This window comes from Pleurodeles waltl, chromosome 3_1, assembly GCF_031143425.1.
Source record: "Pleurodeles waltl isolate 20211129_DDA chromosome 3_1, aPleWal1.hap1.20221129, whole genome shotgun sequence".
Lineage (NCBI taxonomy): Eukaryota > Metazoa > Chordata > Amphibia > Caudata > Salamandridae > Pleurodeles > Pleurodeles waltl.
In genome coordinates this window covers 1,190,615,512-1,190,759,690 of record NC_090440.1, presented here as the reverse complement: position 1 = coordinate 1,190,759,690, position 144,179 = coordinate 1,190,615,512, and positions in this window count along the sequence as shown.

Here is a 144,179-nt window from a genome sequence, read left to right as displayed (position 1 = left end):
TACAAAAGGCCCCTCGGCCAAGGGCATGACATCCCGTCCACCTCCCATGCCTGGGGACACCGAAACTGGGAGCAGAAGCGATCCAACTTCGCATTTTCTGCGGACGCAAACACATCCAGCACTGGAAGCCCCCAAAGCCGAACCAGATGCCGAAACAGAGACTTCCGGAGGGAGAAAAGTTGAGAAGAAGGAATCACCCTGCTCAGTAGATCCGCCCGAACATTGACCACCCCCCGAATAGCCCTGAGAGAAGGAACCCACTCCTGAGCCCACACAAAAATCTCCCTGGCTAGACTAAACAGAGCCCTTGACCTGGTCCCCCTTTGCCGGTTGACATAGGCTTTGGCCACTAAGTTGTCCGTCCGAAACAGAACCGCCGCCCCCCTCAGGGACACCTGGAAATGGACCAGAGCCAGTAAGACAGCTCTCAATTTGCGCCAATTCGACGACTGATTCACCTCCCGAGGGGACCAGAACCCCTGAATCTGAGCCGACCCCATCCACGCACCCCAACCAGAGAGGCTGGCATCCGTAGTCACCACCACGGGTCTCAGAGGTGATAAAGAGACCCCTACCCGAAGATGATCTGCCTCCAGCCACCATTGCAACTCCCTGCGAATCAATCCAGACCCTGGAACCCTGTCCCTCAGAGAACCGGACCCTGGTGCCCACCTTCTCAAGAACCAAGTCATCAAGCACAGGAGATGGAAACGCGCCCAAGGAACCAGAAATATCACAGACGCCAAATGACCCTGCAGACCTAACCATAGAAGAGCTCGGGGTGCAGTCAGTAACACTACCTTCCTTACCAAGGACTTGAGTACACCTAACCTCTTTTCTGACACCGTCACCAAGCCTAGAAGAGTCCGAAACCGAGCCCCCAGAAAAACCAGATCCTGGGACGGAACTAAATCTGATTTCTCCCAGTTGATTAAAAACCCGTGGTTTTGCAGGACCACCAGAACTTGGGCTACCTGCCTCTGTAACAGGACCTGTGATTGGGCATGAATCAAGATGTCATCCAGATATGGATGAATAAACACCCACTCTGAATGTAGCAAAGCCACCAGGGGGGCCAGCACCTTCGTAAAAATTTGACCGAAAGGTAGAACGCAAAACTGATAGTGTTCCTGATCCACAGCAAACCTCAGGAACCACTGAGAAGACCTTGCCACAGGCACGTGCAGGTAAGCATCCTGCAGATCCAGCAACACTAGAAAGTCCCCTTGCCTGACCAATGGAAAGATAGTCTGAATAGACAGCATGCGGAAATGCACCGTCCTGATCCAAGCATTCACCTCCTTCAGATTGAGCACCGGTCGAAATCCCCCTGAAACTTTCTGAACCAGAAACAAGACCAAATAAGTGCCCTGACCCCGTTCGTCCAGCGGAACACGGGAAATGGCCCCCTTGACCAGCAAGTCCCGAACTCCGTCCAACAAAGCTCTTCTCCTTGACCCCCCTGAAGGCAGAGGGGTGGGACGTACCCCTGAATCTGGAGGTACCACCACAAAATCGATGACATAACCATTGGCCACAATGTCTAGCACCCAACGATCGTTAACACTCTTCTCCCAAGCTGAAAGAAAGTGACTCAGCCTTCCCCCAACCGGCCCTATGCCAGGCCCACAGTGATTGTCAGGACCCCTTCTTGAACCCACCCCGGTTCGCAGGAGCAGACTTTTTAGGAGAAAAATGCAGCTGAAAACGCAGTTTTCTAAATGAAAAGGATTTGTCATCCCTTTTAGGAGAAGATCTGGAATGTTTCTTCCATCCTTTACCCGAAGTAGAACCCCCTTTATAAGGCAAGGCATGCTTCCGTTCCTTAAATGCTTTTGAAAGCATGGATGGCAACTGCTCTCCAAACAAGCTACGACCTTCAAACGGAAGTCTGAGCAAGGCCACCTTTTCCCCTGGGTCAGCTTTCCAGGAATGTAACCAGAGGGACCTACGAGCCCCAAACAAAGCACCAGAGGCCAGAGCCGAAGTACGGACCACATCAGAAGACAAATCAGCCAACAATCTGGCCTGCAGCTCCATACCAGCCAGGAGTTCTGAACATTCTGCCCCTTCCTGAACAGCCACCGCCAGTTTATCAAAGTCCTGCACCAACGACTGGGCCGCATAAGCAGAATATATACCTGCCCTTAGCGCCAGATTCTCAGCTGCAAAAGCTCTTTTAAGACCTGAATCCACTTTACGGTCCGTGGCATCCGTAGGCACACAATCCTCCGGATTGACTGCCGTTTTGCCAATCAGGGTAGCTAAAATTGAATCCAGGCGGACCGAAGGAGGCAATACCTCCTCACCTCAAGTAAATACAGTTTCTGCAGGAATCGTGGAACTTGAGCCCTATCCACATCCTTCCATTCGCGAAACACCATATCCTTCACATGTCCCTGAAAAGGCATGGCAAACTTAGAAGGCGTCTGATATTGTGGAAATAAGTGAGAATCCGAGTTTGAAGGTTGAAACACTGGGAAACCCAAATTGTCCCGAACATGTGCCATCACCTCCCACATTTCTTCTCTGATACATATTTACCCCCAGAGGACGTAGATGGGGCCTCCTCCCCCTCACTATCTGACGAGGATTTCCTTGCAGCAGCCGATGTATGGGCAATTTTAGACTGACCAGGCCTGGCCATCCCTGCTTGAAGAGCCCTGGTAACAGCCACCTCAATCATCTCCTGTACCTCCTCCCTGGACATGAGGGGAGTACCCCTACTCTCCTGTAACTGGGAGCCCCAGAAGTGGAAACGCCAGCAGCACCCTCCTCCTCAGAGGAGGAAGAAGAGACAATCCTCCGTCTCTTAGCCGGTACCTTAGGCATGGTAACAATCCAAAATACACTGCCCTTCACCTAAACTCACTCCCCCTATATAGAGACCTGGACCTCCCCCAATAGGAATCCACTAATCCCTAAAAAGGTCAAAACCTAACTGAAAAAATCATAAAACTGCGGGCAGAACGCCCGTCCTACCTGCAGACAATCCAAAAGCCGCACTCCCGCATTTCCTCGCGGCTCCGCGGCGCGAAAAACCGGAAGCCGGCGCCCCAGCCACAAAGGGCCGGCTGACCCTGTCAGCCGGCCCTCAATACGCGCCTCCTGAGCAGCCCGACTGCTCGTCAAAAGACGCGACCAGCTGTAGCACTCCTCATGGAGCTCCGCGTCCTGAGGAGTGCCTCCATCGAAGACCTCCAGGCCCCGCAGTGCAGGTAAAGGGAAAGAAAACGTCTAGCATGGGCTAGACAAAAGAACAGGAGGAGATAAGGGTGGGGTGGGTTTAAAAGGGGAAGGGAGGGTCTAGGGGGGGAGGCGGGAGGCCTCATTGGTTTAAAAGGAAGGCGAGGGAGGGACGGGAGGTAATGCCTTTTGAATCTCTGAACCCATTCTGGCACCAGTAATGCAGATATTAATTGAAGGACTGGACACATTAATACGAATTATAAGTGATTCATGTTAACTGTCCTGGTTCTGTGTGTTCCAGTACCATCAACAGAGCCTTGAGCTTTGCTAGTTGTGTAGTGCACTGCCCTCAGGCCTCTGTGTAAATGTGTTGCGGATGTAATTCACCATCCTTCATGTGACCACATACGACCGCACAGGCAGAGGAGTATTGATGTTTAGTGGCTACTGAAGTTTGGGATGAGACATCAGTGTACATAATTATTTGATATTGTTCAATAGGAAATGTGTTTGCTGGAACTAGGTATTCAGGTTTGTGTTGTAGAAATTCTTGGGTTTGTAATTTTGGGTTGAAAATATGGTCAACATTAATGGTGTCAGAGATGTTGCCCATTGAATCCAATGTGGATAAAATGCTTTAGCATTAGGAATGCTGGCTTTGGTGACAGACTCAAGGGCTGGGATCGGAAATACAACAATGATGCGTTTCTACTGGGCCAGATGTCTCTCTTTAATGACAGCCATCCGAACAACAGTCAGTATTTCTTTCTGTGGGAGCAAAACGCTGCTCAGCTGTGGAATGCAAATGTGATTTGTATGCAATAGGGGCAGTATCATCCTCATTGAATGTTACATATGTAAATAAAATGGCACCAGCATTTACTTTAATGACCAAGTGTGTTTTGTTGATTCTTGTGTGTAAGTGTTTAGCTTCAAGCATGTCTTGTAATGCTCTGTGAATGCGTGTCTGTTCGACTGTCCAATATTTGCTTGAGAAATTAGGATGTATTAAGTAATATAATGGTTTGATGCATTGTTCATAATCTGGAATGTATTTCTGCCAAAATTTAAATGCCCCAACAATTACGTGAAGGCACATGAAGCTCCACGTCCTGCTCCGTGGCTGAGCCTTTCCGGAAAGGCAGCAAAGATGGCCGGGCTGTGCATGTCTGACATTGCTTCATGGCGCTTCGTGACATGGAGTTAGCAAGACAGGGCAGGAACACGGCTTCCACTGATCCTGGCTCGCAGCTAAGCAACTAAGGGGGTACTGCGTGCTACGTTTTAGAGTGCCGGCGGGGGATGGTGAGATGGGGGTTTTGGGGGGGAGTGCCGGAATCGGCAATGTCCCCCCCGGGGAGTTTGCGAGAGTGGTATAGCCACGCGCGCCAAATTTGGGCGCTCTTTGGGCTATACATAGTGTAGCAAGGGTAGCCTAAGGCTACAGTATAAATGGTGGGCGACATTTTAGTTCGCCACCATTTTGAAGTGAGGGGCTCGGCTAGAGGTCGAACTTTCCGGTAGCTTGTTAGGCGTGGTAGTGTGAGGAGACTAGGAATTTAGTCAGAACATTCAAAATAGTTTTGAGGGTACAGTATAGCGGATCCTGTGGACAAACACCTAGAGCAGCCTTTGAACTGGTGGTAGTGTACTTACAGTTTGAAGGGCGTTTTCGGTATAGAAATGGATCGGCGGGTGTTGCAGGCAATTGACTTGCTGAAGGAGGCGGGGCACCTCGATTTGTTGGCGGCCCCCGTTGCTCCTCGGAAGCGGCCGGTGAGGAGGGCAGTGAGCGGCGTAGCGGGCGCAGTGGTGGCGTGCTCGCCTCCGCGCGAGCGCACGCAGGTGAGTAGGGTGGGCAAGGGGAGGAGCGGGAGGTTGGCCCTTTCTTCCAAAGGGCGGAATAAAGCGACATTGAAGGGGCGGCCGCGCCCCTTGGGGCGCGGCGGCCGCAGGAGAAGGAATGTGGAGCTTCGGGGGCGGGGATTCCCTCAGCGGCGGCCGGGCGGCGGCAACGGGGGCGGCCCTCAGGAGTGTCGGGTGATCGGGAGGGGGGCGGCGCGCGAGTGGGGAGAGTTTTGGCGGCAGGGGGGGATGGTCGAGTGGTTTTGGAGCAGGTAGACAGAGCTATGGGGCATAATGCTTTGCCTGGAAGGTCGGGCACAGGCAGTGCGAGGACGAGTGTACCTATGGGTGCAGGGCCGGCAGGAGGGGGGGAGGGGCAGCAGGGGGAGCATGAATTGGGTTATTCCAGTGGTGAGGATGGATCAGGGGGCCAGATGGGAGGATGGGTTGGGGGGCCGGGGGCGTCAGGAATTGAGTTAAATCACATCCTTGAATGGAGTGACGAATCTGAGCAAGAGGGGTGTGATTCCAGGGACCAGGGCATCGTAGAGGAGGGCTTAGAGTTTAAGGTGCGCCCCCCCATTCGTACATATGGTGGTCTTGGCAGAAGCGAGGCAGAGAGGGGGGATTTGGTCGGGGAGGTAGAGCAAAAAGGTAGTCTTGATCCTAGGGGGGTAGGAGTACGCAGTGGAAGTAATTTTGACATGGGATTTTTACAGGGAAGGCAGTCTGGGAGTGCGGATGGGGACCCAGGCGAGCTTGTGGCGGGCTCGGAACCCTGGGAGGAGGAAGAAGTGTTGGCGGGGCCCAGTACGGCTAGCTGGACAGGATACCGCGGCAGTAAGGCGTTGCGAGCCAAGGATTTAGTTAAGCAGCGCTCCACTGGACCGGGTTTTGCGCCCCACAGTGGCAGGGTGAGTGAGGGAACGCGGCCTGGCTAAGCATCACAGGGGAAGGGGCGCACAACGGCCCTACGGCGACCGCGTGTTCCAGTGGCGCAGCTGGAGGAGCTATTAAAGACAGCGCGTTTTGAACAACAGTCAGGGGACATTAGCGCAGATGATGTAGAGAGTGGTGATGGTTTAGACCTTGACGAGGACAGTGTTGAGGAGGGAGAGATCCGGGATGAGGATATCTGGTGGGCTCTGGGGGGGGAAACTAATGTTGTGAATAAGTCGTTACAGGTGGCTGAAGGTCCCTCCAAGGGGAAGAGTGCGACAAAGCGGACGGTCTCGGAGCGGCCCCCGTTGCTGGAAAAAGGTGAGAAACGTAAGGCGGTGACACATGTGGGGGTGGCTGTAGGGACAGACGATTTGGAGGGGAGTAAGGGGGGGAGGCTATACAAAGGGGTTTATGTGACGGATGCAGGCGTGGGCCCTGACGAGGTTAAAGGGGAGGTGGCTCATGGGGACGAAGGTAAGATTGCGGAGAAGGTGGCGGAGAGAAGCGGAGAGGAATTTGGGCTGGGAAAAATTGGAGGTAAGCACAAGCGTTTGCCATATATGGGAACCGCCAAGCCTTTGGGCGCGCATCTTATGCCAGCGACGAAGGAGAAGATATGTAAAGGGGAGTATGTGGACATGCTCAAGCTTTTACACAGGGAGGTGCGGGCAAAGGAAGGGTCAAAAGAGGAGGAATATGAGCTGGCAAAGCGGCCCAGAGTTCCAGTGATGATAGAGAATTGGACTGCGGCCTTTTTGATTTACGCTAGTGTGTATTGCGAGCGCCATCCGGAAAGAGCGGTGGCGCTATTCAAGTATATGGATATAATTAGGAAAGCGTATTTGAATTTTGGCGGGTATGCATGGGCGCAATACGACGAGGAGTTCAGAGCGCGTATGGCTGCGGATGAGGAGGCGCAGTGGGGGGAAATTGATTCTGACTAGTGGCAGCACACAATGGGCCCAGCCAAGTTTGGTAAAACGTTATTTACGGCTAGTGGGCTGCCGATTATTTACCGGCCCTTTCGGGATCGCCCCACCCAGAGTGGGGCCAATGTTACCAACCCCGGAGACAAAGGGGGTTTTGGACCTACTAACTCAAGGCGGAAAACTGGTGCGTGCTGGGACTTCAACAAAGGCTTATGTACCAGGGAGTACTGCAAATTTAAGCACGAGTGCTCCAAATGTGGAGGGAAGCACGCCCTAACAAATTGTTTCGGGGGGGCCGGCGGTGGTCATCAGTTTGCGGCGTCGGGAGGGAACGTCGGGGGAAATGCAAGCCAGCCCAAGCCAAAAGGGCAGGGGTCACTGGGGAAAAGCTTTTACGCCGGTTAAGTTTCAGCGTCTACGGTTCTGGGCGGCGCGGTACCCGGTGAAGGAGCACGCGCAGTTGCTGATGTGGGGATTCTCGGAAGGTTTCGAACTGGGGTACACGGGACCGCGGAAGCGTCGGTGGGCGGAGAATTTGCGTTCGGTTTGGGGGAAGGAGGAGCTGGTGCGGCTCAAACTTGAAAAAGAGGTTGCTGAAGGGAGGATGGAAGGCCCTTTTGCGGACAGGCCTTTGTGTAACTTGATGGTGTCACCGATTGGGGTGGTGCCCAAGAAAGAGCCTGGGCAATATCGGTTGATTCATCACTTGTCTTGGCCGGAAGGGGTGTCGGTTAACGACTTCATACCGGAGGAATCCACGAAAGTGTCATATGCCTCAGTGGACGTGGCAATGGCGCTTGTCGAGGGATTGGGTCAGGGCACCCTTATGGCGAAAACAGACATTAAATCTGCTTTTCGTTTGCTCCCAGTGCATCCCAGCGATTTCGAGTTGTTAGGCATTCAATTTCAGGGCAGCTGGTATGTGGACAAAGCGCTGCCTATGGGTTGTTCGAGCTCGTGTTTTTTATTTGAATGCTTCAGCACCTTTTTGCAATGGATTTTTGTGACAGCTACAGGTCACATATCGGTCACGCATTATTTGGATGATTGTTTCATTGCAGGACCAAAAAATTCAGAATCCTGCGAATTGGCGCTTCAGAAATTCCAAGAGATTATGGGGGACCTGGGTGTGCCCCTGGCCCCCGAAAAGACGGTGTGGCCCTGTACGGCCTTATCATTTTTGGTAATAGAATTGGATACCCAGCTTATGATGGCGCGCTTGCCTAATGAGAAGCGGGTGCACATGCTGGAAACTGTGCGTATGGTTTTACAGCGCAAGAAAGTGACAGTAAGAGATATACAGGTGCTGTTGGGTCATTTGAACTTCGCGTGCAGGGTGGTGCGTGCGGGCAGGACTTTTTGCAGGCGGCTGGGGATGGCCCTGTCGGGTGGCACGGCACCGCATCATCATATACGGCTCGGTGCCGGTGTGAGGGAGGATTTGAGGATGTGGTGCACGTTTCTGGAGTCGTTTAATGGCATTCCGATTCAGGCATGGCCAATCTGTGAGTGGGATGTACGAATTTTTTCAGATGCGGCGGGGGCGTCGGGCTTCGGAGTGTATTGGCAAGGAAATTTTTGTGCGGAACCGTGGCCGGAGGCGTGGCGAGCGGGGGGGCGGAGTATCGCGTTTTTGGAGTTGTTTCCGCTGGTCGTGATGGTGCATTTATGGGGCCATTGCTTGGAACACAAGCGAGTACTATTTCGAGTGGACAATTTGGCGGTGGTGCAGGTGGTGAACAGGCAATCAGCGAGGGAGGTACAGGTATGGCAGTTGCTTCGGGTTTTTGTATTGGAGTGTTTGCGGCGCGACATTTATTTTTGGGCGAGACACGTAGCGGGTGTGGATAATGACATTGCGGATGCCTTATCTCGTTCGCAGTGGCGGAGGTTCCGTGGGTTGGTCGCGGACGAACAGGTGAACAGGATGGAAATGCCGGCAGCGCTGTGGAGAGTAGGAGAGAAAGGATTCTCCGGTTGGTCGTGAATTCGTTGGCTCCTTCGACCCAGCATAAGTATGTGAGGGCTTGGCAAGAATTTTTGCAGTCAGGAGCGCGCAGGCAGCGGCGGACGCAGGAGGGGGTTGATGATGTGATTAATTTTGTGATGAACATGATTGATAAGCATTTATCCAAGGTGTCTATTGCTGGGGAATTAGCAGGGATAGCTTTTATGGGCAAGCTGTTGTGGGGCTATGCTCCGTCGGCGGGGGAGTTCGGGCAAAGGCTTCTGGAGGGTTGGGCGAGGGAGCGGGGTGGGGGAACATCGCTGAGAAGACCGGTTTCGTTGGATATATTGAGGGCGATGTTGGTGTCGGCTGAGCACGCTTGTAGCAGTATGGACGAGGTGTTGTTATTTAAAACGTTAATGTCCTGGATGTTTTTTGGGGCTTTTCGCGTTTCAGAATTGTTGGGTTCAAAATTTTGGAAAGGGGGTCAATGGGACGATGTGTTGGTTTCAAGGAGAGGAGTTGGGGTGTTTTTGAAGCGTTCCAAGACAGATCAGAGGGGGAGTGGGAAGCAGGTTTTTATGAGGACCTACCCTGTACAGGACATGTGCCCTATGCATTTGGCTTGTCGTTTTAGGGAGGGGAGGGGCGGTCAGGCAGGCCTGGTTTTTTGCCATGAGAATGGTGAGGCAGTATCAGCTTATCAGCTGTTGATGGTTATGAGATCCTGTTTGCAAGAAGTAGGTGTCGATGCGGCTCAGTTTGGGACTCACTCATTTCGGATTGGCATGGCGACCGAGGCAGGACGGCGGGGATGGCAGAGGGAGGCGGTTCGGGATTTGGGCAGGTGAAAGTCAGATGTTTATAAGAAATATGTGAGGTAGTCTAGGTTAAGGAAGGAAGAGACTAATTTCTATTTCTTTACTGCAGGTTCGGTCCCAGGGCCAGAGGTCCAGGCGTTGTACATTTGGGTCGTGGGACATTCCTTCATAAAATGGGCGGCGAGACAAGCTCAGTCAACAAAATTGGGGCCTAACTTGGGGTTAGATGTAAATCGATACCATGTTCATTGGGAAGGGCGAGGGGGCATGTGTTGGCAGGATTTCTTGGGGACGTTGCAGAGGTTGAAAGGGAGGGGACATTGTCCGGACGTTTTGCTGATACATTTAGGGGAAAATGACATGGTAAAAAGGACGGGTTTGGACATATTGAAGGATATGAAGAGGGACTTGGCGTTAGTTAGACGACAGTGGTACGGCACTCATGTGATGTGGACGGCTTTTGTGCCTCGCCTGGTATGGAGAGGTGCTCGCAGACCAGGAGCCATCGAAAAGGCCAGGAAGAAAATTAACAGGGAAATGAAGACTTTCTGTGCCGAGCTAGGTTTCACGTACGTGGAACACGTAGATATTAGATTTGAAGATAAAGAATTCTTTAGGGGCGACGGCGTACACCTGTCCTTTATGGGCATGGAACTGTACCTGCTCCAATTGAAGGAAGTGTTGACGACGGTCTTTAAAGACCGGTAGGCAAACAGGACTGTTAGGAGAACGGACCGGGACGGGGGGCCAGAAAAGGAGAGAACGGCTTGGGTCCGGGTCCTCCTCCTTTTCTGGTGACGGAGACAGAGAACGGGCACATGACAGACGTGAACGGATGGGAAGAAAACAAGACAAGACAAATGCTGATTGGATAAGGGTGGACAGTAGCAGGGAGACCTAGTTAATATCGAGGGTGAAGGGCTGGAGACTTGCACGCTCAAGACGCTAGAAAACGACTATTAAGGTACTGGGCAGAGGAGATAGGGGCACGAAGTAAGGAGGACTGGACTATGGAGCGGCAAGTGCAAAATTGGAGGGAGGGGGGAGGGGTGGGTAGGGGAGGGGGGGTATTGGTAGGAGAATTGATGTATAGTGAGGCTTTTAGTTTTGTAAGGCGCGAGGCCAAGGGATTAAATATTGTGAGTGCACCTGTTTCCAATAAAGCGGCATTTTACACACAAATTGGTGTGAGTGAGCGGTACTTTATCTCTCGCAAGGGGGTTTTGGGGGGGAGTGCCGGAATCGGCAATCTCCCCCCCCGGGGAGTTTGCGAGAGTGGTATAGCCACGCGCGCCAAATTTGGGTGCTCTTTGGGCTATACATAGTGTAGCAAGGGTAGCCTAAGGCTACAGTATAAATGGTGGGCGACATTTTAGTTCGCCACCATTTTGAAGTGAGGGGCTCGGCTAGAGGTCGAACTTTCCCCCTCCCACCCGCCCATTACATTTTGGGATTAGGGCGTTTTTCTTTCCTCTAATTTGGCTCAGTGTATATGGATGGTCCGTTGGGAACAGGTGCAAAAGGGGGTTGCAATGTATTTGTCGCTTGGAACAGGTGCAGGCGGAGACAGAGAACGGGCACATGACAGACGTGAACGGATGGGAAGAAAACAAGACAAGACAAATGCTGATTGGATAAGGGTGGACAGTAGCAGGGAGACCTAGTTAATATCGAGGGTGAAGGGATGGAGACTTGCACGCTCAAGACGCTAGAAAACGACTATTAAGGTACTGGGCGGAGGAGATAGGGGCACGAAGTAAGGAGGACTGGACTATGGAGCGGCAAGTGCAAAATGGGAGGGAGGGGGGAGGGGTGGGTAGGGGGGGGGGTATTGGTAGGAGAATTGATGTATAGTGAGGCTTTTAGTTTTGTAAGGCGCGAGGCCCAGGGATTAAATATTGTGAGTGCACCTGTTTCCAATAAAGCGGCCTTTTATACACAAATTGGTGTGAGTGAGTGGTACTTTATCTCTCGCAATCCTGCCGGCCGAGAGATAAGTGACTGTTGCATTGATCCTGCTTGATCTCGTGAGGGGCTGCACGCTAGGATAAGCAAAGTATTTCGAGGTGCTTTATTCTGCCTATCCTCACAGTTAAACAAAACAATCGGCCACCGAAACAGTATAACCATGCATATATATATATAATATATATATATATATACATATTATATATATATTTGTTAAATACAAGATATTGCCGGCGATGGGGGCAGAAAAATGCAATTAAGTCGTTCAAGGTGCCACATGGCCTGTTAGGAGGGCAAAAAGAGATAAGACAGAGGGGAGGAGAGGAACAGAAAAAAAGGAAAAAAAAGTCTATTCAATGACAAACTGTGGGGATTGGATATTCCAAATAGTATGGAACCTTAGAACTTAAGAACTGTGTTACTGTAATACGTGTTGGAACGCCAGAACATAAGGATTTTTTTTAGGCGTAATCTAGTACATAAAGAGGTTGCAGCAAACACACTCACAGCAGAAGAGCCTGTTAGAGGCAGAGATGCTCACTGTCGTAGGATACTTAATAAGCTATTGCCAATATTTTTACTCCGCCTCTTCCAAGCCTACTAACCATTAAGTAGTACACATCAAGGTACATTTACTGGCCTATCAAAATTCCCCATATATCTCCTAAATATATCTGATGGGATCCTCTCTCTAAAGAAGCAAGGTAGCCTGCAAAAGCTGCACCCTGTTGAATTGCATTAGGCAGCTCCGCAGGTGGAGTAAGGAACTGGAGTTGTGGTGGAAGCGGTCTGTGGAGCACAGATACGGCTTGCTGTGCTCCAGTTACTCTCCAGCATCCCCCTCTATAGTTCCTTAGAGTCCACAATGAAGCACTTTACACGTGACGCATCATTTAAATCTCGCACAGCTTGTAAAGCTCCAAAAGCCCTCAAATCAAGAAGCTTGACTCCTGCAATGGGAAGACAAAAGCTCGGCTCTAACAAGCAAAAGCATCTAGAGATCCCTATAAGAGATTCCAAAGGGCTCCTGGAAAATGTAAATTTACCAACAACCCCTCTGGTATCTGTCCTTTTCAGCTCCAGCTTGCTGACACAGCAGGAATCAGCAGTAATACAGTGATTTCAGATCACAGAGGGGGTTATTCTGACCCCGGCGGTCAGAGACCGCCGGGGCCAGGGTCGGCGGGAGCACCGCCGACAGACCAGCGGTGCCCCGCAGGGCATTCTGACCGCGGCGGTTCGGCCGCGGTCAGATGCGGAAAACCGGCGTTCTCCCGCCGGTTTTCCGCTGCCCTTGTGAATCCTCCATGGCGGCGGAGCGCGCTCCGCCGCCATGGGGATTCTGACACCCCCTACCGCCATCCTGTTCCTGGCGGGTCTCCCGCCAGGAACAGGATGGCGGTAGGGGGTGCCGCGGGGCCCCTGGGGGCCCCTGCAGTGCCCATGCCAATGGCATGGGCACTGCAGGGGCCCCCGTAAGAGGGCCCCACTGTGTATTTCAGTGTCTGCTATGCAGACACTGAAATACGCGACGGGTGCCACTGCACCCGTCGCACATACCCACTCCGCCGGCTCCATTCGGAGCCGGCTTCCTCGTGGGGAGGGGTTTCCCGCTGGGCTGGCGGACGGCCTTCTGGCGGTCGCCCGCCAGCCCAGCGGGAAAGCCTGAATGGCCTCTGCGGTCTTTCGACCGTGGAGCGGCCATATGGCGGTTCCCGCGAGGCGGGCGGCTATCGCCGCCCGCCTCAATCAGAATCACCCCCAGAATCTCTTTCACCATCTTCAATTCTGGAGCTGAGCAACTCCACCCTTAACGAGAAGGCAAGACTTTCTGTTGCGAGCATGGATACCGTTCCACCTTCTGCTCTGCCTTCAGCTGTGAATCATCTCAAAGAGAAGCCCTCATATCCCCTGTTTTCATTAAGCAATGTTAAGGCGGCTGAGAAAGAGTGAGAGAAAAACATTATAATGTCTAATGAGATTTCCAATAACCAGCCTATCTTCACTACAGCAACAACTGACCCAGCTGCAGGAGGTTTGCACTGTCTTGCTCTACACCTGGCACCTAATAGTGAAATCAATCACATCCGGGCCCTGTCTACTCCTTCCCATACTGCCAACTCTGCAAAATCTTCAGGGAATGTACCCGATCTGCCCTACGTTGAGAATTTGCTCTGACAGATTCTTACCGATCTACATGCAAAGAAAGGCTCACAGGAGAAGGTGCACAGGAAACCCAAAGAACAGCTCAGTCAGCTAAACGCTAACTTAATCCATCTTTCCACACGGGTATCTCTAGCAGAGCAGAGGGTCTCTGATCTGGAAGATGCATAAAATCGACAAGGGACAGCAACAACTCAGATCCAGGCGGAGCTCGAGGAGCTCAATTCAAACTCAACAAAGTCAAAAATAGATCTTGACGTTTGAATCTTCGGTTTACCGGGATCCCCACAGAGTTAGAAGCAACTTCTACTGTGACCAAATTGATCTCAAATCTTATCTACAAGTGTATCCTTCCTGATAAAGCTGCAGCCAATGCTGATCTTTCCATTCTGTGGGCACATTGAGTTCCCACAGTGCGCTCTGTGGGCTCAAAATATCCACGCACTATACTCTTTAAGTTTGGTGATTTCAGGATCAAGGAACAGATTCTGTCATAGGCTATAGGAACTAAAACTTTCAATATCGGCAATAATTTCAGTTTTTGTGTTTTTTCTCATATGTCTACAGCAGGTGCACAAAGGTGTAGTTAATTTGTTGGTCTCATAGATGACTGTAAGAAACTAGGAGCCCCAGCTAGTATTGTTCAACTAGCAAAAATTAAAGTGCTTCATAAGGGGAAAGTTCATATTTTTCAAGACGTGCAGCAGGCAAGGGACTTTTTGTGGGCACTTAAAAAGTAGTATTCTGTGAGGAAATTATGCAATTTGTCCACAGTCTAGGATTTAGTATCAATGTGTTTTTCTAAAAAAACTATTTGTGTTCGGTATTTTTTGCCTCGCATCTGCTTCTCCTCCGGGATGTAGGCTCTAGGAGTGCCATGTCAGTGCACTCTAGCTTCAGGTTTGGAGGGAGGGACACAGGGGAGGGTTGGGTGTCACTGGGTGGTGGGCAATGATGGGTTGGGCCTCTTTGGGTTGGAGGGGGATGTTATTTCCTTTTGGTGGGAGGACCAATGCACTAGGGTGGGTGAAAATAGCAGGTGATAAACGTAAGGTTAGAAAAGCACTCGGTCTAGAGCTGACTTGCTGAAGAAAGATGATATGGCATAGGAAATGTTTATTCCAGGACGAAGAGGTCAGCACTGCAAGCTTACAATCCTTTTCTTTTACCTCTGTTGTTTATCGTAGGTAATGCCAGGAAGCAGCTTAAAGGTTGTTCAATGTGATGTAAATGGGGCCAATAATCAGGTAAAGTGTTATGCTACTTAATTGGTTAAGGTCATTGCAATACCAGATATTCCTTCTGTAGAAGACTCATATAAAACTTCAGGGAAAAATGCCTAACCTCTCCAAATTCATTGCTCAGTCATTTTTTGCATCTGCTAATGCCGCTGTTCGGGGGTGGCCATCCTTATGACGCATTTCCCAGGGTGGGATATCAGGATTTTAAAGACGCACAGGCAAGACGGCTAATAATGAATGCACTTATTTCAAACCAACACATACATTTTGTGAGCTTTTACGGCCCTATCGAGGATGAAACAACCCCCTTACAGTGTTTATATAATGCACTTATTACACTTTCTAGCCTCTTCATCAAAGGACGGGATTTCAACCTTATACCCGACACCCAGATGTAAACCGCACATAAGAATAAATTACAGAATAAACCCAGAGCATCTCGCTGGCTGGGCAAATTCATTTCTGATCTGGCGCTTGTAGATGCGTGGAGTGTAGACCACCCTCAGGGAATTGAATTTACCTGCTTCTCTAAAAAGTATAATACAGCCTCTAGGATTGACTTTATACTAGTTTATTTTTTAAGGACGAGGCATGGTTCTATTATTCTTGGTAATCCCTTTTCTGATCACTCAGCTCCCCAGGTTGGTGTAGATATGCCTGGGGAGAGGGCAGACCGTCCCTGATGGAGTTTTGACAAGTCTCTTCTGGCAGATAAGAGGTGGATCGCGATTCTCAAAACATCGGTCACCGAATTTTTAAACATCAATAAAGGATCAGCCTCCCTATTTAACATTTGGGAAGCTGTAAAGCTCACATAAGGGGAGAAACGATATCTTATACATCCCACTTGATGAAACTAGCTAAGGAGAAAGCCTTAGAGCTTCAACAAGAACTTGATCAAGCACTATGGATCCATCAGACAACCCATGATCTAGAGGCTGCTCTCAGACTAAAAGAGCCTCAGGGTAAACTGAGGGACTATTATCTATCCAGCAAAATATTTAATCAGCATGAAAGCTTCCAGCGACAGTATGAAGAGAACAAACAAGTGGGCAAACGTTTGGTTTGGCGCACACAAAAAAAGTCCAATAATAATATTGTTAAGTCTATATTTGATAAGAAACAGGGCATAATCGTTAATCACTCTAAAGATATAGAGAAGGTTTTCCTATCCCACTATTCGAAATTATGGCCCTCATTACAACCCTGGTGGTCGGTGATAAAGCGGCGGTAATAACGCCAACAGGCCGGCGGTAACCAAGATGGAATAATGACCACGGCAGAAACCGCTCATACAGACAGCCACTTTAACACACTGACCGCCATGGCGGAATCAACAAGCACCACAGTGGTAACTGCCAACAGCCAGGCGGAAGACAATGTACTGTCCACACTATTACGACCGGCCTATCCGCCACCTTTTCTGGGGCAGTACCAACATCAAAAGCATGGTGGAAACACTGCACAGAAGTCAAAGGACTCACCTGTGGAGACTCAGGGAACAACCACAACGCCATGGAGCCCGAGCTGCACATATTTCCGATGCTCGTCTACCTTCTGCTGCATTCTGAACATCAACGCCGGTGAAGACGACCACAGTGAGCACTGCTGCCTAGCACACAAGGGAGAGGTGAGGAAAAAAAGAGTGACATCCACACTCAACACCCTCCATCCCCAACACCATACACACAACCAGATGCACAAACATTACATATTCACCCTGTACTCCTCAGGAACAATGCAAGGACAAAATGATTTGAAGAAAGTGAGTGTAATATGATAAAATAACATGAATAAGTGCATCAAAATATAACAGTATATACATATTTACAAATGTAGGGACACTGCCCAGTCCTCAATCTCTGTAGGCCACAGGGCCACAACACATAGGCCAAGGCCCCACCTCACTCCTGCAACAACACGGAGAGAACACTGCAGGGGCATCAGGTTGAAAATACAAAGGTACCTCAGGGGGACGGGGAATGGGGGGCACCTCAGCAGGAAGATGGTATAACACCACTGGTCCTGGAGGGGGCAACATGCCCTGTGCACTGTCCTGGGGAATGCAAGGCCACAGTCTCTCAAGTTGGTGATTTGCCCACTTGCTCTGGAGGAGGCAACATGCCCTGTGCACTGTCCTGGGGAGTGCAAGGCCACAGTCTCTCAAGTGGGTGGGTTGCCCACAGGATTTGCAGGGACCAGAATGCACAACAGCCCATGGAGGCAGGGCTACACACTGTCTGCCAGAGGTGATGGCTGCTCAGTGGTGGCCGTGCTGGTGTCGGGCTGGCAGTGGTGGGGGGAGGCTCCAGCCCATCCCCTGCAGCCTCGGACGGCTGCCCACTGGGGCTGCTGCTGCTGGCAGTGGTGCTGGTGGTGGTGTTGGAGGTAGTGCTTGCCGTGGGGCTGGCAGCGGTGCAGGTGGCAGTGCTGGCAGTGGTGGGGGGAGGCTCCAGCCCTTCCATTGCAGCCGCAGATGGCTGAACCACTATAGTTGGTGGTGGGGGCTCCGAATGAGTCCCAGCACAAGGCCCCCTGTTCTTCCTGCCTTCGGGTGCAGGCCCCTTGCCCTTCCTTTCAGCAGCCGGGGATTGCTCCTTGCCCTTCTCTGTTGCAGCTGGTGGTGCCTCCTTGCCCTTCCTAGATGCTGCTGGTGGTGCCTCCTGGCCCTTTCCTGTCGCAGCTGGTGGTGCCTCCTTGCCCTTCCCTGTCACAGCTGGTGGTGCCTACTTGCCCTTCGTTGAAGCACCTGGTGCAGGCACCCTTTCAGTGTTGCTGCCTGGTGCCTGGGATCCTCTCCCACCTGCAGTAGCTGTCAACACTACTGTGGCCGTGGACTGGGTGGCTGAGGAGCTATCCTGGGTTCTGACCACCCTGGCCGGATGTGAACAACGGGGGTGGGGAGTGGTAGGAAAGAGTTCAACGGTGGAGAGGAAAAACTTCTTAGGGACATTGGGGTGGGAAGAGGGTGAAGGTTAGGAAGTGGTTGTAGGAGTGGTCTGTCTGCTATGTTGGGGTGCAGGGGTATGGGCTGGATGCTGTAGTGAGGTGGATGGCTGATGGATGTCTGAGTGCTTGCGTTTGTGTACTTTGGAAGGAGGGGGCACAGACACAGTGGGAGAGGACACAGGGGAAGGGTGCATGGATGTAGCAGTGGTGACTGCCAGTGAGGGGCGTGTAGTGATAGGTTTGATGCTGATGGTGGGAGTGGATGAGGATGTAGTGCATGCAGGTTTGAGTGTAGACCCAACTGGGAGGGAGGTGGATGACGAGGAAGAGGGGGACACAGTGGAGGCGGTGGATGTTGGTATGTCTGCATCTGTATGGTGTTTGTGTGAGTGTCTGTAGGATGATGTGCGGTGCTTGTGTATGCCTGAACCACTCCTGTGTGTTATCTTGTGTGTATGCTGGTCTGCCTATGTGCTTGGGATAGGTTGGGGTTATGGGGAATGGGATTGGGAAGAGGAAGTTGGAGGGGGGAGGCTAGAAACAGGGACAATGGCTGCCATCAGGGAGGAGGCCAGAGCCTGAATTGATCTCTGTTGGGCCGCCATGCCAGAGGGAATGCCCTCCAGGAATGCATTTGTTTGTTGCAATTGGGCTGCCAGCCCCTGGATGGCATTTACAATGGTTGACTGCCCAACAGAGATGGATCGCAGGAGGTCAATAGTCTCCTCACTCAGGGCAGCAGGGCTAACTGGGGCAGGGCCTAAAGTGCCTGGGGCGAAGGAAATGCCCACCCTCCTGGGTAAGCGGGCACAGGAAACACGCTGAGGGGCTGCTGGGAGGGCGGTGTTGGTACGGGGGTGGCTGCTGTACCTGTAGTTGGTGTGGGCACAGAGGTGTCCACCACCACCAAGGAGCTTCCATCAGAAGAGGTATCACTGTCAGAACTGTCCCCTCCAGTCTCCGCCGTGGTGCTCCCCTTGACCTCTGTCCCACTGGTGCCGTCACTGTCAGTGGATTCGGCCTCCTGGGCCCTGTGGGATGCAGCTTTCCCCATTGCCAGTGCCTCTGCTCCTCCGCCAGATGATGCTAATGCACATAAGGACAGGTGACAAAAAAAAGGGGGGGCGAGACAAAGGATACCTTTGGTCAATGGCAGCAACAACACCACCGTTGGCGTACATGACACACACACACACACAGGGAACAGCCCTACGCACTAGGCAATGCACTAACAGTCACAATGCTAGTCACTAGCCTCGAACAGGTATACCTAACGCCAATGGCAGCATACCTGAGACCCACAGATCCCTGCCCAGTAGTGGATGCCTACTACCTTGGTTGGAGGAGGTTTACATCAGACCCTGCCCAACATGGGACCGACCCTGCAATGTCTGGCCTGGCCTAGGGGCACCCACAGGCCCTCATCCCCCACCCGGATGCCACCTCACCATGCGCAAGTAGTATATTGGGGCACTGTACTAAGCCCCTTGTGGCTGCTGTGATGCCCCCAAGTGCCCATCCAGCTCCGGATAGGACACCAACGGTACGCGTGCCATCAGGGGGGTCAGGGTTCGACGGGCACCCCTTCCTCGTTGGGAGACCATCCCCAGCTGGGCCTCTGCCATCTTCCTTGCCCAGAGTCTCAGGTCCTCCCACCGTTTCGGCCAGTGGGTGCTCTTCCTCCCGTAGACCCCCAGGGTCCGCACATCCTTGGCGATGGCATGCCATATTCCCTTTTTTGATGGATGCTGACCTGCAGGAAATACACATTGGAAAAGGTATCAGTCAGACCATCCTGCCTGTTACACTCATGGCCCACCATAGCCCTCACATTCCCTTACACACACACATTGCCCACCATACATGCAGCACGCTTCCCAGGGACCTTCCGCCAACCCCCCTACACGAGGCCCTCACAAACAGCACTCCATGCATTCATGCCCTAAGCATTGTACTCACAGTGTACTCATCTGTTGGTCTGGAGGCCCATACAGCATTCGGTACTGGGGTAGGACCCCATCCACCAGTCTCTCCAGCTCCACAGCAGTGAAGGCAGGGGCCTTTTCCCCATTGACACGAGCCATGGTCGGTTCCAGACACAGGTCACAGCAGCGCTTGCAGTGTAGGTCCTCTCCGGTTGAAGGTCAGGTAGCAAGTGACTGCTAGCGCACATCACCATTGGCCACTGTAACCCATAGGGCCCAATGGTATCCAATGAGGAGCTGAACAGTGGTCCTCGACAACCTCCCGCAACGGTGCACAACATCAGTGGAATTACCTCATTTCCACATGTCCCTCCATACAGGACAGGCAGACGCTATTTCGGGTGGGGGAGAAGGCCATGGCACCTAACTGCGTCACAGTACACATAGGCACCATTTAGGCTTATCCAACAATGTACAGTTACAGTCACAACATGCAATGCATTGTAGTGTTTGTAAATATGGAATACTGACCAGCTGCTCACTGTTTTGCCCCCTAGATTGCAAACGCTGCAGATGAATAGGAGATGGAGACATCCCCGTGTACAGACACCGGTGGACTTGGCAACAATGGAGGACAAGCACATTATCCTCACCTATATACTGGACAGGGCCACAATCACAGAGCTGTGTGCCCAATTGGAGCCTGACCTGATATCTGTCATCTGTCAGCCCACTGGGATCCCCCCTCTTATGCAAGTCCTATCTGTGCTCCATTTCCTGGCAACTGGCTCCTTCCAAGTGATAGTGGGCTTGGCAGCAGGAATGTCTCAGCCAATGTTCTCAATAGTGCTGACCAGAGTGTTGTCTGCCCTGATTAAACACATGTGCAGCTACTTTGTTTTTCCCCAGGTGGAGGATTTGGCCACACTGAAAGCTGATTTCTATGCCCTGGGACATATCCCCAACATTATTGGGGCTATTGATGGTACACATATTGCATTTGTCCCCCCAGACCCCCTTGGAGAAATTAACAGGTGTTTAGAAATCGAAAGAACCTTCACTCCATGAATGTACAGATAGTGTTTTTGGCGGACCAGTACATCTCCCATGTCAATGCCAAGTATCCTGGGTCTGTGCATGATGCCTTTATCCTGAGGAATAGCAGCATACCATATGTGATGGCTCAACTCCAGAGGCACCGGGTGTGGCTAATAGGTGAGCCCTGGTTCCCACCCTGTAGGTGTTGGTGTATGGGTATGTTGTGGGCCCTAAGGGTTAGTGTGTTTCTAACAGTTGCCCCTCGATATTTGCAGGTGACTCTGGTTACCCCAACTTCTCCTGGCTACTGACCCCTGTGAGGAATGCCAGGACAAGGGCAAAGGAACGTTACAATGACGCACATGGGCGAACAAGAAGAATCATAGAGAAGACATTTGGCCTCTTGAAGGCCAGGTTGTGTTGCCTCCATCTAACAGGTGGATCCCTGTACTACTCACCCAAGAAGGTCTCCTAGATCATCGTGGCATGCTGTATGTTGCACAACCTTGCCTTACGTCGCCAGGTGCCTTTTCTGCAGGAGGATGAGGCTGGAGATGGCCCTGTGGCAGCAGTGTACCCTGTGGACAGTGAAGATTAGGAGGCAGAGGTTGAGGATGAGGACAACGGAAGTGCAATAATATGACAATACTTCCAATGACACACAGGTAAGACACTGTAACTTCACTTTTCATTGACAGTTTTGTGTTTGACATTGTCACTGGCAGGCTGATTTTCCCACTTCTATGGCCACTTACTGTACCCTTTGGCATATCTATTTTCAGATATTTGTGCCCCACTGTCACTCCTGGTGTGTTGACTGCAGCCAACTACAGGTCATTCCTATGTATACATTACTGTAAAGTTGTACTGCAGTGTAAAGCTTTTTAAATGAATACATAGTTCAATCATTTGACAGACTCCTTACTTGTATTTATTCAAATGGTGTATATTTAAGTGCCAATAAGTAGAGGGGGGTGTGCAATGGGCTGGGGTGATCGTGGAGGAATGTACAGAATTTCTGTGGCACGGGCATGCTGATATTTCCCACCTCTATGCCCACTTACTGTTCCCTCTGGAAATTCATTTTGCAGATGTTGGGGACCTCACATATACTCCTGGTGTGATCACTGCAGCCAGCCAAAGGTCATTAATCTATGCTCATTTTCTGTACAGTTGATTTGCAAAGTTTGTACCTGTTTCAATGAATATAGAATTGATATACATGACATACTCCAAACTTCTTTTTTTCAAAGGGTGTTTATTGAAGTGCTAATATATGGAGGGGCAAGTGCAATGGGATGGGGTGATGATGGAGGAAAGTCCAGGGTATTGTTTCAGTCTATGTGGATCACAGGTGCATTGTCCAAGAGGGCATAGGAAGTGGAGCAATGGCAGTTCAAGATGGACAGGGTGACAGGGTGGGACACAAGGGTGACAATCAGGAGAGCCTCTATCCTGGCAGAGGTCTTGGCAATCGTCTCTGGCTTCTGCCTGGATCACAGGGACTGTTTGCGGAGTGGTTCTCCTTCAGCAGGGGGTGGGGTGCTGGTGGGTTGTTGGTCCTGTGGCGGTGCCTCCTGTCCACTAGCGGAAGCAGAGGTGGAAGGCTGTTCATCAGTTTGGCTAGTGTCAGGGGCCCGCTGGTGTGACGCTGCCTCCCTCATGGTGTTGGCCATGTCTGCCAGCACCCCTGCAATGGTGACCAGGATGGTGTTGATGTCCTTCAAGTCCTCCCTGATCCTCATCGTCTCCTGGGAATGGTAGTGTGCTCCAATGGATCTTGGTGAGTGTCTCCTGGAGAGTTGGTTCCCTGGGCCTGTCCTCCCCCTGTCACACAGCAGTCCTCACAGCTTCCCTGTTGTCCTGTGCCTCTGTCCCCTGAACTGTGTGACCACTGACCCCAGGTCCCTTATTGTCCTATGTTTGTGGGTTGGCCTGGGGTCCCTGTAGTTGTGGACACACTGCTGATTGACGTGTCCCGGGGACAGAAGTATGGGCCTACTGGATGGTTACTGTGCTGGTGTTTCCTGAGGGGGGAGGCTCTGTGGTGGTATGGAACTGTGCCTGGGTAACCAACTGTCCGGAGGTCCCTAATGGGCCAGGTTGGCCATCCAGAGCTGGTGTTATCACTGTGGGCCTCTTCTGAGGGGTACTGGATGTTGCGGGCACCTTCTCTACGGTGACGTTGGGTGGGGGACCTGTGGGGATGTAAATGCAGTGTTATTGTTTCTCTGTGTGACATCTTGTGCATGGGTGTGTTGCCCTCTATGGTTGTTATTGCCCTGGCAGCTCTGCCTTGTGTGAGTAGTTATTTGGTGAGCTAGGTGATTCTCTCTAGTGTGCATGTTTTAGTGATGGGTGTCCATGCAGGTCTGTGATGGGGTCCGTGTGTTGGTGTTACATGCAGGGCTTGGTATAGGGAGGGGTGGGTTGTGATGGTGGGGTGTGTGTTGTGGTACTGAAAATTCTGGACCCGTGTTATAAACATCGTCGTATCACGACGATTTTGGTATCAGCAGACCGAGAATGGTTAGAATAGTATGCACAAGCATTGTATTCATATTCAGGTGACGAAATCACCCGAATATCAGAGTTTCCGTCCTGAAACTCTGACGTTCCATTTAAACGACAGCCATTTTGTGATTGCCCTCACATAGGCCAATGACTAATGCCGAAAATGAGTCTGAAGGACACGTACATCTTTGCTGACTCCTCTGTGACCTGAGCAAGCTGACTCCACTGCCTGAAGCCAAACCTGTTCGGCCAGTTTCATTCCTAGTGGCCGAATGAGATTAGTATCAAGGCACAACACATCATAAAACCTTTAATCACACACAAACCATGCCTAATCTTACACACACCTGTCCCTGTTTCTTTCTTTATGACTTGCTTTACAAGGAGGAGGTGTCTGTTTATATTGGGGGTCCGTCGATATCTGATGAAAGTACTGAGCCTTGCCGGGTAATTGATTGAGGGCTGAACAAAATGAAATATGGCTTGTCATCATAACCCTGCTATTTCTTTGTAGTGAAAATATGTGAATGGTCAACTGTAAAATAAGGAATGTTTGCCCAAAGCATAATATTTTGTATAAAAGAGAAGGTTAGCTTTGCAAGGGGAGCAGTCTCCTGAGAATATGCACCGTGTTGTACTTCTAGGATACCTGTTACTGGCTTCAGCCAATAAACAAGATCTTTGACTTCACCAAGAAGACTCTGGGGGTGATTCTGATTCTGGCGGGCGGCGGAGGCCGCCCGCCAGAATTCCGCCCCCATAATACCGCTCCGCGGTCAGAAGACCGCGGAGGGTATTATGAGTTTTTCCCTGGGCTGGCGGGCGGTCTCCAAAAGACCGCCCGCCAGCCCAGGGAAAAACTCCCTTCCCACGAGGATGCCGGCTCGTAATCGAGCCGGCGGAGTGGGAAGGTGCGACGGGTGCAGTGGCACCCGTCGCGTATTTCAGTGTCTGCAAGGCAGACACTGAAATACTTTGCGGGGCCCTCTTACGGGGGCCCCTGCCGTGCCCATGCCATTGGCATGGGCACGGCAGGGGCCCCCAGGGGCCCCGCGACCCCCCCTACCGCCATCCTGTTCATGGCGGCTTTCCCGCCATGAACAGGATGGCGGTAGGGGGGGTCAGAATCCTCATGGCTGCGGAGCGCGCTCCGCAGCCATGGAGGATTCAAACGAGCAGCGGTAAGTCGGCGGGAGCCCGCCGACTTGCCGCTTCTGACCGCGGCTGAACCGCCGCGGTCAGAATGCTCGTGGGAGCACCGCCAGCCTGTTGGCGGTGCTCCCGTGGTCGGTGGCCCTGGCGGCCACCGGCCGCCAGGGTCAGAATGACCCCCTCTGTGTTTCTGTAGTCTGAAACAGGAAGGACTCGAAGTCTTAGGGTGTGTTCCCTGGCACCACTGGGTTCTGAAAAACCCAGTACTTCAGTGTGAGGTGGTGGGTGATGGGAGTGAGGGTAAGGGTGGCGGTTTGTGATGGCATGCAGGTAGGGGGGTGATAGCAATAGATATTTGATTAACCAGAGTCCAGTCCTCCTCCTACTCCTGCCAGCCTTCAGAAAGCATGATTGCCAAGACTTGCTCCTCACATGTTGTTAGTTGTGGGGAGGAGGTGGGGGTTCACCGCCAGTCCTCTGTACAGCTAGTTGGTGTCTTGCTGCTGTGGAACGCACCTTCCCTCGTAGGTCGTTCCACCTCTTCCTGATGTCCTCCCTTGTTCTGGGGTGCTGATTTCCTCCAGCATGACCCTTAGCTCCTCCTCTGAGAATCTGGGGTGTTGTTTTTGTGCCAAGGGTGTAGTGTGAGTAGTGTGGGTGAGGGTGTGTGTGGTGATGTGTTGGGGTGTGTGATGTAAGGTGCGTAGATGGTGTATAGGTGATGGTGGTGTGTGGCTGTGGTCTTGTCTGTGTTCTTGCTATCTCTCTTGTGGCAATTGTTTTTAGTCGTAAAGGGTTGTGGGTAATGTGTGTGTGTGTTTTATAGGGGTGTGTGGGTGTGGTGTGTGTATGGGTGTCAGGTGTGTGTGTTATTCAAATTGTCCAATGTAGTGTTGTTTTGTATGTGTGTGTGTATTTTGAGCACGGCGGCATGTACCGCCAATGGTTTAGCGCCATTGAATGTCTGCTGCGGTGATTCGTGGGTCATAATGCTATGGGCATAGTTCTGTTGGTGTAACGGTGGGGGTTTCGCTACGGCCTGTTTATCACTGACCTTGGGGCTGGTGGACTTGTGTGTTTGGCTATATAGTGATGGATTGCTATGTGTGTGTCATAATATGGGTAGTGGTAATCCGCTGCGGCATGTTGGCAGCAGTCAGCATGGCGGTAAGAAGTGCTTACCACCAATGTCATAATGAGGGCCTATATGCTTCAGTACTTCCAGCTGATGAGGGACTGATAAATCAATACTTAAGCAAACTTAAGTTCTCAGTTTTAGGCGAGGAATCTCAGGCAGTATTACTAGCACCCATCTCACTCTTAGAAGTGAAGGAGGTGGTACTTGCCTCACCCAGTGGGAAAGCTTGTTGTGAATATGGCCTTCTGGCCGAAGTGAATAAAGCTCTGCTAGGCCAAATAGCGGAGTTTTTGGTCAGTCTTTTTAATGATATACTCAAGGGGCGAACATACCAGCCTACTTCACAAGGGCTATTATTGTTAGCTTTTAAAAAAAGGGTAAGTCACCCCAGAAACCAGACTCTTACCCCCCAATCAGTTTCTTAAATTATGACTGTAAACGTCTGACAAAGATTTTGCCATGTAGAACCGCCTCTGTGGTGCAAGGGGTAATTCTTGAGGAGCAGTGTGGTTTTCTTCCAGACAGGCTTTTATTGACTAATACTAACTTCTCAGTCCAGGCCATTGATTATTTTTCTCAAAACAACATCCCTGCCACTATTATAATGTTGGATGCAGAGAAAGCATTTGATGTAGTTCAATGGGAGGTTCTGTTTTTGATCTTAGACCGGTTTAAGTTCCCCAGGCAGTGTATTCAGGTACTGCATAATTTGTATTCCAAGACTCAAGCCAAGATCGTAGACAATGCACACGTAGCAGGGACTCTGCAAGTCTGTTGGGGTACATGTCTGGGTTGTCCTCTTTCTCCAGTGCTCTTTGCACTTTTTTATTGAACTCCTACCAGTTGCTCTTTGTCAAGATAACTCTATAAATCCCCCTCTTCCCCACGCACCCAAATTGTAATTTTTTTGCCAACAACATGATTCTCTGTCTCCTAGCTGAGCCCTCGAACATCGAAAGGGCCTCATCCCCAAGCTGCCACAGGATGTTCAGGGCCATTTTGCAGAGCTCTTAAATGTTAGTCGGGCGGCAGCAAAACAAGTAATACAGTCAGGCCTTGATATGGCTGATTCAGTTGCCAGGGCCATGGGGACTTCGACTGCAAGTAGACTGGTTGAGGGCCTTGGGGTTCTACCCGGATGTTCAAGCCACAATAATGGATCTACCCTTTGATGGATCCAGGTTGTTTGGGGCTAAAGCAGATTCAGCCTTAGAGGGATTTAGGGAGAGCAATGCCACTGTGAAATCCTTGGGTCTTCAGTCACTCTCCATGACCTATAGACCTCTACTTAGGTTTAGGAGGGTTGGTCTGGGCTCCTCCTTTCAAGGGAGGCATCACCTCCAGCAACAGCAGTCAGCCAACCCCCTCTACAGATCCTACAGAGGTTGTGGGAGAGTTAAACAATCTGGTGCAGCCCACCAACCTTCCTCCTCCTTTTCTTCTTCCTCCTCTACTAATCTTTCCGGGAGTCAGTCCTAGTTTCCCTATCTTACGCTAGCATGTTTTACCTGTAGGAGGGAGGTTGACTCATTTCCTACAAGAATGGAAGTCCATAACAACAGACAGTTGGGTGTTAGACATTGTAGAAAATAGGTATGCCTTTTATCTTCCAAGAGTTTCCCCCTCCCTTTCCTCCCAAGCAAAACATTTTTTTCAAAAGAACATCTACTGCTACTACAGCAGGAGGTGTAAAATATGCTTTTAAAGGGCACAGTGGAGTTGGTTATGGAGCAGGAAAGGGCTCAGAGATGTTATTTAAGATATTTCCTGATGCCCAAAAAAGATGGCCATTTACAGCCGATCCTAGAGCCGAGGATTTTGAATTGGTTTTTCAAACAGGGAAAATTCAAAATGCTGACCCTAGCACAGGTGCTTCTTGCGCTGAACAAAGAAGACTGGATGGTTCCCATAGACTTGCAGGATGCGTATGTTCATATTCCCATTCTGCAGTCACACAGAAAGTATCTCCGGTTTATGGTAGGATCACGACACTACCAGCTTGCAGTCCTTCTGTTTGGTTTAACTTCTGCACCTCATTTCTTCACAAGGGTGAGCTCCGTGGTCGCTGCACATCCTAGGCAGTGGGGAATACCAGTGTTCCCTTATTTGGACAATTGGTTGCTCAAAGCCAAGTCTCTGTAGTTGGTGCAGCATCACTTACATTTGACAACTCAGCTGTTGTTCAATCTGGGATTTTCCATCAATGTACCCAAATCTCACCTGGAGCCCTCTCACTGCATGGCGTTCATTGGGGCAGTTCTGGACTCAGTGAATCATGCCTACCATGCTCCGCAGAGAGTTCAAGACATTCAGGGGGTGATTCTAACCCTGGCGGTCGGTGATAAAGCGGCGGCCATCCCGCCAACAGGCCGGCGGTCGAAAAAATGGAATTCTGACCCTGGCGGGAACCGCCAACACGGCCCGCCACATTAACACTCCGACCGCCGCGGCGGTGCAGACAAACAGTGTGGCGGTCACCGCCAACAGGCAGGCGGCAGACAATGTACCGCCCACAGTATCACAACTCACCAATCCGCCACCTTTTCCGGGGCGGGAGCCCCGCAGATAAAAAAACGGCGGAAACAGACTACGAACGTGAAAACGCGCACCAAAACACACTCCACGAGGAAGGAGGACAGCATGGAACCCGAATTAAACATCCTACCTGCTCTCGTCTACCTTCTCATCTACCACGAGTACGAACTCCGGCGCAGACGACAACGGTGAGTACTGCACCTACGACACACGGGAGGGGGGAGGAGTGAAGCTTACGGCACACACATATGCGACCCCCACCCCCCCAAACTATGTACACACTAATGCAGAGCAACAATGCACAGTGACACCACCCAAACCCCCCTTAAGAATGCAAAGACAGAAATAAATTGGGAAGAAAATTTTATATAAAAAATAGACTCTGATATGGAGCGGTCAACTATGCAAAATATCCATAACAAAATGATACTATATACACTGCCATGGAGAACTGAGGCAATTAGTCCTGTACATGAAAGTTAAATGGAACAGTCCGTGGGCTACAGTGTAGCGACACAAGGGCAAAGCCCACACAGGAGACCTGAGTCCTTTGGAGAGAACACTGCAGGGGCATTTGATGAAAAAACTACAGGCACCTCAGGGGGAAGGGAAGGGGGAGGCACCACAGCCACATGAGTCCACGACGCCAGATCCACGAAGGGGCCACCATGCCCATTGATGTATCCTGGGGAGTGCAAAGCCACAGTCTCTCAAGTCTCTACAGTGGGTGGGTTGCCCACTTCACCATCCTGGGGAGTGCAAAGCCACAGTCTCTCAAGTCTCTACAGTGGGTGGGTTGCCCACTGTACCATCCTGGGGAGTGCAAAGCCACAGTCCATCTGGTGGATGACAGTCTCCACTGCTCAAGGAGGAGGCATGGTGGGCACAGTGAACCATAAACAGTGCTTGAGAGGAAGGGCCCAGCGGAGCGGTGCTTGAGACGGCGGTGCCCAGCGGAGCGGTGCTTGAGACGGCGGGGCCCAGCGGAGCGGTGCTTGGACGGCGGGGCCCAGCGGAGCGGTGCTTGAGAGGAAGGGCCCAGCGGAGCGGTGCTTGAGACGGCGGGGCCCAGCGGAGCGGTGCTTGGACAGCGGGGCCCAGCGGAGCGGTGCTTGACAGGAAGGGCCCAGCGGAGCGGTGCTTGAGACGGCGGGGCCCAGCGGAGCAGTGCTTGAGAGGAAGGGCCCAGCGGAGCGGTGCTTGAGACGGCGGGGCCCAGCGGAGCGGTGCTTGAGACGGCGGGGCCCAGCGGAGCGGTGCTTGACAGGAAGGGCCCAGCGGAGCGGTGCTTGAGACGGCGGGCCCAGTGGAGCGGTGCTTGGACGGCGGGGCCCAGCGGAGCGGTGCTTGACAGGAAGGGCCCAGCGGAGCGGTGCTTGAGACGGCGGGGCCCAGCGGAGCGGTGCTTGAGAGGAAGGGCCCAGCGGAGCGGTGCTTGAGACGGCGGGGCCCAGCGGAGCGGTGCTTGGACGGCGGGGCCCAGTGGAGCGGTGCTTGACAGGAAGGGCCCAGCGGAGCGGTGCTTGAGACGGCGGGGCCCAGCGGAGCGGTGCTTGAGAGGAAGGGCCCAGCGGAGCGGTGCTTGAAACGGCGGGGCCCAGCGGAGCGGTGCTTGACAGGAAGGGCCCAGCGGAGCGGTGCTTGAGACGGCGGGGCCCAGTGGAGCGGTGCTTGACAGGAAGGGCCCAGCGGATCGGTGCTTGAGACGGCGGGGCCCAGCGGAGCGGTGCTTGACAGGAAGGGCCCAGCGGAGCGGTGCTTGAGACGGCGGGGCCCAGCGGAGCGGTGCTTGAGAGGAAGGGCCCAACGGAGCGGTGCTTAAGATGGCGGGGCCCAGCGGAGCGGTGCTTGACAGGAAGGGCCCAGCGGAGCGGTGCTTGAGACGACGGGGCCCAGCGGAGCAGTGCTTAACAGGAAGGGCCCAGCGGAGCGGTGCTTGAGACGGCGGGGCCCAGCGGAGCGGTGCTTGACAGGAAGGGCCCAGCGGAGCGGTGCTTGAGACGGCGGGGCCCAGCGGAGCGGTGCTTGGACGGCGGGGCCCAGCGGAGCGGTGCTTGACAGGAAGGGCCCAGCGGAGCCGTGCTTGGACGGCGGGGCCCAGCGGAGCGGTGCTTGAGACGGCGGTGCCCAGCGGAGCGGTGCTTGAGACGGCGGGGCCCAGCGGAGCGGTCCTCTTCTGCACGGCGGGCCCTGTTCAGCGGTGCTCTTCTGCACGGCGGGCCCTGTTCAGCGGTGCTCTTCTGCACGGCGGGCCCTGTTCAGCGGTCCTCTTCTGCACGGCGGGCCCTGTTCAGCGGTGCTCTTCTGCACGGCGGGCCCTGTTCAGCGGTGCTCTTCTGCACGGCGGGCCCTGTTCAGCGGTGCACATCCAGTAGGTCAAGGGAGCCAGACCTGGCCTGGACTCCCTGCTCATTCGCCCTCTGACCGTGATGCTTCTGGACCCTTCGGGGACGGAGTCCTGGGCCCTTTAGTGTCCTCCTTTCCAGCTGGGATGTGGCATGTGGGGCCCACCTGCTCCGCGCTCCTGCTGCCTGACTTCTCCGCCCTGCTGCCCTTACGCTCCTTAGATGGGGCTCTCGGGCCCTTGCCTCCCCTAGATGATGTGGCTGGTGAAGTGGGCGAACTTTGCTCCTTGGGGGCAGCCGTGTCAGTCCTCGCACGGCGGCTCTTGTGTTTCCTGGTCCTCTTGCCGGGGGGGGGGCTGGATGTGTCCTTGCTGCTGATTGAGGTGTCACTGCTGGCAAAGGGTGGACTCCAGAACCCATGCACAACAGTGACACCCGAAGCTGGGCTGGTGGTGGCTGTGGTGCTCTTGGGACTCTTTGCAGATGGAGGGGGTAGGTCATCGGAGGGAAAGAGGTCAAGATTAGCCAGGAAAAGTTTTTTAGGGCCAAGGTAAAGGGTAGGAGAAGTGGTGATGGGAGTGGAGGAAGAGGATGTGGTTGTAGGAGAGTCAGGTGTGCTGTCATTGGGTGAAGGTGCTGGTGCTGTAGGCTGTCGTGAGGTGGATGGCTGTTGGGTGGGTGGCTGCCTGCGTTTGTGTGTCTTGGAAGAGGGGGTGACAGACACAGTGGGAGAGGACACAGGGGATGTGTAAATGGCAGTGGGGTGGTGACTGCACGCGTGCGGACTGTACAGGAGGGTGTGGTGGTGATGGAAGCACTGGCTGATGTTGGTGTGCATGCAGGTGTGAGTGTAGACGTCACAGGGAGGGAGGAGGGAGACGAGGAGGAGGGGGACACAGGGGTGGCAGTGACTGTTGTAATGTCTGCATCTGGGTGTTGCTTGGGTGAGTGTTTGTGGGATCTGTTGTGCTTGTGTCTGGATGAGCTGCCCTTGGGTGTTGAGGTGTGTGCAGGCTGGTCAGATGGTGTGGATGGGATAGGCTGAGGAACAGGAGACAGAGACAGGCTGGAGGCAGTCAGAAGAGGGAGGCTGGAAACAGGGACAATGGCTGCCATCAGTGCTGAGGCCAGAGCAGTGAACGATCGTTGATGGGCAGCCTGACCCGAATGAATGCCCTCCAGGTAGGCATTGCTCCGATGCACCTCCCTTTCTACCCCCTGGATGGCATTCAAAAGGGTAGTCTGCCCAACAATGAGCGTCCTCACAAGGTCAATGAGCTCCGCACTGAGGGCAGCAGGGGTGACAGGGGCAGGGGCTGAGGTGCCTGGGGCGAAGGAGACGCCCGCCTTCCTGGGCGAGCGGGCACGGAGCGTAGGCTGAGGGGCTGCAGGGAGGGCGGGGCTGGTGCGCTGGGTGGCGGCTGTACCTGTAGAGGCAGGGGTCCCGGATGTTTCCGCCACCGCTAGGGAGCACCCATCCGAGGACGTGTCTGTGTCGCTGCTCTCACCACCGGTCCCCGTTGTGGTGCTCCCCTCGCCCTCCGGATCACTGGTGCCCTCGGTGTCTGTTCCTGGGCCCACCGGGGCCTTGTGACTTGCAGCTTCCTCGTGCTCCGATGCCAAATCTCCTCCGCCTGATGATGCTAATGCACACATGCACAAGAAGATGAAGAAGAAGGGTGGGGGGAGAAAAAAGAAGACCAGGTTGAGTGCATGCAATGTCAACACCGTTGGCGGAGAGGACAGACACAGGAGCCTCATGCACTAAGCCGCGCATTCGGGGTACACTACTCAGTACTTGGGACTAAGACAACAGGTCAAGAGACGACAAACGCGCAGATGTGTGAGGCTGGACCATCAATAGCTGTACTTGTCACCCTACAGAGGTGGGGGCCGGGAGCACAGGGCCATGCCTAAGGTAGAGGACTACACTACAGAAAGCGCCCTGGCATAATGTCACCCACAACCCTCCTCCCCCACCCAGACGCCTCCACTGCGCAGAAAGATAGCAGAATGTGCTGATACTCACCCCCTTGTGTCTGCTGTGATGCTCTCAAGCGCCCATCCAAATCAGGGTAGGCCACCGCCAGGATCCGGGACATCAGGGGGGTCAGGGTACGACTGGCACCCCTCCTAGGTTGGGAGGCCATCCCCAGCAGTGACTCGGCGGTCTTCCTGGTTCCGCGGCGGATGTCCTCCCACCTCTTGCGGCAGTGGGTGCCCCGTCTGACGTGGACCCCCAGGGCCCGGACTTCCTTGGCGATGGCACGCCAAATCTCGACTTTCTGATGGGCGCTGACCTATGTGACATGTACAGGGTGGGAAGGAAACATTCATCAACTTACTGCATGTTAGATGTGATTGGCCCCCCTCCCCAACCTTGCCATATGGCACATGCTCTCATCTGTCGTGCGTTGCACTCCTCATTCGCCCCCCACCCCACCAACTTACATCCACCCCACTCCACACAGGCATCGCCCATTCCATGTGCACCCGGTGTACTTACCTGTTGGTCTGGAGGACCGTAGAGTAACGCATACTGGGGGAGGACCCCATCCACGAGCTTCTCCAACTCTTCAGACGTGAAGGCAGGGGCCCTTTCCCCAGTCACAGCAGCCATTGTCACTTCCAGACCGAGGTCACAGCAGCACTTGCAGTATAGGTCCTCTCCTGTGGATGATCAGGTCTCGAGTGATTAGGCAGATAGAAAATGGCGGTCACGCCCGCGGCGGTGCGTACCGCGGCGGTGCGTACCGCTACCGCCGGCGCACCTCGTCATTGGCTCCTGAAACCCATAGGCTTCAATGTTAACCAATGCGGCTCCGTGTAGCGGTCTTTGACCGCCTACCGCCACGGTGTGCTCCGCCAGCGCATTGACCTCACATCCCATTGTCCCACTTCACAGGTCAGGCAGCCGCCATTTCAAGGGCCCACATGGCATAATTTCTACTGCGACACACAGGCCTAGGCCTTGCATTGCCACACATACACGCCTTTCAAAACATAGATAACCGTGTGCTATGCAAGCTGTGGTGAACGTACCAGTGATTGGCTTGACTCTGTGCTCCATGTTGTCATTCCTAGGCACCGTCCGCTGGGACTTGCGAGGAGAAGGATGAATCCTCGCGTGTACCGACCGCTGGTGGACCTGTCGACAATGGAAGAACGCCACATCATACTACGATACCGACTTGACCGTGCCACTATCCATGAACTGTGTGCCCAGCTGGAGCCAGCCCTGATGTCCCCCATCTGCCAACCCACAGGAATTCCCCCTCTGGTGCAGGTTCTGTCAGTCCTCCATTTTCTTGCAAGTGGCTCATTCCAGACAACAGTGGCCATGTCATCTGGAATGTCTCAGCCTATGTTTTCAAAAGTTTTGTCTAGAGTGTTGTCTGCCCTGACGAAACACATGCGGAGTTACATTATATTCCCTGAGGAGGTTGATTTGGCCACTGTGAAGGGTGATTTTTATGCCCTTGGACATATTCCCAACATCATTGGTGCCATTGATGGGACCCATGTAGCCTTAGTCCCCCCAAAAGACGATGAGCAGGTGTACAGAAACAGGAAAAGTTGCCATTCTATGAACGTCCAGGTGGTCTGTTTGGCTGACCAGTACATCTCCCATGTGAATGCCATGTTCCCTGGGTCAGTGCATGACGCGTATGTGATGCGTAATAGCAGCATCCCTTATGTGATGGAACAGCTACAGAGACAACGTGTGTGGCTAATAGGTGACTCTGGTTACCCCAACCTGACCAGGGCTGAGGAACGGTACAATGAGGCCCATGGGCGAACTAGGAGGATCATAGAAAGGACCTTCGGCCTCCTGAAGGCCAGGTTTAGGTGCCTGCATATGACAGGGGGATCCCTGATGTACTCACCAAAGAAGGTGTGCCAGATCATCGTGGCCTGCTGTATGCTTCACAATCTGGCATTGCGACGTCAGGTGCCTTTCCTGCAGGAGGATGGTCCAGATGGTGGTGTTGAAGCAGCTGTGGAGCCTGCGGAGAGTGAAGAGGAGGAAGACTCAGAGGACGACACAGACAACAGGGACAGAGTTATCCAACAGTATTTTCAGTAGCACACAGGTAAGAATCACCCACGCCATTTTACTTTTCCTGAAAGCCTCCTGCTTCTCAACTTTGTCTATGACCCCCCAGTTCTTTTAAACTGATGTTTGATTTTCCCTTCCCTTTTCAGTGCTGTATGACCCACTGCGTGACTTCTGCTTGGTTAGCCCATGGACTAATGCTTATTGATCTCGGTATGTGTTCAGCACAAAGTTAACAGAACATAATTGATCGGTAATGTGTTATACATTTGTAAATAATACAGCCTGACTCCTGTTTGATTTCAGTGCATTGAGTGATTTATTTTTTGTGCTAGATAATGGTACATGATATAAACACGGTGATGGGTGGGGGTGGAGTAATGGCCATGGCAGAGTCCAGTTCTCAGTCTCACAGGTGCATTGTCCATATGCCTGTGGAAGGATGGAGCAGGGGCAGTTCAAGGTTGGACAGGGTGGCAATGTGGGACAGTGGGATGACTTCAGGGGGTATCTCATGCTGGCGGGGGTCTTGACATCCTACTCTGTCGATTTTTTTGATCCCAGGTTCCTCTTGCGGGGTGGTTGTTCTTCAGCAGGAGGTGGGGTTCTGGTGGCCTGTCGTTGTGGTGGGGCCTCCTGTCCACTAGCGCCGGCGGAGGTGGTAGGCTGTTCCTGGCTAGTGACAGGGGCCCTGTGTGGTGCCACATGGTCCCGCAACGTGTCTTCTATCCGGTTGAGGGCCTGGACTATGCTCCCCATAGCGGTTGAGATGTTGGTGAGTTGATTGGTGAACCCCATGTAGCGTTCCTCCTGCTGTGCCTGGATCTCCTGGAACCTGGCCAGTACCGTCGCCATCGTCTCTTGGGAGTGGTGGTAGGCTGCCATGATGGTGGTGAGGGCTTCTTGAAGAGTGGGTTCCCTGGGCCTCTCCTCCCCCCCTGTCGCACAGCAGCCCTCCGAGTTGCCCTGTTTCCCCGGGCCTCTGTCCCCTGGACGGTGTGCCCACTACCACTGCCCCCAGGTCCCTGTTGTTGTTGGGGTGGTGGGTTAGCCTGGGTGCCCTGTAGTGGCAGACACACCGCTGATTGACCTGTCCTAGAGACAGAGGCATGGGCCCGCTGGGTGGGAGCTGTGCTGTTGGTCCCAGAGGGGGTTGGGTCTGCTGTGGCCTGTGTGTGGGGAACCGACTGTCCAGAGGTCCCCGATGGTCCGGGCTGGTCATCAGGTTCCAGGTCGACAGAGCTGCTGTCATCACTGGGGGCCTCTTCCGGGGGGGGGATAGACATTTCTGGACCCTCCTGGCCGGTGTGTTGGCGTTCGGGTCCTGCATGGGGTAAGAGAGTATGGTTATTGTTTCTGTGTGTGCTATTGCGTGCCATTTATGGGTGCCCTTGTCCCCCAGTGCTGTCATTCCCTTGGGGGAGGTGTTGTGGGGGTGTTTTGGGCGGGGGGTATGTGCAGTTGTCATGCTTAGGTGATGGGTGTCCATAGTTTGTGGTGGCATGCAGGGGTTGGTGTTGGGTGGGTTGTGCTGGAGAGACATTCTCAGGGAGGATGTGTGATGGGGGGTTGGGGGTGAGGGTGGTGGTGGGGGTTAGCATGCTGGGGGGGGGTGAAGTAGTTGAGATTGTACTTACCAGAGTCCATTCCTCCGTGTACTCCAGCGAGGCCATCAGGATGCAGGATGTTTAGTACCTCTTGCTCCCATGCTGTGAATTCGGGTGGATTGGGTGGGGGTCCCCCGCCAGTCTTCTGCACTGCGATGTTGTGTCGCAAGACCATCGAGCGCACCTTTCCCCTTAAGTCGTTCCAGCGTTTGCGGATGTCGTCTTGATTTCTGGGATGCTGTCCCACCGCGTTGACCCTGTCCACGATCCGCTGCCATAGCTCCGCCTTCCTGGCTATAGTGGTGTGCTGCACCTGTGAGCCGAAGAGCTGGGGTTCAACTCTTATGATTTCCTCCACCATGACCCGGAGTTCTTGGTCCGAAAAGCGTGGGTGCCTTTGGGGTGCCATGGGGTGGTGTGGATGAGGTGTGGGGTGGTGTATATGGTGATGAGTGTCTTGGTTTGTGGTGCTTTGTGCTTCTATGTGGTGTGTGTGATGGTGTAGTGTGCCTCTGTGTGATGTAGCTCTCTATTCTGTGATGTGTCTCTCTCTCCTTCGTCTCTGATCTTCGGTCGTAGGGGTTTGTGGGTGATGTGGGTGTGTGTTTTATAGTTGTATGGATGTGTGGGAGTGTTGTTGGTATGTGTGTCAGGTGTGTGTATTTCAAATTGCCCAATGTGGCAGTGTTTTGGAGCTGTGTGTGTATTTTGACCGCGGCGGTGTGTACCGCCAATGGAATACCGTGGTTGAAAGACCGCCGCGTGGATTGGTGGGTCAGAATGGCATGGGCGTGTTTGTGTTGGCGTGGCGGTGGAGGTTTGGTCATCTCCAGTTTTCCGCGGCCCGCTGATGAGGCGGCCTTCCTTGGATGTCGGGTTTTTGGCGGATTCACAGTTGGTGGTCAGAATGACCGTGGCGGTTTACCGCGGCCGCGGCGGTAGTATGGCGGAGTTCTGACCGGCGGTATAGGCCTTTTACCGCCAAGGTCAGAATGACCCCCTCAGGCTATAATCTGATGTTTCAGAACAGAGCGCTTGTGTCAACACCAGGACAGTGCGCGCTCTATGGGCATCTAGAATGCAAAAACCCAACACTCGCAAGATAATATAATTTATGCATTGTGATGATATGTTATTGTTTAACCTTTTGATTGCAGAATTCCATCCAAAAGATTAATTTTTAAGGTGCTTATAAATACTGTACATTTGCAATGTATTGCTGCAGACATTCAGAGTGTGTTAGGGTGTGGTCCCTTTCCAGGGCCTTCTAGAGACTTCCCCTGCAACATGCCTGGGCGTGGTTCTAGGCTGGGCCAAGACTCTATAAAAGAGAGTCAGCCCAACTTCCAGTGCTCACTATTCAGAGGTCCCGGTGCTGAGCAGCAGCTTCTTCCTGAGCTCCTCTCCCGGTGGCCTATTTGGATTTTCCAGTCTTCTGCACTCATCTCTCATTGGTGATCACTGTTTCCAGGCGGTAAGACGGTGTTTGGACATTTCCCAACACCGTAATTGAGAATTTTCATATTCTTGATTTTAATTCTTAAATGAATAACAGATTACTTCTGTGCTGCCATTTTTTGACATTTGCATAGTGGTTTGCAAATAGGGAGGACGCGCAATTTATTCCATAAAGATTTGACTTCGTTATTACATTGTTGTTCATTGCGCGCTGATATTTCTTGACATTTACATGATGTTTCACGAGTTGGCAAGACGTGCAACTCGTTTCATGAGCATTTAACTTTGTTGTTCATTGCGCGCTACCTTTTCTTGACATTTACATGGTGGCATTCGAATCGGCGAAACGCACGATTCACTTCTCGTGTGTAATTCATGCTGTTCATTGTGCGCTACCATTTTCTGGCATTTACATGGTGGCATTCGAATCGGCAAAACGCGCGATTCTTTCCTTGAGTCTTTTTTCATGGTATTCATTGTGCGCTACCATTTCTTGGCATTTGCATGGTGGCATTTGAATCTACAAGACGCGCAATTTTTTCCCTGAGTGCTTTTCATGTTGTTCATTGTGCGCTACCATTTCTTGGCATTTGTATGGTGGCATTTGAATCGGCAAGACGCGCAATTCTTTCCTCGTGTATAAATAATGTAAATTACTGTGCGCTAATATTCTAAGACATTTTCTTGGTAGCATTTCAAGTTGACACGTTGTTTGATTTATTCCTTGAATCTACGTTGTGTGATTTCATGGTGCACAATCCTTTATGGTGTTTAATACTCATATAAAAATCTGCAATGTGCACAATTCACTTCCCAATGTTTTTTCTGAGATGAACACAACAATACCAGAGTTCTAGATGTAATGCTGTGTGTTCCTGATATACAGGGAGTGCAGAATTATTAGGCAAGTTGTATTTTTGAGGATTAATTTTATTATTGAACAACAACCATGTTCTCAATGAACCCAAAAAACTCATTAATATCAAAGCTGAATATTTTTGGAAGTAGTTTTTAGTTTGTTTTTAGTTTTAGCTATGTTAGGGGGATATCTGTGTGTGCAGGTGACTATTACTGTGCATAATTATTAGGCAACTTAACAAAAAAAAATATATACCCATTTCAATTATTTATAATTACCAGTGAAACCAATATAACATCTCAACATTCACAAATATACATTTCTGACATTCAAAAACAAAACAAAAACAAATCAGTGACCAATATAGCCACCTTTCTTTGCAAGGACACTCAAAAGCCTGCCATCCATGGATTCTGTCAGTGTTTTGATCTGTTCACCATCAACATTGCGTGCAGCAGCAACCACAGCCTCCCAGACACTGTTCAGAGAGGTGTACTGTTTTCCCTCCTTATAAATCTCACATTTGATGATGGACCACACGTTCTCAATGGGGTTCAGATCAGGTGAACAAGGAGGCCATGTCATTAGATTTCCTTCTTTTATACCCTTTCTTGCCAGCCACGCTGTGGAGTACTTGGACGCGTGTGATGGAGCATTGTCCTGCATGAAAATCATGTTTTTCTTGAAGGATGCAGACTTCTTCCTGTACCACTGCTTGAAGAAGATGTCTTCCAGGAACTGGCAGTAGGACTGGGAGTTGAGCTTGACCCCATCCTCAACCCGAAAAGGCCCCACAAGCTCATCTTTGATGATACCAGCCCAAACCAGTACTCCACCTCCACCTTGCTGGCGTCTGAGTCGGACTGGAGCTCTCTGCCCTTTACCAATCCATCCATCTGGCCCATCAAGACTCACTCTCATTTCATCAGTCCATAAAACCTTAGAAAAATCAGTCTTGAGATATTTCTTGGCCCAGTCTTGACGTTTCAGCTTGTGTGTCTTGTTCAGTGGTGGTCGTCTTTCAGCCTTTCTTACCTTGGCCATGTCTCTGAGTATTGCACACCTTGTGCTTTTGGGCACTCCAGTGATGTTGCAGCTCTGAAATATGGCCAAACTGGTGGCAAGTGGCATCGTGGCAGCTGCACGCTTGACTTTTCTCAGTTCATGGGCAGTTATTTTGCGCCTTGGTTTTTCCACACGCTTCTTGCGACCCTGTTGACTATTTTGAATGAAACGCTTGATTGTTCGATGATCACGCTTCAGAAGCTTTGCAATTTTAAGAGTGCTGCATCCCTCTGCAAGATATCTCACTATTTTTGACTTTTCTGAGCCTGTCAAGTCCTTCTTTTGACCCATTTTGCCAAAGGAAAGGAAGTTGCCTAATAATTATGCACACCTGATATAGGGTGTTGATGTCATTAGACCACACCCCTTCTCATTACAGAGATGCACATCACCTAATATGCTTAATTGGTAGTAGGCTTTCGAGCCTATACAGCTTGGAGTAAGACAACATGCATAAAGAGGATGATGTGGTCAAAATACTCATTTGCCTAATAATTCTGCACTCCCTGTATATTCTTAAAAGGAGATTCATATGGTTGTTTAGAAATTGCTCAGAGTGTTTCCTGATTCTCATGCTAAAGAAAGTACTCAAATCTGAAAGTCCTATTTAACTTTTCCTGTTTCCTCCTCAGGCATTCGGTCATCTAAAGCCTAGTCAGGTTTAGGACTATTCTAGGGTTGTTCATGTTTTTTCGGAAAAGACGAAGCTTAGAGTTGTAGCATGGTACTGATTTCATGAGATGTAATTTTGATGTTGTGTTTTAACCTTTTGCTTCCTACAGGTCTCCTTCCCAGCTGTTCCCGTCCTAATCCCCTTTTCCCCACTTGGACTCTCTTAGACTCTGTGATAAATCTAATCAGAGTATTGGAGCTGTCTTCTGGTGGAAGTGTTGGGAAAGTGCACATACCCCGAGGATCTGGTGACTCTGACAGCTTGCTCCAGTCCTAAAGGTCTTGCATCTGCTCGGTCTCTTTGCTTCCAGCATTCTATTGGTCGCTCATGCACATTAGCACATGAGGGCTCTTCAGTGGTGCCTCAGCAAGCAGTCGTTTCAACACAATGGAGATCTCAAGGAGTCGATAAAGATCTCTAGAAACACTGAGGTAGATCATCAGTGGTGAAGTGTGGACTGCAATCTGTCACAAGAGAAACTATTTTGCCCTCTTCGTCAGGAGGCCACAGTGATAACAGATGCCTCCACTCTAGGGTGGGGAGCTCATCTGTGGGACTTGGAGATCAATGGCCTTTGGTCTTCAGGGAATGGATGTCTCACATCAATCTGTTGGAGTTGTGGGTGATACGCTTGGCTCTCGAGGCCTTCCTCCCTTTCATTCGCAGCCACTCAGTGCAGGTCTTGACAGACAACATTACTGCGATGTGGTACATCAATAAGCAGGGGGGAGTATGGTCGGTCATAACTTCCCTGCAAAGAAGCTCTGCGACTCTGGTTCCTGGCTCAGGACCATCGGGTTTGCGTCATGGCAAACCATTTTTCCGGAGTTCTCAACATTCGTGCAGATGGTCTCAGCAGGCACTTTTCAGCTGCCCCAAGTGGCGTTTCCATCCGGAGGTGGTTCCTCACATCTTTCAGTTATGGGGGACACCTCATATAGACCTGTTTGCCACTCGTGAGAATGTGCACTGCCAGTCATTCTGCAGCCTCCAGTATCCAATGCAGGGAGTGCTGGGGGACGGGTTTCAGTTGGGACTAGAGCAGTCAGTTGCTTTATGCGTTTCCCTCTATACCCTTGATTCCTTGGGTCTGTGGAAGATTGGCCAAGAGTGTGTCCAAGTCATATTAATGGCCCCAGATTGGCAGTGAAGGATGTGGTACACTGCTCTTCTTTAACTCTCACTGTGCCCTCAGTTATGTCTCCCTCACAGGGTAGACCTCCTCTCACAGTCACAGGGGCAGATTCTACACCCCCCACCTCCAGAGCTTGCACCTACATGCCTGGAGATGGAATGGGGCAACCTGAGTTCTTTTTCGCTCCCCCCTGAAGTGGTGGGTGTCATTTTATTGGCCAGACAACACTCCACCAAGACAATACGTGCTGGTAGAAGGTCTAAATTTGTTAAATGGTGCACTGTGAAAGATGTTGACCCTTTAAAAGCCCAATTATAGAATATTTTGCAGTTTGCACTTTGCCTAGCACAAGATTGTGCAGTTGTGACAGTGAAGGGCTATTTGTCTGCACTGTTGCCATTTGTTGTCTCCTATAGTTTTGAGGTTTATTAAGGGGCTCACTAATATGTTTCCCCCACTCTGCTTGTTATACCCCAGTGGGACCTTAATTTAGTTTTAATGTTTCTTATGGGTGCTCTGTTTGAGCCTTTGCATAGCTGTCCATTAAGACTTTGTGCCAGGTAGGTAATATGTGGATTGCTCTAGGTTCTTGTAAGGGTACTCAAAAATAGAAGACTGCACTGGTTATGGTGAAAAGACAGCTAATGTTTGTTTTATTTTTTCACCAACATGTGAAAGGTGGTAGAGACGGGGTGGCGGGGGTCCCACGTGGGTGCCTGCACTGCCCATGCACTTGCCATGGGCAGTGTAGGGGCCCCCATGGACAGCCCGTCATGTTTTTCACTGTCTGCTTAGCACAATGTGTGCTGTTGCATTTGACACACTGCAACTTTGCCGCTGGCTTGATTAAGAGCTAGCTTCAATGTTGTGGGCTGTTTCCTGCTGGGTCAGTGGGCAGAACTCTGTTAATAGGTGCTGCGGGAGGGCTGTTGTATAGACAATAATTTGACCGCAGGAGTTTGGCGGGCGGACTATTCCACCCACCAAACTCATAATCAGGGTCTGAGTGTGAATGGCAACTAAACCCATTATGGTAATCGAACTTATGTTTAATTAAATATATGTGGTACACCTTAAATGTCCTTCCTTTTTCCTTGTGTTTTTCTTCCCTTCTGTATCTTTGGGTCAGTGCTTTGTTGAGAGAAATTAAAGTTATGTCATGTATTACTTGATGCAGATAGAAATTAACCATGGTGTCTGGATTAGAAATTGAATGTTTTTTTCTTTCTTGTGTACTATTTTGTCATTGCCTCGTATGCCATTAATAATAATGGGAGTTATAAGTGACAAATTAATGTAGGAAGCTGATTTTTTTGAGTATGTTTTTATTATTGTAAATAAATTGTGAAGTATATATATATACATTGTTTTAAAAATATTGCAAACACAAAGAATCTCATGATTGGAGAGCAAACCACTTTGGCTGTTTGCTGTGATTGTATGATCACCTCTAAAGAAGATAAATAAAGAAGTCACCAGTACAAGCTGAGAATTCCTGGAATATTTTCTTTTCTGAACCCATGAATTGACGTTTGTGAGGGTTGTGGTGTATTATATGGTAAGGTTGTGTGACCTTACTATGTAGTACACTTGCAAAGCTATCTTGGTTTCAGTGAGGCTCATTTGTAAAACCTTTAGTTTAACAAATAGCTGTGGTTTCAAGCAGCAAGGCTTAAACAAAGGAACTATAATGTAAAGCTTTTAGAAGCACCAAACAACAAAATATGAAAGTCACACAACCCAAAAAAGAATTGACCCCAATTTAGAAAAGTGATTATATGTTTATGAATTTTTAGACATCAAGATGAGCAAAATCCACCAGAGGGTTCCAGAGATATACGTTTTCAAGTAAAATGTCAATCTCAGCTTTTTAGTTAAAAGTTCAAACAAGCATTGGTAACTGTGAAGTTTAGAAACTTTAAAATAGTTGCGTTTGGCTTCTCTGGACAAAGTAAGGTGACCAAATCTGTCAGAAAGAAGGTTAGGGGTGCCACTAAGGAGAATGTAGGCAGTTACCTGGTCACCAAAGTAGTCTCAAATCCAGCTCAACACTTTAAATCAAGACTGCTATAGATTTCAATGGAGTGTTCCTGATGCTTGGGATACAGGATACTGATGATCGTGAAAGATGATCGGTGTGTTGTGCAGTCGATGGGGGTCTTTGTAGTTATTCCTCGGTCCATGGTAAGGTGGGCTGACTTTGGCCACAGGGGTCAGTGTCCCTCAAACTCTTCTTTGAGTTAGTAGAAGGCCAGCTGCCGCTGGGCTACCAATATCCTTTCTTTGGTCTGCGACTCAGGAGTGACTTTTCTATGAGCCAGGAGCCAAGGGCACAGACCTTTCTTTGCTAGCCCAAGGTGCAGCATGTGAAGTTCAGCAGATGGTGCAGCCTCTCTTTCCAGGCCCAGCAGTCAGCAGGGCAGTCCTTCTTCAGCACTTTTTAGTTCCCTCATGATCTGAGGTTCAGGGTGCCAGGTATGCCATATGTATGCTCAGAAAGTGCTTTGGGGATGATGAGGTCTTTAACCAATGAGCTACCAGGATAGCTTCCACCCCCACCCTGTGATCACTTCTGGCGGTGGGTGGCATCTCTAAATCCCAGAATGCACACTCCCAAGATGTCTGAACCCTTTCTTGGATGTTAGGGGCTTGGTAGCCCACCCAAGAGATGTGGCTACCTGTGGGGTACACACCCACACGAAAACCAGTTTGGGGACTCGTATACATCTCTGTTTCAGCTGTCAGTATGTCTAACTGAACAAAGGTGCAACCCTTCAGGAGTGTGATCGCAATTAGCCCTCCTAAAGCAGCTTTGCCTTTGAAGATCACCTTTTGAGCCAACTCCCTCAGTGGCTTCCTGCAAGGGAGAGGTAACATCTCTCCGTGTAGCAGGCTTCTATTGTTTCTGGGCCTGGGAGTCATTTACACTACTCCCCGGGATGGCATAAGTGGGTCTGGTTGCCAACAACTGTGCAAGGCCACTGGACGAACTGGACAACAGAGTGGGGACTTTCTAAATGTTGCCTTTCCTTAAAAGTGACATTATGTGTGACCTGGGCATCAAGTTGAGTCAATGTCACTATTATCATACCTTAAAGTACCCATTTAAGTAGTCCCATTCAGTGATTAGCAGGGCTGAGACATCATCAGTCGGTAACTCTGTGTTAGCTAGTGGGGCTGCTATCTTTTCCAAAGGAGAATGACAGTTTTTAAGTTTTGCTGTTAGGACATAATAAAGGAATATGTCCCACTTAATAATACAGAGCTCTATGCATTAGGGCTCCATAGGCCTTTCTTAGGGGAGACATATATATTGTTAAGATAAGTGGGGGCATTGCCATTGATTTAAATCACAAAGTTGACCAGAGGTTAAAACTACTTTTCCTGGCTGTAGTGGAGGCTGGGAGCCATTTTTAACATTGTCACACAGAGGGTGGCACAATCGGTGCTGCAGCCTTGGGGATTACACTTGAGCCCAGATCTCAAAGATTTAATGTCAGGTTAGTGTTACTTTTGTAACGCTAAACCAAAGATAGACATTTTTTGTGGATTCACAAACCAATGCAAATTGGTATGTGCATTGGTTTGTGTGGCAAAGTAACGCAAAGCAGCGTGAAGCACCGCTTTGCATCACTTTGCGTCAAGGGGGCATTACATGGGTAGTACATAGGTGTACCCATGCTACCACCCATGCTTTTTGGAGCTAAACCCTATTCTGAAACATTAGTGGAAAGGGTATGGTCCCAGAAATTAACACTGCTGTGAAGCAGGAGTTAAGTGAATAATGTTTTTATTTCTCAATGCTTTTCCAACTTTTCATGTGTACAGCACACATACAGAGTAGGAAAGGCATTTCCAGTTCTTGAGGCATAGAATTTTGTACAAGAAGAATACCCTTCCTGTACAAAACCTATGCTAGACCCATGCACTCACCATAGCACTTTGGTGCATAGGTGTGTGTGTGGTGTACAACAGCTGACATCAGCGCAGGCACTAGAGAGAGGGGAGGAGAGTGTCATTTCTTTGTAAATATGGCGCTCTCCTGCTCTCTCCTTGTCATGCAGCGCAGCGCAGTGCAGCATTTGTGGCTACTGGGCTGCGTTGGGTGACAGGTTTCAGAATCTGGGCCTCTGTCTTCCTTGCCCTGGCACCCTTAGCACCATACACTAGGGACTTATAAGTAAGTCTGCGTTTCTCAATTGGGTGTAGCCAATTCAACACACATTTTGTAAGGGGCTAGAACACTGGCAATGAGGTCTAATTAGCAGACCTCAGTGCACTCTCAGGGGTGTAAAACCAACAGAATCAGTAGAAAACTTTGGAGAGGATCATGCAAAAAGAGGGATTTCTTTCCAACTCGGTATAGACCTGAAGCATATTCACTGAGGTGCATTTCTATTTTTGGGAAATGTATGTCATTTGACCCAGTTTTTGTTTGGGGTGCACCATATGGTATGAGCTTGTGGTTGGTATTTATTTTTCGCACCATTACCTGGACACCTAATGGATTCTTGTATGATATCTGTGTACTTTGGAACATACCAATGTCTTAATGCGAATATTTTTGTGCATTCTTTCCTGATTGCATTGTTTAAATACTTATATCTACAGCCTTGAAAAAGTCAATTTGACGAAACATGTGTCGGCTGTTGTTGCATGGGACTAGCTGCTCCTTATTATTTTCTTCATCTTGGAAGAAGAAAAGAATTATGAACGGTGAAACGTGACTGCGCAAGACTCGTCTTTTCAGATTGGACTACATAAACAAAATAGGGCGTGCCGTGGTATTTTGAACATTGTACTAGCACTTGTTAACTGGCCTTCAGTAGACAAGATTACACTTGAAGTGGCTGGGTGTATACCAGTCTGGCACCCTTTCAAGGACTGTCTACGAGTTATAAAATTTAAACTATCTATGTGATATACACAATGGAAGTGCAAACCAGTTGCATAGCCATTGTTTCTGTATTTCATAAACTACAGAGTGGTGTTGACTCTTCTATTTGAAATTGCTTTGTGTTTTGAGTCTGGGGCAATTGACCTTTAGAGGTGGATGTTACTTACATTGACTAAAGAGGACATTTCCGGTGGTATGATTTTTCTTGTACCTTATTTGTCCATTTTTTTTGTGTGAATTACCACATGTCTGGCTTTGAAAATTATATTTTACTGCAAACAAAGCAACGCAAACACCCTTAGCTGCTGTGAAACCTTCAAATCTCTTGGTGACTCTCTGTTGCCCCATTCACCACTGACAGCATTGTCCACATCTAAGAGTACCTTTTTATTTGCAAACTTCACGCCCACAGAGTCAACACAACAACAAGCAGGAAAAATTCCCCATAATGTTTTAATGCATAGAGGCAATGGCAATTTAATTTCTTCAATTTTTTTTAAGTGTGTTTACTAGTCCTCAACATTTTGGCAATTCCTTATGTTCAAACAAAACTGGATTTCTTTCTCCCGCACATAGCAAAAGAGGTTGTAGTCACCAAGGAACATCGAGAGAGATACTAAATCAGTGTTGAATAGGATTAGAGATACTTGTGGCACATCTTAGGTAGGGCATAGCGCAACCTATTAAGGGTAATACCATTGCATGGGATTGTAATGAGTCTTTTGACTAAAAGCAAACATGATGCTTTGATTGTGGAGGATAAGAGACTGCCACTTTGGTAGCGCGTGACAGCATAACAGTTTCTACTGCAATTCTGGACTCCTTGAAACATTTTGAAAAATAACGTTACACAGTTCTCACTCTCGCTATATATACATATATATATATATATATATATTCACTGAAAAAACAAAGGTTACAGGAATATTATAATTAGGAAACATAGAAATTCATTGAAATTCACTTAAAAAAAACAAAGGTTACAGGGATGTTGTAGTTAGGTTCTGAATTTACTTGTACAAAACCACAGAAATTCAGCAGTTATGTTTAGAGTTATTTCAAGTAACTATAACTCGCGCCTTAAGGTAACTATGACTCGCGCATCCCCATGCACAGTTTTTTCTTCAATAATTTGACTCCTAATGAGTTATTTATATTTGTAATGACGTTATAGAGGTTATAATGAGTGCTGTAATATCTCAGGTAATTAGCAGTGCATGGTGAGGGCGCGAGTTGTAGTTACCTCAGTGTACAAATTATAGTTACTTGAAATAACACTAACTATAATTGCTGAATTTTCATGGTTTTGTATGAGTAAATTCATAACCTAACTATAATGTTCTTGTAACCTTGTTTTTAAAGTAAATGTCTATGTTTTTATTAATTCTATTTACTAACTATAACTTCCCTGTAACCTTTGTGTTTTTTACAGTGAATTTCTATGTTTTTTTAACATAAAGTAATTTTAATTACTATACATTAATCCAACCACTGCCACACATATGGACTTAGGCTGTGCACTGCAGGGGGTGTCCACAGGGCCGGGCCTGCTGCCAACCACCTTTAACCATCCAACCCCATGCCTCGCACAGCTTTTGGCTGTGTGCAGCAGGGCTAGGCCAGGTCCTGCGGCCAACCCCCATGAACACCCACCACACACAGGTGTGAGAACAGGTGAGAGATGGTATCCCTGGGTGCGAGAGTGTCTGTCTGAGTGTGAGAGTGAGTGCATGAGGGTCTGAGTAGTTCTGTGAATAGATGTGTGATAGTCTGAGTGGGTCTGTGAGTGGATGTGTCAGTGTCTGAGTGAGTCTGTGGGTCAGTGCGTCAGTGTCTAAGTGGGTCTGTGGGTGGGTGCATGAGGGTCTGAGTGGGTCTGTGAGTGGGTGCATAAGTGTCTCAGTGGGAAGTGGGTCTGTGATTGGGTGCATGAGTGTCTGAGTGAGTCTGTGAGTGGGTGCATGAGGGTCTGAGTGGGTCTCTGAGTCGATGTGTGATGGTCTGAATTGGTCTGTGAATGGGGGCATCAGTGTCTGAGATGGTCTGTGGATGGGTGCATGAGGGTCTCAGTGGGTCTGTGTGTGGCTATGTCAGTGTCTGAGTAGGTTTGTGAGCAGGTGCACAGGTGTCTGAGTGGTTCTGAAAGCGGGTGTATAACTCTGAGTGTGTCTGTGAATGGGTGCATGAGCGTCTAAGTGCTTTAATGAGTGAATGATTTAGTATGTAATGAGTCTGTGAATATTTTGTTTCAAGTTTTTTCACTGATATTCGCAATTTTTTTGTCGATGTTACATGTGAATATTACGTGGCATAAAAAATCATAATAAGTCATAATTTAACATTTAAAGACCCTTCTATCACACCCCTGCAGTGAGGGTACCTCCACCCTGACCTCTTATGCCACTTTTTATTTTATTTTTCATCCCTGGGGTCCATGTCTAAAATGGTGGCTGCAACTCTCTGGCCAGGTGGCGGCCAGCCAATCATAGCATTCTTGTTAGCACGCACATTCGCAAATTCGCTGCGATCGCCATGAAAACATTGCGACGGATCCGTGGCCCTTGCTACACAAATCTATTTTCTCTTTACTATCTCAAAAACTACTGAATGGACATGCACCAAATAACAAAAAGCACAATCAGCTGAGCAAAATCTAGCTTTCTGACAAATTTGGTGTAGTTCCGTCCAGTGGCTTGGTCTGTAGTCATGTTCATAACTCCTATGGGAATTACCATGATAAACATGTTTTTGAACCCCCCCACCCCTTTTTCCCTGACCTCGCTAGAGAGATCACCCCAAAACCTTCCATGTGCAACAAGAATCACGGCACTTTTTGGGGAAAAGTTCGTGAAGATTCATCAAATGACACCAAAGATAAAGGCAAGTCAAAAAATGCTTTTTCTATGGAAAGATGGTCCTAATTATAACTACCTACTGGCGACCACCAGTAGTATATATATATATATATATATATATATATATATATGTGTGAATCTTTATGTGCCCTTATCGCTTTCAGCAGACGACAATATTTGTAGAGCAGGCTTTGGGTCTGCCCCTTCAACTATTGGCTTTCTGCAATCAATATATTTAAGCATTTGGCTTGAGTCTTTGTTACTCAAGACTCAACTCTGTCTAGTGTTTGCATGGGTGTGTCCTTCTGCAACCACTCGAGAGCTTGTCATTGAACTGCCGGATGCACTAATCTACATCTAAACCCTCTCTGTCTCCTGCTGGCTCCCTCGTATCTCTCTCGCTTTACATGTGTTGTTAACGTTGTCTGCGTTAGTGCATCGTTTCAACCAAACACATTGACTTTGCCATGCTCATTTTCTCAAGGGTTCTTCTCATTTTACCCAACACTTTCATACGCAGTCATGCGGAGCTGTGACTAATCATTTCTTCCTTGTTGCTACTGTTTAGTAACTTGTCACTAGGAGCGAGGGACTGCAACTCTCAGTAATAACTTTATTTATTTTCACTGTCCAGTAGAAGAATACAAGCTGTTGCAAAATCTCTGCGGATCGTCCCAAATCCGAGGACCAAGCCACTTTACGTAAACAAACAGCAGCCTTTTCTTCTCACTAGAAGTACTTTTTACACTCTGAAAAAGGGCAACAGCTCCTCCTACAGTTTTAATTTTGTACTCGACATTAAGAATTGGGAAATTTTGGGGAGGAACAGTTCTATCCCTGTCACACTCAAACATGAAAGGACATTTTATTAAATTAAAATGAGAAATCTGATTATAAAAACGGAGCTGGTGGTTAATTAACTTGTGAATATATTTGTTTTTGTATTTATTATTTTTTATACATTGCTATTATCACATGGGTGGCGTTATCACGATATAGATTGCGTTACCTGCCGTGTATTATTGGAATGTATAAAATGCTGAATAATAGCCTGTCGTAGATGGCACCAGCGTCTAACGCATGGACATTAAGGCCCATATTTATACTTTTTGACGCTAAACTGCGCTAACGCAGTTTAGCGTCAAAAAGTTTTGCGCCGTCTAACGCCATTCTGAAGCGCCAAGCGGGCGCCGTATTTATGGAATGGCGTTAGACGGCGCAATCAGACCGGCGCTGCCTGGTTTGCGTGGGAAAAAACCACGTAGACCAGACAGCGCCGGCGTAGGGGGAAAATGGCGCATGGGCGTCTTAAAATGGGGCAAGTCAGGTTACGTCGAAAAAATCGTCTTAACCCGACTTGCGCCATTTTTTAACGACGCCCATCCCCCATCAACATGACTCCTATCATTGTAAAGATAGGAGTCATGCCCCCTTGCCCAATGGCCATGCCCAGGGGACTTCTGTCCCCTGGGCATGGTCATTGGGCATAGTGGCATGTAGGGGGGCACAAATCAGGCCCCCCTATGCCACCAAAAAAAAATATAAAAAATAAAAAATTATACTTACCTGAACTTACCTGAATGTCCCTGGGGTGGGTCCCTCCATCCTTGGGGGTCCTCCTGGGGTGGGCAAGGGTGGCAGGGGGGGTCCCTGGGGGCATGGGAGGGCACCTGTGGGCTCATTTTGAGCCCACAGGCCCCTTAACGCCTGCCCTGAGCAGGCGTTAAAAAGTGGCGCAAATGCGCCGTTTTTAGCCACGCCAACTCCCGGGCGTCTCTTTTGCCCGGGAGTATAAATACCACGTAAAGGCCTGGGAGTCATTTTTTAGACGGGAACGCCTCCCTTGCATATCATTAACGCAAGGAAGGGGTTCACGCTAAAAAATGACGCACATTCCGGGAACTTTGGCGCTATTCGCCTCTAACGCCATAGTATAAATATGGCGTTAGTTGGCGTTAGTTTTGCGTCGAAATTGCGTCAAAAAAACGACGCAATTTCGGCGCAAACGGAGTATAAATATGGCCCTAATTCACCAGTGGAAGCGACATCATGCGATGCTTCATCTCTACTTTCACTCACACACGCTTACACAAACACACTTTCATTCCTATATACACTCTCTTTTGCATAAGCACACTGTCACCCGCAAGCAAGCACACAGCATACATTTAAAAGTGTTTTTTACTTACCTCAGCTACCAAGGAGGGTCATATTCCAACTGTCTCCATTTTTTTACAGTAAAAGTGAATAATATATTATTTACTATTAGTGTAATAACAAAAAAACTGATTGAAAACAAGGAAGTGGAGCCCCAAGCAACGTTGAGAAGTACGAGCTACTCTTTGTCCCTGGCACTGATTTTGCCACCTCTGAAGTCACTGGTGACCCCTAAATGACGTCCATTGCCTAGCAGTTCAGGTGCCAGGTCACCATGTAAAATTCACAGGCTCAACCCGATTATAGATGCATCACATGATGTGGCATGCCTGTTTCCTCCAGGATACCCCACAAGCATGTGTTCTGACAGCGATGCAAAAGAGGTGAGAGGGATGGACCCGAAATGAGCTTGGCAGCAATTTTGACATTTAGGACTGCTAGAGATTTTAATGAAATAAAAAACATGTAGGCATGAAATGCAGGCACAGCTAAGCACTGCATTTTAAACGTGCATTTTCCATTCTAAATACTGTGTGACATGCACTTGCTTGACTTGCTAACAAACCAGGGCAGTTCCTAGGACTTTTGGGTCCCTGGGCAGAAAAGGAAAGTGTGAGACCCCTTAATTTGCATACAGCATGAAATCACAGAAAATTACATCATAGTAAGTGCCATCAATTGACTATTGTTGAAGAACTTTGCAAGAAGCAAGTTTCATGGTGCATACATCACTAAAATAAAAACATAAATATTAACACTATTTAAATAAATACATATTTGGTTTTCAATTAACTGGAAATGCATTATATTAGTTACACTGGATGGAAAGGTGTGACCTAGGTCTCTCCAAAATATATAAGTTCAATTAAATATTAACAATTTGTTAGTGCATTAGATATGTATATGTGTACACAGTATTTATGTATTACAATCCAAGCTGAAATTCTGCTAATCACTGTACAGAGTCAACAGCCACCATGTGATAGAAGGAGCAGATGGTTTGTGTATCATGACTGCATCATGACTTAGTTTTTGTTTAAGTTGAGTATTTGCTGTTTCCTAAATTGGAGCTGTTTGGGCTGTCCAGATGGATAAGGGAATACCATTCTAGATCTTTTGGGCATGGATGGGAAAGGCCTTTTTCTTCTTTTTTCTTTTTTATCACATCATCTTCTGTCTGAAGGTGTCCTTGCTGTTGGTATGAGGCAAGCCACTGAAGATGGCAAGCTTGTCATCCAAGAAAGCAGGGTTGGCAGTCCTACAGTGCAGACCTAGCCAAAAGCATTGGAGCACTGTACAGTGTCAATGACAGGCATAATGTCAATGAGTGGTGGGAAAGGTAGCTGGTTTGTGGACTGTTAACACATTGTGATAGCTTTGCAGATAATGTAGCAGAGCTTGAGGACGGTGGGGGCCAGCAAACAGGGCCTGTGGAGTTTTATCACTGTGTTATGATGTGGTCACATATCTTCATGCCCTAGTGAGGAGTGCTGCAGCATGGAGAATGCTATTAAGGGGACCAAATTAAAATTCCAAGATGTTTTCCCAGATACCCATTACAAAATAGCGCAAGTGGAAAAAAATATGAAAGCAAATAAAACAGTTGAAAATAGCTTGAATTCTATAAAAGCATCTCCCTAGTCCCCGAAAAACACCAGAAACTAACAGATACAATCATATATAGGCTGAAAGGATTAGATGTCATGTGCCATGAGCTATATCTACAACACCCCTATCAATGTCCTCTGTAGCCTTTAAATTATCTGATACTAATAATTAGTATACACTTACATTGTTCCAGAGTGCATTTCATTTTGTAAATTAGCATGATGCAGATTCAGTTAACAGATTTGAGATACATCTCCTCTCATTAGATTTCTCCTAATTTTGAACAAAACCTGGAAAGCCTATGTTCTAATGCAATTAACTAATGCTGTATGCTAGGCCTACTAAGTGGTCCATTTCCTTGGGCCTCACGGTGATGGATTATGGCTGCAAGGCCCAGGGGAGAGAGCCCAGGCCTCTATGGTTGCGTCTAGTCAGTATTTTACCATCATGGATAGTATTTTCATGTCAAAAACAGAGCAAAAAAGCAAAACATCTCAATAGAACATCTAGGGACATAACAATATAGAACAAAGTACTGGAGCTTCAACAGCTAAGTATAATCCCTCAAATTGGAAGTACACAAAATATAAAGACAAATGGTGTAAGCAAAGGTCTTCAGATTGGGATGAGGCTCCCCTGGTGGATCTCAACTGATCATAGAGGTGCATCAGCCTCAGCAGTGGCTGAGATTAACTCAAGCATTCCATCTTTCACTTTTTTGTATAATTTAGTGAGTCGCCGTGAGTGGGATAGGTATGCCCAGATGTGGGTCCCATGTACACTGTGTAATTGGAGCCAAGGTATACCTGGCTGATTATCTTTAACAAGGGTGACACCTGTTCTAGGTCGATAAGGACCTGGCAGTTCGATCTGAACTATTGCCATTGAAGCAGGATCAAGACTGATTTGCATATGGCTGGGTCCGAACTGAGGTGGCATGGTGTGCAAAATAACAATGGAGTGGGATGTAGCCAGAGTAATTACCAGTTAATGTGATTAATTCAAGCATTCCATCCTTCACTTTTTGTGTACTTTTTTGTGGACAGAAAAACAGAGCCATAATTTGGGTGCACTGGGCCCATACCCACACAATGCCATAGTCCCACTGCAGATGCTAAACTATTGATAGTTATGCCCTACAGAAGGGTCCTCTTCCCAGGGGCCTTGCAGCCGTGGACCAGTGTTGAAAGGCCCAGAACAGCAGTCTTTCTGCCTTGGGCCTCTCAGTACTGGACCATGGATGGTAGGGCTAGGGAAGGATGGACCTTTCCTGACCTTCGTTGCTCGCAATTGCATATTTTAACCAACAAGTTTTGAAAATAAACTCTGGTATTCAAACAGAATGAAATAGTCTTAAGTTTTGAAGCACCAGTGGTAAATATTAGTATCTACCATGTATACTGTCCAGTAAGTATCCACTGTTACAAGACCTGGGCCAACTGGTACTTTTTAACCATGGAACTAGGATATTTGATATCTAATCTCAGTTTTATGATGGAAATAATTAGCATGTTCTAAAGCTGAGAAAGGCCCATAACAGAGTAGTGATGTACTGGGAGGGGCAGCCTCTTCGCCTTTCGATCAGAATCACTGACACCGCAGTTGTGGTCTAGTGGACTAAGTGGAGATATGGAACCATGAGACGTGTTTTTTTTAATCATGGCCTCCCATATGGCCAAAATGTGTGCTCTTGGACAATCAGGTTTCTGAATTTATTGCCAGGGTCATTGGAATTATGATATAGTGCAGCCACTGCATTTGCACATTATTATAGATTTGACACATTTGTCACATAGCCCATAATCTACTGCATAATCTGCAGGTTGTAAGAAAACAATTTTTGTTCCTAACTCAAACAGTTCAAAAGTTCCTAATAGCACAACAACACATACTGTTGCACAGCTGAAGATCCTTTCCAAAGATAGACTGTTTACCTTTCTGTTATTGCTACAGTTGGATGTGTTAATAATTGCAAAATGACAAGATAGTAAAGTAATACTTTCATCAAATGCACTGAATTTTGCCACATCATATGCCTTTTCTTGGTGCAGAATTGAATCATCCCTGTTATATAATTTGACCATCCTCTTCCACATAATAGCAGTGACCCTGCTTATTGCTCTGCTGCTCCCTTTTCAATGTATCCAATATAAAAACTGCTAGTCGCAGAAATTCTTAAAAATGTATGAATATTTACTGAGAGAAGGGAGGTTGCCCAGTCATATGCAGTAGTAAACCTAAATGCAATACAAAGGTAAATATATAGTTTGTGTACCAGCTATCAGTGTGATGAAGTCCTGTGTCTATTTATTTGTCAAACTGTTTGATCCTGGGCAAATATTACTTTCCCTGTGCCTCATCCACTGATCTGACAATCTGGCAGCACTTTAAACAGTCTTAATGTGAGAAATAGACACCAAAGGTGTACTCCCTGGCTCTGGCTCAGCGCGAGGTCCAGTTTGGACCACAAGTCCACAAACAGCCAAGCTTTCATGTGGCTTCTGCCTTCCTGTACTGATATTCATATTGAACCACCAGCTCCACCTTGACCACTGACTCCATTTTGTGTTTAGCTTAGCTTCGTACACCATCAGGTATTTTCCCACACACAGCTTGTGCAACATGTTTTCTCTCTCTTTCTCGCCAAGGCAGGGACATAACATGGAGGAGTGAGGGAAAGATAAAGAAGTACCAGAGAATGTTTATGGTACAGCAGGGAAACGTTCGGTCTTGGGAGCGCACCTTGGGATCTGGCCAGTCTCTAATGTGCTCTTTCAACACGGACTGGTACAGCCAGCGTTTGAAGAACAACTTACAGTATGGGAGTTTTTTTTTTAGAATTCTCCTCTCCAGCTTGTTTAAGGTATATAAGAGGGAGGCTTGACGACTGGGGTTAGATCAAACTCATCTCGAGAGGGGGAGGCCTTTGCCCAGTTCATTCCCATTGAGAGTGGTTCTCTCTTTTCTGCAGTTTTCTGGGTTTCCGACTTGAAGTTGGCAAAGAGATGTTGTTCATGTCACGCCCCATGGTGATGGATTTTTTAATTCTTATTTTTAGCTTTGCATTGTGCATGAATATATAATCACTATTGCCCTCATTATGACATTGGCCGTAAAACCCACCTACGGCCATGCTGACTGACGCCAACATACTGCTGCCGCCGCAGATATCCGTTCACCATATTATGACACACACACACCAATCCGTCACTATTTAGCTACAGACACAATTCTGCCACATCAAAGGTCAGTGATAAACTGGCGGTATCCAAACCCACACCGTTACGGCAACAGAACAACGCCCATCACATTATGACCCACAAATCACCATGCGGACAATCAATGGCAGTAAACCATTGGCGGTACATACCGTCGTGCTCAAAATACACACACATGCAAAACAACATTACATTGGACAATTCAAACAACACACACATGACACCCATACACACACCACACTCACACATCCACACCACTATAAAACACACACCCACATTACCCACAACCCCTTACGAATACAAACCAGTGGCACGAGACAGACATCACGACTACAGACAAAACCAGTGCAACACACCACCTACACCTATACACCACCCATACACCCCACATCACACCCCCAACACATCACCCTACACACCTCACCTACACAACTCACACAACACCCATGGCACCACAAAGACACCCCAGATTCTCAGAGGAGGAGCTATGAAGGGTCATGGTGAAGGAAATCATCCGGGTAGAGCCTCAGCTATTTGGAGCACAGGTGCAGCAGATATCCATTGTTAGGAAGATGGAGCTATGGTGGAGGATCGTGGACAGGTCAACGCCATGGGACAGCCCCACTGAACAAGGGTTGACATCAGGAAGAGGTGGAACGACCTACGGGGTTAGGTACGTTCCATTGCAGCAAGACACCAACTCGCTGTACAGAGGACTGGCGGTCGACCCCCACCTCCTCCCCCACAACTAACAACATGGGAGGAGCAATTCTTGGCAATCATGCATCCTGAGGGCCTGGCCGGAGTAGCAGGTGGACTGGACTCTGGTAAGTCAAGTCTTTACTATTATCACCTCCCTACCTGCATGCCATCACATACCCCTACCCTCAATCCCATCACTCCACCACCTCCCACACCCGCACAATCACATCTCACTCATCCCAATGCCAATCCCTGCATGCCATACCAATGCAGGGACACCACTCACAGACCTGCATGGACACCTATCACTAAAGCATGCACAGTAGAGAGAACTAATCACCCCACCATACTCCAATGTACACAAGTGGAAGCAGCCAGGGCAAATACAAACAAAGAGGGCAACCCATTGATGCACAATATGTCACACACAGAAACAATAACATTGCATTTCCATCCCCACAGGTACCCCAGACAATGTCAGTGGCGAAGAAGTGCCAACACTATCCAGTCCCCCCACAGAAGAGGCCCACAGTGATGACAGCAACTCACTCTGGTTGCCTGGATCTGGATGACCAACCTGGCTCATCAGGGACCTCTGGATAGCTGGTTGCCCAGGCCCAGTCACACACCACCACACAGCCTCTTCCATCTGAAAGCACCACCACAGCACCCACCCAGCATACCCATACCTCTGTCCCAGGACACGTTAATCAGCAGTGTGCCTACCACTATAGGGACCCCAGGGCACACCTCATACCCAAGACAATCAGGGACCTGGGGTCAGTGGCAGTGGGCACACGGTTCAGGGGACCGAGGCACAGGACAACAGGGAAACTGGGAGGACTGTTATGCGCCAGGGGGTACAGTACAACGGGATCAGGGAGGACTTGCAGGCCATCAACATCACCCTGGTCTCCATAGCAGGGATGCTGGCAGACATGGCCAACATTATGAGGGAGGCAGCATCCCAACAGCGGACCCCTGCCACTAGCCAGACATCTGAACTTCCTTCCACCTCTGCTGCCGCTAGTGGCCAGGAGGCCCTGATACAGGACCAACAGGCCACCAGCACCCCTACCCCTGCAGAACGAGAACCACCCCGCAAACGTTCCCTGCGATCCAGGCAGAAGCCAAAGACTATTGCCAAGAAACCCGCCAGGAAATAAGACTCTCCTGATTGTCACCCTTGTGTCCCACTCTGTCACCCTGTCCACCTTGAACAACCGTTGCTCCCCTTCCTATGTCCCCTTGGACAATGCACTTGTGCTACAAATAGACTGGAACAATACCCTGGACTTTCCTCCAACATCACCCCATCTCATTTCACTTTCCCCTCTTCTTCATAGCACTTCAATAAAAACACTTTGAAAAAAGTATGGAGTATGTCAAATGTTTTAAGTATGTATTCGTTTAACAAGGTTCAAACATTGCAATTCAATTGTACAGTAATGTTCACATTGTAAAGACCTGTAGCTGGCTGCAGTGATCACATCAGGAGCGATAGTGGGGCACCAACATCTTCAAAATGAGTTGCCAAAGGGTACAGTGTGTGGGCATAAAAGTGGGAATTAACAGCCGTCCAGTGCCATAGATAATCCATCAAATGACAATGAAATGTGAAGTAACACTGTCTTACCTGTGTGTCATGTGAAATATTGTCGAATCACTGCAGTTCTTGTGTCCTCTTCCGCATCCTCTGCCTCCTCATCCGCACTGTCCACAGGGTCCTCTGCAGCACACAGCCATCTCCAGCCTCCTCCTCCTGCAAAAAAGGCACTTGGCGTCTCAAGGCAATGTTGTGCAACATGCAGCATACCATGATTATCTGGCAGACCTTCTTGAGTGAGTAGCACAGGGATCCCCCAGTTAGATGGAGGCACCTGAACCTGGCCTTCAGGAGTCCAAAGGTACGTTTGATAATCTTGTTTGCCCATGTGCCTCATTGTAAAATTTGTCTACCCTTGTCCTGGCATTCCTCACAGGGGTCAGTAGCCATGATAGGTTGGGGTAACCAGAGTCACCTGCAAATATCAAGGGACAACCTTTAGCCATACACTATCCTATATGGCCCACACCATACCCATACACCAACATCTACTGGGTGGGAGCCAGGGCTCACATTTGGGATGCTGCTATTCCTCAGGATAAAGGCATCATGCACAGACCCTGGATACTTAGCATTGACATGAGAGATGAAATGGTCCACCAAGCACACCATCTGCACATTCATGGATTGAAAACTCTTTCAAATTCTAAACACCTGTTCATTTTGCTGGGGGGGGTGCAAATGCAATATGTGTTCCATCAATTGCCCCAATTATGTTGGGGATATGTCCCATTCATAGAAGTCATCCTTCAATGTGGCCAAATCTTCAACCTGGGGGAAAACAATGTAGCTGCACATGTGTTTAATCAGGGCAGACAACACTCTTGTCAGCCCTATTGAGAACATTGGCTGTGACATTCCTGCTGCCAAGCCCACTGTCACTTGGAAAGAACCAGTTGCCAAGAAATGGAGCACAGATGGGGGGATCCCAGTGGGGTGACGCATAGCAGATATCAGTTCAGGCTCTAGTAGGGCACACAGCTCCTTGATTGTGGCCCGGTTAAGTCTATAGTTAGGATAATGTGCCTGTTCTCCATTGTTGCAAGTCCACCAGGGTTCTGTACATGGGGTATGTCTCCATCTCCTATTCATCTGCAGCGGTAGCAATCTATGGGGCAAAAGAGTGAGGAGCCGCTCACATACTGAACATTGTAGCCACAACAGTGCAATGCATGATGTTAATTTGTAATGTATAAGTGGTATTTGTCCTGTATGTCCTATTTTGAACTGTGACGCAGTTATTACCAGGGCCTCCCTCCCCCTGAAATGGCGTTCGCCTGTCCTGTGTGGAGGGACAGTTGGAAGTGAGGTAATTCTGCTGACGTTGTGCACCGTTGCGGGAGGCGGTCCTGAACTGCTGTGCAACTCCACATTGGTTAACATTGGGCCTTATGGGGTACAGTGGCCAATGGTGGTGTATGCTGGCGGTGACGGTATGCACCGTCGCGGACATGACTGCCATTTTCCATCTGATCACTCACTTGCTACCTGACCTTCAATAGGAGAGGACCTACCCAGCATGTGCTGCTGTGACCTGTGTCTGGAACATACCATGGCTCATGTGACTGGGGAAAGGGCCCCTGCATTCACTTCGGCGGCATTGGAGCGACTGGTGGATGGGGTCCTACCCCAAGTATGGACTGCTGTATAGGCCTCCAGACCAAGAGGTGAGTACACTGTGAGAATAATGCATGTGGGATGAACTCATGGAATGGTGTGTGTGAAGGCCTCGTATGGGGGGATGGGTGGATGTCCCCTGGGCGGCATGCAGCTTGTGTGCTGGGCCCTGTGTGTGCAAATGGCGCTGTGAAGGGGTATGGTGGGCCATAAGTGTAACAGGCAGGACGGTCTGACTGATACCATTTCCTGTGTGTATTTCTCTGTACGTCAGCGCCCATCAAAAGAAGGGTATATGGCATGCTATCACCAAGGATGTGCAGACCCTGGGGTCTACGGCAGACGGAGCACCCACTGTTGCAAACGGCGGGAGGACCTGAGATGCTGGGCACGGAAGAAGTTGGAGGCCCAGCTGGGGATGGCCTCCCAAAGAGGAAGGGGTGCCCGTCGAACCCTGACCCCCCTGATGGCCCACATACTGTCAGTGGCCCATCAGGAGCTGGATGGGCGCTTGAGGGCATCACAGCAGCCACAAAGGGGTGAGTACAGTGCCCATCAACACTACTTACACATGGTAGGGGGGGTACCCGGGTGGGGGATGTGTGTCAGTGGGTGTCCCTAGGCCAGGCTTGTCATTGCAGAGTAGGTCTCATGGTGGCCAGGGTTCTGAAGTGATAATCCTGCTACCCAGCTTGTAGGCATCCAAAACTGGTCAGTGCTGTGTGGGTCCAAGGTGTGCTGCATTTGGCGGTATGTGTATCTCCCCATGCCTTGGTGGCTAGCATTATAACAGGTAGTGCATTGCATAGTGTGTTGGGCTGTTCCCTGTGTGACGGTGGAGTGTACGCCAACGGTGGTCTTGGTGCAGCCATTGACCAAGTGTATCCTTTGTCTCTCCCCCCATTTCTTGTTTTGTCACCCTGTCCTTATGTGCATCAGCATCATCTGGCGGAGGAGCAGACGCACCCGCGACGGAGGGAGCTGCATCTCACAGGACCGAGGAGGCAGAGTCCACCAATTGTGAGGGCACCAATGGGATGGAGGGCAAGGGGAGCACCACTGCAGAGACTGGAGGGGACAGTTCGGACACAGATACCTCCTCTGATGGAAGCTCCCTGGTGGTGGTGGACACTTCTGTGACCACCCCAGCTACAGGTACAGCTGCCACCCCGCACCAGCACTCCCCTCTCAGCAGCCCCTCATCGAGTTGCTCGTACCCACTCACTCAGGAGGGTGGGCATCTCCTTCACCCCAGGCACCTAAGGCCCTGCCCCAGGTAGCCCTGCTGCCCTGAGTGAGGAGGCTGCTGACCTCCTGCGATCCATCTCTGTAGGGCAGTCAACCATTGTGAATGCCATCCAGGGGCTGACAGCCCAAAGGCAACATATAAGTAGAAATAGTACACTGTTCCAATAAGTGTGTATGCTGGTAGAGAAAAAAGGTCAGTATTGGCAGGAGAGCCCTCACCCATCCACTAGGATGCTGAGCATCATCATTGGGCTATCTCCTTCGTCAGACCGGCACTGCAATGTCTGGCCGACCAAACCACACATGGTGGTGGCACTCAACCAAAAGTAATGTAGCAGAGAAAATGAGGTCTGCGAGAAATACTGACAAAAGGGGAGAGAAAAATACAGTTAAAATTGACTCTGACCCATAAGCATCATAATTTAATGAATCAGGACAAAGATCAGGCCAAGATTAAAAAGAAACAACAGGAGTTGGAACGGGGAGTAATGTCCCACAGCACTCCAGAGAAAGGAAAAAGGAAGTGTACCTAGTCCTAACACAATGTGGTCAACATGTTTCGCACCGCTATGGTCACAAAAATGATCCCTTGGCGCTTCATCAGGACCAAAATAACTACTTCTCCTAATTATATAAAACAAGTGAAATAAGTGCTAAAAAGTCACTTACAGAACAAAGACAATTTTGTCACCGCCAGGTAGTCAATAGGTCGCCCTGCATGCAAAATAAAAGATATAAAGAAATAGACATATATTGGTGTCTACCAAATAGAAGAAACGTGAAAAAAATGTGATTACTCCAAATTAGACTGTGATATCATAAATATGACACATGAGGCTTACCATCCCACAACAGAGAAAAGGCATCCTAGGCATGCGCAAACCTCAAGTCAAAGGGAACATACTGGATATGAAAAAACAAAGTTATAATGCAAACAATTGGTGTACGTACATCAAACATTTAACAAACATTAATGGAGACAACTTATACAGAGATTCTCCAAATTACACTTCAAAACAGGCTTAAAAAAACTGTTGGTATATATCTAGCAATAAATGTAAATCCAAGTGTCATGCCTCATGGTAAAAGGGGGAGGCTCCGTTATAACATCTCTGCTAAATAGCAGTATGTGTTGGAAATGCCCTGTCTAACGGTATGTACATGTACAGTGAATGCTCCTAAGACCAATTGTGGATGATTAAATCATGGAGGGTGGGTCTCTGTCAAAATGTTTAAAGGATCAATAGAAAAAACAGGCTTGCACCGACCCCGAATACACGCTTAGATAAAAAATGCTGATAGAGTGTCTCGAATAGAGACATGGCCAAAATAGCACTTACTTGGAGTTTTCCCGATGCAGCAATGAACCTACCCAGGGTCGCGTGCCTGCCAACATGAGCACAGCGTCCCAGTGGTTATTAAGTACTTGGAATGAAACGCAGACACTTGCGTTCAATCCAGAAGTTGGCCGTGACCCAGAGTCATCATGAAAATAGAAAAAGGACTACCAGATGCAATAGCGGCGGCCATCTTGGTAGTACAAGTGTCAAAAAGGACCACAAATACATGTATAGATGTATTTAGTAGGAAAAGTCAGAAGTTTAGGTATAGGATGCTATCAATTGATAGCATCAAAAAGAAACACAACAGGACTAGAACCATTCACAACTGATGTGGTTCATAATATTCACAGAGTGGTATGCATTGGTATAAAAGGAAAAGATGTCACTCATATGCCCAGTAATTGAGCACCGTGGGAAGCCCTGCAGAAATTCTCAGTGGCAGACAAAAATGTAGGAGGCACAGCTGGACAAGCCGGCACCAATGGTGTCTAAAAATATGTTAGTACAAAGCTGGCAATGATTACTGTTACCAAGGTCAACAGGTGTTGGGTCAGTTAAAGGTCACTAATGTGATTTTACAGTGATAGGGTGCACCACGGGATATCATAATTCAGGCCCTCATTGGATGTTTTGAGTCTGAAAATCCAACGTTGTTGAATTTGAAATAAATGTTTGGGATCACTGTCATTATATCTTGGAGCCTGTAAAACTATCCACCATCCACCATAAGTCGTCGGGCCCATGGTGTGCTTCCAGGAAATAGGAACTTAATTTGGTGGTAATGAGAGAGCACCTGATATTGCTTCGATGTTCATTAATTCTCTGTTGAACAGGTCTTGTCGTCATGCCAACGTACTGCAAGTTGCAGGGACAAGTAATCAAGTAGATACATTGTCGAGTATTGCAATTCGTATGTCTGTTCAGATGCCAGGTACCAACATAATTCAAATCTAATTGGTCAACTCGTTTGGTCAAACTGCAAACATTACAAGAACCACATGGGTAATGTCCAGTAACCGGAGGTAAATTCCATAAAGTTGTCTGATTTGACGTATCCCGTTGTATACGTTGGCCTGTATGTACAACTAAGTCTTTGATATTAGGAGATCTATTGAATGCAAAAAGTGGTCTCATACTCTGTGTACCCCTACTCTGTAGAATGCTCCAACGTTTCTTGATGAGTTTTTTAACAGTATTGGACAGAGGGTATATGTGGATACACAAGTTATCCTGTTTCCCTTGCCACAGGTGCTAGAAAAGCCTCCCTATGGTTGTTTCGAGCCCTCTTATAGGCTGGGTTGATAATCTTCTTAGGATAGTGACGGTTGTATAGTTTATGTTTCAACTCAAGAGCCTGAGTAAAAAAAGATTGCACAAACTGCAATTATGACGTAACCTCAGAAATTGTCCCACAGGGAGATTGTCACGCAGGGCCTTTGGATGATGGCTGTCGTATAAAAACAGACTATTCCAGTCAGTACTATTGTGATAAGTGTCAGTCACAAGTTTGCCGTCAACAATCCTAATCATTAAATCCAGGAAGGGATCTTGAGTAGTGGAAGTATGAGCAGTGAATCTCATGAAGGGGTCTAGAGTATTGACCCAGTTGGTGAAAAGATCAACCTCCTGTAAAGAGCCTTGTCAGATGATGAGAATGTCATCTATATATCTACGCCACAACTTGATGTTCTCAAAGAAAGGATTGGATGAAGATAGAATTAACAATTTTTCAAAGTGCTACATGTACAAGCATGCCAAACTCGGAGCGAAAGTACTGCCCATAGAGGTCCCCCGAATCTGATGAAACAGGGAATCCTCAAATTGAAAAAAGTTCTGCGTCATAGCTAGTGTAGCACATTGCATCACAAAATGTACAGGTGTGGGGGAAGACCAAGAACTCTGGAGGAGAGCAGATCCCACAACTCGTAGGGTGGGTTCCTGGGGCATGTTCATATAAAAGGCCTCTACATCTAAAGTGATCAAAACTTGAGTTTGCATGGTGGAATTCCCAGACTTAATTAAATTTAGAACATCTTTTGTGTCTTTGAGATAAGTGCTGGAATCTCTCCCCAGGGGTTGCAAAATGAATCGCAGAAAGTGGATAATGGTTCCAACACTGAGCCAATACCCGATACAATGGGACGTCCAGGAGGGGGAAGGATACCCTTATGGATCTTTGGAAGGCAATAGAAATATGGGGTTCGCGGATGTGCGGTCTCCAAATATTCAGCCTCCTTAGAGGAGATCCAAGCATTGCCGTGTGCTTCTTCAATCATACTCTTGATTTGAGTCTATAAAAGACTAGTGGGGTCACGGGTTAGAGGTGCATAATATGTAGTATCACTGAGGATGCGGAGACATTCCTGTCTGTAGTCAGAAGTGTTCATAGCGTTTATCGACCCTCCTTTGTCTGCTGGCTTAATCACTATAGAGTGATCAGAGGATAGAGTCTTGAGGGCGTCCCTTTCAAGAGTGGGTAAGTTAATAAATGGCTGTTTCGGGTGGACCTGGTCAATGTCGGATAGGACAGCTTTTTCAAAGGCTAGGACCTCACAAGGAAGGGAATGTGAGGGGGGGTACAAAAGTGGAAGGCTTCTTTAAACCTGTATCATCAACAGGAGGGGAGACTGGCGTGTCCTTGAAAAAGAAGTGAAGGCAAACCTTTCTAAAAAATTCAGACAGCTCACAATGTAAGCGAAAAAGATCCTCAGGTGGTATGGATACGAAACCTAGGCCTCTATTGAGGACACTCGATTCATGTACAGATAGTTGTCGGTTAGATAGGTTGACTACTAGCTCCTCAGAGGGGGAATCCTGCCATGGCTCCAAGTGACCATTTGTGGTTCCTCTCTGCCCCAATGAATTCTCCTGCCTCTTCCTCTCCTTCTGCCTCTTCCTCTGCCCTGGCCGCGGCCTAAAAAAGGCCCAGAAGGTAACATATGGCGAGGCTGGAAGTAAGGATAGGGAGGTTGCCAGAAAACAGGTTGATTCATGGGATATTGTGGGAGGTTGTAAAAAGGTTGAGGCATGCGATCATCAGTACTCCAGCCATCAGATGAGGAACTGGTGCTGTAATTCCGCGCTTTCTTGTTGGATACCATAGACTCATCTAATGAGCAGGATTGTGCATCGACCTCAAATTCCTCCTTAATATAGGGATAGACCGTCTCCCGCTCAAATTTGTTGATGTCCTTTTGCCCAGATGCAACAGACAAATGCATTTCTGGAGGGCATTCACACTAGCTTGGCGGCCCAACAGAGATCAATCCAGGCTCTGGCCTCCTCTCTGATGGCAGCCATTTGCCCTGTTTCTACCGTACCCCCTCCAACTTCCTCTTCCCAATCCCATTCTCCTCAACCCCAACCTAACCCAAGCACACAGGCAGATCAGCATGCACACAGGACAACATACAAGAGGGGCACAGGCAAACACAAGCACCACACATCATCCCACAGGCACTCACACAAACACCATCCAGATGCAGATATATACCAACATACACCACCTCCTCAGTGTCCCCTCCTCCTCCTCCACCTCCCTCCCAGTTGCGTCTACACTTGCACCTGCATGAACTACATCCTCATCCACTACCAGCATCTCCACCACACCTAGCAGAACACACACCTCACTTGCAGACACCTCTACAACAGCCATGTGCACAGCCCCTGTGTCCTCTCCCACTGTGTCTGCCCCCCCTAAGGTACATAAACGCAAGCACTCAGACACCCAACAGCCATTCACCTCACAACAGCATCCAGCCCATGCACCTGCACCCAAACACAGCAGACAGACACCTCCCACGACCACTCCCTCTTCCTCCACTCCCAAACCTTCTCCCTCTTCCTGCCGCAATGTCCCTAAAAAGCTTTTCCTCTCCACCATTGACCTCTTCCCTACTCCTCCCCCCGTTCTTCATGTTTGGCCAGGATGGCGAAAACCCAGGCAAGCACCTCAGCCACCCAGTCCACGGGCCCAGTGGTCTCCACACCCACTCATGGTGGGAAAGGATCCAGGGCACCAGCCAGCCTCAAAGAAAGTGTCCCTGCCCAAGCTGCTGCCCGGAAGGGCAAGGTGCCTCCTGCCCCAGCTGCTGCCTGGAAGGGCAAAGAGCCTTCCCCAACTGCTGCTCAAAGGGGCAAGGAGCCTGTCCCAAGTGCTGCCAGGAAGGGCAAGGGGCCTGCACCAGCAGCCAGGAAGGACAAGGGGCCTGGTGCAGGGACTCAGACAGAGCCCCCCCACCAACCATGGTTGTGCAACCATCTGGGGCTACAGGGGATCGGCTGGAGCCTCCCCCCCACCACCAGCAGCAACAGCACCACCACCAGCAGTGGGCAGCAGTCCGAGGCTGCAGGGGAAGGGCTGGAGCCTCCCCCCACCACCACCAGCAGCAGCAGCACCACCACCACCACCACCACCAGCAGTGGGCAGCCGTTAAGGCTGCAGGGGATGGGCTGGAGTCTTGCCCCCACCACCACCAACAGCAGCAGCAGCAACACCACCACTGAGCAGCCGTCACCGCCGGCAGATGGCATGTAGTCCTGCCTCCATGGGCTGCTGTGCAGCCTGCCCCCTGCAAATCCTGTGGGTATGACGCCCATCTGAGAGACTGTGCCCTTGCACTCCCCAGGATCAAGAGCATAGGGCACGATGCCCCCTCCTGAACCAGTGGGTAAGACACCCACCAACCCCAGCCTCCCCAGGACCAAGAGCACAGGGCACAGTGCCTCTCCAGAACCAGTGGGGAAGACTCCCACCAACCCCAGCCTCCCCAGGAACAAGAGCACAGGACACAATGCCCCCTCTAGAACCAGTGGGGAAGACACCCACCTGAAAGACTGTGGCTTTGCACTCCCCAGGACCAAGCTCAGGGCATGTTGCCCCCTCCAGAGCATGTGGTCAAGTCACCCACTTGAGAGACTGTAGACTTTCACTCCCCAGGACCAATCACAGGGCATGTTGCCCCCTCCAGAACCAGTGGTTTTGTTCCACCTGCTGGCTGAGGTGCCCTCCTGCTCCCCGTCCCCCAGAGGTGCCTGCCTATTTACCAACTGATGCCCCTGCAGTGTTCTCTCCGTGTTGGTGCAGGGCACAAGTGGAGCTTTGGACTTTGGCCTGTGGCCCAGGCACAGTGAGGACTGGGCAGTGTCCCTTGAACTGTACATATGTATATACCATGAGATTGACTTGTCGTATTTGTACTGTGTTATTATTACAGTAACTTTATCACATTCCTGTAGTCCTTGCATTATTCCTCAGGGGTATGGGGTAAATATATTTTAGCACTGCAGCTGATTGTGTGTATGGTGTTGGGGGTGGGGATGTTTGTGGTGCATGTGTGTGTCACTCTCTTTTTCCTCCCTTCCTCCCCTGTGTGCTAGGCAGCTGTACTCACCATCGTCGTCTTCCCGACGTTGGTGTTCTGGGTGGCGCAGGACGTAGAATATCATAGGGAATATTGGCGGCGTGATTCTTACCTGTGTCTCCAAATGTGAGTCCTTTCCCTTCTGAGGTCTGTTTCTGCCAGCCTTTTGATGTTGTTGGTACTGCCCCAGAAAAGGTGGCAGATTGATTTGTCTTAATATGGTGGGCGGAACATTGACTTCCGCCTGGCTGTAGGCGGCTACTGCTGTGATGGCTGTTGTTTCCCCCTAGCGGTCGGGGTGGTAAAGTGGCTGTCTATCTCAGTTCTCACCGTCTTGGTCATAATTAGGCGGTAGTTACCACCAGCCTGTTGGCGGTGTTACCGCCACTTTATCACCGACCGCCAGGGTTGTAATGAGGGCCTATATGTAGCTATATTATCCATGATTGAAGTAGTGCATTTTCATTGTTTGTTTCTATGATCATATTATTCTACTGCTGTGATTATTTTCAGAAGTGTATTCGTGTTACTGCATTTGACCTGTACGCTTTCTCTATACGAACCTCAAAAGTGCCTTAATACATTTATTACTCAGACTAAGTCCCTGATTTATACTTTTTGGTGTAAAACTGCACAAACATAGTTTTGCACTAAACAGTTTAGCACCGGCTTCCACCATTTCTGAGCACCAGCCGGGCACCATATTTATGGAATGGTGCAAGCCGGTGCAAAGGGTCTTAGAAAATACAGGAATCATGTCCACCACTCCAGTGGCCAGCACAGGGGACAGGGTGCCCTGGGCATGGCCATTGCACCCAGTGCCATGTACGGGGGCCCACTTCAGGGCCCCCAATGGCACTTTAAAAAAAATACTTACCTGTACTTACTTATACTTACCTGGGATGGGGTCCCCCATCCACCACTGTCCCTCTTATGTGGGTGGTGGTGTCCCTGGGGCCTGGAGAGGGCACCTGTGGGCTTATTCCATGGTGTTCTACCATGGAAATAGGCCCACAGGTCCCCTAACCCTTGCCCTGACCCAGGCGCTAAAGAATGGTGCAGAAGCAAGCTTTGCACTATTATTTGACCCCTCCTCCCCCCAGTGCGTGATTTTAGCACAGGGGATAAATATGGCGCTGAGGCCGTAAAGTAATTTTTTGCACGTGAACGCCTACTTTGCATCTCATTGACACAAAGTAGGTTCCACGTCCCAAAAATGAGTTTAACTCCATAAATTCAGTGCTAGACTGGTCTAGCGCCAAAGTATGAATATGGAGTTAGTTTTGCACCAAATTTATGTAAATTCAGGGCAAAACAAGTATAAAAATGCCCCTAAGAGTGCTGAATTGTTGGCATTTCTTTCATTTTGTCTTATCTCAGTCTAAAGTATAGCAAAGCACTTTGGCATAGTTGGAAAAGGCGGGAAAGGGTGAAAAGTGTAAAACTTAAAAGTGAAATATGTTTGGCAAGAAGTCAAAAGCAGCTTTGCAAACCATTTCTAAAAGTGTATGTGATATTCCAGGGTGGATCAAAGAACTTTATAATGTTTTTGCGGATAAATGGTCTTGTTTGTTGGGACTTTCTGAGTGCTAGGATGAATGCCTTGGGGATGCAGAGCCCCACAATGTACTTTTAAGTTTGAAAAAAAGAACCTTTCGAAAATAGTGGTGATGAATCTATTTTAGTGCAGCAAGGATGGATATTGCTCTCTGCCTGTAGAAAAATGCATGAGAAATGCAAGCATTTAGAACAGGAGAATCAGCAATTAGAAAGTTGAAACTAAAAATACTGTAACTATGCTGGCTTGTCAGAACAAACTGTTGCAAGATAAGGCCAATACCTATCAGTCCATGGTAGAGAAAGCTGCTGTTAAAGTTGCCCAGAACAAATTTCAGAAATGCAGAGGCAGAATAAATCAAAAGAAAGTTCATTTAGCAATTGCTAATGCAAGATTAGACTGGAATCCGGATTTATGGGACACCAATTTATGGGAGAGCATGATTTTTTAAAATTCCAGAGATGAAGAGGTTAAATAAGGTAGGGGTCAGTGTGAGCTAAATGGGCAGAACGTGGTTCGTGCACAGCCCATACTTAGAGGAAAAATATAGGGCACTAAACAGAATCCTGGAGGAATTTAAATGCATTCTTTAGAAGATTATACTCAGCAAGAAGTTAATGATTTTATGGACCAATTTAAACTGAAAAGTGGGGAAACGTTGCTCATGTGGATGGTGAGGTTATTTGACACCGGTGTTTTAGAGGTAACATTAGATTTGGGTCATTTAAGGAAGTTTTCTACTCTTAGCACTGAGCCCCTCGTACAAGAACAATTCAAGAGTTATGGGAATCAAGGAGCGACAATTTATTAAAATGGGTAGTCATGGGATGTAATAAAAAATACCATACTGAATCAGACTGGCCGCCAAACAATAAGCCTTAAGAGATGCCATACAAAGAATTAAGGAAGAAAGTATGAAAGCTGCTATTCTATTAGATGGAGCTCACAATTTGTTAGTGGCTCTACTGACCATTTCAGTATGAAATAAAATTATTTGTCTCATCCCTCCAGCCTACAAGCAGGAGATAATGATTCTCCTAATTAATCAGACAGGGCAGAGAATAAAAGAGGTGCTGGAGGTGGTTTGCGAGTTGGGAGAGCTTGGCAATTGGAGTAAACCAGACAAAGCCTTGAGGTCTGAGTGGGTTCACAAGCAAGATAATAAATATGCAACTCAGAGTCAGTCACAGAAGCAGGGGGATGAAAAGAAATTTCTTTTCACAAGGGAAAGAGGAGGAAATTGGGACAGTGAGGGGTTAATTGTTGAAAGCAGAGAAGGAGAAGAGCCTGCTCGCAGGTATGAAAGCATATATCCTGATCTGACGTGGGCAAAAGTTGACAGGCTTAAATCCGACTAGGAAACTGGTCAAGCTCTGGGACAGGGATGGGCTCTTAAAGATAACAGACTACATGTTGATTTAGAAATACACCGGAAACACAAACATGTGCAAAGAGTCCGAACACTAGTTGACTCCAGAGAGGTGGCCTCTTTAATTTATGGCAATCCCAATAAATTTACCAGTCAGCACTACAGCATTACAGGGTTAGGTGGAAAACAAACTCCTGCCATGCAGAATACGGTTCAAATGAAAATAGGAAGAACACCAAAAAAAGAATATACTGTTTTAATTATGCCCCTTCTGGAGTACATACTGGGAACTGACATTTTAAAAGGAATTACTTTGTATTTGGATGATGGCAATTATCAATTTGGATCAAAGATATACATTTCAGTGGCAGCTATGAGGGTGGGTCATCTGAAGATACCCCCAGTGAAGGTGCCCCTAGCAACCAAGGTAATACACCTAAAGCAGTACCGCATCCCAGGAGGGCATGATGAAATAAGTATACTATCCAAGACATGATTGTGGCTGGTGTAATAGCTCCAACTACCACTGAATGGAACAAGCCCCTTTGGCCCATGCGTAAACCTGATGGGTGCTATAGAATGACTTTTGATTACCACAAGTTGAATAATTATATGACCCCATTGGCAGCTGCGGTCCCCGACATTATCACTTTGATTGAAAGAATGCAGAAACATAAAGAGACATGGTATGCAACTAATGATGTTGCCAATGCTTTCTTTCTATACCATTGGCCTCTGAGTGTCAAGACCAACTTGCTTTCTCATATTCTGGCAGACAATTCCGAATGTTATCTTTACCTACGGGGTGTGCACCTAGCCCCACCATCTGTCACCGGCTGGGGGCAGAGCACCTGGTTGAAGTATCTGTCATTCCAGGAGTGCAATTGACCTATTACATTGGTGACACTACGATTCAAGGAGAGACACAAGAACAGGTGCAGACTCAGTTGGTGCAGGTTGTGGAACTCTTTCATAGTAAAGGGTGGATGATTAATCCAGACAAGGTGCAGGGACCGTCTCAAAATGTAAGGTTTCTAGGGATTCAGTGGAATCAGGGACAGAGAGAGGTGTTGCCGCAGACAAAACAAAAGATTTTAGAGTTTGCCACTCCCCGCAAAAGACACAGCAATTCATAGGATTGTTTGGTTTTTGGAGACAGCATATTCCTCATATGAGTCAGATCCTAGCCCTTTTGTACAAAGTGACACGAAAGAAGCATGAGTTTGAATGGAGTGAACAGCAGCAGTGTGCACTTGATTTGGCAAAGGAGGCGATTCAACAGGCTTTAGATTTATAGCTGGTACAGGATGGAGACATTGTAACCGTTCAGGGGCAATATGCAAATTGGCGCATGTGCCAAAAACAGGGAAGAACAAGGGTGCCCTTGGGTTCCTGGACTAAAAGTTCCCTGAGGCTGGGGAGCAATACACTCCCTTTGAGAAACAGTTACTTGCATGCTAATGGACTCTAGTAGATACTGAGCAAATGGTCTTAGGTCATAATGTAGACCTGAGATTCAGTGGGTGATGAGCTCCCCTAAAATGCACCACATAGGACATGCACAAGAAGATAGTATCATACGTTTGAAATGGTACATACAGGACAGGGCTCGAGTGGGATCAGCAGGCATAGCCACTCTACATGAAGAGGTGTCACAAGCCTCTGTGAAGGATGAGGAGACGGTGCAGGAGATATCATAGATAAAAGAGTCACCACTGAGAAAGGTAGAGCCATTTGAATCCTTGTCCCTTGAGGATAGGAAGCATGTATGGTTTACTGATGGTTCAGCCAAATATGTGGGGGCTAAAACACGTTGGAAGGCATTTTCATATAACCCAATCACCAAAAAGCTGTTGACCACTACAGGAGAAGAGAAGAGTAGTTAATAAGCAGAATTGTATGCTGTGTATCAAGCGTTGAAGCAAGAATTGCCTGGAACTTGTCACATTTACACTGATTCTTGGTCTACTGCCAATGGGTTAGCCACCTGGCTTCCCACATGGCATGCACATAACTGGCAAATACATTCAAAGGAGGTGTGGAGCAAAGAATTGATGCAGGAAATTTGGGACATGCTAGAACAAAGTATTGTTATTGTATATCATGCAGATGCCCACTGTCCCACCGATTCACTGCAATTCCCTTGCAGATGGCAAAGTCAAGATTTCAGAGGCAGAGGTGGGGACACTGATTCTGACTTGGTGGAGATGACTAAATGGGCGCACCAGAAATGTGGACACCTGGGAGAGAAAGCCACTTGCAGGTGGGCAGAGATTAGAGGGATGCACATTCCCCTGGACTTGATAACAACTGTAATCATGCAATGTCCTGTTTGGCAACATACACAACAAAGATCTGTCCCGAAAACTGTCAGAGGTCAGTTGGGGAGAGGGAAGTTACTGGGGCAGATATGGCAAATTGACTACATTGGACCACAACCAAATATTTGCGGGTGTCAATACGCTTGCACAGTAGTGGACACCTATTCTGTTTACGTGATTGCTGCCCCTTGTAAATGTGCCACTCAGTATAATACATCAAGACTCTGGACCTGTTAATGTTATATTATGGAGAACCACTCCAGGTCCGGAGTGACAATGGGTCACACTTCAAAGGAAAATTGGCGCAAGATTACTGTCTACATTCTTTATTATCCACAAGCTCCAAGACTGATTGAGAGAATGAACGGCTTGCTGAAAGCCCAATTATGAAAATTGTCAGATGGAAGTTTGAAAAACTAGAGAGAGCATTTAAATGAAGCCCTCCAAATTCTGAACCACAGAAACTAACAAATGCTGAGACTCCCCTGATGAGGATGTTAACCCCGCATTGTAGACACAACCTCATTTGGCCACCAACACCATCATGTATTGAGAAATAAAACCTGGAGCCTTAGCTCCTTACTGAGCCACAACCAGAATCTGCAGGTCTTGACCTACATGCTTTAAAAGCTTACACATTGAAACCAAGAGACATGGCACTTTGTGAAACAGGTCTTAGAATTCAGATTTCCCTGGAGCATTTCGGATTGATTGCTTCTAGTTCTGGATTGGCACTCAAAGGTATTCAGGTTTTAGGGGGTGTAATTTGATCCAGCACCCCCTCATGAGCTGTCTCTAGGTGCCCCCGTTATCGCTCCTGCTATCACCAATCTTCTAAACTCCTCACTTTCTAGGCGCTCTGTTCCGGACCAGTGGAAACATGTCATTGTCAACCCCCTGCTGAAAAAGCCTAATCTTGATGCCACTCTGCTTAGTAATTATAAGCCTAGCTCTCTGCTGCCTGTCCTATCCAAAATAATTGAAAAACATGTTAATGCCCAACTATCATGCTTTCTGGAACATAATAATATCCTTCACCCCACTGAGATGGGCTTCAGACCCCTCACAGCACAGAATCAGCTCTGATTGCAGTCACGGAGGAGGCTAGAAGGCGTCTTGATCAGGGTATTATGACAGTTATTATTCTGCTGGATCTCAGTGCTGCCTTTGACACCGTTGATTATGATATATTACTTCTGAGAATGAGAGAGGCTGGAATTTCAGGTTGTGCACTGAGATAGCTCTCCTCTTTTCTGGAGGGGAGATCATTTCAGGTCCTTGACCGGTCTTTTCTCTCTAGCTGCTTCCAGAGCAGTTGTGGAGTGCCACAGGGCTCGTCTCTTAGTCCGACTTTATTTAACATTGATATGTTTCCTTTGGAAGAGATTGTCAAGCCCTATGGTCTCTCGCTGGTGTCGTATGTGGATGACACTCAGTTGGTAGTCTCAGTATCCACAAACACCAGCACAAACTATTCGTCACTCGCCTCCTGCCTTCAAGCGGTGGCCGGATGGATGTCTCAATGTAGGCTTAAGCTCAATGATGACAAGACTGAGGTAATGATACTAACGAGCCTTTCCCCTTAGTTTTAGTCTTACCAACATGCACCACTATTAAAATTAATAAGAGCCACCGGTGACATGTTAGGTAATTTTATTATTCACCCCCTCTGGATCACTGTAATTATCCAGTCAATTTAATTTCAGCACTCCCTCTGGTTCTTTTAACCAGAGGTCGAGTCCGCCTGAGTAGTATCATCTTACTTAGGTGGGGCTAGGTGGTCATATGATGAAGCATGACACTACTATGTGTGTGAGACCACCTAGTCCGTAAAGGAAAATCCCCCGTCATTCCTGTAGGTCAACACAGCACCCCTTATCCAGCAATCTTAAATAACCAGACACTGGTTAAAAGACTAACCCAGTCTTACCCCCTGTTCCCACTACCCCACACCTTTTGTGATTATATAGTTTCTTTTGGGAAGCGGTGTGGGTTAGCCTTGCTTCCCTTGCTCTCTTTCTGTGTATTTGTATTTAGCGCAGCAGCCAGCTGTGAGAGTCTTGTTCTATAAACCTTGTGACAGACGCACAGGTCAACTAGTACCTCTGCCATACTCTTCCGGGTATGGCTGAAGGACTAGCCTTCAGCGAGGATGAGCTCCAGGCCATCCTCGCAGCACCTTCACTTTTAGGAGATTCTTCATTTTCCAAGACAATGGCCCAATTAGGAGACTGGGATACTTTGATCGAATTAAAAAGGACACAAGTTAAAACCATACTACATGGGGCTGTCCTCACTGAATACCTGAGGAATAACGCAGCACCAAATGGGCTGATTATCACTACTGAACCGCGTATCTTCCTTGAAGATAAAGAATTTAGAAAAGACTGGTCACTAATAGCCTGGAAGTGCACACGTGACTGGTTAATCCTAATCATCAAGACAGCCACCAGACTATCAGAGACTCTAATGATTCAAATCAAAGCGGCAGAAGGTAACCTAAAAACTGGACTTGCAGCCGCAGCATTTAAGAAGAAACTAGAAGAAACCAATAAGACAATCGGTGAGTTCAAAGACTACTTGACTCACCGCAAAATTGCCAAATTCCAGAAAGATCTGGACAGGTTCTCCCTAGAGAGAGTACATCCCTACTCCAGGGAAGATTTCGTAGCCCAACCCTCGTTGCCCTCCGATACCTCCTCGGGGGGCTACTCCAGTTCAGACTCCGACTCTAATCGGACGCAACCAATACGACCAAGGCGGGGTAGAAGGGGGAATACTCGGAACAATTGGCCTACACCATTCACAGGCCCACCACCCCCGTTGCTCAACATACCTCCCTGGGGATGGCCCTCCCCTTATGGGCCCCCCAACCAATTCCAAGCCCCACTATATCCCCAATCACAAACGATGTGGTCTTATCCCAATGTTCCTTTTTTTGGGAGAGGCCCTGGACGGGGCAGGGGCAGGAAAAAGGGAGTCAGTTGGAACCTAAACGAAGGACCAACAGACGACGAATCCCCCAGCACCAGCAGAACCTGACTAAGGGGTCCACTACAGTCGTTAACTTAAGCTCACGAGTGCTAAATACTAACGAACTCCAAGCCCTAGAGAAAGGTCTGGGTTTCGTCCCCACCCCAAAACTTGACGTCTTTAAACTAAGGATAGAACTAGCAGAGTTCTTTCGGAAAATCAGGCTTAGAACCTTCTTTCTCCAGAACCCCGAACCCAACCCGGAACGTGACAAAAACACTGGGCTACGTCCCAAATCCAAATTCACTCCCACCTCCCACCTCATGCCACCCGAAGTCTTGGCATTCGAGAAATCGGTGAGCAGGAGGATTGACGATCTACAGAAGACTCAGAGGGAGTCTTTCCACAACATCAGTACTGAAGAACTCTCAGCCCTCAATGACCTCAGTAACGACTCATCCATCACTATTAAACCAGCCGACAAGGGCGGGGCGATAGTAATAATGCCCACAGTGATGTACAATTCTGAGTGCCTACGTCTACTAAACAACGACCATCACTACAAGAGACTATCCAGGGACCCTACAGAAGAGGTCAGAGAAGAGATCACCTTCCTTGTAGACAAAGGCATGAGCAACGGGTGGATCACCAAACATGAGGCCTCCTTCCTCACTCAACCTGATCCCAAAACTCCGTATTTCTATATTCTGCCCAAAATTCACAAGGACAAAAACCCACCCCCAGGGAGACCAATTGTTTCCGGTATTGGTTCTTTGCTGGAACCTTTGTCGCAATTCTGCGACTGGTTTCTTCAACCATTCGTGAAGCAAATTCCCACCTACTTAAAAGACACTACCGACGTGCTCTCCCTTTTAAACACCTTAGAATTTGACAAAGACAGCGAGCATCTCATGACATTGGATGTGGAGTCACTATACACTAATATACCACAAGAAGCAACTCTCGAAGTGATCAACGATCTATTAAATAAGGGTACCTGGAATTACATCACCCCTCCAGAATTCATCCTGGATTTAGCCCATTTAGCTCTCACCAGAAATTTCTTTGAGTTCGAAAAGAACTTCTTCTTACAGATCCAGGGCACCTCGATGGGGAGCACTTTTGCACCCAGCCTGGCATGCCTTTACGTGGATCACTTCGAGAAAGCAATGGTTCTTTCCGAAGAGAACCCCTACATCAACCATATCAGGTTATGGAAAAGATATATCGATGACATCCTGATTATCTGGAGAGGTACAAGGGAAGAAGCAGCCATCTTCATCACGTGGCTAAACACCCTTAATCCCTTTCTAAGATTTACAGCAACAATAGGCAACCCAGCAGTCTCCTTTCTCGACCTACTAATAACTGAGAAAAATGGCTCTTTGATAACAGAAGTGTATTACAAGCCCACTGATAGGAACACTCTCCTCCAATTTCAGAGCTTTCATCCTCGCTCCCTCAGGGAAAACCTCCCTGTAGGGCAATACCTCCGCCTCAGACGGAACTGTACAGAACTAACGGATTATAAAAAACATGCTCAGCTACTGAGTGGCAAACTTCGAGCAAGAGGATACCCAGATCACCTATTGAGGAGAGCAGATAAACGGGCCCGTGTGAGCCCCAGAGAGACTCTACTGCACCCAAGCAGTCGAAGCAGTAAAGGAAATCCCTTGATCTGTGTGACCACATTCAACCCAGCGTCCAACATGATCAAAAAAATAATAAATGAAGACTGGAAAATCCTCACCTCTGGTGGTCTCCCCTTTGAGATCCCCATGAATGCCTACAGAAAAGCAAAAAGTATCCGGGATATGATTGTGCATACCCGCCCTCGGATAAATCCCACCACAAGCAGACAGAAGACCCTCTGGGACCTTCCCCCTCCCAAAGGACATTACCCTTGCGGCAATTGCAGTGTTTGCGCCTTTACTAAGAAAACCCTTACACTTGACTTGGGACTACCAACACCCTGGGAGCTTAGGCAACTAACGAACTGCAACAGTAAAAATGTGGTGTACATGATCACATGCCCTTGTGACAAGAAATACATTGGGATGACGACACGAAGAGTGGGCACACGCATCTGCGAGCATAGAAGCACCATCCGGTGCAAAAGAGATGCTACGAGACTCACAGAGCACTACACCTCCAGCAATCACCATCCTGATGATATGCAGTGGGTGGTACTGGATCAACTCAAATCGATAGCAACCAATGCCAAACACAAGCTCCTAATGTATGAACAGAGATGGATTTGGAGGTTGCATACGGACACCTTAGGACTAAATGACAATATTCAATGGTCAGCTCTAGGCTGATGACTGTAAATACATAAATGATACCTTCATTCTATGACCGTCCACCTATGATCTGAAGTAGTATTAGATAACTTTTCAAACGAGCCCTCCTATTCCCCACTGTGGGACTTATTATCTTCCATACTTGTATATCAGAACCCTACGTTACCTTCTAGAGTAGTTCCCTTAGTATACCTGGCATTGTCGCTCCTTCTACCTCTTCCCCACCTCCCGTTCTTTTTTCTTTCCCTTCTCTTCCACCCCTTCTTCTCCTCCTTTTCAATCCTCTTCACATCTGCTGGATTCCCTCTACTCCCCGCCTCTGGGGTTGTTTTCCCTCTTTCCTTTTCAACATTCTCGTCCTCTTCTTTTCCCCCCCTCGTCTTATCCTTCCTTCCTTCCCCATCTAGAACCTTTTCTCCCCTTCTCTGCTTTCATACCCCCCTACCATACCTTATATATTTTCTTTCACTTTCTTTTCCCCTCTTTTTACCATCACATTCCCCCAGTCTTTTCCTTCCCTTTCTTGTCCCATGCTTTCCTTTCCACCTCCCTCTCCTTGTTTTTCTTTTCTCCCCCTCATCCGTTTTCCTTATCTTTTCCCCCCCCCTTTTGCCTCCCTCCCCCCCACTTTCTCGTTTCCTTCGTTCTTGCCACCGTCCCTCCACCACTGCACCCCCCGCCCTCCTTCCTTCTTTTTCCGCATCTACTATCTTTCCCTGGTTGCCCTCTTTTCGATTACCGGGTCTTTCACAGTGGGACTCACTCCCCCAGAGTCCCACGGTATATCTGACGCGCCGCGTTCCGCGACGCGTCACTACTGGGGGCGCCGCGTTGAGCGCGGCACGTCACTGCAGGACGCCCGCCCGTGCGCGTCATCCGCGCCGCGGGCTGGGCGTCTTGCTTCAGCTCACCGTCGCCGGACGCGACCTTCCCCGCGGGGCCCCGTAACCGGGTGCCCCAGCGGGGTGGTATGTTTCGTGTGGACCTATCAGGGCCCTTGAGGCTCCGCGCCCCGCACGGCCCCCAAGGGGGCGTGTCTTCTACGACACAATGGGAGCTGTGCTTTGTTGCTCCGATATCCAGTACACCTGAGCATAATTACCGGGCACCGCCCCGACCTCTGCAGCTCCGCACTAATTGGCTGGACCCCCTCATAAAGACCTGGCCTAGCGGTCAGTCAGTACCAGAGCGGCCTGGCTCCGGCACGTAGGTAACCCCCATGGTATTCCCTTTGGCGTGGTAAGTGTGGGCTAATTTTGGCCCATGAATTCTTCCTTTCTTTTAACTGCTACCGGCCTTTCCCCTGGTAGCTTTCTCTATCTGTACTTCTTGGGCACCCTTCCTTTCTCTTGTTTCCTTTTCCTCTATCCTTCCTTTTTTCTTTCCTCTCACGCTATATAGACCTTCCTTCTTTGCCTTCCCTTCTCCTGCTATTTCCTTGCCTCACCAGCCTCCCCCTGTCTGCAGCGCACCCTGCGCTGTTTCCTCCTTTCTGCACTTAGCGTACTTAGCTCCCCTCTTTCTCCTGTCCCCCCTTGCTAAACACCTAATCTCCTCAGAGTGTGACTACAAGGGAAACCCCCCCCCCCCGGTTCTAGCCAGACCAGAGGCAACACGCCCCCAGCTCCGGGGTAAGTCACAAGTGCATGCATGTGTGAGTGCATTCTTTTCAATTTTTCACTGATTGCTGTGTTGTGTGCTGTGGTTTGCCACCCTTCTGTCACTCTGAATTAATTGTGATCTATTTATTATTCACTATAGGCCTACCCCACCGTGAACTACCTGTTCAGGTAGGACACACACGTTTACCTTGAGCACCGTATTGATTACACGTGCTCCGACCCTGACGAATGCCCCTGACCTACCAGCACTTAGTGAGGGCAGAAACATGTTGGTCATGTACAACCCCTTTTAGACTCCAAGAGACATTATCCTCTAACGAGCCTTTCCCCTTAGTTTTAGTCTTACCAACATGCACCACTATTAAAATTAATAAGAGCCACCGGTGACATGTTAGGTAATTTTATTATTCACCCCCTCTGGATCACTGTAATTATCCAGTCAATTTAATTTCAGCACTCCCTCTGGTTCTTTTAACCAGAGGTCGAGTCCGCCTGAGTAGTATCATCTTACTTAGGTGGGGCTAGGTGGTCATATGATGAAGCATGACACTACTATGTGTGTGAGACCACCTAGTCCGTAAAGGAAAATCCCCCGTCATTCCTGTAGGTCAACACAGCACCCCTTATCCAGCAATCTTAAATAACCAGACACTGGTTAAAAGACTAACCCAGTCTTACCCCCTGTTCCCACTACCCCACACCTTTTGTGATTATATAGTTTCTTTTGGGAAGCGGTGTGGGTTAGCCTTGCTTCCCTTGCTCTCTTTCTGTGTATTTGTATTTAGCGCAGCAGCCAGCTGTGAGAGTCTTGTTCTATAAACCTTGTGACAGACGCACAGGTCAACTAGTACCTCTGCCATACTCTTCCGGGTATGGCTGAAGGACTAGCCTTCAGCGAGGATGAGCTCCAGGCCATCCTCGCAGCACCTTCACTTTTAGGAGATTCTTCATTTTCCAAGACAATGGCCCAATTAGGAGACTGGGATACTTTGATCGAATTAAAAAGGACACAAGTTAAAACCATACTACATGGGGCTGTCCTCACTGAATACCTGAGGAATAACGCAGCACCAAATGGGCTGATTATCACTACTGAACCGCGTATCTTCCTTGAAGATAAAGAATTTAGAAAAGACTGGTCACTAATAGCCTGGAAGTGCACACGTGACTGGTTAATCCTAATCATCAAGACAGCCACCAGACTATCAGAGACTCTAATGATTCAAATCAAAGCGGCAGAAGGTAACCTAAAAACTGGACTTGCAGCCGCAGCATTTAAGAAGAAACTAGAAGAAACCAATAAGACAATCGGTGAGTTCAAAGACTACTTGACTCACCGCAAAATTGCCAAATTCCAGAAAGATCTGGACAGGTTCTCCCTAGAGAGAGTACATCCCTACTCCAGGGAAGATTTCGTAGCCCAACCCTCGTTGCCCTCCGATACCTCCTCGGGGGGCTACTCCAGTTCAGACTCCGACTCTAATCGGACGCAACCAATACGACCAAGGCGGGGTAGAAGGGGGAATACTCGGAACAATTGGCCTACACCATTCACAGGCCCACCACCCCCGTTGCTCAACATACCTCCCTGGGGATGGCCCTCCCCTTATGGGCCCCCCAACCAATTCCAAGCCCCACTATATCCCCAATCACAAACGATGTGGTCTTATCCCAATGTTCCTTTTTTTGGGAGAGGCCCTGGACGGGGCAGGGGCAGGAAAAAGGGAGTCAGTTGGAACCTAAACGAAGGACCAACAGACGACGAATCCCCCAGCACCAGCAGAACCTGACTAAGGGGTCCACTACAGTCGTTAACTTAAGCTCACGAGTGCTAAATACTAACGAACTCCAAGCCCTAGAGAAAGGTCTGGGTTTCGTCCCCACCCCAAAACTTGACGTCTTTAAACTAAGGATAGAACTAGCAGAGTTCTTTCGGAAAATCAGGCTTAGAACCTTCTTTCTCCAGAACCCCGAACCCAACCCGGAACGTGACAAAAACACTGGGCTACGTCCCAAATCCAAATTCACTCCCACCTCCCACCTCATGCCACCCGAAGTCTTGGCATTCGAGAAATCGGTGAGCAGGAGGATTGACGATCTACAGAAGACTCAGAGGGAGTCTTTCCACAACATCAGTACTGAAGAACTCTCAGCCCTCAATGACCTCAGTAACGACTCATCCATCACTATTAAACCAGCCGACAAGGGCGGGGCGATAGTAATAATGCCCACAGTGATGTACAATTCTGAGTGCCTACGTCTACTAAACAACGACCATCACTACAAGAGACTATCCAGGGACCCTACAGAAGAGGTCAGAGAAGAGATCACCTTCCTTGTAGACAAAGGCATGAGCAACGGGTGGATCACCAAACATGAGGCCTCCTTCCTCACTCAACCTGATCCCAAAACTCCGTATTTCTATATTCTGCCCAAAATTCACAAGGACAAAAACCCACCCCCAGGGAGACCAATTGTTTCCGGTATTGGTTCTTTGCTGGAACCTTTGTCGCAATTCTGCGACTGGTTTCTTCAACCATTCGTGAAGCAAATTCCCACCTACTTAAAAGACACTACCGACGTGCTCTCCCTTTTAAACACCTTAGAATTTGACAAAGACAGCGAGCATCTCATGACATTGGATGTGGAGTCACTATACACTAATATACCACAAGAAGCAACTCTCGAAGTGATCAACGATCTATTAAATAAGGGTACCTGGAATTACATCACCCCTCCAGAATTCATCCTGGATTTAGCCCATTTAGCTCTCACCAGAAATTTCTTTGAGTTCGAAAAGAACTTCTTCTTACAGATCCAGGGCACCTCGATGGGGAGCACTTTTGCACCCAGCCTGGCATGCCTTTACGTGGATCACTTCGAGAAAGCAATGGTTCTTTCCGAAGAGAACCCCTACATCAACCATATCAGGTTATGGAAAAGATATATCGATGACATCCTGATTATCTGGAGAGGTACAAGGGAAGAAGCAGCCATCTTCATCACGTGGCTAAACACCCTTAATCCCTTTCTAAGATTTACAGCAACAATAGGCAACCCAGCAGTCTCCTTTCTCGACCTACTAATAACTGAGAAAAATGGCTCTTTGATAACAGAAGTGTATTACAAGCCCACTGATAGGAACACTCTCCTCCAATTTCAGAGCTTTCATCCTCGCTCCCTCAGGGAAAACCTCCCTGTAGGGCAATACCTCCGCCTCAGACGGAACTGTACAGAACTAACGGATTATAAAAAACATGCTCAGCTACTGAGTGGCAAACTTCGAGCAAGAGGATACCCAGATCACCTATTGAGGAGAGCAGATAAACGGGCCCGTGTGAGCCCCAGAGAGACTCTACTGCACCCAAGCAGTCGAAGCAGTAAAGGAAATCCCTTGATCTGTGTGACCACATTCAACCCAGCGTCCAACATGATCAAAAAAATAATAAATGAAGACTGGAAAATCCTCACCTCTGGTGGTCTCCCCTTTGAGATCCCCATGAATGCCTACAGAAAAGCAAAAAGTATCCGGGATATGATTGTGCATACCCGCCCTCGGATAAATCCCACCACAAGCAGACAGAAGACCCTCTGGGACCTTCCCCCTCCCAAAGGACATTACCCTTGCGGCAATTGCAGTGTTTGCGCCTTTACTAAGAAAACCCTTACACTTGACTTGGGACTACCAACACCCTGGGAGCTTAGGCAACTAACGAACTGCAACAGTAAAAATGTGGTGTACATGATCACATGCCCTTGTGACAAGAAATACATTGGGATGACGACACGAAGAGTGGGCACACGCATCTGCGAGCATAGAAGCACCATCCGGTGCAAAAGAGATGCTACGAGACTCACAGAGCACTACACCTCCAGCAATCACCATCCTGATGATATGCAGTGGGTGGTACTGGATCAACTCAAATCGATAGCAACCAATGCCAAACACAAGCTCCTAATGTATGAACAGAGATGGATTTGGAGGTTGCATACGGACACCTTAGGACTAAATGACAATATTCAATGGTCAGCTCTAGGCTGATGACTGTAAATACATAAATGATACCTTCATTCTATGACCGTCCACCTATGATCTGAAGTAGTATTAGATAACTTTTCAAACGAGCCCTCCTATTCCCCACTGTGGGACTTATTATCTTCCATACTTGTATATCAGAACCCTACGTTACCTTCTAGAGTAGTTCCCTTAGTATACCTGGCATTGTCGCTCCTTCTACCTCTTCCCCACCTCCCGTTCTTTTTTCTTTCCCTTCTCTTCCACCCCTTCTTCTCCTCCTTTTCAATCCTCTTCACATCTGCTGGATTCCCTCTACTCCCCGCCTCTGGGGTTGTTTTCCCTCTTTCCTTTTCAACATTCTCGTCCTCTTCTTTTCCCCCCCTCGTCTTATCCTTCCTTCCTTCCCCATCTAGAACCTTTTCTCCCCTTCTCTGCTTTCATACCCCCCTACCATACCTTATATATTTTCTTTCACTTTCTTTTCCCCTCTTTTTACCATCACATTCCCCCAGTCTTTTCCTTCCCTTTCTTGTCCCATGCTTTCCTTTCCACCTCCCTCTCCTTGTTTTTCTTTTCTCCCCCTCATCCGTTTTCCTTATCTTTTCCCCCCCCCCCTTTTGCCTCCCTCCCCCCCACTTTCTCGTTTCCTTCGTTCTTGCCACCGTCCCTCCACCACTGCACCCCCCGCCCTCCTTCCTTCTTTTTCCGCATCTACTATCTTTCCCTGGTTGCCCTCTTTTCGATTACCGGGTCTTTCACCGTGGGACTCACTCCCCCAGAGTCCCACGGTATATCTGACGCGCCGCGTTCCGCGACGCGTCACTACTGGGGGCGCCGCGTTGAGCGCGGCACGTCACTGCAGGACGCCCGCCCGTGCGCGTCATCCGCGCCGCGGGCTGGGCGTCTTGCTTCAGCTCACCGTCGCCGGACGCGACCTTCCCCGCGGGGCCCCGTAACCGGGTGCCCCAGCGGGGTGGTATGTTTCGTGTGGACCTATCAGGGCCCTTGAGGCTCCGCGCCCCGCACGGCCCCCAAGGGGGCGTGTCTTCTACGACACAATGGGAGCTGTGCTTTGTTGCTCCGATATCCAGTACACCTGAGCATAATTACCGGGCACCGCCCCGACCTCTGCAGCTCCGCACTAATTGGCTGGACCCCCTCATAAAGACCTGGCCTAGCGGTCAGTCAGTACCAGAGCGGCCTGGCTCCGGCACGTAGGTAACCCCCATGGTATTCCCTTTGGCGTGGTAAGTGTGGGCTAATTTTGGCCCATGAATTCTTCCTTTCTTTTAACTGCTACCGGCCTTTCCCCTGGTAGCTTTCTCTATCTGTACTTCTTGGGCACCCTTCCTTTCTCTTGTTTCCTTTTCCTCTATCCTTCCTTTTTTCTTTCCTCTCACGCTATATAGACCTTCCTTCTTTGCCTTCCCTTCTCCTGCTATTTCCTTGCCTCACCAGCCTCCCCCTGTCTGCAGCGCACCCTGCGCTGTTTCCTCCTTTCTGCACTTAGCGTACTTAGCTCCCCTCTTTCTCCTGTCCCCCCTTGCTAAACACCTAATCTCCTCAGAGTGTGACTACAAGGGAAACCCCCCCCCCCGGTTCTAGCCAGACCAGAGGCAACACGCCCCCAGCTCCGGGGTAAGTCACAAGTGCATGCATGTGTGAGTGCATTCTTTTCAATTTTTCACTGATTGCTGTGTTGTGTGCTGTGGTTTGCCACCCTTCTGTCACTCTGAATTAATTGTGATCTATTTATTATTCACTATAGGCCTACCCCACCGTGAACTACCTGTTCAGGTAGGACACACACGTTTACCTTGAGCACCGTATTGATTACACGTGCTCCGACCCTGACGAATGCCCCTGACCTACCAGCACTTAGTGAGGGCAGAAACATGTTGGTCATGTACAACCCCTTTTAGACTCCAAGAGACATTATCCTCTAACGAGCCTTTCCCCTTAGTTTTAGTCTTACCAACATGCACCACTATTAAAATTAATAAGAGCCACCGGTGACATGTTAGGTAATTTTATTATTCACCCCCTCTGGATCACTGTAATTATCCAGTCAATTTAATTTCAGCACTCCCTCTGGTTCTTTTAACCAGAGGTCGAGTCCGCCTGAGTAGTATCATCTTACTTAGGTGGGGCTAGGTGGTCATATGATGAAGCATGACACTACTATGTGTGTGAGACCACCTAGTCCGTAAAGGAAAATCCCCCGTCATTCCTGTAGGTCAACACAGCACCCCTTATCCAGCAATCTTAAATAACCAGACACTGGTTAAAAGACTAACCCAGTCTTACCCCCTGTTCCCACTACCCCACACCTTTTGTGATTATATAGTTTCTTTTGGGAAGCGGTGTGGGTTAGCCTTGCTTCCCTTGCTCTCTTTCTGTGTATTTGTAATGATACTAGGACACCATCCTCATCTGAGATACAATCCTCATATTCTGGAACCCTTGGGAAATCTACCTTCACCCCCTTCCCTCCCACCAAGGAACATATTAAGACCTTGGGAGTCTGGCTGGACTCTCAGCTTACACTGGCACACCATGTCAAGAAGGTTTCCTCCACATCTTTTGACCTGCTTAGGCTTTTGAGGAAGGTCTTGAAAATCCTTCCATTTGTCTCAAAAAGTCTTATTGTCCAGGTCCTTATCATTTCACGGTTAAATTATGGCAATGCATTGTACCTTGGGTCCCCGAACTATGTGATCAGAAAGTTGCAGGTGGTGCAGAATGCTTCTGTCCATCTGCTCCTAAATATGCTCAGACACTTATCAGCTAAAGCAGCTATTTCTTCACTCCACTGGCTCCCAATCGAACATTGCATAAAGTTTAAAACCTTGTGTTGTGTTCACAGGTCTTTGCACAATAGACATCCTTCTTTCCACATACCCGTTAGACAGCACATGTCCTCTTCAGCAGCTTTAGCTCTCATCCCTAGAGTAAAAAAGTCTAGATGGGTTGAAAGTTCTTTGGCTTACCTCGGAGCCAAGTATTGGAATTCTTTACCTCTCAGCCTTCGTCTTACTAGCCATGAACTTACCTTTCAGCGAGCACTAAAAACCTGGCTATTCTGAGCATAACCCCTCAGACTATCTTTCAGAGTTCCACTTACAGCACTGGGACGCCTTAGAGTAGCCATGCACTTTACAAAAGACAGGAGTTATGCAATTTAAATGTACTCTTTGATTTAGAAATACAAATTAGGAATATATTTTTTGGCCATGCTTTATACTATGTTCTGTAACGTATGCGCCATTAATCACAATAACGAAAAAGATCTAAGAAATAATGATTATTAAAATATTTAAAATGTAATCACAACTCTTGATATTGACTCCTGAGAATGACATCTGACTAAGTTACAATAACTTAGTTTCAATTGAGGTGCAGTTTCTTATTTCACAGCTCATTTTCAAGATCCACAATTAAGTGTCACAAGAGTAGCAGAGGTTTTATGCATTTTAGGACTCTGCGCTCTACCCAAAAGTAGGTAGTGGGAGATGGTTTAAATGACAAGAGAAAAGAAGTTGCAATAGTTAAAAACTAACCAAATTAGAAAAAAGCCCAATTGTCCAGAACCTGACAGCGAAGACTGATGGAGTGCAGTTTCTGAAGCAGTTGCAGACAGCAGTTGAAGAACTGGTGAATCGCTGAGTGTATCAATAGTGTGATTTGTAGAAATTGTGATAATTAATGTAAATTATACATTTAGAGATAGAAATATCAGAAATGTTGGTATTCTTGTGATATGTCATTGACTAATATCTGAATAGATAGGGACATAATAAATTGCTGTTGTTGTACTAACTTTAATTGGTGATGGGCAAAGGTGACACAACACTGATTAGGTGGTTTTTCAGCAGGTCGAGAACTCATCATTGTGAGAGGAGAACACTGTTTGATTAGAAGATCAGAAGATGTAAAACCTAATTCCAATTTTTGATTGCATTATTGTTTTTTTTAGATGAAGTAGACAAAGATTGATATTATTTTATGTTGCACAGCTATTCATTTTGGCTTTTGTTTTTTATGGAGAAACTATGAACGAGGCTGAGCTGCTGTAAGGAGCGAGTTGCTACATCATATTGTACAGCGCTGGAATTGGTCAGTTATTGTAATAACGCTCAGTGATTGGTTGAATTATATCAAGATGCTCGCTGAGATTGGTTGATTGAGTTATGGAACTGTATTGTGATTTGAAGAAAAGGGCTCTGAGGTTTGACGTATAAGGAACAGTTTCAATCAATTGGGATGTTGCAATTTTGGTTACTAATTCTGTTGAACTTAATTTGAAATCATGAAGATTTTAAAAGCCATTTTAAGTCTAATGAAAGGTGATGTAATGATTCCAATAAGAGAGGGTGAGGAAGAACCTCGTAAGGGTACACCAGTATGCCACATCATGATGATTGATAAAGGGTTATATGCATGTGTTTCACTTCGTAAAAGATGCAAGATCACTGAAACAGAGGGTGCATTAAGTTTTTCTAGATGGGGTACATTTAATTTAAGAATGGTAGACAAATTAAGAGAAAAAGTTCATAAAATCAAGCCACATCCTAGACCTACACAGTTTGAAGCAGCACTCACTGCTTTGGAAACAATGGCTTGCAATAAAGAAACTGAGACTTACCAAAAAACAAACATAAAGGGCAGTGAAAAATTAGGCAGATGCAATTTCGGACAATCAAAGTCAAAGATGGAGAAAGAGTGTTGTAAAGGGTGCTAGGTTATATCCTGTACTTACTAACGAAAAGAATACAAAAGTGGAACATTTTAAAAAGCCTAAACAGAAAAAGATTAAATGGACAAAGAAATTAAAGATGAAATGAAATCCGATACTAATACTGATTCAGGTGACAATATTTTAGATGAATCATTATCTATACATCGGCCACCATATGCGGGTGACAAGACCATGTCCGCTCACCTGAATTCCAGGTTCTGCGGGAGCGAAGAGAATAAAACCCTCACCCCTAAACACTATTCTCATATATCTGAAATGAACAGGGGATGAGTGAATAGCGTCTGGGGGAGAGGGATACGGAACAGGGATTTGGGAAGGGATGAGAAACAAAAAACTGGTTCACGGATGAGCGTCACTGTTGTTCTAAGAAAGTTGCCTCAGGGCTTGGTGCAGGAATTCTTTCAGCAAAATAACAATATTTATTATCATTCAATTGGGCAATCACCGAGTCTTTCAGAAAAGTCACAATAATTATTAGCGCTCGATTGCTCAACTATTAAGCATGCTTTTGTAACTCACAACAAAATCGTTATAAAATCAAACTTATGAATTTGTCTTTTGTTATTCGTTTTTACATAATAGACTTGCTCCAAAACAATCAGAATAAACGTTTAAGTTTGCATAGTTATCGAGCAATGCTTTCAGGAGTTCACAACACTTAAGTTCAATGCTGCTTTAACAAATACTTCTCAAACTGTCTTTGGAAAATAGTCTTATATCATGGGTTTCTCAGAATCGATGAATGTCTTTCATAATGCACCAAAAGGTCACTAACCTCAAGAAGGCTGAAAACAGGGAGACAAGAGGGGAATTACTCACAAACCAACTTCTCCTGGAATGTTTTGATTATTTGAAGAAGATGGAATACTGCTTGTAAATTCTCCAGCCGCTGTGAAAGTAATCTGCTCCAGGGAAGGAAGCTCCGGTGAAGCCTTGCACTGAAAAGAAGACTCCAGAAAGAATCACAGAACTCCAGCTGAACCGGGAACACCTGCAAGCGAAGGAAGCCTCGAAGCCAAGCACAGAAAACAGTTCCATTTATAGACTGGTGTGCTGGTGATGAGTCATCAGACACATGCTGGTCATGAGTCATCAATCATGTGGGGTGTGGATGCTGTGCTGGTGTTGAGTCATAAGACAGATTTTGGTGATGAGTCATCAAACGCTTCTGATGATTCATATAAAGGAAATGTCTCCATAAACCGCTTGGAAAACAGTTCACAAATGGGACAACACTTGCTTTTATCAATATAAAGAAACATGCAATGTAATATTCGGTCTTCAGATGGAAGATCATTTTCCTCACAAGTCACAGGGAAGCACTGTGCTGTAAACATATTCATAACATGTTTCAACTTTTTCATACATGCTGATTTATTTTGTGAGGGAGCAGTAAGAAGCATGCATGTGTGAGTGTGAGTCCTAACAGTGGGTCCCATATCCAATGATGGAGCACAACTGACAAATGATGTGACTTTAGCTATGGCTCCCTTAGAACCAGTTGTTTCACAGGTTACTAGTCCAATAAAGGCAATGGAACCTACATTTGCACAACCTGTATTGTTGCACGGTCTGTTGCTGCACAGCCTTTAACTCAATAAGCAATTACAAGCCTTTCAGCACAAATGGCAGCTGCTCAACTATAATACTCATGGATGCTACCACTTCTGTGATTACAACCGTAGCACAAATGACTGAATGTGTCTCCACCAAATTAACATCTGTCCAAGTTGTTTGCACACCAGTAAATGGGTTTATCCCAACATCGCAAAATTCTCAGATTGTGGTGTGGACATCCCCGCAAACCATTTAAGAATTATGAGAAGGAAGACAATTTGTCTTCACAATGCCAGCAGTACCAGGTGAAAGAAATCCGCTTGAATATGGGATTTTTTTCGCGTTGGTTGAAGAGGCTGCCAGAAATTGTGTGAAGTTTGAGGATGCAGAAAGACAGATTACTAGTCCGAGACCAAATACTAGTCCAGTTTCAGAAAAAGAGATACCATTAAATGTTTCAAGATTAAAAATTGAATTGAAAGAAGGGGATGCTTGAATTTTGACCATATAAATCATTATCAAGAGAAAGAATTAATTTATATGTGCAAAGACTTTACAGGGAGGGCTCCACAAGTACATTACAAATTAACAGAATTGGCACAGAAAAACGATGTAGATATTTTAAAGAATGTCCCATTGCAGAAAAGCTGTGGATGAATCCATTGAAATCATGTGTCCTTCAGGAATGCAATTGCATATTGCTGAATTATTAAAATGCATACGAAAATGAAGTGAATTTGACAAATGGGAAAATATATTGTCAGAAAAACATGAAAAGAAAAAGAAACATGCAGAAGAGGCTGAGAGGAAAAGAAAACAAACTGCTCATACTGATGGTATAAAGAGACTACTGCTTATCCTTTTAGAGAGATACCAGGTGGAGGTTATGTGCATGTGCCTTGGAGTAGAGGAGACCTTGCAATATTTATGAAGAATTTTCCAAAGCTGGTAGAAAGGTCTAGGCAATGATGCTCACACAAGTTGAAAGCTATTTTAAAATTTCAAAAGTGCTGTGGATTGATTTGAATACGATCTTTGATATTGTGGTTCCAAGTGATTTATGGGCAGAATGTAAGATTGATGTCCAATCGCTAGATGCAGAACCAGCAATAGATCCTATCACAAATGCGCATTCCCCTCTGGTAATGGCTAAGTATAATGAGGCAAAAACATTTTTGAAGAGGAGAGTTCCACCAAAAAATTTGGATTATTTGAGAATAAAATAAGTTCAGTAGTATGTTAAGGGCTCAATACATTGGTATTATGAGAAAGTATTTCAGCAGCATACAGGACATACACATCTTGATCCAACAGATAAGGGACTTTTCATTTCACAGTCTGTGTTTGGTCTTAGAACTGAGATTAGTCAGCAGATACATTAGAATGTGATTTGTTGACAGACAAAGGTGGTCATTACAACCCTGGCAGTCGGTGTTAAAGCGGCGGTAAAACCGCCAACAGGCCGACGGTAAAAGAAAATGGAATTACTACTGTGGCAGAAACCGCCAACATAGACAGCCACTTTAACACTCCGACCGCCACGGTGGTACAAACAAACACTGCGGCGGTAACCGCCAACAGACAGGCGGAGGATAATGTACCGCCCCCACTATTCCAACCCACCAATCCGCCACCTTTTCCGGGGCAGATTCACCGCAAACAGAGACACGGCGGAAACAGGACAGACAACGGTGAGTACTGCACCTACGACACAGGGGAGGGAAAAAACAGTGACACACACACGCAACACACAAAACCCCCACCCCCACCCTCACCCACTACAACACACACACAAGTACATGTTGATACATCAGTTACACCCCCCATCCCCCCGTAAGAATGCAAGGACAAAAGGAAATGAGTTGAATAATTGTGATATATTCAAAGACATGAATCAAAAATATATACAAATATATAAATGTATACTATATACAATCATATACACCAAGAACACAAGTCCAAGGGATTCCACCACCATAGTCCGTGGATCACTGGGCCCAAAAGACATGGGCGAGGCCCACACAAGATACCCGAACAAGACGGAGAGAACACTGCAGGGGCATCAGTTGGAAATAAAACAGGCACCTCAGGGGGAAGGGAAGGCCTCTCAGCCGGTTGAATGCACGACGCCAGATCCACGAGGGGGCTCCATGCCCACTGTGCAGTCCTGGGGAGTGCAAAGCCACAGTCTCTCAAGTCTCACAAGTGAGTGGTTTGCCCACTGTTCAATCCTGGGGAGTGCAATGCCACAGTCTCTCAAGTCTCACAAGTCCACTGTTCAATCCTTGGGAGTGCAAAGCCACAGTCTCGCAAGTCTCACAAATGGGTGGTTTGCCCACTGTTCAATCCTGGGGAGTGCAAAGCCACAGTCTCTCAAATCTCTACAGTCGATAGTTTGCCCACTGTACAATCCTGGGGAGTGCAAAGCCACAGTCTCTCAAGTCTTTCCAGTGGGTGGTTTGCCCACTGCTTTATCCTGGGGAGTGCAAAGCCACAGTCTCTCAAGTGGATGTCAATCTCCACTGGTTCTGGAGGGGGCTTTGTGCCCAGAGTGCTTCATCCTGCTTGTGGCGGTCTCAGTAGCGTCAAAGCTTTTGACGCTCATTGTCCTGTGGTGGTGTCCTGTTCAGCTGTGCTGGTGGCGGCGGTGTCCTTGGCAGCGGTGCTAGTGGCGGCGGTGTCCTTGGCAGCGGTTCAGCTGGTGGCGGTCTTGTCCTGTTCAGCTGTGCTGGTGGCGGCGGTGTCATGTTCAGCTGTGCTTGTGGCGGTCTTGTCCTGTTCAGCGGTTCTGGTGGCGGCAGTGTCCTTGGCAGCGTGCTAGTGGCAGTGGTGTCCTTGTCAGCGGTTCAGCTGGTGGCGGTTTTGTCCTGGCCTGTGGGGCTGCTGGCGGTCGCCTCCTGGGCAGTGTGGCTGCTGCTGGCGGTCACCTCCTGGGCAGCGGGGCTGCTGCTGGCGGTCCTGTCTGTGGCAGCGGTGCTGCTGGCGGTCTTCTTCTGGGCAGTGGGCTGCTGCTGGCGGTCGCCTCCTGGGCAGTGGGCTGCTGCTGGCGGTCGCCTCCTGGGCAGCGGGGATGCTGCTGGCGGTCCTGTCTGTGGCAGCAGGGCAGCTGGCGGTCTTCTCCTGGGCAGTGGGGCTGCTGCTGGCAGTCGCCTCCTGGGCAGCGGGGCTGCTTCTGGAGGTCCTGTCTCTGGCAGCGGGGCTGTTGGCGGTCTGCTCCTGGGCAGCGGGGCTGCTGCTGGCGGTCCTGTATGTGGCAGCGGGGCTGCTGGCAGTCTTCTCCTGGGCAGCGGGGCTGCTGCTGGCAGTCGCCTCCTGGGCAGCAGGGCTGCTGGCGGTCTTCTCCGCCGTGCTGATCTTCCCAGACTTGCTGGTTTTACTGTGTCCCTTCCCCACCTTGGATGGTGTCGCAACTGTCTCCGCACTCCCAACTGGACCTCTGGGTGCGGCTTTGGTGGCTGATTTCTTTCCCCTCTCCTGCCGCGCACTGGCCAACTTTTGATGCTTGACAGGTGGGGGACTGGCCGTGCTCTGGCTCCTTGCCACACTGGCTGCCCTACTGCCTTGTGCACTTCATAATCCGGTGACTACTGGCACCACTGGTCCCGCCGATGTTGTGGCTGAGGTGCTAGGTTGGGACCTGGAGAGTCGGGCCCTAGGAGACTGAAGGGGTGGGGGAGGTGAGGAAAGAGGTCAAGGTTGGACAGGAAAAATGTTTGGGACACACTGGGACGGGTAGCTGGAGGGGGTTTGGGAGTGGAGGAAGAGGTAGTGGTTGTAGGAGGTGTTCGTTTGGTGACTTTGGGTGAAGGTGCAATGGCTGGAGGCTGTTGTGAGGTGGATGGCTGTTGGGTGGGTGTGTGGCTGCGTTTGTGTACCTTGGGAGGTGGCCTCACAGACACACTGGGAGAGGACACAGGGGATGTGTGAATGGTAGTGGGGGGGGTGACTGCATGTGAGCGGGTTGTGGTGGTGTGTGTGCTGGTGATGGACGTAGTGGCTGAGGATCTAGTGCATGCAGGTGTGAGTGGAGACAGGGAGGGAGGAAGGAGATGAGGAGGAGGGGGGCACAGTGGAGGCAGTGGATGTTGGTGTATCTGCATGTGTGTGATGCTTGCATGAGTGCCTGTGGGATGTGTGGTGCTTATGTTTGCCAGAGCTTCCCTTGTGTGTTGAGGTGTGTGCATGCTGGTCTGATGGTGTGCTTAGGATAGGCTGAGGTACAGGGGTGTGGGTCTGGGTGGAGGAAGTTGGAGGGGGGAGACTAGAGACAGGGACAATGGCTGCCATCAGTGCTGGGGCCAGGGTCTGAAAAGCTTGCAGAAGGGCTGCCTGACCAGAGTGAATGCCCTCCAGGAATGCATTGGTTTGTTGCAACTGCCTCTCTACACCCTGGATGGCATTCAAAATGGTAGACTGGCCAACAGTGAGGGACCTGAGGAGGTCAATGGCGTCCTCACTGAGGTCAGCAGGGGTGATTGGGGCAGGGCCTGAGGTGCCTGGGGAGAAGGTGATGCCCACCCTTCTGGTTGAGCAGGCATGGGGAAAAAGTTGAGCTCCCATCAGAGGAGGAGTCCGTTTCGCTGGTGTCAGCTCCTGTCCCTGCCGTGGAGCCCCCCTCGCCCTCCGTCCCACTGGTGAATTCGGATTCCGTAGTCTCGCCCTCCAGGGCCATGTGGGATGCAGCTCCCTCCTGCTCTGGTGCCACTGCTCCTCCACCTGATGGTGCTAATGCACACAAGAACAGGGAGACCACAAAAAGGGGGGAGAAGACAGAGGAAAGACATGTTCAGTGCATGCAATACCGCTACAGTTGGCGGACACGACAGACACAGAAGCCCCCTGCACTACACCGCACACTTGTGGGCCACTATTCAATCCCTGGGAGATGGCTTACAAGGCTGTAGCCGATTTCTGCACACATGGATGTCACAGGAGCCTGACTAGGTGTAGTTGGCACTGTACACAGGTGAGGTGGGGTGCCACAGGGCCTGGCTGAAGAAGGGAACTTAACTACCAAACTCGCCCTGGCCTAAGGGAACCCACAGCCCACCTCCCCCACCCAGACACCTCCAATGCACGCTGAATCAGCAGAATGAGAGTGTACTCACCCACTTGTGGCTGCTGTGATGCTCTCAAGCACCCATCCAACTCCAGGTACGCCACTGCCAGGATCCTGAACATCAGGGGGGTCATGGTGCGACGGGCACCCCTCCCACGTTGGGAGGCCATCCCCAACTGGGCCTCCGCTGTCTTCTTGCTCCAGCTGCAAATGTCCTCCCATCTTTTGCAGCAGTGGGTGCTCCATCTGTGGTAGACCCCCAGGGTCCGGACTTCCTTGGCGATGGCACGCCAGATGTCCTTCTTCTGGTGGGCGCTGACCTACAGGGATTGTACAGGTGAAAAAGAGTAGTAATTACCAACTGCACCGTCACAGTCATTGGCCCGCATCCCTACCCTTGCCATGACGCACATGCACTCACCGTCGTTTCATGCACACCTCATTCTTACCTCCCCTATCTTTCATCCACATCACTCCACATAGGCATTGCCCATACAGCATGCTCACAGTGTACTTACCTGTTTGTCTGGAGGACCGTAGAGTAGCATGTACTGGGGAGGACCCCATCCACTAGTTTCTCCAACTCCTCGGTGCTGAAAGCAGGGGCCCTTTCCCCAGACACACAAGCCATTGTCTCTTACAGACTGAGGTCACAGCAGCACTTGCAGTGTAGGTCCTCTCCTGTCAAAGATCAGGTATTGAGTGATTGAACAGAGAGAAAATGGCAGTCACCTCCGCAGCGGTCCATACCGTGACTGCCGGCGTACATTGTCATTGGCTCCTGGGACCCATAGGGTCCAATGTTAACCAATGCAGGATTGCGCTGGGGACTTCGACCGCATACCGTGACGGTGTACAACGCCAGCGCAGTTACCTCATATCCCCTTGTCCCACCATACAGGTCAGGCAGCCGCCATTTCAGGAGCCCACATGGCTTTATTTTTGACTGCGTCACACATACGTCGGCCTTGCTTTACCACTCATACAGGCAAATTTCAATGTATGAATATGTTCAGAGTAAGCTGTGTTTCCGTACCTCTGATTTGGTTGACTCTGTGCTCGCTTTTCTCCTCCATAGACACCGTCCGCTGGGGCATGTGAGGAGATGGCGGCATCCTCCGGTGTACAGACAGCTGGTGGACCTATCGACAATGGAGGAAAGACATGTGATCATCACCTACAGGCTTGATCGTCCCACAATCCAGGAACTGTGTGCCCAGTTGGACCCAGACCTGATGTCAGCTATCCGCCATCCCACAGGAATCCCCCCTCTAGTGCAGGTGCTGTCAGTACTCCATTTCCTAGCAAGTGGGCCTTTTCAAACAACAGTGGTCATAGCATCAGGGATGTCCCAGCCTATATTCTGAAACGTGTTGTCCAGAGTGTTGTCTGCCCTGCTGAAACACATGCGGAGCTACATCGTTTTCCCTCAGGTGGAGGAATTTCCTACAGTGAAAGGTGACTTTTATGCCCTGGGACATATCCCCAACATTATAGGTGCAATTGATGGGACACATGTGGCCTTGGTCCCCCCCGCAGGAGTGAACAGGTGTACAGAAACCGGAAGAGTTACCATTCGATGAATGTGCAGATGGTGTGTTTGGCAGACCAGTACATCTTCCATGTGAATGCCAAATTCCCTGGCTCAGTACATGATGCTTACATCCTGCGGAATAGCAGCATCCCTTATGTGATGGGGCAACTACAGAGGCACCGGGTGTGGCTATTAGGTGAGCACCTGGACCGAAATCAGTGGGAATAGTTGTCTGGATCTGTGGATGTCCCTATGAGTTAGTGTGTGTCTAACAGTTGTCCCTCGCCATTTGCAGGTGACTCTGGTTACCCCATCCTGTCATGGCTACTGACCCCAGTGAGGAATCCCAGGACAAGGGCAGAGGAACGCTACAATAAGACCCATGGGCAAACTAGGAGGATTATAGAGCGGACCTTCGGCCTCCTGAAGGCCAGGTTCAGGTGCCTCCATCTGACAGGTGGTTCCCTATTCTACTCACCAAAGAAGGTGTGCCAGATCATCGTGGCCTGCTGTATGCTTCACAACTTGGCTTTGCGACGACAAGTGCCTTTTCTGCAGGAGGATGGTCCAGATGGAGATGTTGTGGCAGCTGTCGAGCCTGTGGACAGTGAAGATGAGGAAGCAGAAGAAGAGAACATCGACAACAGGAACACAGTGATCCTGCAATACTTCCAGTGAGACACAGGTAAGAAGACAAACCTACCTGCTACATGTGATTTAAATCTACTACCTCTCTACTGTCTGTCATTTTCACCCAGTGTATGGACACTTTCCCTTACGATTTCACAGATGTGGGTCCCACTGTGTGACATCTGCTTTGTTTCCTCATGGACTAGAGCTGTGTGACATAGGTATGTTGACATTACATCTGAAAGAGCATTTTGGCACTGTAATTGCTAATACAATATTTTGAAATCACAGACAGACTCCAGATTGTTTTGTGATTCAAGGGTGTTTATTTAAGTGCTCAATATTGGAGGGGGTTGTAAAATGGTGAGGGGTGATGGTGGAGGAATGTCCATGGCAGAGTCCAGTCTATTAGTCTCACAGGTGCATTGTCCAAAGGGGCATAGGAAGTGGAGCTGGGGCAGTTTAAGTATGGACAGGGTGACAAGGTGGGACACAAGGATGACAATCAGGGTGGTCTCATTTCTTGGCAGGGGTCTTGGCATTGTTCTCTGTCTTTGTCCTGGGTCTCAGGGATCGCTTGCGGGGTGGTTCTCCCTCTGCAGGGGGTGGGGTGCTGGTGTGGTGGTCCTGTGGTGGTGCCTCATGTCCACTAGCGCCGGCGGAGGTGGTGGGCAGTTCATTGTCCAGGCTAGTGTCAGGGGCCCCTTGGAGTGCCACAGTGTCCCTCCTGGTGTTGAGGAGTTCCTTCAGCACCCCTACAATGGTGCCCAGGGTGGAATTGATGGATTTGAATTCCTCCCTGAAGCACAAATACTGTTCCTCCTGCAGCCGCTGGGTCTCCTGAAACTTGGCCAGTACCGTTGCCATCGTCTCCTGGGAATGGTGGTAGGCTCCAATGATGTTAGAGAGGGCCTCGTGGAGAGTGGGTTGCATGGCCCTGTCCTCCCCCTGTCGCACAGCAGCCCTTCCAGTTCCCCTGTGTTCCTGGGCCTCTGTCCCCTGAACCGTGTGCCCACTGCCACTGCCCCCAGGTCCCTGGTGTTGTTGGGGTGGTGGGTTAGCCTGGGTTCCCTGTAGTGGTGGACACACTGCTGCTTGACGTGTCCTCTGGACAGAGGTATAGGCCCGCTGGGTGGGTGCTGGTGTTTCCATAGTGGCGAAGCTCTGTAGTGGCCTATGGCTGTGTGAGGGGAACTGACTGTCCCGAGGTCCCAGATTGGCCGGGCTGGTCGTCTAGATCCAGTTGGACAGAGCTGCTGTCATCACTGTGGGCCTCTTCTGTGGGTGGAGTGGACATGTCTGGACTCTCCTGTCCAGTAACGTTGGGTAGGGGTCCTGCAGGGGTGTAAAAGCATGATTATTGCATCTGTGTGTGCCATGGTGTGCAATGGGTGGGTGACCGTGTACCCCAGTGCTTGCATTCCTGTGTAGGAGATTGTGTGATGATGGGTTCGTGGGGTACCCATAAGGGTATGTGCAGTGGCCATGCTTTGGTGATGGGTGTCCATGCTTTGGTGTTACATGCAGGGCTTGATTTTGGGATGGGTGGTTTGTGATATTGGGACATGTGTGAGGAGTAGGAGTGATGGGGGTGAGGGCGAGGGTGGGGATATGTGTTGGCATGCAGGTAGGGTGGGGGATGTAATAGTAAAGATTTGACTTACCAGAGTCCATTCCTCCAGCTACTCCTGCGAGGCCCTCAGGATGCAGAATAGCCAAGACCTGCTCCTCCCATGTTGTTAGTTGTGGGGGAGGAAGTGGGGGTCCGCCGCCAGTCCTCTGTACCGCGATGTGGTGTCTTGAGACCACGGAACGCACTTTCCCCCATCGGCCGTTCCACCTCTTCCTGATGTCATCCCTATTTCTTAGGTGCTGTCCCACTGCGTTGGCCCTGTCCATGATTCTTCGCCATAGCTCCATCTTCCTAGCTATGGAGGTGTGCTGCACCTGTGATCCAAATAGCTGTGGCTCTACCCGGATGATTTCCTCCACCATGACCCTGAGCTCCTCCTCAGAGAACCTGGGGTGTCTGTGCGATGCAATGGGGTGGTGTGGGTGATGTGTGGGGTGGTGTGTGTTGTGATGTGTGGGGTGATATTTAGTGGTGTGTTGTGTGAGGTACATGGATGTTGTGTGAGTGATGGTGTTGAGTGCCTGTGGATGCTGGTTTGTAGATGGTGGTGTCTCTCTGTGGCCTTCAGTCGCAATTGTTGTCGTAAGGGTTTGTGGGTGATGTGGGTGTTTTACATTGTATTGGATGTGTGGGAGTGGTGTGTGTATGTGTATCAGGAGTGTGTATTTTGAATTGTCCAATGTGGTTGTGTTTTGTAGATGTGTGTGTATTTTGAGCGCGGCGGTGTGTGCCGCCAATGGAATACCGCGGTTGAAAGACCGCCGCGTGGATTTGTGGGTCGCAATAGTGTGGGCGTATTCCTGTTGGCGTGACGGTGAAGGTTTTGTTGTCGCCAGTTTATCACTGACCTTTGGTGTGGTGGACTTGTGTGGGTGTCTAGATTTTGGCGGATTCCGGCCTTTGGGTCATAATGACCATGGTGGAATTCCACGGTCACGGCGGTGTGTTGGTGGTCTTCTGCACGGCGGTATGCAGCTTTTACCGCCAATGTTGTAATGACCCCCAAAGTCTTTGAATGCGATTTTGAAGTATGCGTAATATTGCAGTGATGAGCAGGAGATGAAACAGCGTAGACTTAAAGAAAAGTTTATGTTGGCACAGATGAAATTTGTACAAAGAGAGTTTAAAAGTCAGTTGTTTGTGGGAAATGTTGGTATGGTTCAGAATGCAAATGGTTTGAATGCAATGCAGACAGGTGGCTTTGAAGAAGGAATGCAAGGCATTTAAGGAGGAATGATGGTATCTCAAGGTAGAGGAAGAGGTGCTCCGATTGATCCGAGTGTAGGTGTAGATGTTGTGATGCAGAACAAAATGACTCCTTGTCATCTATGTTACAGGGAGGGACTTTGGAAACACAAATGTAGGCTTAATCCAGATAGAATCAACAATAATCAATTGCCAGGAGGAAATCAATTGCACACGCAAAATGCTTCTATGCAACAGGTACAAATACCAATACAAAGTCAGACTCAAATGGTTTCAGTTCCACAAGTACCTGTGGTTCAACCAAATGCAAACTACACAAGATTAAATCAAAATCTGTTACCAAAAATGAATTGAAATGCATTGCAAATGCAAAATCATAATGTGGTTCAGCAATTTCATATGCTATAAAATGGAGATTCAGACACAGGCTCATCACAGTGACAGAGCCTGAGAGGGGAGGTAGATTGCTTGCTTGGCACAGTCTTAGCAGTAGACCAGAATGGACTGTTAAAGGAAGGTGAAGTGAATGGCCACCAAGTGTCATTTCTTATTGGCACCAGAGCTACCTGTTCCACTGTGAGAAAAGTGGAAGTACCAGACCTACCCCTCTCTGGAAAAGAGATCCAAATTGTAGGAGATGCAAATAGACAGATGAAAAAACCCTATATCAAAAAAGGGTCTTCTAAAAATAGGCTTATTTGATGAAAACCATCAATTTGTTGTTTGTCATTCAAGTCATGTAAACCTTCTAGGAAGAGATTTGTTGTGCAAGTTAAATTGCATCAACTCTTGCATGCCTCAGGCATTTGAGTTTCAAACTCATGATGAGGAGATGGATTTTAAAGTTGCTCAGAAATAGACAGTAGGAGTCTATCCAATAACGATAACAAAAGATTTGCCTGCAGTTTAAAAAAATAAAGTTGTAGTGTCTTGCATGATTTAGAATGAAACCTTTCAGGCTCCCAGCAGACTCCATTTCAGTGTGACAAAATCACTAGAATGGAATGTAATCAAAGCTTGGTTTAGAATGCTGGGGTTCACACAGAGGAACAAAGTCATGTGTTTTACAGCTCCATGTGTGGCCTTGTTATTGGTGGGTACCCAGGCTGGGAAAGATGCTACAACAGTGAATCCAAAAGTGTGGAATTTCACTGGAAAAGATGCATTCAGTTATAGCAACGACAACAGTTAGTTTTGAGAGCTACAGAGAAGGAGCATGATAGAGCTCTCACACAAGTATGTCAGTTACTCAGTGATCTTGTCTTTGAATGCTGACAAGTGTAAGTTCAATAAAACTAAATTGAAGTTCTTTGGCCATATCTTTTTCGAGTGGGGCATCATGCCTGATCATGTAAAAGTGCAAGCTTTGACAAATGCTGAACACCCCACAAGATGTTTCAATAGTACGTTCATTTCTGGTAATGGCCAGTTACTATTTAAGATACATACAAGATTTTGCCACTGTTAGTGCTTCAATACGAGAGCTGGAAAAGAAAAATGTTTTGTCTCAATGGTCAAAAGAATGTGAGAAAAGTTTAAAGAGAAGCAAACATGCCATGACAATGCTACAGAAATAATGTACTTTAATCCAAAGCTTCAAACAGATATTGTGTTTGACCCTAGCCCGATTGGGTTAATCGCTATACTTGCACAGCATAGTGGATGCCCAAATGCTAGATGGTGTATTGTACCTATGCTATTAGAAGTTCATCTCAAACAGTACCTGCTTACTCATAGCCTGAAAAGGAAAGTTTGGCAGTGGTATGGGCTCGTGAACATTTCTATGTGTTCCTGTAAGGAAAGCTGTTTATGATGCTGACTGATCATCAAGCTTTGCTGACCATTGTTGGCAATCCAAAAGCCAAGATCCTTCTCGGATTAAATTATGGGAATTGATTGGGATTGAGGTTGCAAGAGCACAATTAAACAATTGTGCATCACCCAGGAAAGGATCAGAATCCTGCTGGCTACTTTTTGGGAGTGCTATACAAGGTCATAGTACTCCATCCAAGACGACTAAGGCCTACATCAATTTCATTGTCAAGTCAAATATACCTTTTGCTATATCATTAACCCAGATTGTCACTACCAAGAGTCATTAAAGTGTCCTGTAGTTAAAAGACATAGGCCCTCATTACAAACCTGGCGTTCGTCGATAAAGCGGCGGTGATACCGCCAACAGGCCAGCGGTAAAAAAATTGAATCACGACCATAGCGGAAACCTCCAACACAGACAGCCACTTTAACATTCCGACCACCATGGCGGTAGCAACAGACACTGCGGCGGTAACCGCCAACAGACAGGTGGAAGACAATGTACCGCCCACAGTATTACAAGGAACCAATCTGCCAGCTTTTCCGGGATGTTACCAATGCCATCAAAAGCACAGCGGAAACAGGACATGGAACGGAAACCGCTCACCTCTGGACACCCAACGAGGAACCAGGACGCCATGGAGCCCGAGTTACAGGTGTTACCAATGTTGTTTACCTCCTCTTCTACCAGGAACATCAAAGACGGCGGCGACGACAACCACCGTGAGTACTGCACCTAGCTCCTAGGGGAGGGGGGAGGAAAACGAGAGTGACACACACATGCAATACGCAACACCCCCACCCACAACAACAGACACATAAACACATGCAGCAACATTACATTTACTCCCCGTAATCCCCTGGAAGAACACAAGGACCAAATGAAATGATTGTAACGAGTACAATCATCGAAAATCCAGATAGGTCAACATACATTTAAAAGATCAGTGGGGGTCATTACAACATTGGCAGTAAAAGCCGCTTACCGCCGTGCAGAAGACCGCCAATACACCACCGCGGCCGCAGAATTCCGTCACAGCTATTATGACCCACATCTCGGAATCCGCCAAAATTCAGACACCCACACAAGTCCGCCACACTAAAGGTCAGTGATAAACTGGCGAAAACAAATCCTCCACCGTCACGCCAACAGAAACACGCCCATGCTATTACGACCCACGAATCCACGCGGCGGTCTTTCAACCGCAGTATTCCATTGGCGGTACACACCGCCGCACTCAAAATACACACACATCTCCAAAACACCGCCACATTGGACAATTCAAAATACACACACCTGACACGCCTACAAACACCACTCCCACACACCCAATACAATATAAAACACACACCCACATCACCCACAAACCCCTATGACCCAAAATTAGAGACGAAGGCGACAGAGAGAGAGCACAGCAATAGACAACTCCACCAAACAGAGGCACACAACACCATCACCCACACAACATCCACGCACAAAACACCCCACACCACTACACATCACCACACTCATCACCACATACGCCCCCCCACACATCACCTACACCACCCCATGGCACGCCAAAGACACCCCAGGTTTTCGGACGAGAAGCTCAGGGTTATGGTGGAGGAAATCGTACGTGTAGAGCCACAGCTATTTGGATCACAGGTGCAGCACACCTCTATAGCTAGGAAGATGGAGCTATGGCGAAGAATAGTCGACAGGGTCAACGCAGTGGGACAGCACCCAAGAAATCGGGAGGACATCAGGAAGAGGTGGAATGACCTACGTGGGAAGGTGCGTTCCGTGGTCTCCAGACACAACATCGCGATTCAGCGGACTGGCGGCGGACCCCCACCTCCTCCCCCACAACTAACAACATAGGAGGAGCAGGTCTTGACCATTATGCATCCAGAGGGCCTCGGAGGAGTCAGTGGAGGAATGGACACTGGTAAGTCAAATCCTAACTATCATATACCTCACCCTACCTGCATGCTATCACACACCCCCACCCTCACCCCCTCCCCTATCACTCCAACTCCTCACTAATGTACTAATAACCCAAACCACCCATCCCAACACCAAGCCCTGCATGACACAACAAAGCATGCCCACTGCACATACCCATAACAACCCCTAACCATCATCACACAAGCCACCACTGTAGGAAAGTACCATCTTGCCTGGCATGTTACCCCCGTATTTCACTGTATATATGTTGTTTTAGTTGTATGTGTCACTGGGACCCTGCCAGCCAGGGCCCCATTGCTCATAAGTGTGCCCTGAATGTGTTACCTGTGTCATGACTAACTGTCTCACTGAGGCTCTGCTATCCAGAACCTCAGTGGTTATGCTCTCTCATTTCTTTCCAAATTGTCACTAACAGGCTAGTGACCAATTTCACCAATTCACATTGGCATACTAGAACACCCTTATAATTCCCTAGTATATGGTACTAAGGTACCCAGGGTATTGGGGTTCCAGGAGATCCCTATGGGCTGCAGCATTTCTTTTGCCACCCATAGGGAGCTCTAACAATTCTTACACAGGCCTGCCACTGCAGCCTGAGTGAAATAATGTCCACGTTATTTCACAGCCATTTACCACTGCACTTAAGTAACTTATAAGTCACCTATATGTCTAACCTTTACCTGGTAAAGGTTAGGTGCAAAGTTACTTAGTGTGTGGGCACCCTGGCACTAGCCAAGGTGCCCCCACATTGTTCAGGGCAAATTCCCCTGACTTTGTGAGTGCGGGGACACCATTACACGCGTGCACTACACATAGGTCACTACCTATGTGTAGCTTCACAATGGTAACTCCGAATATGGCCATGTAACATGACTATGATCATGGAATTGACCCCTCTATGCCATCCTGGCATAGTCGGCACAATCCCATGATCCCACGGGTCTGTAGCACAGACCCTGGTACTGCCAAACTGCCTTTTCAGGGGCTTCACTGCAGCTGCTGCTGCTGCCAACCCCTCAGACAGGTTTCTGCCCTCATGGGGTCCAGCCAGCCTTGGCCCAGGATGGCAGAACAAAGGACTTCCTCAGAGAGAGGGTATTACACCCTCTCCCTTTGGAAAAAGGTGCTAAGGCATTGGAGGAGTAGCCTCCCCCAGCCTCTGGAAATGCTTTCATGGTCACAGATGGTGCCCATTTCTGCATAAGCCAGTCTACACCGGTTCAGGGACCCCTCAGCCCTGCTCTGGCACGAAACTGGACAAAGGAAAGGGGAGTGACCACTCCCCTGACCTGCACCTCCCCTGGGAGGTGCCCAGAGCTCCTCCAGTGTGCTCCAGACCTCTGCCATCTTGGAAACAGAGGTGCTGCTGGCACACTGGACTGCTCTGAGTGGCCAGGGCCAGCAGGTGACGTCAGAGACTCCTTCTGATAGGCTCCTTCAGGTGTTGCTAGCCTATCCTCTCTCCTAAGTAGCCAAACCCTCTTTTCTGGCTATTTAAGGTCTCTGCTTTGGGGAATTCCTTAGATAACGAATGCAAGAGCTCATCAGAGTTCCTCTGCATCTCTCTCTTCACCTTCTGCCAAGGAATTGACTGCTGACCGTGCTGGAAGCCTGCAAAACTGCAACAAAGTAGCGAAGACGACTACTGCAACTCTGTAACGCTGATCCTGCCGCCTTCTCGACTGTTTTCCTGGTGGTGCATGCTGTGGGGGTAGTCTGCCTCCTCTCTGCACTAGAAACTCTGAAGAAATCTCCAGTGGGTCGACGGAATCTTCCCCCTACTACCGCAGGCACCAAAGAACTGCATCACTGGTCCCCTGGGTCTCCTCTCAGCACGACGAGCGAGGTCCCTTGAATCCAGCAACTCTGTCCACGTGACTCCCACAGTCCAGTGACTCTTCAGTCCAAGTTTGGTGGAGGTAAGTCCTTGCCTCCCCACGCCAGACTGCATTGCTGGGAACCGCGTCTTTTGCAGCTACTCCGGCCTCTGTGCACTTCCGGCGGAAATCCTTTGTGCACAGCCAAGCCTGGGTCCACGGCACTCTAACCTGCATTGCACGACCTCCTAAGTTGTCCTCCGGCGGCGTGGGACTCCTTTGTGCAACTTTGGGTGAGCACTGTTTCACTACTCTTTGTAGTACCTGTTCTGGAACTTCTGCGGGTGCTGCCTGCTTTTGAGAGGGCTCCTTGTCTTGCTGGGCGCCCCCTCTGTCCCCTGACGCAATTGGCGACATCCTGGTCCCTCCTGGGCCACAGCAGCATCCAAAAACCCTAACCGCACGATTTGCAGCTAGCAAGGCTTGTTTGTGGTATTTCTTCAGGAAAACACTTCTGCACAACTCTTCGCGACGTAGGACATCCATCCTCCAAAGGAGAAGTTTCTAGCCCTTGTCGTTCCTGCAGAATCCTCAGCTTCTACTGCCTAGTAGCAGCTTCTTTGCACCCACAGCTGGCATTTCCTGGGCATCTGCCCACTCTCGACTTGATCGTGACTTTTGGACTTGGTCCCCTTGTTCCACAGGTACTCTAGTGTGGAAATCCATTGTTGTTGCATTGCTGGTGTTGGTCTTACCTGCAGAATTCCCCTATCACGACTTCTGTGCTCTTTGGGGAACTTTAGTGCACTTTGCACTCACTTTTCAGGGTCTTGGGGTGGGCTATTTTTCTAACCCTCACTGTTTTCTTACAGTCCCAGCGACCCTCTACAAGGTCACATAGGTTTGGGGTCCATTCGTGGTTCGCATTCCACTTTTGGAGTATATGGTTTGTGTTGCCCCTATCCCTATGTGTCCCCATTGCATCCTATTGTAACTATACATTGTTTGCACTGTTTTTTAAGACTATACTGCATATTTTTGGTATTGTGTACATATATCTTGTGTATATTTGCTATCCTCATACTGAGGGTACTCACTGAGATACTTTTGGCATATTGTCATAAAAATAAAGTACCTTCATTTTTAGTATATCTATGTATTGTGTTTTCTTATGATATTGTGCAAGTGACACTAGTGGTACTGTAGGAGCTTCACTCGTCTCCTAGTTCAGCCTAAGCTGCTCTGCTAAGCTACCATTATCTATCAGCCTAAGCTGCTAGACACCCTATATACTAATAAGGGATAGCTGGGCCTGGTGCAAGGTGTAAGTACCCCTTGGTACTCACTACAAGCCAGTCCAGCCTCCTACATTGGTTGTGCAGCGGTGGGATAAGTACTTTGCAACTACTTACCACTTTTGTCACTGTACTTTTCATAAGAGAAAAATATACAAAACAAGTTCAGTGTATGTACACCTAACCAAAAAGTTTTGCTTTTCTCCTTTCACTTCTTTACTAAAGTGCTGAAAAGTACTTCTAAACTTTCTAAAAGTTCTTAAAAAGTTTAAAAAGTTTTTTTCTGTCTTTCCAAAAGTTCTGCAAAACTTTTTTCTCACTTTTTCTATCACTTAAACACTTTCTAAAATGTCTGGCACAGGCCAAACTGTTGATCTGTCCAAACTTGCTTATGATCACCTTAGCTGGAAAGGAGCAAGGAGTCTCTGCATAGAAAGAGGTTTAAGTGTAGGGAAGAATCCCCCTAGAGAACTGTTGGTTAACATGCTTGTTGAACAGGATAAGGCCAGAGGTGGCACTTCTGTTGAAAAGTTAGCTGATGGTTCTGATCCTGGGGCACCCCTAGCAAAAGATTTAGAAGGGAAACTTCCTAGCCTGCCCATTAGCAGACAACCTAGCATAGCTGGTACTGATGTAGAGTCACATCATACAGATAGTGTGGTCTCACATCACAGTAAGAGTATTCCTTCTCATCATAGTAGAAGTGCTGTTTCTGTTAATCAAGCTGTTAGGGTGCCATCTGTTAGGGACAGGTCTCCTTCTGTTCATTCTTACCATACTTCTGTTTCTAGGCATGTCCCACCCACCCTGATGACAGAGTGTTAGAAAGGGAGCTCAATAGATTGAGAGTGGAGGAATCCAGGCTGAAGCTCAAGAAGCAACAGCTGGATTTAGATAGGCAGTCCTTAGAGATAGAAAGATAAAGACAGAAGATTGGGTTGGAAACCCATGGTGGCAGCAGCAGTATTCCCCATAGTCATCCTGCAAGAGAGCATGATTCTAGGAATCTGCACAATATAGTCCCCCTAATAAGGAGGGGGATGACATTAACAAGTGGTTTGCTGCACTTGAGAGGGCCTGTGTTGTACAGGATGTCCCTCAAAGGCAGTGGGCTGCTATCCTATGGCTATCATTTAGTGGAAAGGGTAGGGATAGGCTCCTTACTGTGAAAGAAAGTGACGCCAATAATTTTACAGTTCTTAAGAATGCACTCCTGGATGGTTATGGCTTAACCACTGAACAGTACAGGATGAAGTTCAGAGAGACCAAAAAGGAGTCTTCACAAGACTGGGTAGACTTTGTTGACCATTCAGTGAAGGCCTTGGAGGGGTGGTTACATGGCAGTAAAGTTACTGATTATGAAAGCCTGTATAACTTAATCCTGAGAGAGCATATTCTTAATAATTGTGTGTCTGATTTGTTGCACCAGTACTTGGTGGACTCTGATCTGACCTCTCCCCAAGAATTGGGAAAGAAGGCAGACAAATGGGTCAGAACAAGGGTGAACAGGAAGGTTCATACAGAGGGTGACAAAGATGGAAATAAGAAGAAGGATGGTAAGTCTTCTGACAAGGGTGGGGACAAATCTAAAAATGAGTCTTCATCAGGCCCACAAAAACACTCTGGTGGGGGTGGTGGGCCCAAATCCTCTTCAAATCAAAACAAAGAAAAGAAACCATGGTGCTATTTATGTAAAATAAAAGGCCATTGGACAACAGATCCCAGTTGTCCAAAGAAAAGCACCAAGCCTCCTACCACTACAACCCCTACTGCTACACCTAGTGTCCCTACTAATAGTAGTGGTGGTGGGAGCAAACCTACTAATAGCCAATCCAAGGGAGTAGCTGGGCTCACTATTGGTAACTTAGTTGGGGTTGGTCTGATTAGGGAGACCACAGAGGCTGTGTTAGTCTCTGAGGGGGCTATTGATTTAGCCACCTTGGTTGCTTGTCCCCTTAACATGGATAAGTACAAGCAACTACCCCTAATAAATGGTGTTGAGGTTCAGGCCTACAGGGACACAGGTGCCAGTGTTACAATGGTAGTAGAGAAACTGGTCCACCCTGAACAACACCTACTTGGTCACCAGTACCAAGTAACCGATACTCATTACAACACCCTTAGCCACCCCATGGCTGTTGTGAATCTCAAATGGGGGGGGGTTACTGGCCCAAAGAAAGTTGTGGTTGCCTCAGATTTACCTGTAGACTGTCTATTAGGGAATGATTTAGAGACATCAGCTTGGGTAGAAGTGGAGTTGGAGGCTCATGCAGCAATGCTGGGCATTCCAGGGCATATTTTTGCTTTGACCAGGGCTCAGGCCAAAAAGCAAAAAGGACAGGGTGACTTGGATTATGGAAGAATGGACCAAGTGCTCCCTAAAGCTATGGTTAGTAAAGGTAAAACACTACCTACTATCCCTCCCTCTACAGTGGATTCAACTTCTGAGGATGAAGAATTTCCACCCTGTGCAGAACCTACACCAGAGGAGCTGGAAGCAGACACTGCTGAGCTTTTGGGTGAAGGGGGGCCTGCCAGGGAGGATCTGAGTGTGACACAGCATACCTGTCCCACACTAGAGGGTCTAAGGCAGCAAGCTGTCAAACAAGCAAATGGGGATGTCAGTGACTCTCACAGAGTTTACTGGGAGGACAACCTCTTGTACACTGAAGCAAGGGATCCAAAACCTGGAGCTGCCAGGAGATTGGTGATTCCTCAGGAGTACAGAAAGTTCCTCCTAACTCTTGCCTACGACATTCCCTTAGCTGGACATTTGGGGCAAATGAAAACTTGGGACAGGCTTGTTCCCTTGTTTCATTGGCCTAGAATGTCAGAGGATACAAAGGAATTTTGTAAGTCCTGTGAAACCTGTCAGTGGCAAGACAGGTGGCACTCCAAAGGCACCCCTTATTCCACTGCCTGTGGTTGGGGTTCCCTTTGAAAGGGTAGGGGTTGACATAGTTGGCCCCCTTGACCCTCCTACTGCTTCAGGCAATAGGTTTATCTTGGTGGTAGTTGACCATGCCACCAGATATGCTGAAGCAATTCCTCTAAGGACCACTACAGCTCCTGCAGTGGCAAAGGCCCTCCTGTGAATCTTTTCCAGGGTGGGCTTCCCAAAAGAGGTGGTATCAGACAGGGGAAGCAATTTCATGTCTGCTTACTTATAGACCATGTGGAAGGAGTGTGGTGTAACATACAAGTTCACTACACCCTATCATCCACAAACAAATGGACTGGTGGAGAGATTTAACAAAACTCTCAACGGCATGATTATGGGACTCCCTGAAAAACTCCGCAGGAGATGGGATATCCTGTTACCTTGCCTCCTTTTTGCTTACAGGGAGGTACCCCAGAAAGGAGTGGGCTTCAGCCCCTTTGAACTCCTCTTTGGACACCCTGTGAGAGGCCCTCTAACACTTGTTAAGGAGGGTTGGGAACAACCTTTAAAAGCTCCAAAGCAAGACATAGTGGACTATGTACTTGGCCTCAGATCAAGGATGGCTGAGTACTTGAAAAAGACCAGTAAAAACCTTCAGGCCAGCCAAGAGCTCCAAAAGCAATGGCATGACCAGAAGGCTGTTTTGGTTCAGTACCAACCAGGGCAGAAAGTGTGGGTCTTGGAGCCTGTGGCCCCAAGAGCACTCCAAGACAAATGGAGTGGACCCCACATAATTGTTGAAAAAAAGGGTGAAGTTACCTACTTAGTTGACTTAGGCACTGCCAGGAGTCCCCTTAGGATGCTCCATGTCAATCGCCTGAAACCCTACTATGACAGGGCTGATCTCACCCTGCTCATGGCAACTGATGAGGGACAGGAAGAAGAGAGTGACCCTCTCCCTGATCTCTTCTCCTCCACAGAACAAGATCCTCTAGTGGAAGGTGTTGTACTGGCAAATTGTCTTACTGCTGAGCAGAAAGACCACTGCATAAATCTCCTGGGTCAGTTTTCTGAACTCTTCTCTACTGTGCCAGGTACCACTTCTTGGTGTGAGCACACTATAGATACTGGAGACAGCTTGCCTGTCAAAAGTAAGATCTATAGGCAGCCTGACCATGTCAGGGACTGCATAAAGCAAGAAGTGCAGAAAATGCTAGAACTGGGAGTGGTTGAGCACTCTGAAAGTCCATGGGCTTCTCCTGTGGTACTTGTACCAAAACCTCATTCCAAAGATGGAAAGAAGGAAATGCGGTTTTGTGTTGACTACAGAGGTCTCAACCAAGTAACCAAAACTGATGCTCACCCTATACCCAGGGCAGATGAGCTCATAGATACACTGGCATCTGCCAAGTATCTAAGCACTTTTGATTTGACTGCAGGGTATTGGCAGATCAAATTATCAGAAGATGCAAAAGCAAAAACTGCATTTTCAACCATTGGAGGCCATTACCAATTCACAGTAATGCTTTTTGGATTGAAAAATGCACCTGCCACTTTTCAGAGGTTGGTGAACACAGTCCTGCAAGGGCTGGAAGCTTTTAGTGCAGCATATCTGGACAATATAGCTGTCTTTAGCTCCAGCTGGGAAGATCACCTGGTCCACCTATGGAAAGTTTTGGAGGCCCTGCAAAAGGCAGGCCTCACTATCAAGGCTTCAAAGTGCCAGATAGGGCAGGGGAAGGTGGTTTATCTGGGACACCTGGTTGGTGGAGAACAGATTGCACCACTTCAGGGGAAAATCCAAACTATTATAGATTGGGTTCCCCCTACCACTCAGACTCAGGTGAGAGCCTTTTTAGGCCTCACTGGGTACTATAGGAGGTTCATAAAGAACTATGGCTCCATTGCAGCCCCTCTTAATGACCTCACTTCAAAGAAAATGCCTAAGAAGGTATTATGGACAGCAAACTGTCAGAAAGCTTTTGAGGAGCTGGAGCAGGCCATGTGCTCTGCACCTGTCCTGAAAAGCCCCTGTTACTCCAAAAAATTCTATATCCAAACTGATGCATCTGAATTAGGGGTAGGGGCAGTCTTATCACAACTTAATTCTGAGGGCCAGGATCAACCTGTTGCTTTTATCAGCAGGAGGTTGACCCCTGGAGAAAAGCGTTGGTTTGCCATAGAGAGGGAGGCCTTTGCTGTGGTCTGGGCACTGAAGAAGTTGAGGCCATACCTGTTTGGCACTCACTTCATTGTTCAGACAGACCACAAACCTCTACTTTGGCTAAAACAAATGAAAGGTGAAAATCCTAAATTGTTGAGGTGGTCCATATCCCTACAGGGAATGGACTATACAGTGGAACATAGACCTGGGAGAACACACTCCAATGCAGATGGACTCTCCAGATATTTCCACTTAGACAATGAAGACCCATCAGGTAATGACTAGTCTTATTGTCCTTCGTTTGGGGGGGGGGTTGTGTAGGAAAGTACCATCTTGCCTGGCATGTTACCCCCATATTTCACTGTATATATGTTGTTTTAGTTGTATGTGTCACTGGGACCCTGCCAGCCAGGGCTCCAGTGCTCATAAGTGTGACCTGAATGTGTTACCTGTGTTATGACTAACTGTCTCACTGAGGCTCTGCTATCCAGAACCTCATTGGTTATGCTCTCTCATTTCTTTCCAAATTGTCACTAACAGGCTAGTGACCAATTTCACCAATTCACATTGGCATACCAGAACACCCTTATAATTCCCTAGTATATGGTACTAAGGTACCCAGGGTATTGGGGTTCCAGGAGATCCCTATGGGCTGCAGCATTTCTTTTCCCACCCATAGGGAGCTCTAACAATTCTTACACAGGCCTGCCACTGCAGCCTGAGTGAAATAACGTCCACGTTATTTCACAGCCATTTACCACTGCACTTAAGTAACTTATAAGTCACCTTTATGTCTAACCTTTACCTGGTAAAGGTTAGGTGCAAAGTTACTTAGTGTGTGGGCACCCTGGCACTAGCCAAGGTGCCCCCACATTGTTCAGGGCGAATTCCTCAGACTTTGTGAGTGCGGGGACACCATTACACGCGTGCACTACACATAGGTCACTACCTACGTGTAGCTTCACAATGGTAACTCCGAATATGGCCATGTAACATGTCTATGATCATGAAATTGCCCCCTCTATGCCATCCTGGCATAGTTGGCACAATCCCATGATCCCACGGGTCTGTAGCACAGACCCTGGTACTGCCAAACTGCCTTTTCAGGGGCTTCACTGCAGCTGCTGCTGCTGCCAACCCCTCAGACAGGTTTCTGCCCTCCTGGGGTCCAGCCAGGCTTAGCCCAGGATGGCAGAACAAAGGACTTCCTCAGAGAGAGGGTGTTACACCCTCTCCCTTTGGAAAAAGGTGTTAAGGCAGGGGAGGAGTAGCTCCCCTAGCCTCTGGAAATGCTTTCATGGGCACAGATGGTGCCCATTTCTGCATAAGCCAGTCTACACCGGTTCAGGGACCCCTTAGCCCTGCTCTGGCGCGAAACTGGACAAAGGAAAGGGGAGTGACCACTCCCCTGACCTGCACCTCCAATGGGAGGTGCCCAGAGCTCCTCCAGTGTGCTCCAGACCTCTACCATCTTGGAAACAGAGGTGCTGCTGGCACACTGGACTGCTCTGAGTGGCCAGGGCCAGCAGGTGACGTCAGAGACTCCTTCTGATAGGCTCCTTCAGGTGTTGCTAGCCTATCCTCTCTCCTAAGTAGCCAAACCCTCTTTTCTGGCTATTTAGGGTCTCTGCTTTGGGGAATACCTTAGATAACGAATGCAAGAGCTCATCAGAGTTCCTCTGCATCTCTCTCTTCACCTTCTGCCAAGGAATCGACTGCTGACCGTGCTGGAAGCCTGCAAAACTACAACAAAGTAGCGAAGACGACTACTGCAACTCTGTAACGCTGATCCTGCCGCCTTCTCGACTGTTTTCCTGGTGGTGCATGCTGTGGGCGTAGTCTGCCTCCTCTCTGCACTAGAAGCTCCGAAGAAATCTCCCGTGGGTCGACGGAATCTTCCCCCTGCTACCGCAGGCACCAAAGAACTGCATCACCGGTCCCCTGGGTCTCCTCTCAGCACAACGAGCGAGGTCCCTTGAATCCAGCAACTCTGTCCAAGTGACTCCCACAGTCCAGTGACTCTTCAGTCCAAGTTTGGTGGAGGTAAGTCCTTGCCTCCCCACGCCAGACTGCATTGCTGGGAATCGCACCTTTTGCAGCTACTCCGGCCTCTGTGCACTTCCGGCGCAAATCCTTTGTGCTCAGCCAAGCCTGGGTCCACGGCACTCTAACCTGCATTGCACGACCTCCTAAGTTGTCCTCCGGCGGCGTGGGACTCCTTTGTGAAACTTCGGGTGAGCACCATTTCACTCCTCTTCATTGTGCCTGTTCCGGCACTTCTACGGGTGCTGCCTGCTTCTGAGAGGGCTCCTTGTCTTGCTGGGCGCCCCCTCTGTCCCCTGACGCAATTGGCGACATCTTGGTCCCTCCTGGGCCACGGCAGCATCCAAAAACTCTAACCGCACGATTTGAAGCTAGCAAGGCTTGTTTGTAATCTTTCTTCAGGAAAGCACTTTTGCACAACTCTTCACGATGTGGGACATCCATCCTCCAAAGGGGAAGTTTCTAGCCCTTGTCGTTCCTGCAGAATCCTCAGCTTCTACTGCCTAGTAGCAGCTTCTTTGCACCCACAGCTGGTATTTCCTGGGCATCTGCCCGCTCTCGACTTGATCGTGACTTTTGGACTTGGTCCCCTTGTTCCACAGGTACTCTAGTCTGGAAATCCATCGTTGTTGCATTGCTGGTGTTGGTCTTTCCTGCAGAATTCCCCTATCACGACTTCTGTGCTCTTTGGGGAACTTTAGTGCACTTTGCACTCACTTTTCAGGGTCTTGGGGTGGGCTATTTTCCTAACCCTCACTGTTTTCTTACAGTTCCAGCGACCCTCTACAAGGTCACATAGGTTTGGGGTCCATTCGTGGTTCGCATTCCACTTTTGGAGTATATGGTTTGTGTTGCCCCTATCCCTAGGTGTCCCCATTGCATCCTATTGTAACTATACATTGTTTGCACTGTTTTCTAAGACTATACTGCATATTTTTGGTATTGTGTACATATATCTTGTGTATATTTGCTATCCTCATACTCAGGGTACTCACTGAGATACTTTTGGCATATTATCATAAAACTAAAGTACCTTTATTTTTAGTATATCTGTGTATTGTGTTTTCTTATGATATTGTGCAAGTGACAATGGTGGTACTGTAGGAGCTTCACTCGTCTCCTAGTTCAGCCTAAGCTGCTCTGCTAAGCTACCATTATCTATCAGCCTAAGCTGCTAGACACCCTATACACTAATAAGGGATACCTGGGCCTGGTGCAAGGTGTAAGTACCCCTTGGTACTCACTACAAGCCAGTCCAAACTCCTACAACCACACAGGAATGCTAGCACTGGGGTACACGCTCACCCACCCATTGCACACCATGACACACACAGATGCAATAATCATGCTTTTTTAACCCTGCAGGACCACTACGTAACGTCACCAGACAGGAGGGTCCAGACATCTCTACCCCACCCACAGAAGAGGCCCACAGTGATGACAGCAGCTCTGGCCAACTGGATCCAGATGACCAGCCCGGACCATCGTGGGCTTCGGGACAGTCGGTTCCCCTAGCACAGGCACAGCCCAACACTGACCTTCCACCCTCTGGTAAAACCAGCACAGCACCCACCCAGCGGGCCCATACCTCCGTCCCCAGGACACGTCAAGCAGCTGTCTGTCCACCACTACAGGGAACCCAGGATAACCCACCACCCCAACAACAACAGGGACCTGGGGGCAGTGGTAGTGGGCACACGGTCCAGGGAACGGAGGCACAGGAACACAGGGGAACTCGGAGGGCTGCTGTGCGACACGGGGCGGACAGGCCAAGGGAACCCACTCTCCACGAGGCCCTCCCCTCCATCATAGGAGCATATCACCACTCCTAGGAGACGATGGCTACGGTCCTGGCCAGGTTTCAGGAGTCCCAGCGCATGCAGGAAGAACAGTATTTTGGGTTCAGGGAGGAGCTCAGAACCATCAGCCCCGCCCTGGGCACCATCATAGGGGTGCTGAAGGACATACAGAAGACCATGAGGGACACCGTGGCACTCCAAGGGGCCCCTGACACTAGCCTTGACGATGAACTGCCCACCATCTCCGCCGGTGCTAGTGGACAGGACGCCCCGCCACAGGACCACCACACCAGCACCCCACCCCCTGCAGATAGAGAACCACCCCGCAAGCGGTCCCTGAGATCCAGGAACAGGACAGAGCAAGGATGGCAAGACCCCCGCCAGGAAATGAGACCACCCTGATTGTCATCCCACTGTCCCACTTTGTTACCCTGTCCAGATTGGAACTGCCCCAGCTCCAGTTCCTATGCCCATATGGGCAGTGCACCTGTGAGACTAATAGACTGGGCTCCACCATCACCCATCACCATTTTGCCACCCCCTCCAATAATTAGCACTTCAATAAACACCCTTGAACCACAAAACAATCTGGAGTCAGTCTGTGATTTTGAAAATGTGTATTATCTATGACAATGACAAAATCTGTTCGAAAATGCAATGTCAACATACCTATGTCACACATCACAAGCCCATGAAGGCTGCAAGCAGATGACACACGTTGGTAACCACACCTGTGAAACCGTAATGGAAATGTACTACTCAGTTAGCAAATACTGCTTCAAATTGACAGACAGGATAGAGGTAGAAGTGTGAAAGTAAATGTAATTGTAAAAAAAGTTTTCTCACCTGTGTGTCACTGGAAATATTGCTGTATGACAGAGTCCCTGTTGTCAATGTCTTCTTCCTCTGCTTCCTCCTCATCACTGTCCACAGGCTCCACAGCTGCCACAACACCGTCATCTGGACCATCCTCCTGCAGAAAAGGCACCAGGCGTCGCAAAGCAAGATTGTGAAGCATAGAGCAGGCGATTATGATCTGGCACACCTTCCTTGGTGAGTAGAATAGGGAACCACCTGTCATATGGAGGCACCTGAACCTGGCCTTCAGGAGGCCGAAGGTGCGTTCGATCACCCTCCTAGTCCGCCCCTGGGCCTCATTGTAGCGTTCCTCTGCCCTGGTCCTGGGATTCCTCACTGGGGTCAATAGCCATGACAGGTTGGGGTAACCAGAGTCCCCTAATAGCCACACATGGTGCCTCTGGAGTTGACCCATCACATAAGGGATGCTGCTATTCCGTAGGATGAGGGCGTCATGCACTGAGCCAGGGAACATAGCATTTACCTGCAAGATGTACTGGTCTGCCAAACATACCATCTGTACATTCATCGAATGATAACTCTTCAGGTTCCAGTACACCTGTTCACTCCTGTGGGGGGGGACCAAAGCCACATGGGTCCCATCAATGGCACCTATGATGTTAGGGATATGTCCCAGGGCATAGAAGTCACCTTTAACTGTAGCCAAATCCTCCACCTGAGGTAAAACGATGTAGCTCCTCACGTGTTTCAGCAGGGCAGACAACACTCTGGACAACACGTTGGAAAACATAGGCTGGGACATCCCTGATGCCATGGCCACTGTTGTTTGAAATGACCCACTTGCTAGGAAATGGAGCACTGATAGCACCTGCACTTGAGGGGTGATTCCTGTGGGATGGCGGATTGGTGACATGAGGTCTGGCTCCAACTGGGTACACAGTTCCTGGATTGTGGCACGGTCAAACCTGTAGGTGATGATTAAATGTTGCTCTTCCATTGTCAACAGGTCCACCAGCGGTCGGTACACCGGAGGATTCCGCCATCTGCTCACATGTCCCAGCTGACGGTGCCTAGGCAGGACAACAGCGACCACAGAGTCAACCAATTCTGAAGTATGTACCCACAGCTACACAGAACACGACACAAAATACAAAAATCTTCCTGTATGTGTGTTGAGTCCAGGCCTAGGTATGTGTGACGCAGTTGTAAATGAAGCCATGTGGGCCCCTGAAGTGGCGTATGCCTGACCTCTAAAGTGGGACAATGGGATGTGAGGTAACTGCGCTGGCGTTGTACACCATTGCGGTAGGCGGTCGTAGACCGCGGCGCAATGCTGCATTGGTTAACATTGGACCCTATGGGTCCAAGGAGCCAATGACGAAGTGCGCCGGCGGTGATGATACGCACCGCCGCGGACGTCACCGCTGCGGACGTGACGGCCATTTTCTATCTGTTCAATCACTCAATACCTGATCTTCAACAGGAGAGGACCTACACTGCAAGTGCTGCTGTGACCCTCGGTCTGGAAGAGACAATGGTACGTGCGTCTGGGGAAAGGGCCCCTGCCTTCACTGCACAGGAGTTGGAGAAGCTCGTGGACGGGGTCCTCCCCCAGTACACGCTACTCTACGGTCCTCCAGACCAACAGGTGAGTACATAGGGTGCAAGTTGTATGGGCTATGCCTGTGTGGAGAGGGCTGGATGTAAGTAGGAAGGGGGCAGAGTTCTGCGAGCATGAAGGAGTGTGAATGCATGTGCCACATGGCAAGGGCAGGGATGTGGGCCACTCACTACGACGGTGCAGTTGGTAATGACTTTTCTTCCCCTGTACATGTCATGTAGGTCAGCACCCACCAGAAGAAGGATATTTGGCATGCCATCGCCAAGGACGTCCTGACCCTGGGGGTCCACCAGAGACGGAGCACCCACTGCTGTAAAAGATGGGAGGACATTCACCGCTGGAGCAAGAAGACGGCGGAGGCTCAGCTGGGGATGGCTTCCCAACATGGGAGGGGTGCCCGTCGCACCATGACCCCCCTGATGTTCCGGATCCTGCCGGTGGCCTACCCTGAGTTGGATGGGCGCATGAGGGCATCACAGCAGACACAAGGGGGTGAGTACACTCACATTCTCATGACTTAGCGCGCAGTGGAGGAGTCTGGGTGGGGGAGGAGGGCTGTGGGTTTCCCTAGGCCAGGGCAAGTTCCATAGGCTAGGCCCCTCAGTAATGCAGGCCATGTGCCACTCCACCCCACCTCTGTAGCGTGCCAAGTACAGGTATACATGCCCCTGTGTCATCTATGTGGGCAGATGACACTCATAGCCATGTAGGCCATATCCCAGGAACTGCATCTGTAGAGGCCAAGAGCACCGCGTAGTGCAGGGGGCTGCTGTGTCTGTATTGTCCGCCAATGGTAGCGGTAAGCCATGCACTCAACCTGTCTTTCTTCTGTTTCCCCACCACTTTTTGTGCTCTCCCTGTTCTTTTGTGCATCTGCATCATCAGGAAGAGGTACAGGGGCACCGGAGCACGAGGGGGCTGCATCCCACATGGCCATGGAGGGCCACACCACGGACTCAGAATACACCAGTGGGACAGAGGGCGAGGGGAGCTTCACGGCGGTCACTGGATCACCAACCAGCGACACGGACTCGTCTGCCGATGGGAGCTCCCTTGTGGTGGCGGCACCATCTGTGCCCCCCACTTCTACAGGTACAGCTGCCACCCCCCTACCAGCACCGCCCTCCCAGCAGCCCCTCAGCCTTTGCCCCGTGCCCGCTCACCTAGGAGGGTGGGCATCACCTTCGCCCCAGGCACCTCAGCCCCTGCCCCTGTCACCTCTGCTGCCCTCAATGAGGAGGCCATTGACCTCCTCAGGTCACTCACTGTTGGGCAGTCTACCATTGTGAATGCCATCCAGGGTGTAGAAAGGGAGTTGCAACACACTAATGCATTCCTGGAGGGCATTCATTCTGGTCAGGCTGCCCCTCATCGAACCCTGCAATCTCTGGCCTCAGCACTGATGGCAGCCATTGTCCCTGTGTCTAGCCTTCCCCCTCCAACTTCCTCCACCCAGGCCCAATCTCCTGTACCTCTGCCTATCCCAAGCACACCATCAGACCATCCTGCACACACGTCAACACACAAGGGCAGCTCAGGCAAACATAGGCACCACACATCCCACAGGCACTCACACAAGCATCACCCACATATAGACACAGCAACATCCCCTGCCTCCACTGTGTCACCCTCCTCGTCGTCTCCCTCCTCCCTCCCAGTGTCATCAACACTCTCACCTGCATGCACTAACACTACAGCCACTAGGACTCGCACCAGAACACCCAGCACCACACCCCGCTCACCTGCACTCACCACCCCCTCTACCATTTACACGTCCCCTGTGTCCTCTCCCAGTGTGTCTGTGACTCCCCCACCCAAAGTACACAAATGCAGGCACACATACACCCAACATCCATCCACCTCACGACAGCCTCCAGAACATGCACCTGCACCAAAAGCATCAAAAGTTACACCTCCTACAACCACCTCCTCTTCCTCCACTCCCAGAACCCCTCCAGCTACCCATCCCAGCATTCGTCAGAAACTTTTCCTGAGCAACCTTGACCTCTGTCCCATCACCCCCCCCTCCAATTCATAGGTCCCGTACTAGCACCTCAGCCAAAAAGATCCCGGTACCAGTGGTGCCTGTTAGAGGTATGTGGAGTGCACCGGGCACCAGGGCAGCCAGTGTGACACGGAGCCAAAGAACTGCCAGTCCACCCCCTGTGAAGCACCAGAAGTTGGACAGTGCCCGATGGGAGAGGGGGAAGACTCCTGCCGGCAAAGCCGCTCACAAGGGTCCAGGGGGGAGTGTCGAGTCAGCTGTGACTCCTCCCAAGGTGGTGAAGGGGCAGAAGAAGTCTCCAAAGTCTGGGAAGAGCAGCACGGCGGAGAAGGCCGTCATCCTCCCCGCTGGCCAGGACGCCACCACCAGCCCCATCGTCACTGGTCCGGAGACCACCGCCAGAGTCAGTGCCCAGGAGGGCAGCACAATCGTCACTGGTCAGGAGACCACCACCAGAGTCAGTGCCCAGGAGGGCAGCACAATCGTCACTGGTCCGGAGACCACCGCCAGAGTCAGTGCCCAGGAGGGCAGCACAATCGTCACTGGTCAGGAGACCACCGCCAGAGTCAGTGCCCAGGAGGGCAGCACAATCGTCACTGTTCCGGAGACCACCGCCAGAGTCAATGCCCATGAGGGCAGCACAATCATCACTGGACCGTAGATCACCGCCAGAGTCAGTGCCCAGGAGGGCAGCACAATCATCACTGGTCAGGAGACCACCGCCAGAGTCAGTGCCCAGGAGGGCAGCACAATCGTCACTGGTCCGGAGACCACCGCCAAGGTCAGTGCCCAGGAGGGCCCCGGCAGCCACAGCCCCGCTGGGCAATGAGGGACCGCCATGGCACACACCGCTGCACAGGTCAGAGACAGCAAAGTCAAGCACCGCTGAACAGGGCAAGCACCGCAGAACAGGGCAAAGGCCGCCATGGAAAGCACCGCTGAACAGGGCAAGCACCGCTGGACAGGGCAAAGACCACCATGGAAAGCACCGCTGAACAGGGCAAGCACCGCTGAACAGGGCAAAGACCGCCATGGAAAGCACAGCTGAACAGGGCAAAGACTGCCATGGCAAGCACCGCTGAACAGGGCAAGCACCGCAAACTCAAGCATCATTTGCCCATGAGCGGCAGGGGCAGTGACGGAACTGGGACCGTCACGGGGAGCGTGATGCACTCTGGGCACCATTCCCCCTCCAGAACCAGTGGAGAGATACATCCACTACCTCAGTCCTTGGTAGGATGAAGCACTCTGGGCACAAAGCCCCCTCCAGAACCAGTGGAGACTGTTATCCACTTGAGAGACTGTGGCTTTGCACTCCCCAGGATGGAGGAGTGGGCAAACCACCCACTGAAAAGACTTTTGAGACTGTGGCTTTGCACTCCCCAGGATGGTACAGTGGGCAAACCACCCACTGAAAAGACTTGTGAGACTGTGGCTTTGCACTCCCCAGGATGGTCCAGTGGGCAAACCACCCACTGACAAGACTTGTGAGACTGTGGCTTTGCACTCCCCAGGATGGTCCAGTGGGCAAACCACCCACTGAAAAGACTTGTGAGACTGTGGCTTTGCACTCCCCAAGATGGTACAGTGGGCAAACCACCCACTGAAAAGACTTGTGAGACTGTGGCTTTGCACTCCCCAGGATACATCAATGGGCATGGAGCCCCGTCGTGGATCTGGCGTGGTGCTGTCATCCGGCTGAGGTGCCCCCCCTTTCCTTCCCCCTGAGGTGCCTGTTGTATTTCTATCTGATGCCCCTGCAGTGTTCTCTCCGTTTCTGGACAGGTATCGTTTGTGGGCCTCGCCCATGCATTTTGGGCCCAGTGGTCCACGGACATTGAAATGTGAATACCTGCACTACTAATCGTGATGTATATATTTGGAATGTGTATATATTTATGTATACATGAGCTTACTGTATTTTGATACATTACAATGGTTGTACTGACTTCCTTTTTGTCTTTGCATTCTTCCGGTGGGGTTGTGGGTTGTTACTGTGATGTTTGGAAATGCATTGGTGTGTGTTGTAGTGTGTGAGGGTTGGGGTGGGGGTGGGGGTGTTGCGTGTGTGTGTCCCTGGCTTTTGCCTCCCCTCCCCTATGTCGTAGGTGCAGTACTCACCGTTGTCTTTGGCACCGCCGTTGCTGATGTTTGTAGAGGAGCAGGAAGACAAGCGCAGGGAGTATTTGGAGTTCCGGCTCCATGGTGCCCTCCTTCCTCGTCGAGTGTGTTAAGGTGAGCATTTTCCCATTGCAAAAGCTGTTTCCACTGTGTTTTTATCCACAGGAATCAGCCCCGGAAAAGGTGGTGGATTGGCCTGATGTAATACTGTGGGCGGTACTTTGTCTTCCGCCTGTCTGTTGGCGGTGACAGCCGCGCTGCTTGTCTGTACCGCCATGGCGGTCAGAGTGTTAAAGTGGCTGTCTATGTTGGCGTTTTCCGCCACGGTCATAATTCCCTTTTTTGTTCCGCCGGCCTGTTTGCAGTATTACCGCCGCTTTAACACCGTCCGCCAGGGTTGTAATGACCCCCAGTATATACAAATATTTACAGCAAGTACACAAGTCCGGATACTGTTCCATTACATGTCCGTGGACCAGTGGTCCCAAAAAGCCTGGACGAAGCCCACACATGACACCTGCCTCAAAATGGAGAGAACACTGCTGGGGCATCAGGTTGGAAAAAAACAGACACCTCAGGGGGAAAGGAAAGGGGGCACCTCAGCCGGATGATGGGACGACGTCACTGCTCCACGAGGGGGCTCCATGCCCACTGCTTGCTCCTGGGGAGTGCAAAGCCATAGTCTGTCAAGTGGGTGCATGGCTCACTGTTTGTTCCTGGGGAGTGCAATGCCACAGTCTCTAAGTCTCTCAAGTGGGTGCGCTGCCCACTGCTTTATCCTGGGGAGTACAAAGCCACAATCTCTCAAGTCTCTCAAGTGAGTGGTTTGCCCACTGTTTGGTCCTGGGGAGTGCCAAGCCACAGCCTCTCAAGTGGTTGCAGTGCCCACTGCTTTATCCTGGGGAGTGCAAAGCCACAGTCTCTCAAGTCTCTCAAGTGGGTGCACTGCCCACTGCTTTATCCTGGGGAGTGCAAAGCCACAGTCTCTCAAGTCTCTCAAGTGGGTGCACTACCCACTGTTTGGTCCTGGGGAGTGCAAGGCCACAGTCTCTCAAGTGGATGCTGTTCGCCACTGTTTCTGGAGGGGGCCTGGTGCCCAGAGTGCTTCATCCTGCCAAGGACTGGGGTAGTGGATGCTTTTCTCCACTGGTTCTGGAGGGGGTTTTGTGCCCAGAGTGCTTCATCCTGCCAAGGACTAGAGTAGTTGATGCTTTTCTCTACTGGTTCTGGAGGGGGCTTTGTGCCCAGAGTGCTTCATCCTGCCAAGGACTAGGGCAGTGGATGCTTTTCTCTACTGGTTCTGGAGGTGGCTTGGTGCCCAGAGTGCTTCATCCTGCCAAGGATAGGGTGGGTGGGTGCTGTTCTCCACTGGTTCTGGAGGGGGCCTGGTGCCCAGAGTGCTGCACCTGGGGTGTGGCAGCTCCCATTCCCTCACCTGTGTGTTTGAGCCACTAGATTTTCTGGGAACAGGTAGCATGATACTCTGTGGCGGCAGAGACACACTCCTCGCTGCGGCAACTTAGCCTGCCAACTGCTGGTACTGCCAGTGCTGGTTGTGGTGCCTCATGTAGTGTGTGCATGGTCCAGGACGTCTCCTGCAGCCTCTGATGGCTGCCCACTGGGGATGCTGCTGATGTCAGCTGTGGTGGCACTGACAGGGCAGGTGGCGGTGGCTGCGGCGGAGATGCTGCTGGTGGTGCTGGTGTCAGCGCCTGTGGAGGGAGACAGCAGGACGTCTCCTGTAGCCTCGGATGGCTTCCTATTGGGGATGATGCTGGGGACTGTACCAGAGGCAGCAGACGTGCAGGTGGTGGTGCAGTTGGAGGTGGCCACCGCCGTACAGGTTGCTGTTCTGTCTTGCATAACGGGTGACACCAGTCCCTCAACAGGAGGCTCCGTGCCGTGAGCTAACTTCCCTTTGGTCTTGTGTCCCTTCCCCACCTTGGAGGTCACTACTGGGACATTTGCACTGTCCTCTTTTGTCTTGGAGGAGGCCTTGCTGGGTGGTTGGTGTGGCTTTTCCCTTGTGGGCCCCTTCTTCACCTTGGCAGGTGGCGGAATATGGTGATCCTTGGCCTCACTAGGTGGCACACTGGCAGCCCTGATGGGTGGCGCCCGCGATGTTACTGCACTTGCAGGGACCACAGTGCTCGAGGATTTTGTGGCTGAGGTGCTGGAGTACACACTTGCCCCGCTCAATAAACCTTCCAACAGAGGTGCCAACAAAAGAGCCAGCAGGTTCACCTTGGATCTTCAAGCCTCCAAGCAAACTTGCCGGAAACTGGAGAGAAAATGGCTCCTCGAACAGACACTGGACAACCACGCCACCTTCAAGAATGCCTTCCGCAATAATCATCACCTAATCAGATCTGCCAAGAAAACCTCCTTCAAAGAACGCCTGGACAACAACAAACACAACAGCAAGGACCTCTTCAACATCGTGAATGAACTTTCCAACCCCAGCTGCAGCACAAACGACATCCCACCCTCACAAGACCTGTGCAACTCACTCGCCGCCTTCTTCCACCACAAGATCACAGACATCCATGTCAGCCTCAACAACTAGATCACCCCGCCAATCACCGACTCCTCAGACTCTCCACCCACCTTCAACTACGACCCCTGCTCGTCTGGGCCAATGTGAACAAAGACGACACAATCAAAACCATGAGCACCATCCAATCTGGATCTCCGTCAGACCCGTGCCCGCACCACATCTTTAACAAAGCAAGCGCCACCATCGCATCCCACCTCCGCCAAGGTCATCAACATCTCCTTCGAAACCGCGACCTACCCTGAGAGCTGGAAGCATGCTGAGCTCAAATCCCTACTAAAAAAAACCATGGCGGACCCGAGAGACCTCAAGAACTTCCGTCCCATCTCCCAGCTCCCATTCCCAGCCAAAGTAATCGAGAAGATCAACAGCCAACTGACCCACTACCTCCACTGACGACATCAGAGCCCTGCTTGACAATGGCGAAACCGCAGCCCTCGCCGCCTTCGACAATGTCTGCCACCGCATCCTACGCACACGCCTCCACAACGTAGAAATCCATGACAAAGCTTTACAGTGGACCACCTCCTTCCTCTCTGGCAGAACCCAGAGCTTCCGCCTCCCCCCTTTCCGCTCTAAAGCCTCCAAGATCATCTGCGGTGTTCCCCAAGGATCATCCCTCAGCCCTACACTATTCAACGTCTACATGGCCCCGCTCACCCACGTCGCCCGGCTACACAACCTCAACATCATCTCCTACACCGACAACACCCAACTGATTCTCTCCCTCACCACGGACCCCCTCACCACCAAATCCAACCTCCACGAAGGAATGAAGGCCGTCGTCGAATGGATCAGGAACAGCAAACTGAAGTTGAACTCAGACAAGACAGAGGTCATCATCCTCGGCACCAACCCCTCAGCCTGGGACGACTCCTGGTGGCCAACCGCTCTGGGAGCAGACCCAACACCCACCAACCAAGCCCGCAACCTGGGCCTCATCCTCGACTCTACACTCTCCATGGCCAAGCAAGTCAGCGCCGTCTCCTCATCCTGATTCAACACCCTTTGCATGCTCTGCTAGATCTACAGATGGATCCCCACAGATACAAGAAGAACAGTCACCCAAGCCCTCATCAGCAGCAAACTTGACTACGGAAGCGCCCTCTACGCAGGAGCCCCGGCCAAACTTCTCAAATGACTGCAATGCATACAAAACGCCCCCGCACACCTGATCCTCAATGCCCACCAACACAGCCACATCACTCCCCTGCTGAGAGACCTACACTGGCTCCCCGTCAACAAAAGAATAACCTTCAAGCTCCTCACCCACGCACACAAGGCGCTCCACAACACCGGTCCAGCCTACCTCAACAGACGACTCACCTTCTACACCACGTCCCGCCAACTCTGATCAGCCGACCTCGCCCTCGCCACTGTCCCCGCATCCGAAGAGCAACTACCGGAGGCAGACCCTTCTCCCACCTCGCTGCCAAGACCTGGAACACCCTTCCCTTGCGCCTGTGACAGACCGAAGACCTACTGACTTTCAGAAAGCAGCTCAAAACCTGGCTATTTGAGCAGTAGCAGCACCCTCCCATTAGCAGCTTGAGACCCTCGCGGGTGGTAGTGCACTCTACAAATAGACTGATTGATTGGGCTGGGATCTGGACATCCTGGCCCTAGGGGAAGGACGGGGGGAGGTGTAGGGAAGAGGTCAGTGTTAGCCAGGAAAAGTGTCTTTGACACAATGGGACGGGAAGATGGAGGGGGTTTGGGAGTGGAGGAAGAGGTAGTGGTTGTAGGATGTGTATGTCTGCTGAGTTTGGGTGAGGGTGCATGGGCTGGAGGCTGTTGTGAGGTGGATGGCTGTTGAGTGGGTGTGTGCCTGCGTTTGTGTACTTTGGGAGGAGGGCTCACAGACACACTGGGAGAGGACACAGGGGACGTGTGCATGGTAGTGGGGGTGGTGATTGCACGTGAGCGGTGTGTGGTGATTGGCGTGCTGGTGATGGAGGTAGTGGCTGAGGATGTAGTGCATGCAGGTGTGAGTGGGGATGAGACTGGGAGGGAGGTGGAGGATGTGGAGGCAGTGGATTTTGGGGTGTCTGCATGGGAATGGTGCTTGTGTGAGTGCCTGTGGGATGTGTGGTGCTTATGTTTGCCTGAGCCACTGTTGTGTGTTGATGAGTGTGCATGCTGGTCTGATGGTGTGCTTGGGATAGGCTGAGGTAGAGGGGATTGGGTCTGGGTAGTGGAAGTCGGGGGGAGGCTGGACACAGGGACAATGGCTGCCATCAGTGCTGAGACCAGAGCCTGGAATGCACTCTGTTGGGCTGCCACGCCAGAATGAATGCCCTCCAGGTATGCATTTGTTTGTTGCAAATGCCTCTTGACACCCTGGATGGCATTCAAAATGGTTGACTGCCCAACAGTGAGGGATCTCAGGAGGTCAATAGCCTTCTTACTGAGGGAAGCAGGGCTGACTGGATCAGGGCCTGAGGTGCCTGGGGCGAAGGAAATGCCCACCCTCCTGGGTGAGCGGGCACAGGAAACATGCTGAGGGGCTGCTGGAAGGGCAGTGCTGGTAGGGGGGGTGGCGGCTGTACCTGTTGTTGCGGTGGGCAGAGAGGTGCCCACCACCGCAAGGGAGCTCCCATCAGAGGAGGAGTCGCTGTCGCTGGTGTCTCCTCTTTTGGCCATGTGGGTTGCAGCTCCCTCCTGCTCTGGTGCCAGTGCTCCTCTGCCAGATGATGCTAATGCACACTATGACAGGGTGACAAAACAAAAAGGGGGGGAAAGACAGAGGAGACACAGGGTCAATGCCAGCAACAACAACACCGTTGGCGGACACAACACACAGAGAGCAGCCCTATGCACTAGGCCATGCACTAACTGTACTAGGGAACATCACCTGCCCATGGGGGACTGTGCCTAAGCCCATTTGATGCACACCTGGAACCCACAGGAGCCTGACTGTTTGTAGATGGCCACTACCACTTTTGGGGTTGGAGTGCCACAGAGCCTGCCTAACAATAGGCATACCCTAGCAAGTTTGTCCTGGCCTAGGGGAACCCACAGCCCACTTCCCCCACCCAGAAGCCTCATACAGCACGCAGAGTCTGCTGAATGTGACTGTACTCAACCCCTTTTGGCTGCTGTGATGCCCTCAAGAGCCCATCCAACTCAGGATATGCCACCCCCAGGATCCGGTACATCAGGGGGGTCATGGTGCGACGGGCACCCCTTCCACGTTGGGAGGCTGGGCCTCCATTGTTTTCTTGGCCAGCAGTGCAGGCCCTCCCATCTGTTGCGGCAGTGGGTGCTCTGTCTGTGGTAGACCGCTCTTCCTTGGCGATGGCACTCCAAATACCCTTCTTCTGGTGGGCGCTGACCTAGACGAAAAGTGAAGTAAGAATGGATTTTACTCCCCCGTCCGGTTCTTCTTACTCATTGGCCACAACTTCCCACCCTGGCCCAGAAACACATACACTGACCATCCTCACATGCTGGCCTCAGCCCACCCCCCTGTATCTTCCATCTACCTCACTCCATGCATTCATGTCCCATCCATCATGCTCACAGTGTACTCATCTGTTTGTCTGGAGGACCGTAGAGTAGCGTGTCCTGGGGGAGGACCCCAGCCACCAGGTTGTCCAACTCCTCCGCGGGGAAGGCAGGGGCCCTTTCCCCAGACACTGTAGCCATTGTCGCCTCCAGACTCAGGTCACAGCAGCACTTGCAGTGTAGGTCCACTCCTGTTGAAGGTCAGGTATCAAGTGAGTGAACAGATAGAAAATGGCGGGTACGTCCACAGTGGCTAGTACCGTCACTACCGGCGTACATCATCATTGGCTCCTGGAACCCATATGGCCCAATGATAACCAATGCTGAATTGCACGCGGTCTTCGTCTGCCTACCCCGACGCTGCACAGTGCCAGCGCAGTTACCTAATTTCCCCTTGTCCCTCCTTACAGGTCAGGCAGACGCCATTTCAGGGGGCCACATGGCAGGGCAACTAACTGAGTCACAGCACTTTTGGGCAGGAATACGGACAGACAGCGCCACACACTGATTATATCACAATTGTTCAAAACACCCTCGTGCAAGCTATGTGGTGTCTGACCCTCTGCTCACCCTTCTCCCCCATAGGGCACATCCGCTGAGGCAGATGATGAGATGGCGTCATCCTCTGGTATACAGACCCCGGTGGACCTGTCAACAATGGAAGACAGACACATCATTATCACCTACAGACTTGATCGTGCCACAATCCATGAACTGTGTGCCCAATTGGAGCCAGACCTGATGTCAGCTATCCACTATTCAACAGGAATCCCCCCTCTAGTGCAGGTCCTGTCAGTACTCCACTTCTGGCCAGTGGGTCTTTTCAAACAACAGTGGCCATGGCATCAGGGATGTCACAGCCAATGTTCTCTAACATGTTGTCCAGAGTGTTGTCTGCCCTGCTGAAACACATGCGCAGCTACATCGTTTTCCCTCAGGTAGAGGATTTGCCCACAGTGAAAGGTGACTTCAATGCCCTGGGACATATCCCCAACATCAATGGTGCCATTGATGGTACACATGTGGAATTTGTCCCACCCTGCAGGAATGAACAGGTGTATAGAAACAGCAAAAGCTACCATTCCATGAATGTGCAGATTGAGTGTTTAGCAGACCAGTACATCTACCATGTGAATGCCAAGTATCCTGGCTCAGTGCATGATGCTTACATTTTGAGGAACAGCAGCATCCCTTATGTGATGGGGCAACTCCAGAGGCACCGTGTGTGGCTAATAGGTGAGCCCAAGTTCCCAACACAGTTTGAATAGGTGTCTGGGTATGGGAGAGTCCCCAAGGGTTGGTGTGTGTCTAACAGTTGTCCCTCAATATTTGCAGGTGACTCTGGTTACCCCAACCTGTCATGGCTACTGACCCCAGTGAGGAATCCCAGGACATAGGCAAAGGAATGCTACAATGAGGCACATGGGTCAACTAGGAGGATAATAGAGGGGACTTGCGGTCATCTGAAACGTGAGGTTCCAGTGCCTCCATCTGACAGGTGGCTCCCTATACTACTCACTGAAGAAGGTGTGCCAGATAATTGTGGCATGCTGTATGTTGCACAACCTGGCTTTGTGACACCAGGTGCCTTTTCTGCAGGAGGATGGGCCTGATGTTGGTCTTGGGGCAGCTGTGGAGTCTGTGGATAGTGAGGAAGAAGAGGCAGAAGAAGAAGATATAGACAACCAAAACAACATCATCATGCAATACTTCCAGTGAGACACAGGTAAGAGACTGGCACTGCTCCTCTAATATCATACTACAGTAGGACAATGCATGATTCTTCCCTTTTACCTCTGTGTATGGACCCTGACAGTTCACTTTGGCTTTCCTTTTCACAGATCTGGGTACCACTTTCTGCCTTCTGCTATGTTTAGTGCTGCCCAACAACTGTCGAACATTGGTATGTGAAAATGAACATTGACATTGCTATTTGTCAGAGAGGTTGTAATAACACACTTGTGAAAGTACAGACTGACTCCAGATCGTTTTGTGATTCAAGGGTGTTTATTTAAGTGCTATTCAGTGTAGGGGTATGTGCAATGGGCTGGGGTGATGGTGGAGAAATGTCCATGGTGGAGTCCAGACTATTGACATCACAGGTGCATTGTCCAAGGGGGCGTAATTGCAGTTCAAGGTTGTCATGGTGACATGGTGGGACAGAAGGGTGACAATCAAGAGAGTCTTATTTCCTGGTGGGGGTCTTGGCAATGTTCTCTGTTTGTGGGGTGGTTCTTCTTCTGCAGGGGGTGGGATGCTGGTGGCCTGTTGGTCCTGTGGCAGGACCTCCTGTCCATTAGCACCAGTGGATGTGGAGGGCTGTTCATCATTCAGGCTAGTGTCAGGGGCTCGTTGGTGTGCCACTATCTCCCTCTTTGTGGTACTGAAAATTCTGGACCCGTGTTATAAACATCGTCGTATCACAACGATTTTGGTATCAGCAGACCGAGAATGATTAGAATAGTGTGCACAAGCATTGTATTCATATTTAGGTGACAAAATCACCCGAATATCAGAGTTTCCGTCCTAAAACTCTGAGGTTCCATTTAAACGACAGCCATTTTGTGATTGCCCTCACATAGGCCAATGACTAATGCCGAAAACGAGTTTGAAGGACACGTACATCTTTGCTGACTCCTCTGTGACCTGGGCAAGCTGACTCCACTGCCTGAAGCCAAACCTGTTCGGCCAGTTTCATTCCCAGTGGCCGAATGAGATTAGTATCAAGGCACAACACATCATAAAACCTTTAATCACACACAAACCATGCCTAATCTTACACACACCTGTCCCTGTTTCTTTCTTTATGAGTTGCTTTACAAGGAGGAGGTGCCTGTTTATATTGGGGGTCCGTTGATATCTGATGAAAGTACTGAGCCTTGCCGGGTAATTGATTGAGGGCTGGACAAACTGAAATATGGCTTGTCATCATAACCCTGCTATTTCTTTGTAGTGAAAATATGTGAATGGTCAACTGTAAAATAAGGAATGTTTGCCTAAAGCATAATATTTTGTATAAAAGAGAAGGTTAGCTTTGCAAGGGGAGCAGTCTCCTGAGAGTATGCACCGTGTTGTACTTCTAGGATACCTGTTACTGGCTGCAGCCAATAAACAAGATCTTTGACTTCACCAAGAAGACTCTGTGTTTCTGTAGTCTGAAACAGGAAGGACTCGAAGTCTTAGGGTGTGTTCCCTGGCACCACTGGGTTCTGAAAAACCCAGTACTTCAGTTGGCGCCCAACGTGGGGCGATTTCAGCGGTACCGGTCCAAGCCAGAGGTTCGTGAGGAGCTTCGTGTGAAAATTCTGGAGGAAGGCCGCCACTTCATCGACCCCTGTATGTCGACGTGGTCCGAAAGTCTTTGCTGCGAGGTTCCCCGCTTTCCGACGGCTACGAAGGACTGCTGCCCTGACTATCGCCCTGTTTTGGACCCTTGATGATTTGGTAGAGCGAAACGATAAACGAGTCTTCTGGTGACGTCATCGATACCTCAGTTAAGCATAAGTGGAGCGTCTCCCAGTCCTTAGTTTAGTTCTTAGTTTGGTATCCCCTTGGGATCTTTGATTTGGAACTTGCAAGTACCAAAGCCGAGGGATTCGTGTATTCACGAGACTATTGTATTCGATAATCCTTTGAAGTTTGAAGCTAGACTGGAGAGCGAAGATGCCTGGTCTTAGCAGACATGGAAATTTGTTTTGTCTTGGTTATAATAGGGATTCCCGATTGGAGGACTCGTGTCCGGTTCCTCCGATTGGAACTCCAACCTATGAACTATATGTGAAACATGGCATAGGCCCCATCATATATAATGAAGTATGGATCCGATACACCAGGAAAGATGGTGTTTTAAAATGGCCCCAATATGGTAGTTTTGACACAGAGATTCTGAATAATCTGGAGGTTAAACTTTTTAAGAAGAAAGCCCGGCCGGCGATGTTTGACTCTTTCCGCCTATGGCGTAAGGAAGCCAAACAGAAGGAAATTAAATTAGCAAAGAGAAATAAGAGGGAAGAGGGTATCTCGATAATGCAAGCTGCCATACAGTTTAAAGATGATGAAGAAGAACAGATAAATGAGCAGTTGCACAGGCAACATAAAATGGTGACCGATAAATGTTATCCAGTTTTTCCGCTTCTTCAGCAAGATGCAGCAAAAGAACTTGAAAAAGATCCTTTAATGTCACACTTGTTGAGGTCGCCACCCCCTTATGCGCAGAATGCTACAGCACCTCCGCAACCTTTAGCTGTGCAACCTCCGGTTATTGTGCCTCAGGTTCTTCCACAGCCGCCAGCTCCTCTTCAGTTGGCTCCTACTACTATGGCGCAGCCCCTTCAATGGCCGCCGACTTTGCTACCTGCTCCATCTGTACCTCCTACAACTTTATGTACTACATCGACTGCCTCTTCTGGTGTTCTTCCTGATACTGCCTCTGAGTCTGCCTCTGCGTCTGCCTTGCCTCCCTCTGTTTTTCCTCCTGTTCTTTCATCAACTTCTCCTTCTGTCCGACAGAGAATGACAGATACTGTTGCCAGGCTTATATTTCCTCTCTTTGGGTCGTCTGGTGTGACCCCAGATTCGGAGCATAAGCAGTCGCGTAGTCAACTGCCTAATTCTCGAGAGAGAGAAATGTTTGACCGTATGGCGCGTAAAGGGGTTGTTTACCCTTCAAGATACGATGTAGAGTCTGTTATGGATGTCTTCTGTCAATGGGAAGCACCAAAACAAAGATACGTTTTTGAGAAAATGTGTGCTTTCCTTTGTGAGGAATTGGAGGATAATGATTTGGAAACAAATCCGCCTGATTTGTGCCGTGTACGGTTTGAGTTTGCAAAGGGCACGATTGTGGGTTCCGATGTTGAGAAAGCAGTTGCGACGTTGTTGTCCTTTAGGAATAAGGATCCTTCTCAGTCATTGTTCGAACATGACTCCTCTGTTAAAAAAAAGGTGTTGAGGCTGATGTTGCTAATCAAATTGATGCTGTCCCAGCTCATTTTCAGCATGTTTGGGTACATGTTCCGTGGAACTGAGCTGAAGTTTTAGCCCTTAAGCAGACTTTGCCTGATCCCCGTAAAAACCCTGCAGGGTATTATAAGGAATTATCACAGACTGCAGACTCATGCATTATGAATTTAGCCGACATAGACATGTTATTTGGGAATGTTGTTCCACAGCCTTTGTGGGGATTGATCCGCCATACAGATCATGCGCAAGAGTTAGGTGACTCATGGGCTAATATTAGTGCTGCAAATGATAGACAAGTTGGTGGTGCCAAGCCTGAGCCTTTGGTAGCAGAATTGCCTGCTAGGATCATTACTTACATGAAGACTTTAATGCCTGCGATGCGTGTGAATTGGGATAAACTGTCTGCGTGTAAGCAGAAGAAAGATGAAACAGTGTCTGATTTCTTCACCAGGTTTGAGGAAACGTTTATCGACCACAGTGGTCAAGATATGAGTACAGAAGGTGGTCAACGGTTGTTCGTCGACAAGTTTGTGCACAATTTGCTTGCCAAGCTGTGTAAGAAATTGAAGGATTCAGAGAGTTCTTGGGCCGTTTCCTCTTCAGCACAAATATTGGCTACTGCACAGTACTACGAAAATAGGGATAAAGATGAGAAGGATAGAGCAGACAAGAAAACTAAAGAATTAAAGACGAAGGTTCTTTTACAACAGGCGTATCCGCCACGTGGTGGTCAGAGTAACTATCAGCAACCTCAACAATTCCAGAGAAACTCGCAAAGGTTCGAGTTTTCTCAACCACGTGTTCCTGTAGGTCCCAATCAGTGTTCATATTGTAAAGAAGAGGGTCATTTCAAGTATAGTTGTCCTATTTTGTTACAGCGTACGAATGATGCTTCTGGCGCAAGAGGTCGAGGTGTTCAACAAGCTCCTAGAGGTAGAGGACGTGGAAGTTTCCCCAAGAACACGCGTTCCTTTCCGTCTCAAAACTCAATGAATAGTTTTGACCAGCAACATAACGCGTCTGGTAGGACGGCTCAGTACTATGCTGACGACTACTATGCAGAAGATGAGAATCTGGAAGGTAATAATTGCTAGGACAGCCATAGACGGAGAGAGGGAGTTTTTTTAGTTCCAGTAGATCAGAATGGACCTTATGTTAAGGTGATTACATCAGGTGTGTCGGAGCCTTTTCTGTTGGATACTGGTGCTACAAAGAGTTCTATTATGCACTCAAAACTCCCTGGCGCACCTTTGTCTGGCGAGATGAATGTTTCAGTAGGTTTTTCTGGCGCCCCGGTTAGGAACCCGATTTCTAGTCCTATGTCCCTTTCTGTTGGATCTTGTGAATTGGAAGCACCCCTTATTCTGACGACAGGTTGTGGTGAAAACTTGTTAGGATTGGAGTTGTTGAAAAGATTGTATGCGACATTATATTGTTCTCCTTCGGGAGTACAACTTACACTGGGTAGGAAAATGGTCTCTCCAATGTATTTGTCGAAGGATAAACTATCGACCGAATTGTCGTTTCTTCCTGATATCATTTGGGCTACTGGTCCTAATGATGTGGGTCTTTTGGAAATACCGCCTTATGTTGTGACATTGAAAGCCAATGCTAAATTACAACGCATTCAACAATACAAGATCTCTAGTGAAGGTGAAAAGGCGTTGCTAGCAATCATTTATGATTTCATTGAAAAAAATGTAATTGAAGAGACAAGAGGCAATGTTTGTAATAGTCCTGTTCTGCCTGTTTTGAAACGTACTGACCCCTCTAAGCCACCTGTTTACAGGTTCGTGATTGATCTTAGAGAGGTAAATAAAATAGTTGTGCCACAGTTTCCAGTTGTTCCTGATATCACTGCCATATTAACTATGATTCCAGCTTCCGCCACCTGGTTCTCGGTGATTGACTTAAAGAATGCTTTCTTCAGGATCCCGATTGCCGAGGAGAGCAGGGATATTTTTGGCTTCAGTTTAGGAGGCCTAAGTTTCCGCTTCAAACGCGCTCCTCAAGGCTACTGTGAAAGTCCATCAATATATAGTCAGGCTTTAAAAACACAGCTTGATGCAATTGTTTTACCTGACGGCGCTACCCTTATTCAGTACATTGATGATTTGCTAGTCGCTACAGATACTGAAGAGATTTGTAAAGAAGCCACCTTGTTGTTGTTGCGTCATTTGTCTGATTTACATCACAAAGTGTCCCTTTCAAAACTGCAATATTGTCGACAAGAAGTGACCTACTTAGGTCATCTCTTATCGAAGGAGGGAAGGAAACTGACCTCAGAAAGAATTCAGGCAATTGCAAAATTGAGTGTGCCAAGGACACAGAGAGAAGTACGTGCTTTCTTGGGCATTACATCATACTGCAGACAATGGATACCGAATTTTTCTTTGCTGGCCAAACCTTTGGTAGCATTGACCTATAAAGATACACCGAATCCCGTTCCGTGGTGTGAAGATTGTCAGAAAAGTTTTTCCGAATTGCGTAATGCATTGTGTTCGGCTCCTGTGTTGGGTACCCCCGACTACAGTAAGCCCTTTACACTGTATGTCCATGAGAGAGAGGGTTGTGCATTGTCAGTGCTGACACAGTCTTTTGGAGACAAGCAGCGCCCATGCGCATATTTTTTGTCGACTTTGGATCCGGTAGCTAAAGCATTGCCGAGTTGCTTGAGAGCCACAGCGTCAGCAGCTGTTTCTATTCGACAGTCTGCTGGGTTAGTGATGAATAATATGTTGATTGTGATGGTTCCACATGCAGTGGACACGTTGTTAAACAGGACCAAGACACAGCATTTAACTAGTGCTCGATTGTCAGGTTACGAGTTGACACTGTTAGCGAGTCATGTGCACATAAAGAGGTGCAATACGTTGAATCCAGCCACGTTATTGCCGATTTCAGTAGAGACAGATGATGTTGAACAACATGATTGTTTTCTTAGGACAGAAGAAGAAACGAAAGGGAGAGTAGATCTTAAAGACACTCCTCTTGTAAAGTGTGATGGTACCTTATGGGTGGATGGTTCATGCTTCAAGCTTCAAGCTTCCGAATGGTGATACGACTGCAGCATATGCTGTCACAACTTTGCATACGATTGTTGAAGCTGCACGTATACCACATAATTCAGCTCAAGCAGCAGAGCTGATTGCACTTACGAGAGCGTGTGCGTTATCGAAAGGAATGAAAGTGACCATATATACCGACAGCCAGTATGCGTTTGGTGTGGCCCATAGTTTTGGACGATTGTGGAAAGAACGTGGGTTCCTGACTTCGCATGGAACTAAAATTCAGCATGGTCAGTTGGTGAATGAGCTTCTTGAGTCACTGACCTTGCCATTACAAGTTGCGATTGTGAAATGCAGTGCACACAAGAAGGTTACTGATGCTGTCAGTCGTGGCAATGCATTTGCTGACGAAATCGCAAAAGAAACAGCAAAAGATGTGATGAATCGAATGTAAGTTGCAGGCCCCGCAAGATGGGTTGGTGACGTTGGAATGTTTGAAGATACGATAGAGGGTGTGAAGTCTCTTCAAGCTGAAGCTTCAGAGAAAGAGTTGAATGTGTGGAAAGAAAGTATGGGTAAATTGGATGTAAATGGTTGTTGGGTTGACTTGTCAGAACATCAGCGATGGTTGTTACCCGATGCGTATGTGCTTGCAGTGGTGACAATGGCTCATGGAATGGCCCATATCAGTGTGAAAGGGATTTGTAAGTTGTTGGCTCCAGTATGGCAAAATGCTGGAATTCCTAAATGTGCAGAGAATGTGGTCAAGAATTGCATGGTGTGTCTGGAATACAATCCTGGTAGGGGAACCCCAACTGCAGCTGGTCATTTTGCGCCTCCATGTATCCGTTCGAGGTTTTGCAGCTAGATTTCATCCACATGGAAAGGTGCAACAATCTGAAATACGTACTCGTTGTTGTTTGTGCCTTTTCAAGATGGGTAGAAGCATATCCCTTAAAAGACAACACTGCCTTATCCACAGCTAAAGCCCTTGCCAAAGAATTCTTCCCTAGGTTTGGAATGCCGAGAATGGTCTGGAGTGATAATGGGAGTGAATTTGTGCGTCGAGTGATGAAAAAAGTATGTGAGGGGCTAGGTATCCAGCAAAAATTCCACGCTGCAAATCACCCCCAATCAGCTGGACTAGTAGAGTGCTATAATGGCACACTAAAACTGAAGTTGGCAAAGAGACAAGCGAGCTCTGGTCTTAAATGGCCTAACGCTCTGCCTTTAGCACTCCTATCAACAAGAATGACGGTGCATTCGCGAGTGGGACTTAGTCCCTATGAAATTGTGTTCGGCCGCCCGGCCAACATATGGGGAGTGCCAAGACCAACAAAATTCAGTGAGATCGAACACCCTGTACTGCTTGATTATTTGTATGAATTGATGGCTAAATTGCGTGTTCTACACCAACAGGTTCACGATACTCTGCCTCAGGTCTCTGAAGCTCCAGGACATCTTATCGATCCTGGATCATGGGTGCTGGTCAAGAACTTCCAGCGGACAAAGAATGACCAGCCCCGTTGGACCGGCCCCCACCTCGTCCTTCTCTCAACAAGATCAGCTGTTCGAGTGGAAGGGAAAAAGAACTGGATCCACGGCGTACACTGCAAGAGGGTCCCTTTTCCTCTACCGTACGACCGGTGGGTCCAGGAGGGGATCGCTGACTCTGAGACTGTGCCTCGTTTTTTGCCATTTAGCGATGCACGTGTAAAAGGAACAATTTCTGAACGAGAAAGTGACAATAATTTGCAAGAAGCTGTGCCACCGTCAATTCGATTGAACACTACAGAGCCTGAACTCTTGTTCCAGAACCAGACAGTACCTGGAAAAAGCCGTTATAATTTGAGACCAAGAACTAAGGACAAATATTTTTTTTCCCGTTACTTATTTATTTATTTTTTTTCTTTTCGAACCGCCATCCGGGTTCAGCTGTAGGGTCGTGGTTGCCCAAGTCTTTGGAGTGCAGCTGAAGACGTTAGGTCGACAGTTCTGGTCAGTCTAAGGGAGTTACCCTGGACTGACAGAAGCATTCCCTAGCATAGAACACCCTACCACCGCGAGCAGCAATTAGAGAGGATGGAGTTTTTCAAGAATGAGAGACCTGCCAAACAGATGGATTTTAAAGCCAGAATGTCTATAATAATGACAAAGAAATGATTTTTGATATTATGGATTTTCATGTTGCTCAGTGTAATGACGTTTTTAATAGGATATGTTTTATTCTCTTTTCAAGTGACCCATTACACAGCCCATATCTCCTTCTACTGTATCCTCGCATTCTTTTCATCCCCTGCCTGAACACGAGTCTGCCAGAAGATTAGAATTTGTCAACAATTCATTCATTCAGCTTCTACACCAACACCAATTAGTAGTGAACACAACTAACTGTTGGGTGTGTGGTCTTATGCCTCATACTACTGATAAAGGTATCCCTTATCTTGTCCTGCCTTTCAGCCATAATGGTTCTGTGTGGGCATATAGAACGGTGTTCATATACGTGTATGAAGCCAATCCCCTACGTTCTGTGAAAGATAATCCTAAGAATAGTGCTCTAGCTAAGGGTATAGTAGATATGATTAGGGAAGATATTTCCTATGAGACTATCCCGAGAGATGAGACACTAGCATATATTGGATGGAACATAACAGGATATGGAGTTACTCTGAGTGGGAACCAGCGAGCAAAGAGATCCTCCCCGATTTGGATTGTACCCCATCAGGGTCACCTATGTCTGCAAGGTAATGGCAAGAATCCCAGAGCTCAGTTAGGGAAAAGTATCTGCACTGAAACATATGTTTTTGCGTCTCAGACTTCTCCTTCGTTATTAGCAGCTAAGGGTACCTATTTCATCTGCCATAATAGAGCCTATACATGGTTGCCCCCTGACTTCTCAGGCACATGTTTTGTTTCGTTCCTGTTACCTCCCACCTACACGGCCGCGGCAGATTACCATGAGACAAGGATAGTTAGAGGTGTCATAAGTAAAGAAGACACTACAGGACAAGAATATGGAGATTTCGTAAAGGGTTTTCTGCCGTTTTGGGGTTCTATGGTTAACAGCAGGAACATAAGGCAATTGACAAGGGTGGTTGAATCCACGGTAGTTGAAACCGCCGGTGCCCTTAGTAATTTGACTGCTGAGCTCCAGTCGGATCTCCTTATGACTCTTCAGAACAGGGTCGCATTAGACGTCATACTTGCAGACCGAGGTGGGGTATGAAAAGTGATCCAATCAAGTTGTTGTGTTTTCATCCCTGATAACGCTCCGACAGTCTACCAGGCCATTTCCAAACTGCATAAGATCTCCGAATCTATTCACGTGGATAAAGGAGATTGGTCATTGATGGGGTGGTTCTGGGAGCTGATATCCGCCTGGGGATGGAAGACTCTGGTAGTCATTGGGATGATCTTAGCCATTCTTTTCCTGTCCTGTTTGTGTGTACAGTGTGCTCCTGCAATATGTGGCCTCTGTGCTACATCGTGTGTAAGGAAACCTGTATCAAAAGACGAGCTAAGTAATAGGATGATGCTACAGCAACATCTCAACGACTTTATGAATATAGACCTGGACTCAGATTAGCGTGAGTATGGGTTATTGCCTATGTAAGGGCAAAAGGAGGGTCTGTGGTACGGAAAATTCTGGACCCGTGTTATAAACATCGTCGTATCACAACGATTTTGGTATCAGCAGACCGAGAATGATTAGAATAGTATGCACAAGCATTGTATTCAAATTCAGGTGACGAAATCACCCGAATATCAGAGTTTCCGTCCTGAAACTCTGAGGTTCTATTTAAACGACAGCCATTTTGTGATTGCCCTCACATAGGCCAATGACTAATGCCGAAAACGAGTCTGAAGGACACGTACATCTTTGCTGACTCCTCTGTGACCTGGGCAAGCTGACTCCACTGCCTAAAGCCAAACCTGTTCGGCCAGTTTCATTCCCAGTGGCCGAATGAGATTAGTATCAAGGCACAACACATCATAAAACCTTTAATCACACACAAACCATGCCTAATCTTATACACACCTGTCCCTGTTTCTTTCTTTATGACTTGCTTTACAAGGAGGAGGTGCCTGTTTATATTGGGGGTCCGTCAATATCTGATGAAAGTACTTAGCCTTGCCGGGTAATTGATTGAGGGCTGGACAAACTGAAATATGGCTTGTCATCATAACCCTGCTATTTCTTTGTAATGAAAATATGTGAATGGTCAACTGTAAAATAAGGAATGTTTGCCTAAAGCATAATATTTTGTATAAAAGAGAAGGTTAGCTTTGCAAGGGGAGCAGTCTCCTGAGAATATACACCGTGTTGTACTTCTAGGATACCTGTTACTGGCTGCAGCCAATAAACAAGATCTTTGACTTCACCAAGAAGACTCTGGGCCATATTTATACTTTTTGACGCTAAACTGCGCTAACGCAGTTTAGCGTCAAAAAAATTAGCGCCGTCTAACGCCATTCTGAAGCGCCATGCGGGCGCCGTATTTATAGAATGGCGTTAGCCGGCGTTAGCCGACCGGCGCTGCCTGGTGTGCGTGGAAAAAAAACACGTACACCAGGCAGCGCCGGCGTTGGGGAAAATGGCGTATGGGCGTCTCAAAATGGGGCAAGTCAGGTTGAGTCATAAAAATCGCCTTAACCTGATTTGCGCCATTTTTTTACGACGCCCATCCCCCATTAACATGACTCCTGTCTTAGCAAAGACAGGAGTCGTGCCCCCTTGCCCAATGGCCATGCCCAGGGGACTTATGTCCCCTGGGCATGGTCATTGGGCATAGTGGCATGTAGGGGGGCACAAATCAGGCCCACCTATGCCACAAAAATAAATAAAAAATACTTACCACAACTTACCTTTTCTTCCCTGGGATGGGTCCCTCCATCCTTGGGTGTCCTCCTGGGGTGGGCAAGGGTGGCAGGGGGTGTCCCTGGGGGAAGGGGAGGGCACCTCTGGGCTCATTTTGAGCCCACAGGTCCCTTAACGCCTGCCCTGACCCAGGCGTTAAATTCGGGCGCAAATGCAGGGTTTTTTGCCCCGCCCACTCCCGGGCGTGATTTTTGCCCGGGAGTATAAATACCACGCACATGCCTGGGAGTCATTTTTTAAGACGGGAACGCCTACCTTGCATCTCATTAACGCAAGGAAGGTGTTCACGCCAAAAAATGACGCTAACTCCATGAACTTTGGCGCTAGACGCGTCAAAGTATAAATATGGCGTTAGTTTTGCGTCTAATTTGCGTCGAAAAAAACGACGCAATTTCGGCGCAAACGGAGTATAAATATGCCCCTCTGTGTTTCTGTAGTCTGAAACAGGAAGGACTCGAAGTCTTAGGGTATGTTCCTGGCACCACTGGGTTCTGAAAAACCCAGTACTTCATCATGGTGTTGGCCATGCCTGCCAGCACCCCTGCAATGGTGACCAGGGTGGTGTTAATGGACTTCAAGTCCTCCCTGATCCCCATGTACTGTTCCTCCTGCAGCCGCTGGGTCTCCTGCAACTTGGCCAGTACTGTGCCCATGGTCTCCTGGGAATGATGGCATGCTCCCATGATGTTGGAGAGTGCCTAGTGGAGAGTGGGTTCCCTGAGCCTGTCCTCCCCCTGTCGCACAGCAGTCCTCCCAGCTTCCATGTTATCCTGTGCCTCTGTCCCCTGAACCGTGTGCCCACTGCCACTGACCCCAGGTCCCTGATTGTCTTGGGTTAGTGGGGTTGCCTGGGGTCCCTGTAGTGGTGGACACACTGCTGATAGACGTGTCCTGGGGACAGTGGCATGGGCCCGCTGGATGGGTGCTGTGGGGGTGTTTCCTGAGGGGGGAGGTTCAGTGGTGGTTTGGGACTGTGGCAGGGGAACCGACAGTCCCGAAGTCCCTGATGGGCTGGGCTGGTCATCTTGATCCAGGCGTGCAGAGCTGCTGTTGTCACTGTGGGCCTCTTCTGTGGGGGGACTGGATATGTCTGGCACCTCCTGTCCGGTGACATTGGGTGGGGGTCCTTTTGGGGTGTAAATGCATAGTTATTGTATATGTGTGTGCCATCTTGTGCAATGGGTGAGTTACCCTCTACTCCTGTGCTTGCATTATTGGCTTGGCCCTTATGTGATTGGTGATTTTGTGGCCTGGGTGAGTCTCTATACTGGACATGCTTTGGTGATGGATGTCCATGCATTGGTGTTAAAATGCAGGTCTTGGTATTGGGATGTGTGGGTTGTGACAGTGGGGTATCTGTGGGGTGTTGGGGTGATGAGTGTGAGGGTAGGGGTAGGAGTTTGTGATGGCATGCAGGTAGGGCGGGGGGATAAAGTAGTAAAGATTTGACATACCAGAGCCCAGTCCTCCTGCTACTCCTGCGAGACCCTCAGGATACATGATCACCAGGACTTCCTCCTCCCATGCTGTTAGTTGTGGGGGAGGAGGAGGGGGTCCACCACCAGTCCTCTGTACAGCTACCTGGTGTCTGGATACCACGGAACGCACCTTCCCCCGTAGTTCATTCCACCTCTTCCTGATGTCATCCCATGTTCTTAGATGCTTTCCCACTGCGTTGACCCTGTCGACAATTCTCCGCCATAGCTCTATCTTCCTTCAAATGGACGTCTGCTGCACCTGTGATATGAATAGCTGTGGCTCTACCCGGATGATTTCCTCCACCATGACCCTGAGCTCCTCCTCAGAAAACCTGGGTTGTCTTTGAGGTGCCATAATGTGGTGTGGGGATGTGTGAGGTGATGTTTGTTGTGCTGTTTGATGTATTGTGTTGGTGTATGTTCTTTGAGGTGCGCGGATGTTGTATGAGTGGTGGTGTTGTGTGCCTGTGGATGCTGGTGTTGTGTTTGCTATTCTCTCTCTCTGTGCTTCTTCCAAAAATGTAGTTGTAAGGGGTTGTGGGTAATGTGGGTGGGTGTTTTATACTGGTATGAGTGTGTGGGTGTGGTGTGTGTATGTGTATTTTGATTTGTCCAAAGTGGTTGTGTTTTGTAAATGTGTGTGTATTTTGAGCACAACGGTGTGTACCGCCAATGGTTTACCGCGGTTGAATGACTGCCGCGTTGATTCGTGGGTTGTGATAGTGTGGGGGTATTCTTGTTGGCTTGACGGTGTGGGATTTGCTATCGCCAGTTTGTCACTGACCTTTGGTGTGGCGGACTTGTGTTG